The 143,543-nt window shown below is 41.9% G+C and overlaps 9 protein-coding genes and 1 long non-coding RNA gene across 20 annotated transcripts; 6 read left to right on the top strand and 4 right to left on the bottom strand.

Moving 5' to 3' along the window:
- Positions 1 to 7,621: 7,621 nt before the first annotated feature.
- Positions 7,622 to 8,560, bottom strand: LOC310663096 (olfactory receptor 11G2-like; the record flags this gene model as incomplete). Its single annotated transcript, XM_083410724.1, has 1 exon — positions 7,622 to 8,560. One exon carries the CDS (start codon positions 8,558 to 8,560, stop codon positions 7,622 to 7,624), a length of 939 nt encoding a protein of 312 aa, XP_083266850.1.
- Positions 8,561 to 15,661: 7,101 nt separating this feature from the next.
- Positions 15,662 to 18,171, top strand: LOC310662599 (olfactory receptor 11G2-like; the record flags this gene model as incomplete). The annotated part of the gene is made up of 2 exons (XM_083409545.1): positions 15,662 to 16,588; positions 18,130 to 18,171. 2 exons carry the CDS (start codon positions 15,662 to 15,664, stop codon positions 18,169 to 18,171), a joined length of 969 nt encoding a protein of 322 aa, XP_083265671.1.
- A 1,262-nt stretch (positions 18,172 to 19,433) lies between these two features.
- Positions 19,434 to 42,927, bottom strand: LOC310662597 (olfactory receptor 11H6-like; the record flags this gene model as incomplete). The annotated part of the gene is made up of 3 exons (XM_083409543.1): positions 19,434 to 20,196; positions 40,908 to 41,122; positions 42,841 to 42,927. The coding sequence occupies 3 exons, from the start codon at positions 42,925 to 42,927 to the stop codon at positions 19,434 to 19,436; spliced, it is 1,065 nt and encodes a 354-aa protein (XP_083265669.1).
- On the bottom strand, positions 29,914 to 37,414 carry LOC310662598 (vomeronasal type-2 receptor 26-like; the record flags this gene model as incomplete). Its single annotated transcript, XM_083409544.1, has 5 exons — positions 29,914 to 30,815; positions 31,913 to 32,039; positions 32,157 to 32,384; positions 32,918 to 33,775; positions 37,124 to 37,414. 5 exons carry the CDS (start codon positions 37,412 to 37,414, stop codon positions 29,914 to 29,916), a joined length of 2,406 nt encoding a protein of 801 aa, XP_083265670.1.
- Positions 42,928 to 50,070: 7,143 nt separating the features above from the next.
- On the top strand, positions 50,071 to 79,197 carry LOC310662916 (vomeronasal type-2 receptor 26-like). Its single transcript, XM_083410280.1, has 6 exons — positions 50,071 to 50,946; positions 51,655 to 51,882; positions 52,790 to 52,916; positions 54,213 to 55,801; positions 77,348 to 77,434; positions 78,979 to 79,197. Exons 1-4 carry the CDS (start codon positions 50,110 to 50,112, stop codon positions 55,112 to 55,114), a joined length of 2,094 nt encoding a protein of 697 aa, XP_083266406.1. The 5' UTR covers positions 50,071 to 50,109; the 3' UTR covers positions 55,115 to 55,801; positions 77,348 to 77,434; positions 78,979 to 79,197.
- LOC310662900 (vomeronasal type-2 receptor 26-like) lies at positions 73,138 to 96,676 on the top strand. Of its 3 annotated transcripts, none has more exons than XM_083410240.1 (6): positions 73,138 to 73,259; positions 74,131 to 74,224; positions 91,435 to 92,295; positions 93,332 to 93,559; positions 94,945 to 95,071; positions 95,546 to 96,676. In XM_083410240.1, the coding sequence occupies exons 1-6, from the start codon at positions 73,255 to 73,257 to the stop codon at positions 96,445 to 96,447; spliced, it is 2,217 nt and encodes a 738-aa protein (XP_083266366.1). In that variant the 5' UTR covers positions 73,138 to 73,254; the 3' UTR covers positions 96,448 to 96,676. The 3 variants fall into 3 exon arrangements, with proteins under 3 accessions (XP_083266366.1, XP_083266367.1, XP_083266368.1); XM_083410241.1 differs by lacking the exon at positions 73,138 to 73,259 and adding an exon at positions 73,546 to 73,565; XM_083410242.1 differs by lacking the exon at positions 73,138 to 73,259 and adding an exon at positions 73,555 to 73,565 and having other exon boundaries at positions 74,035 to 74,224.
- Positions 96,677 to 97,258: 582 nt separating this feature from the next.
- On the top strand, positions 97,259 to 98,275 carry LOC310662596 (vomeronasal type-2 receptor 26-like; the record flags this gene model as incomplete). Its single annotated transcript, XM_083409542.1, has 1 exon — positions 97,259 to 98,275. The coding sequence occupies exon 1, from the start codon at positions 97,373 to 97,375 to the stop codon at positions 98,273 to 98,275; it is 903 nt and encodes a 300-aa protein (XP_083265668.1). The 5' UTR covers positions 97,259 to 97,372.
- A 6,499-nt stretch (positions 98,276 to 104,774) lies between these two features.
- LOC310662919 (vomeronasal type-2 receptor 26-like) lies at positions 104,775 to 117,190 on the top strand. Of its 3 annotated transcripts, none has more exons than XM_083410297.1 (5): positions 104,775 to 104,940; positions 105,823 to 105,949; positions 113,024 to 113,251; positions 115,305 to 115,431; positions 115,555 to 117,183. In XM_083410297.1, the coding sequence occupies exons 1-5, from the start codon at positions 104,903 to 104,905 to the stop codon at positions 116,454 to 116,456; spliced, it is 1,422 nt and encodes a 473-aa protein (XP_083266423.1). In that variant the 5' UTR covers positions 104,775 to 104,902; the 3' UTR covers positions 116,457 to 117,183. The 3 variants fall into 3 exon arrangements, with proteins under 3 accessions (XP_083266423.1, XP_083266421.1, XP_083266422.1); XM_083410296.1 differs by lacking the exons at positions 104,775 to 104,940; positions 105,823 to 105,949 and adding an exon at positions 110,569 to 111,634 and having other exon boundaries at positions 115,555 to 115,844; positions 116,563 to 117,185; XM_083410295.1 differs by lacking the exons at positions 104,775 to 104,940; positions 105,823 to 105,949 and adding an exon at positions 110,563 to 111,634 and having other exon boundaries at positions 115,555 to 117,190.
- Positions 113,870 to 115,881, bottom strand: LOC310663247. Its single transcript, XR_014504431.1, has 3 exons — positions 115,775 to 115,881; positions 114,871 to 114,990; positions 113,870 to 114,329 (listed from the first exon to the last, which is right to left on the bottom strand). It is a non-coding gene; the product is annotated as an uncharacterized lncRNA (long non-coding RNA).
- A 1,520-nt stretch (positions 117,191 to 118,710) lies between the features above and the next one.
- Positions 118,711 to 140,933, top strand: LOC310662894 (vomeronasal type-2 receptor 26-like). 7 transcript variants are annotated; one of them, XM_083410209.1, is made up of 8 exons: positions 118,761 to 118,781; positions 124,230 to 124,457; positions 125,663 to 125,789; positions 130,087 to 130,378; positions 133,603 to 134,463; positions 135,214 to 135,441; positions 137,002 to 137,128; positions 140,005 to 140,933. In XM_083410209.1, the coding sequence occupies exons 3-8, from the start codon at positions 125,758 to 125,760 to the stop codon at positions 140,904 to 140,906; spliced, it is 2,442 nt and encodes an 813-aa protein (XP_083266335.1). In that variant the 5' UTR covers positions 118,761 to 118,781; positions 124,230 to 124,457; positions 125,663 to 125,757; the 3' UTR covers positions 140,907 to 140,933. The 7 variants fall into 7 exon arrangements, with proteins under 7 accessions (XP_083266338.1, XP_083266335.1, XP_083266336.1 ...); XM_083410210.1 differs by lacking the exon at positions 118,761 to 118,781 and adding an exon at positions 119,396 to 120,044 and having other exon boundaries at positions 124,353 to 124,457; XM_083410206.1 differs by lacking the exon at positions 118,761 to 118,781 and adding an exon at positions 119,396 to 120,044.
- The last annotated feature ends 2,610 nt before the right edge of the window (positions 140,934 to 143,543 follow it).

Genomic DNA, 143,543 nt, shown 5'->3' with positions numbered 1-143,543 from the left:
CCTTCCCTTGACATTCCTGTTCGCCCCCTACTGGTTCCCTCTTCAGGTGTTACGTCTCTCTCTACTTCAGAGAGCCTTGGCACCTCTTGTGCTGCCGATGGCAGTTCCCTGACATCCACCTCCCCTCCAGGGCCCCCTTCACCCCCTCCCGTCTCCTCCCCTTCGGGGTGGGAGGAGGCAAAACCCCGGAAAGAACCTTCCTCATCGTCTGAAGTTTCGAACACCTTTCTCCACTTGTTGCGGTTCCTAGTCTCTCGGTACTCCTCGTCATCTGAGTCCGTTCCTTCTTCCAACTCCGACTCCGCGAATCCTTCCAGTTCCTCTTCCTCGTCTGTGGTGCCGAAATACTCCCTCCTAAACCTTGCTGCCGGCTGTGGTTTCCTCGGGAATCTTTGGTGGAACGTTTCTGTTAAAACCTCGTCATTGACCTCCTCTGCTGTCACCCAAGTGTTTTCCGACTCCGGTTCCCCTTCCCACGCCACTAAATACTCCACCTGATTGCCCTTCCACCTGGAATCGAGGATTTCCGCTACATGGTTACTGCTCTCCCTCTCTTCCAAGACTGGTCCCCTGTTGTACTCCCCTTCACCTCCCCCCTTGTACGGTGACAGTAACGACCTGTGGAACACTGGGTGCAATTTCATGTGGTTGGGTAACCGGAGTTTGAAAGCCACTGGGTTGACCTGCTGAATGACCTCAAAGGGTCCCAATCTCTTGGGTCTTAATTTCTTACAACCCCCTTTGAACGGCAACCCTTGGGTGGACAACCACACCTGATCCCCCACCCTTACTGTTTCACCTTCCCTCCTGTTCTTGTCTGCCTGCTTCTTATATTGTGCCTTGGCCCTTTCTAAGTTGAGCTGAAGCTGACGATGGATCGCTTCCATCTCTTCTACAAAATGTTCGGCCGCTGGGACGCTCCATCTCTCGCCTCCCTCCCCCGGGAATGCCCTGGGGTGACACCCGTAATTGGCCAAAAAGGGGCTCATCCCTGTGGATACATGCTCCGCATTGTTGTAGGCAAATTCTGCCAGCGCCAGCTTTTCGACCCAATCATTCTCTCTGTCATTGACATAACACCTCAGATATTGTTGGAGGATGCTATTTGCTCTTTCCGCCTGCCCGTTGGTTTCAGGGTGCCGGGCCGTCGAGAAATTGACTTCCACGTGCAGCAAGCTCATGAGCTTCCTCCAGAACCTGGAAGTAAATTGTTTCCCGCGGTCTGAGATAACCCTCAAGGGGGCGCCATGCAGCCGGAAGATGTGTTCTACAAACAACTTCGCTGTTTCTTCCGCTGTGACTGCATGTGAACATGCTACAAAGTGGCACATCTTAGTCAACAGGTCCACTACTACCATGATGGCCGTTTTCCCTTTGGATTTGGGCAGATCCGTCATAAAATCTATTGATACCGCCTCCCAAGGCCGTTCTGGCGTGGGTAGTGGTTCTAATAACCCTGCCGGCGCCCTTCTTTCCCCCTTGGCCCTCTGGCATTGGTCACACCCTCTTACATACTCCTTTACATCTTCCCTCACCTTGGGCCACCAAAATTCCCTGGTGACCATCCACATGGTCTTGTGTTGTCCAAAATGTCCCGCCGTGGGACTATCATGCAACTGCTTGAGTACCCTCCCTCTCAATTCACCTTCTGGTATATACAGTGCCCCTTTGTAATACAATGCCCCATTTCTTTCTTCAAAACCCTCCGGGCTCTCACCCTCTCCCCTGAGACCTCTGAGCTTATTTTGGGCATATTCGTCATTTTCCGTTTCTTCTACCAGTTCTCGTCTCCCCACCAGCGCGGCCCCACACACCCAGCGGTCCTCAGGAATGACATGTCTTTCTTCGATTGCCCCCTCCCCCTCCAAGTACTCTGGTTTGCGTGAGAGAGCGTCCGCCCTGACGTTCTCTGGGCCTGGTACATAACAAATCTCGAAGTGGAATTTGGAAAATTCCTGTGCCCATCTCACTTGTCGTTGGTTGAGTACTCGAGCTGTTCTCCAATACTCCAAATTCTTGTGGTCGGTGCACACTTGCACCTTGTGTTGTGCCCCAATCAATAAATGTCTCCACCTCCGGAACGCTTCGTGAATGGCGAGTAGTTCCCTGTCATACACCGTGTAGTTCCGCTCGGACTTATTCAGCTTCCTCGAGAAAAAGGCACACGGTCTCCACTCCGACGTATTTCTTCCCGGCTGAAGAAGCACCGCCCCCACCGCTCTGTCTGACGCGTCTGTCTCCACTCTCATGGGCTTCTGTAGGTCCACATGCAGAAGTTGTTCTTCCGAAGCGAAAGCCCTTTTCAGTTCTTCAAAAGCTCTCTCCGCCTCCGCCGTCCAAACAAATTTCTTCTTGCTACTGAGGCAGTCGGTGATGGGCGCTGTCAAGTGTGCAAAATTCTTGATGAACTTCCGATAAAAGTTCCCAAACCCCAGGAACCTTTGCACATCCTTCTTGGTCTTCGGTGTCTTCCATTCCAGCACCGCCTGGACCTTGCCTGGATCCATGGCCAATCCTTTGTCTGACAAGCGGTACCCCAGGAATTCCACCTCCTTGGCATGAAACTGGCACTTCTCCAGTTTCACCCACAGCTGATTGGCTTGCAGCCGGCCCAACACTTCTCTCACGTCCCTCACATGCTGCTCTTCATCTTCCGAATACACCAACACGTCATCCAAAAAGGCCACACAATTCTTGTAGAGCAAAGGTCCCAAGACGTGGTTGATAAAACTTTGAAAACATGCGGAGCCGGCTTGGAGACCGAAGGGCATTACGAGGTATTCAAATGCTCCCAAAGGGGTGAACATGGTGGTCTTCCATTCATCCCCCTTCCTTATCCGTATCAGATTGTACGCCCCCCGCAGGTCCAGTTTTGTAAAAATCTTCCCCTTCCTTACCCTGGTCAGAATGTCATCAATTCGGGGCATAGGAAAAGCCAGGGGTTCCGACACGGCATTTAGGGATCTGAAGTCCACTACAAGCCTCGGCTTATCTGTGGTTTTTTTGTCCACAAAAAACACTGGGCTGCCCCCCACCGCTCGGGACTCTCTGATGAAACCCCTCTTCAGGTTTTTGTCAATGAACTCCCTCAGCTCCTGCATCTCCCTGTCTGACATGGCGTACAGCTTGCCCACTGGGAGTTGAGCCCCAGGGAGTAGGTTGATTTGACAGTCAAAGGGTCTATGCGGCGGCAGTTTGTCCGCTTCCCTTTCGCTAAATACGTTGCTCAGATCTGCATATTGCGGAGGCACCTCCCCTTGCTTCATTACCTCCATCCCAGCTAGGGTGAGCTTGGCTCCCCCTGGATCCTTTCCCTGCTTGCAGTGTTCTAGGCAATGCGCTGACCCAAAGGAGACCACCCTCTGGTGCCAGCCCACTAGAGGATCGTGTAGTGCCAGCCAGCTCATCCCCAAAATTATGGGAGCTCCTCCCAAGGTGGCCACATTAAACGCTATCCGCTCGGTGTGCCTTGCCACCCTCATTGTCATGGGGACTGTCTGTTGGTTCACTTCTCCTCCCAACAACTCTCTGCCGTCAATCGTGGTTACCTGCAGGGGTTTACTTAAGGGGAGGGTTTGTATCTGGTGCTCAGCTGCGAACTCCTTACTCATGAAATTACAGGAGCTGCCTGAATCCAGAAGGGCCTTGATCTGTAGAGGATGTCCGTTTGGCAGCTCTAGCAACACTAGAGCAGGTCTGGGAGGTTCTGGTGCGGGCACTCTCACTGCTTTTGAGCCTGGCTGCTGTGCCCCGACGGCAGCCAGGCGTTGGCTTTTACTTGCTCCGTGCTTTCCTCCTCCTCTCCCCCAACAGCTCCTGCCATGCCTTGCCATTCCTTTCTCCGTGGACAGACTCTGGCAAAGTGTCCTGGCTGTTGGCAGAGATAACATTTCTTCCCGCCCTTTCCCTCCTTCTTCCGCCCTTCACCGATGTTTGAAACTGCGCGCGCACGCGCTGTTCCCACTTCCATCGGCTCTGCCGGCGGGAAAGGCTGCTCTGGAATGTCTGGAATGCGGAGCTCCCTCCAACGTTCTCCTTTCCCCTCCCGCTTCTCCAAAGCCCTCGCTTCCTGGCGCGCCCCTATGGCCAGCGCGGCTTTAGTCAGCTGGTCCATAGACTCCGCTCTGGGGGTCCGGGAAAGTTCATCTTTCAAGGACGAAGACAGACCTTCTTCGAAAAGCATCTGAATGGGCTCAGAAGACAAGTCCCACCCCAATCTATGAATCAGCATAGTGAACTCAGTCCAGTACTCACGGACAGTCCTGTTTCCCTGTCTGCAAGCCATTAACTGCCTTCGCACCCCTCCCTGCTCAATGTCGCTGGAAAACATCAGGTCCATGGCACGAAAAAACTTCCTTGTGTCCTTTAGGATCTCATTATTTGCTGCCATCAAGGGTCTAACCCAGTCCTTCGCCCCTGATTCGAGATGGCTAATTACAAAAGCCACTCGCGATTCCTCATCAGGGAAGTCATCAAATTGCAGATTGAGAGCGTATTGCATCTCTGTCCTAAAGGCATGATAGTTTCTGGGGTCCCCCCCAAATTTCTGCACCAATCCTGGCATCTTTCTGTTGAGTGGGGTGGCTTTCTCCTTCCCCCTTTCTGCATCCTGAGCCCTCCTCTCTTCCAGCCTCGCCGTCTGCAAGGCAAGCTGGATCTCCAACGTCCTGTACCTTTCTTCCAGGCTTGGACCTCCTCCAGCTGCCCCTCCAGTTCCGGCTGGTTCGCTCATGATGCCTCTCCCTGGCACAAGCTAGCTGTCGGTGACTTTCGGATTGCTGTGATGGGATGAAGAGCTGCTTGTGTGTAAACTGCAAATCCCTCCGAGTTTGAACAGTTTCTCAAACCTCTGCCTGTGACGGAGCCCCTCCAGCATGGCTGCGTCAGTCGCTAGCAGAATCCGAAAGTGGTTGCTTTCGGAAACGTTTCCAACATAAAAGCTCCTTAACGGAAACACGTCTTCTGGACTCTCTGCGTGACAGTTTCCGGCGAGGAACGGGTGTCCCTATAGGAGGACCTGAGACATCCCCACTGTTTTCGCTGGAAGCATCTCTGAGCCATTCCTCCGACTCTCCTTCCCTTGACATTCCTGTTCGCCCCCTACTGGTTCCCTCTTCAGGTGTTACGTCTCTCTCTACTTCAGAGAGCCTTGGCACCTCTTGTGCTGCCGATGGCAGTTCCCTGACAACTACCAAAGAGATCAACTTGCTCCACTCCACAGCAATGATGAGGGCACTCAGGAGCTATAGGGTCCATGGTTTTATCCATGTCACCAAGCTACAGTGTGAAAGGAGCCCCAATAGGAGCACCAGCCATGTCATATGAAAAGTCCTTCAAAGGATTCAGGAATCGATCCACTCCTACAGCACAAAGTAGACATGTTCAGTCCAAAGCTCAGCAGGGAATATATCCCCCCAACCCCACTTTGTGGCAAATACAATGTCAAGGGTTTGTGCAGCAGCATGTGTTGGACCGGAGAAGTTCTGAAACAGCCCCATATTTGTCACAGAGGCCATGAAGTCATGAGACTGCACATTTGAGGCAGCCTCAGCAAAGATATTGAGGTCCCTCAACACTACTGTGATTGGGTTATCCAACACGGCATCTAAGACCACCTCTGCCAGCACAGTTAGGGAGGTTATAGTTCTGTGGAATGAATGGAAGACAAATAGCAGCCTCATTCTGTCTCTCTGGCCCAACACAATTGCAAACAATCCCTCAAACCCAGACACTGTGTAAATTACTCTCATAGTGAGGGAGATGGAATTGCTATGTATGATGTCAGGTGGTTGGTGCTGCATTTAGTACAAGAGTGGACACTGCAAGAGTAGCAGAGGGCCACCAGGTCTCAGTTGTAGAGGCCAAGTTACCTTCCTCATCCAAGATCAAATTTTGGATAGATATTTCCTTCTGGGCCGACTTGGTATTAAGTAACAATACTTGACTAGGGGGTCAGCTGACCAGCATCCCCACATTCTGAGATATAGTGGGTAAAGAAGAAGGGACTAGGTTTTTGATATAACTAGTCCCCTCTTGCCCCAGCCCCCATATACCTTCAATCACCGGTACCATCACAAGGGTGACAACCCTTCTCCCCTCTTCCCCCTATCCTTGGCCCAGGCACATGATTCCCTTAACTTCCCTCTAAGCATAATGATAGAATGCAGACTAAATAGACAGACCCAAAAATCCCAGGAGGAAACCACCCCACTCAGAGAGATGCTCAGGGACTCAATAGTGAAGGGCTTGGGAAATTAACAACTAGCAAAAAGAAAAGTGGAATAAACAAACCCTGGGAATTACTCTTAATTTCATTGTTTTATTTAGATGGCCCTTCAGCCAAAGTTCTCAGGACAGGATACAATGAATGAAGTAAAATGCAGCATAAATCAACAGACAAATTATCCAACTCCCACCTCAATTACATAACAGCAGCAATAGTATAGGCAGCTGCCTTATAGTGAGTCAGGTCATTCTTCCATCTAACAAAGTACTGTTTACATTGTTTGGCAGTAGCTCTCCTGGATTTCAGGCAAATGTCTGTCTCAGTTGCCTGGAGATGCCTTTGATTGGACCCGGAACCTTATGTATGCAGTCAATACTCGTTCACTGAACTACAACACTTCACCAAATCCATAATGTGGATTTCCTATAGGCAAGACCATAAAATTGTTGTTGCTAGTCGTATAAATACAACTAATATATTACTTGTCTTTCAAACCACCATCTCAATGTGATTTAAAGAGAGTTAAAAGACATTAAAAAAAGAAGTACAACAAATACATTTAAAACAGGATGAGGATCCTAACTAATGGTAAAGACTCATTTATTCATCTATGAAAGTCTGCCGGAACAAAAATGTATTCAGCAGTGATGGAAGCTAAATGAATAATCAAAGCTAAAGAAAACAGAGCTGGCCCCACCGTACTGGAAACTCAGAGAAGGACAGTGATATCTTGAGGAGGTGGATTGCTTCCAACAAGTTATTTCTTTGATGCCTTATGTAGAACCAATATAGGGGCATGAAGCTGCTTAGTGACTAATATTAAAATCCTTCTAGGCTGTATCCTTTAAGGAGTTAATAGGGTATAGAAATGTATTAGCTCATGATTAAGGGCTGCTGGGTTTCTGGTTAAGACCAGGAAGAGCAGTGGTGGGTTTTCCTTCCTGGTCACTGAATTATAGCACTGAACAACTGCCAGTTACCTTAAGTGCCTTGGGTTAGCACAGGAAATTCAGCTTTCTCCTTGGCTATCAGCCAGTCCTTTAAAGTCACACATTGGCTCTGCACTTAGCAGCCATTAAGGTATAACTGTATATAAAGCTGAGTGAAATTGTCAGACAGACCTTGAGAATAGGAAGGACTTGAAAGGATGTAACTTCACTGTCAGGAGTTTTGTACCATTGCACAGGAGATGATCTCCCAGCAACTGAAAGGATGATATGTTATATCTGCTTTTCTGTGCTTTCTGCTTCATATTCTCACCTACCAATAAAACATGTTGAAGTACACACTTGGTATATCCTTTATTGCCTATCTGATCCCAAAACAATCCCTTGCAAGTCACCCACCCTCCCACTTTTATTCCAGATAAAATACATCCCTTTCCCCTCCACTTTCCTACATCACCCTCTTTGTTCTCAACAACTGAAACAATGCTTCTTTCACCTGATTATTCCTGAGACAGTAGATGAGGGGGTTGAGCATAGGGACCAGAGAAGCATAAAACAGAGTCATCACTTTAGTGTTCTCGCTGTGACTCTCTCCACTGTGCCCTATATACAGAGCCGCCACAGATCCATAAAAGAATGCCACCACTGCTAGGTGGGAAGATACTGTAGAAAAACCCTTGATACCAGTGCTCTCCTTTGATCTTTTTGCCAGGGTGAATACTACACATGCATAGGAGACCACAATGAAAAGGAAGGTGACCATAATCACACAAAAGGTGACAATGAAGCAGAAGAGGGGGAGGTACCCCAGGGGAGGACAGGCCACAGCTAAGAGTTGGTCAGAGTCACACACAAAGTGATCAAGTATATTGGAGCCACAGAAGGACAACCTGGAGATCAAAAACACTGGTACAATGTAGCACAGGAAGCCCAAAATCCAACATGCAGCCACCAGGACATAGCAGAAATCTGGAGACATAATTTGTGGGTAGCGCAGTGGGTGGCAGATGGCCAAAAACCGGTCCAAGGCCATGGCTGAGAGGAACAGGCATTCAGAAGTCCCAAGGGAGAAATAGATGTAGAACTGGAGGAAGCAAGCATGGAAGGAGATGACCCCACCTGGGAAGGACAAGTCAAAGAGCATCCGTGGTGCAGTGGACGTGACATAACACATCTCCAGCCAGGAGAAGTTGCTCAGCAAGATGTACATGGGCAGGCGAGCCAGGCGAGCATCATGAACCACTATCATGATGATGATGAAGTTCTCAGCCAACGTGAGGGTGTAGACTGCTGTGAAGAAGATGAGAAGGAGCAGGCGTCCCTGTGGTCCAACTTGGAAGCCCAGCAGAATGAATTCCTGCACCGTCGTCCCATTGGCCAGCTCCATCTGGATCACACAGAAAATTGCCTGGAAGCTAGCTTCGAATTATCAAGTGTTAAAATGTTAATCTAATGTTTGGAATGGATGAAGTCTCTGTTGATGTGGCATGAGTTGTCCTCAGCATTGAGCAATTTCCGATTTAAGGACTGGTATCTGTTAATTTGCAGAAAAAGAATACCAGTAGGGTAGAACTACTGTGCTGGGTGGAGAAAGGGTGGGTTAAAGAAGTTTCTATGCCAATAGGTGAGGTGGCAGGGTGGGTTGACCTCAGTCCTGAGAAATCTATTCCTTTAGAACCCTTTTTCATCTACTGATGTGTTTGAAATTTCTCAGGACCTCTTCACATTGAGGATCTCTGAAGAATGTATAGCAACTTTCAAGCAAGTAGATGACAGCAACATGAATTTGGGTCAAGAAAAAAAATTGTCCTCCAAGGCAACAAAGAGTTCAACTCAACAGCACACAGAAAGCTGATCCAACCACCCAAAGACCTGAGACAGATAAAGTCTCACTATTTAGAGTCCATGGATATTTAATTTTGTCATTGCACCTGTTCAGAACTGGCTTTGGTAACGGAGACTGCAGTTACCAAAGGTCTGCACTACAGGGTGTGTCTGAAAACATTAGTTGTGGGTGCCATGCTAAGCTCAGAGCATTATTTGAAAAGACTTGCATAGGTTTTAATTGAAGAAAGGAAGCACTCTTGGGAATTGCCCTATCGAGAGTAATTCTGTTTTTCTTCAAGGCAAGAGCTCCTCAGAGATTGCTGAAGACCTTTTAATTTATAATATCTTAGTTTGCTAACATCCCAAACCCTCCAAATTGTGTTGTTGGAAGGTGCTTCTCTTTCTTTTTAATTTTTTTAATTAAAAATGGATTTCTATTTTGAGATAAATTTTAAAATACAAGCAGCAAAACACACATCACAAATAAAACAAGATCACTATCTAAAGGAAATAGAAAAGTCACTGATTACAATCCTTTGTGTATTACTATGGTTAAGGTTGTGGGACACTTAGAGAATAGGTAGGCAAACTAAGGCCCGGGGGCCGGATCCAGCCCAATTGCCTTCTAAATCTGGCCTGCAGACGGTCCAGGAATCAGCATGTTTTTACATGAGTAGAATGTGTCCTTTTTATTTAAAATGCGTCTCTGGGTTATTTGTGGGGCATAGGAATTCGTTCATAATTTTTTAAAAAATATATATAGTCCGGCCCCCCACAAGGTCTGAGGGACAGTGGACCGGCCCCCTGCTGAAAAAGTTTGCTGACCCCTGACTTGGAGTAAAAGAACCTAAGGAGGAACTCACAAACTATTGAGGAAGTTTGGTGGTGTGCCATGTGGCCAAATCATATTCAGAAATAAACCAATGGGAAGTTTTTTAGGGGAAGGGTCATAGGTTAGTGGTAGGGCATCTCTGGAAAGGGCTGAACACCCCAGCTGAAGCCCTGGGGCATAGGAGCCAATTCCTAAGGGCTGAGGGGTCTTTGACTCCCTCAACAAAATATTTTGGGAGGGGAGCAGGGCCCACCAAAGTTGATGGGCATTGCCATTCAGATGCTGTGTGTGCACCGTGCCATGTGATTATGTGGGGTGGGCCTTACCTGCCCCCCCCCCATATCTTATTCAATTTGGGACTCCTGCCCTGGGGAGCCACTATTAAGTGAGTATAAAAAATACTGAGCTAGGTCTGACTCATTGCAACTTGATAGCTTGTTTACTGATGAGATTGCCAATATATAGAATCTGAGCAAGGCCTGTGCCCAAACTGTGGTCCTGTTTTTCAACTTGGGTTCTCTGTGTATAAAGCTTTGGTTCATTGATGAAGCTTAGGTTCAGGGAAGGGAAGGGAAGGGAAGGGAAGTCTTCACGTGCCGCCTTCATGTGAGGTCCACAGGGTGGCAACACAAGGATGGGCCTTTTCTGTAGTGGCTCCCTGTTTGTGGAATTGGCTCCTCAGGAAGGTTCGCCTGGCGCCTTCATAATATATTTTCAGGCACCAGGCAAAAATGTTCTTCTTCAACCAGGCCTTTGGCTGATTAATATCCTACAGCCTTTTAAATGTATCTGTGGGAAGGAGGTGGTTATTGTTTTACGGACTCATTGTTAAAACCGTGTTTATGGAAGACAATCTTACTCAGCTACAAGTGATCACCCAAGATTGTTTCGGTTTAATTATCTAATTGTGTTTTATCTTTTATTTTATTCTGTAAACTGTCCTGGGATTGCTTGATGAAGGGAGGTATATAAACTTAATAAATAAATTAAATAAATAAATAATCTAGTCCAACCCCCTGCAGTGCAATAAATTTCAGCTAAAAAGTCAATTAAAGCATCTTAAATATTTTATTCCTATCTGGTAACAGGGTTCATACTGTGCTACTATTTTAATATTGTGAATGAAACATATTCTTTATTTTTGTGGGGTTATTTGGGCAAAGGCTTGGTCTAAATCAGTGCTTCTGATTACTTCGGTCACAATTGATTACTGCATGTTTGGCTCGTTTTGCTTCAGGCTTCAGGAAGCAGAGAGTGGGGGCTTTAGAACGTGCTCCAAATTCCACCACAGAACCTGTCACTCTTCTTCTTTTTATTTGTTTGCAGTAAAGACACCATTATAACATTTTAAAACATTAACAATAAATAGCATTAATAAAAATGCACATTAATACAACTGAAAGCACACAATGACCATAAGACATAGAGGAATCATAAGTGGTCTGATAACAATGGTCTTATTCAATAACATTGCCACTTGCCTTGTGAGTGACTTCTTGGAGTCATAAGAGTGGCCAGGGAGGGGGGGGCCACTAGGTGGCGCGTTGGAAGATGGCCGACAATAACATCTCTCTGACCCATACGAGGTATTAAGGGGCTGCTATGGGAAGTAGGCAGCCTTCCTAAACCCCCCCAAGGGCATGGGGGGGCCTGCCCTGCCAGCGGTGTTCACAATGCACCCCCTGATCCGAGAGACGGGGGTGTGGAACACTTGGCAAAAGCCCTCGATGGATTCAGATCTTCCCGACGCCGATTCCAATCAGCGCGTGCTAGTTGCTTCAGTCTGGAATTATAATTGGACTAATTGGCAATGATGGATTGGAAGAAAGACTGAGGCACATATATCAAGCAAGGCTCGAGATAAGGACTGCTGACCAATGCATCTCTGTGACCGGGAGCGACGGATGGATAAGTAAATCTCTTGATGAATTACCACCATGAGAACGTAAGGCTGGAACGAAGGGGGGGGTGGAGGAAAAAACCCTCTTAAATTCCTTTACATGACATGACTACAATAATCCTCCACCCTAGAAAGAAACAAGATCGTTGCGTTTTAAATAACATAAACAGAACTTTAAAACTGTGTGGGGAAAGGATTACAATACGAGAAGATTGAAAGGCGAGAAGGAGGAAAATTCTTATGACGCAGTTAAAAAAACATGGCGCCTCGCAAAGACAGGCTAGCAGGAGAACAGACGAGGGGGAGGAGATTCAGGAATTTGAGAAAGAAAGAAGGTTGGAATGCAAGTTTGACCTGACAGAGCCCCCGATACCGCCTGATTTATGGCTAGCCTGGGAAAAATAATGGACCGACCGAAGACTAACAGAGGTCGCTCCTGAATAATATGAGTTTGGCAGAGCATACCCACACAGAGACGCTAAATCTTCAATCTGTTTGTGAAAACCATCAGAGATCGCAAAGAAAGGAATAAATGATAACAACAAGAAGAGAAAGAAGGTAATAAAGATCTATCCGAATCGAACTGGATGGAACTGTCTAATAAAAGCAGCAAATAAGTGATGTCTGGAGTCATCCGGAATTTTGGACTCGTGCTGAGCTTGATATATGGGTACCCCCCAAAAAATTTTAAAATTTGGCTGTATAATTTGGAATTAATGTGATTTGAACAATGTGATGTGATTGGCCTATTAATAAAAAATTAATAATAAAAAAAAAAAAGAGTGGCCAGGGAGGGATTGTGTAATGGGGCATTTTGAATGACAGAATCCACCTTTGTGTTGCTAGAAGGGAAGTATCCATTGTTCATTGGTGTTTTATTGTATCTGCCATCTAATAAATTGGAAGGGAGAACATTAAACCTTACCAGAGAGAAAACCCTTCTATATTTAGGGATTGTTAAGTATCCCAAGTATGGTATTCAGTGGCGTGGCGTGGGGGGTGCAGGGGGGCCGGCCGCACCGGGCGCAACATCTGGGGGGGCGCGGGCTCGCACTCGCAGCTCTCTGAGTGCTAAAATCCACGGGTTAGGGGACGCAAATTACTTGCCTTGCCCCCGGTGCTGACAACCCACGCTACGCCACTGATGGTATTCCATATTTACAGGGGGGGGCATGGTAACCCCAGTGACTGAGGGGAACAGGGTCCCCATGAAGGTCATTGAAGCTATGTCCAAAAACCTCTGTTTAACAATTGATTTGGTGCCCTTTGGTGCTGTGGGTAAAACCTCAGCGCCTAGGACTTGCCGATTACATGGTCAGCGGTTCGAATCCCCGCGGCAGAGTGCACTCCCGTCCTTCGGTCCCAGCGCCTGCCAACCTAGCAGTTCGAGTAGATAAAAAGGGTGCAAGTAGATAAATAGGGACCGCTTACTAGCGGGAAGGTAAACGGCGTTCCGTGTGCTGCTCTGGCTCGCCAGATGCAGCTTGTCACGCTGGCCACGTGACCCGGAAGTGTCTGCGGACAGCGCTGGCTCCCGGCCTATAGAGTGAGATGTGCGCACAACCCTAGAGTCTGGCAAGACTGGCCCGTACGGGCAGGGGTACCTTTACCTTTAAGAGTGTGATAGACCTGCTGAGGTAACTTTTTTCACCACAATCTTCAACCAAGGTGATTAAAAATAACCAAACATTGCCTCAGAGTCCAATGAATTGGGGGTAAATACAAGTCAGTGGCGGAGCCAAAAATGGGTAGAATGAATTCACACAAAGCACAATCAGAATATTCAGTCCCTGTTTAGCCAAAAAGAAAACAAAGGTTTTTAACAATGGAAATTATCTGTGTTTTCACCATGGTAGAAAGAAGTAACTTGTCTCTTGGCTTTTAATAGCTAATGGCATTGGTTCTTGAGGGACACATTCCCAAGGGACACCTAATATTTAACAGGAGCACTCAAGATTTCCGTAGTAGATACAAAGACTCACTCATTCTTCTCATATAGCCCATGACTATGACAACTGAACACCCATGTTAGGCAGAGGGAACAGCAACATGTTGCCATCTACAAATCCTGACACAACATTTGTGATGAGCCTTCAGCTGGATGGAGGAATGTACCGAAAACTACTGAGGTAAAGAAATGGAGACTGGAGTGGAACTGGAGAGGATCAGATCTGAATGAGTGCCACCTTCTAGAAAGAGTTGAAGGCTGCTTCAAGGAAATGTGATAGATCATTATAGAAGTGTGTGGTCAGAGAGACATAGATGAGTACTTGGGAAAGGCTATGAGATGTCTCTGGGATTCCTAGCTTAAATTCCCTGATTTTTACTTAACAATCAAACCAAATAATTTGGTTCTCTGCCTTCATTTGGAGCCTACAAACCCTCTTATCTTGCAAATTGACACCACCTTAACTAACTAACTAACTAACTAACTAACTAACTAACTAACTTAAAGTAATCTCACTGGACCTTTTAAAAAAATCTCTAAATCACATGGGCAATAGTTTTATTAGGTCAACTGAAATGTCACAAAATAGAGTGGAAGCTTCATTGGGCTTGATGGTACACAATGAAAGGGTTGTAGGGGGGAGTTGACTGTTCCACGAATCTGCATCTCAAGAGTGTTAAGACGGAACATGGGAGAAGAGTGTTAGTCACATCTCTCCTCCTTCTTCCTATGCTCCATCTTAAGGCTCTTATACAAGGTGTAGGTTCATGGCTTTGCCACCACCCAAAGTTTCTTCTCCTCTCCCCAGCACTCTACCCAACAACTTTGCTTGACATCTAGTCCGATGAAGAATTCTGGGGAACATGAAGGCCTGCATGCTATTTTGTGATATTTTGGTTGGTCTAATAAAGGTATTACACTAATATAGAATTTTGGAATAAATCTCACCCAAAAGTATCATTTAAATTGTTTAGTAACGTAAGATGGGATGACTTTCATTCAAGGTGCTTGACAGGTCTATGTTTGTTCCTTGTCTCAGGAAAGAGCTGATAAGCTTTTGGGAGGAGGTCACCTATCTGCAAAAGAACAAAAGGTGGTGGTGCAGGGGGGACTAGGAATAAAATTGTGGGTAGAAGAGTGTATTTCCAGTTGATGTCCCTTTTGCAGGTGTTCATTCATAAGTCTGTTCAGTCTTGATTCTGCATTAAACTGTACTTTAATAGCTACAAGAAAACTCCTATTTAAAATAGTATTTTTGAATGGATTTTCTTGAAAAAAATACACATTTCTAAATATATATCCTTTATGAAAGGATACATTTCTAAATATACTTTATCCCAAGATTCACATTTTGTAGATTTTGTGTGTGTGTGCATGTGTGTGTGTACACACACAAGCATCATTGCAAAATTAGGAGAATGGCTAACTTCTAAGTATATACACAGGGTTGCAATGGAAGTAGGTAATGTTTAATCCCATGTTGGATGACATGTTGCAAAAAATAAATAAATTAAGGAGTTAGTACATACCCAAAAACCTCAGGTGTGGCATTTTACATAGGTGATTATTCACTACCTTTTTAAAAAAGATAGCAACTTTCAATGATTATATAGTAGATAAATTACATTTTTAGTATAGCCTTCTTTGTTTCTAGGACAACTAGGAAATGCTTGCTGATGGACAGCTATTTAATTTCAATGAATTTAATGCCTCATTTCAGGTTTTAGTAGCCAAGTGAGGATATTGTGAATATTCACAATAAGGGTCAAGGGGTCAAGTTTGGATATGTTCAAGATTACACTAACCCAAGGTGAACTATTCTGAATACATTTGCCATGTTTACTTTTTATAATCAACTGTGATCTGAAAGAGAAGTTGGAAGCATCACTTTTCCTTACTTTTCCTCTGTCTTTCAGTGGTAACAGAGAGACAAGAAGACAGGCATAACCTCTATGCGGTTTACAGTGATCATTGATTCCAGATGGAGATGGACAATACGACTTCTGTCCAAGAATTCATTTTGCTGGGATTTGGAATTGGACAGCACAAACGGTTCCTGCTCCTCATTTTTTTCACCATTCTCTACATGCTCACTTTGGCAGAGAACATCACCATTATCACACTGGTGTTTCTAGACAACCACTTGGCTCAACTTCCCATGTATATTCTCCTGAGCAACTTCTCCTGGCTAGAGATGTGCTACGTATCCACCACTGTGCCTCGCATGCTTTTTGACCTAGCTTCCCCTCATGGGGTCATTTCTTTCCACGAGTGCTTCCTCCAGTTCTACATTTTCTTTTCACTTGGTTGTACTGAATGCTTCTTCCTCTCAACCATGGCCTTGGACCGGTACTTGGCTATCTGCTGCCCACTACGCTACCCACACATAATGTCCCCACACTTCTGCTACACTCTGGTAGCTCTATGTTGGGTTGTTGGTTTCCTGTGGTACCTTGTCCCAGCAGTTTTGATCTCTCTGCTGTCCTTCTGTGGATCTAATATCATTGACCACTTCTTGTGCGATCCTGGACCAATTCTGGCCCTGGCATGCCCTCCACTTGGAAATGCTCCCCTCTTCAGCCAGATTTGCCTCAATGGTCTGATTATAGGTAATGTCTCCTTTGTTGTGCTGTCCTACAGCACTGTAATTCTCACCCTGATGAAAACCTCTGGCCAAGGTAATCGTAGGAAGGCCTTCTCAACCATATCATTCCACATTGTGGTGGTCACACTTTTCTATGGCTCGGTTGCAGGGATGTACTTGATTCCAGGTGGAGATAGCCAGTCAGAGGTCACCAAGGCAGTGACCCTCTTCTACACAGCCATCACACCCTTTCTCAACCCTTTGATCTACTGCTTGAGGAATGATCAGGTGAAAGAGGCAGTGGGCAGGTTGCTGAGGAGAAAGGTGAGGTCACTGGGGAGAAAGCAAATAACTTAAAAGTGTTGAGAGAAGGCAACAACAACAAAGCAAAGCACCCAAGTATGTACAGCTGATATGTACAGAGCTGGATAGAGAGAAGAAACTTTCTCTGCTTATGTGTTTTGCACAGCACACCAAAACAACCTAAGGTATGATAAGAAATCAGGAATGAGTTCATAGTTACCTGATGACCACATTCCCCAACAAGGCAGTTCAGTTCTTAGCTTTAAGAAGAAACTCCAAACCATTTGTTGGGATTTTTCACAATTTGTCTGATGGCCAGTTGCTAAATTATAATGAAATGAATCTCACCACCCTTGATAACATCAGGGTTGTGGAAGCCTATTCAGACCAAAGGCTGTGTTGCTTTCTTGTCAAGCTTCCAGAGGAGCACATGGGAGTGGGAAGGCAGGGTGAAAGCAGGCAGAGCACTGAATGTGAATTCTAGCTTTGTATTGTGGGTTAGTTTCCATACACATTCACACAACCTTCTCTGTTTTCCAGCTAAACAAGCAGGAGGCACCAGCTAAGTTCAAGGAGATATTCCATCAAGGGAAAAACACTTGGGGTGTGAAGCAGGGTTAGTGAGAGTGTGACTTGGGAAGAGGAGTGTGACTGAGGACCCCCACCCTCCATTTGGAGTAAATTCTAATTATTTTCACTTTAATAACAAAAAAATATGTCATTGTAAAATGATGATTTTTGGTACATATCTCCCAGGGGGGCTTATGGAAACAGTGAGGATGTTGGCATAAAGCAGACAGGGTCACTGATTTTCTTAACAGGTGCAACAGGAAGCACAGATAGACACTTTGCATCATCCTAGTGAGCTGTTATTGGATGAGAAAACCTCTGTCAATTTCTAGTTATTATCACTTATGTTTAGTCTTTGTTCCAAATCTGTGTATACTGTGATTTGTGGTGGGTGGGTGTTTTGCAGAGTCTCTTTTATTTGTATAAAGGGTAAAGTGATGCCACACTAAGAATAGGCCTGGTATTGATTGTCCCTTGAATAAATCTTTTTGGTGGGTTAACTGTTCTGGAATGGCTATAAGCCTATATAGATACAGTGGTACCTCGGGTTACAGACACTTCAGGTTACAGATGCTTCAGGTTACAGACTCTGCTAACCCAGAAATAGTACCTCGGGTTAAGAAATTTGCTTCAGGATGAGAACAGAAATTGCGCAGCAGCGGTGCAGCAGCAGCGGGAGGCCCCATTAGCTAAAGTGGTACCTCAGGTTAAGAACAGTTTCAGGTTAAGAAAGGACTTCAAGAACGAATTAAGTTCTTAACCCGAGGTACCACTGTATAAACATACACACAAACACACACATATCCAAGCTTAGGTCTTTCATTGTTGTGAAGTGATCCATCTGGCTGCAATATAAGCATGAATGGTTTAAAATTGTGTATATTGTGTAATATTTTGCAATTTTTCTTAATAAAAGAAATCATTTGAAATTGTGCTCATTGTATATTTATAGATTTGGATTACATTTTAAAATGTTTCTTTGTTGTAAACAGCTTCAAGATCTGCAGACATCAAGTGATCATAAGGTGGACTGACTAAATAAATAAATAAATAAATAAATAAATAAATAAATGTATGTTACTAATTCGTTAGATTTAATACCCATGTTAATGTAGCCAAGTACTCTTTTCTATTTGCTCTATATCTTTAGATGACCTCAAGAAGTGCTTTCATACACTGTAGATGTTAAACAGCACAGAACATAAGAACTTAACTGGATCAGTCCAGGGGCCCATGTAGACTAGCATCCTCTTCTCACGGACCAAGCAGATGCCTATGTGTAAACACACAAGCAATTCACCCCACCGGTGTCTTCCAGCAACACAACAATGTAGGGAGACTGTAGCCACAATGTCTAGCACCCATTAATAACATTATTATGATTTTTAGTAGTATTTTAAATTTGTATACTGCCCTTCATCTCAGGCACACCAAGTTGGGCACAACATGGGGGGGCAGGCATTCCACATACATGATGTCATATGTGTGATGTATCCTCCCGGTCCGGCCAGGCCTGCTGGGATGGGCAGGTGTCCTTTTGAAGATCGCCAGAGTGCAAATCTCTACAGAAGTTTTAACTTCAGTGCATGCATGCAAACATTACATGTTATGCACATTAAACTTTAACCTTTACCCCCTGCCCCCCATCCTACCTCTTGTTCTGGAGGGAGCTTTTATCCTCCCCCCACCCTCTAAGTTTTATATACTTTGCCAATTATCCAGATACCTCCCTTTTGTTCATTGGGGTGGGTGTGATTTGGTTACAAAACAATTGGCACAGTCCATCCCAAGTTCAGCACTTGAAGGAATCATATTCAAAGCAAGACTGAAGGTAGAGAATGTTTCGAGTTGTGCTAATTAACATTATATGCACTTTTTTAATAATCAGGCAGCGGTAAAAGAAAATGATGGGCTTTATTTAAACCAGCTGGCATTCTCTTTCTCTCCCTCCTGCTTGGTCTCTGTACTGTTTGTGCTGAGCCACTTGCTGGTAGCTGCTTCCTTAATCTGTGCTTTCCCTCTGGGGCACTAAGTTTCTGTCTTAACCCTCTTGCTTTGTGACACATTCAGGAAATACCATTTTTGAACATTCCCTTAAGTAAAACAAAGACAAAAACAAAACCATGCTAGTATAAACTGGCCAATGCATCATACTTCTAGCAGCAAGAATTTCATGTAAAAAAAATAATATTACAGAAATGTGATACACCCATCTGCTATAATAAGTGCAACAGCCCATCCTACCACATTTTTTATTGTGGAAGGCTGGTGTTCTGCTTCACCTTTTTTTACACTATCAATACTCTCCAGTGGACCAACATTTCTCCATTCTCTTCAACAACTTGCCTGCTGCCTCTTTGATCTTATCATTCCTCAGACAGTAGATCAGTGGGTTGAGGACAGGTGTGACAGCAGCATAAAAGACTGTTGCTGCCTTTGTGACCTCTGAGTTGCTTTCTTCGCCTGGAGCAGCTAAGTATACCCCTGCCACAGAACCATAAAAAATCGACACCACCATTAGGTGGAAGAATATGGTGGAGAAAGCCTTCTTACGACTTCCTTGGCTAGAGGTTTTCATCAGAGAGAGAATCACTGCACCATAGGACAGGATGACACACAATAAGTTACCCAAAATCACAGTATTCACAAATATCTGATAGATAAAAGGAGCATTTCCTAGTGGGGGGCAGGCCAGAGACATAAGTGGCCCAGGGTCACACAACAAATGGTCAATGATGTTTGGTCCACAGAAGGACATCCTGGAGATCAAAGTCACTGGGACAATGTTCCACAGGAAGCCAAGGATCCAACAGGTAGCCATCAGGGCATAGCAGGCATTCTGGGACATAATTTGTGGGTAACGCAGTGGGTGGCATATGGCTAAATACCGATCCAAAGCCATGGCAGAGAGGAAGAAGTCCTCAGTGCAACCAAGAGAAAAAAAGATGTAGAACTGGAGGAAGCAAGCCTGGAAAGAGATCTTTCCATGAAGGTTTATTAGGTCAAAGAGCATGCGAGGTATAGTGGTGCTCACATAGCATATCTCCAGCCAGGAGAAGCTGCCCAGAAGGAGATACATGGGAAGTCGTGACAAGTGGGAGTCTAGAAAGACCAAGGTGATAATGGTCATGTTCTCAGCCAAAGTCAGCACATAAAAAGCGGTCAAAAAAATGAGGAGCAGCAAATGCTTCTTTGGCCCACCTCCAAATCCTAGCAAAATGAATTCTGTGACATCAGTCCCATTGGCCATCTCCATCTGCAATCACAAAGCAGAAACACAGTCACATACCAAGAGTGAGTATCATCTCCCTGTCTGCCTGTAGACTCAGCAAGCTTATCATTTGAGTATAGTGTGTGCTGAGGGAATAAATCCTTACGCTGAGAGGAAAACACTACTACAAACCAATGTCTCCCTCTCTGCTTTCATTGAAAAGCAAAGACTAACCAGGCATGCTGCTTTTAAGGAGGGCAGCAGAATATTCTGCCTCCTTCATTTTAGATTACATATACTGTACTTATTCTTGAGATTGCATATCAGTTATGAGGCATAACAAGTAATTGTGTTGCATCCATTTAATTTATATTTATTTATTGAGGGGGAAATCATAGGCCACTTAATCAGAAGATTCTCATAATTATGAACATAAAGTAGTCAATAGCACATAGATAAAGACTTAAAGACAGATATACAGGTAGGTAGTAAATTATAGCTGAATTATACCTCTTAGGACCAAAATATGTAAAGTTTCAGAAGAATATAGGAAGCTGCCTTATAACAAGTTGGGCCATTGGTCCTTTTTCCTCAAAATGGTCCACACTGATGGGCAGCAGCTTCTGAGGTTTCCAGTGAGGTGCCCCAGAGATACTCTGTATGCAAAGCAGTTGGTCTACCATTGAACTATGGCCCTTCCCAAGTATTCTAAACCTTTTATAGCCTTTTATAGCCGTCTTTTTAGCTGTTTTTTTTAGCTGTTTTTATTAGACTTTTAAATCATTTTACCTCTGTTAGAAGTTTTAATCGTTTTACTTCTAGGGTTGGCCAATATACGTATCAACAAGGATATTCAAACCTTCTGCTGATTAGTAACGCCGCCCTGAAGATTGGGTTACGCTGAGCAGTGGAGGAGGAGTAGCAGAGGAGTTGCGGCCATAAAAGATAAGTTCTCTTTTGTCTCCGTTTACCTCTACTTTGAACCTCCGTAGTCAGTGAGACAGCGACAAATGGGTCATGGCAAGCGACCAAGATCTGCTGAGAAAGGTTGTTCACCTCCAAGAGCAAAGCAGTCAAAGCTTGAATCTCCCCCACCATCTACTAACAATAACAGCAAAACGGAGCAAGTAACTGTTTCTGCGGTCGAAACATACAACCGCTTCTGGCCTCTGTATGATCAAGGAGAGTTGGAAAAGCTAGCTGATTCAGCGGGGGATGGAAGCCATAGGGAAGCCCTCCCCCCTGACACCTTAATTACCCCTCCGTCACTGAAACGGGAAGCATTAGGGCAAACAGCCCATGATTTAGTACCTGATCAAATACAACTGGTAATCAGGACTTTAAGCTTCATTTTCAAGGAATTGGAGGGGATTTCTTTGTCATTGAACAAACTTTCACGGGCCCTTCTGGCTCATCTACCTTCCTCAACTGAGCTATCTAATTTGCATCAACCTCCTGTGCAGCTTGTAAGTGCCTTAAAGAGACAACTTGACCAGAAATCTCTCCTTAAGGACCTAAGAGGCAGGCTGCCACTGCTCCAAAGGAATAAGCAATCTTTGATTTTTCAACCTAACAAAATATGTTTATCCATTTTTTCCCGTGACGCCCCCAGTCTTAGGTGGAATAACCTGAGGATGGCTAAAGGGTACCTTCGTGATTTGTTAAATATTCCTTTTTTCCAGATAGATCTTATATCTGTAGCACCCCTAAACGCCACGCCCTGGCCAAGGAAATTTATGCTCTCCTTCCAGTCTGCAAGGATCCCACATCTTCTTGCAAGACAAAAAGATCGACTGGCACCCTGGGAGATTGTAACAACAAGAGTCTTTAAGGACATGAGTGTTAAACCTCTTTTTGCCAACATCTCAACTGGCAATGAGCGCTCATTCCCTTCTTCTGTTCCTATAATAACGGGAAAAACACCTAGCCGGGTATCCCCTGTTCCACCTGCGACCCCAAGTGCCCATCTAGTTACGTTGAGGAATGATCCAACTGCAAGCGGAGATTGGAATATCCCTGAAGAGAGAAATCTTATCTCCTCTTATGGAAAACTCCCTTCAGAAGAACAGCAGGCTATTCTCGATAGATTGGATCTACTCAAACAAAGACTTCTATCGCAAGGGGACCCCTCTATACCGATGAGAGAGGAGAGCAGGCGCTCCACGTCCCACATGGTGTCTCCATCAAATGCCCTGACAATTTCTCAACCTGTTACCTTGTTACCCCCTACTGATCGGAATCAGCAGTCACCTGTTGACCTACAACACCATTCTACCGTGGAGGAAGTCGATAAACTCAATACTCCCATCTCAGTCCTTATGCCCAATCAAAATATGGAAGTTGATGACTCCTTTGCCTCAATGCCTGAGCTAGAATCTACCCTGCCTGAAGATCACCAGGAAATGACTATACATGCACCATCCTCACGTTCATGTCCTTTAATACATCTGCGTGATAATTCCTCCCCATCTGCGCAGCAACTACAAGTGATGGCTGGAACACCTCTTAGCGCTACCCTGGTTAAGACTGATAATTCTGACGGATCTACTAGTGTAGCCCATCAAAGACTTGTTACTACTCACCTCAATGAACAGCATCCGACCTCACCAACTTTGCCTAATTCTTCCTTCCCGGCAAAGCCCTTCCTGCCCGTTAATGTTACCAAATCATCGATACAATTAACACGGAAGAAGACCTTATCCGCACAAACTAAAATTACCGATTTCCTTATGGGTCCTCGTTCTACCTCCAAGAACCCATTAAACAACTCAAAGTGACAATTACCGGGACAGCACAAGGACTCGACATTATCAATACTTAGCTGGAACATTGCTGGTTGGAGAACCAAAAAATCAGACCCCGAATTCAGGAAGTACATAAATTCATTTAAAATCATTCTATTCCAAGAAACATGGGATGAGGAAGAAATTACCATAGACGGCTTTGATCTTCTAACACTTCCGGCCTCCCCTTCTTTGAAAGGTGGTCGCCCCAAAGGGGGCCTTTTGATTGGGATTTCACTCCAACTTCGCGCCAAATTCACTCTGGTACGGGCTTCCCCGCCTTTTGCTTTATCTGGACTGATCACAGAAGGGAAGTCCTCATTACTAATTACTAATGTTTATCTCCCCCCCGAAGGCTCAGCGCCTGATCTTGATTGGAGATGGGAATCATTTGAAAATCACCTACTGTCATGTCATACTAAATGCCCTAACTCGTACTCCTTAATTGGGGGAGACTTTAATGCTCGTATTGCCACAAATTGGGACTTACTAACCAAGTCCAAATGGTGGACTCCCCCATGTTTGGACAATTTTGACTTGGAACATGCCAGAATTAGAACTTCAAAGGACAACAGAGTAAACAAAGCAGGAGTGACCCTTTACCAAATGGCCATTCGCCTGAATCTAGTATTTTTGAACGGCACCTTCCCCCCCGATATACCGGGGGAGTTCACTCACCTGGGACTAACATCTAACAGTGTTATCGATTACTTCTTGATCTCCGCAAATCTGGCCGTCAATGTACTTTCCTTCCAAGTTGAAAACCAACATTTCAGTGATCACCTCCCAATAGTGACCACTCTGTCATTGTTCCGGTGCCAGAATGACAATAAACACTCAGTCCTTCTGGAAACCTCATCATCGATCAAAATAAGAGGGATCAAATGGTCGGAGGCTGTGGCCCAAAAATATCAGGTTTTCTTCCATAGGGAAATCAACGCCTACTTACCTCAAATAACTACTGATTTACAAGATTCCAATTCGGTCTTGAAACTTTTTAACCTTCTTATAACAGACCTTACCACTTTTTTTACATCACCTCCTCAAAAGGTGAAAGTGGCGCATTGCAGTGCTGGGGCCCCCTGGTTTAACATCTCTTGCAAACAAGCAAGATCCCTTCTTCGTTCCATCTATAATGAATACAAAAACTCTAATGCTCAGGCTCTACCATCTTCCTATTTACAAGCCAAAAGAGCATACAAACAGACTTTAAAGCTGGCCAAACGCGAGTGGTATCAAAAACGTTGGCGAGCCTTGATTGCGGCCTCGAGATCCCGCAGACCACAGGAATTTTGGGCTCTGATAAACAAAAGAGGAAGGAAGTACCCACTGACGATTATCCCTGCGCCCACATGGGAACAATTCCTGAGTAAATATTTCTCCTTGGCAGAGGAATCCAACTCATCCACGGAACTACGAGCCGACCATCTACCTCTGTGGCCCTCCACTGACCCGGACCTGATAATGGACTTGATATTAGATCTGAAAACGGGCAAAGCCCCCGGGCCGGATTTAGTCCCTGCTGAGGTTATTGTTGCGCAACCAAGGTGGTGGGCTGAAATTCTGGCCAAAGTTTTTGATGCAATTAATTCTACGGGGCTTATCCCTAGGTCATGGAAGGAGGCCGTGATCGTGCCAGTCCATAAAAAGGGTCCCCCTGCTGACCCGGAGAACTATCGGAACATCAACCTTTTGTCTATCATCGGGAAAATTTATGCAAAATTTTTGCTGTCCAAGCTGTCCCATTGGGCAAACGACTCAAATTTGATTGGCCATGAGCAAGCGGGCTTTAGGAACAATTACTCGACCTCTGACCATATGGTAATCATGTATCATCTTGCCAGAAAATATTCTGCCCCGAGTCGGGGGCGCCTATGTGTCGCTTTTATAGACCTAAAGGCTGCCTTCGACAGTATCCCAAGAAATTGCCTATGGAAGAAATTAGAGAGATGGGGCATAGACAGAAGGCTGTTATGGCTTATAACCCAATTACACCATGGGTCGTCGGCTAGAGTGAGACTCACACCGGCGGGAAACCTATCCAACGAGGTCCCAATAAATAGAGGTGTGCGCCAAGGCTGCATTTTGGCCCCACTCCTCTTCAACCTGTTTATTAGCGATATGAAGCTCTCTCTGAACGAGTCTCAAGCCAACATTCATGCCCCCCGCCTAGCTGATTTTCGCTGCCCTTTGCTCCTATATGCCGACGATGCAGCGATCCTTTCCTACTCTAGAGTTGGTTTATGCAGAGCTCTAAAGATTTTTGCGGCTTATTGCAAACTTAACCATCTGACAATTAATCATGGGAAATCTAAAGTCCTGGTCTTTTCCAGGTCTCGGAAAACTTACAGCTGGAAGTTAGATGGAGTCCAATTAGAACAGGTTTTCAAATTTAAATACCTGGGAGTCTTTTTTCATTACAATCTAAGCTGGAAGCCACAGATACAGTATTTACTAAACAAAGGGAAAACAATACTTAATACTCTACTCCAATTTCTTGCGGCCGACGGAGCCTCTCACATCCCTTCTGCATTGAAGGTATACCACGCAAAAGTGGTTTCCACCCTCTGTTATGCTGCCCCGCTCTGGGCCCCAGGGTCCAATTTAACATCACTGGGGACATTGCAGAATCAGTTTCTCCGTCGCCTTCTGAAACTCCCCATGTGTGTGAGCAACGCAGCCATACGTCTGGAGTTAAGGATTGCATCATTGGAGACTGTCATCTGGAAGCGAGTCTTTGGCTATTGGCTGTCCAGCTGGTATAGGCTTCCCGACCATTACCTTTTTCAGTGCCTCTGGCGAGACGTCTTTGTCAATCCGTGGGTAGGAAAAATCCATACCAAACTTCTGAGCATCGGAATTTCCCCAGCGGACTCCTTAAAGATGAACTTACGCTCAGCCAAAAGCCTTATTGAGCAAAGATTAGCGGACATTGAAAATCAACACAACCTCGCCAGGGGTGGGGGTGTCTGCTCCCCCAGGTATCACGGAATAACCCCACCACTTGGCCTTCCATCATACATGTCATCTCTTTCATCAGTACCACACCGACGTGCATTTATTCGTGCAAGGTTCAATGTCTTTCCATCGAACCTGCTGAACCACAGATTTTCCAAGGGTTTGGTGTCTCCGCTATGCGTGTGTGACGGGGAAACTGTTGAATCTCTATCACATATAATGTTCAACTGTCCCCTACATAGCATAGCCAGGGCTAAATTCCTGGGACCTGCTTTACTGCGCTTGGTTGGCAGGCCTGCTGAGTCACACGCCGCACTGCTTTTGCAGGATACAGATCCTTCTGTAACTCTGCAGGTGGCGAGATTTCTGAATGCGGTTATCTCACACTCAAAAACCACCAAACAACAACAACAACATCAAAACTAATTGGACTGTTATGATGAGAGTGCATGTCGGAGTCCGACTTCAGTTTTCCTTTTCTGTGATCCGTCCCTTGGAGCTCTCCTGGCCCTAAGCTGTCACTTGGCTCTGCTCAATGACCCATCCTTGCATCGTGGTGTTCACCTTCTGTTGTCGGATATATCTGTTTTTATGTCCCTGTGTTTTTATGTTTGTACATATTTTATGGGCTAATAGCCGTAAATATTATAATAAAAAAAAAAAAAAAAAAAAAAAAAAAAAAAAAATGGCCCTTCCCAAGTATTCTAAACTTACCTATGACTGCTGAAATGTGCATCACCATATCATTATCAGATTGGTATGTGAGAACATGGAATATCTAAATGGCACTTCCCAGATTATGTTGGACTCTCCACTCCCATCAGCTCCAGCCAAGATAACCAATGGTCCAGGATCATGAGAGTTGTAGTCCATCATCATCTGAAGTGCATCCTGTTGACTACCTATGTTCTTATTTCTTTGAAACATCCTTTTAGTCCATAGGAGTGGACTTCCTTAAGCATCTGTTGTCATCAACATAGTCATTTCTTTTTATGTGTGTAGGAATCTAGTGCTAGTGTATTGTTTGTTTGTTTGTTTGTTTATGTATTATGTATTTTGTGTTCTTATTTTGTATTTTTTGTTGTTGTGAACCATCCCGATTTAGTAAGAAATCAGGGGTGGACAAGTTTTAGCACTCTGTATGCTGTTGGATAACAATTCTGAGGAATTCATCTGAGAGCCCTGTACTTGTTTCTCTCTCCCTCCCTCCCTCCCTCTGAGACCCTCTTGCATTATGATGATGATGATGTTGTCAATGATGTTGTTGTTGCTGCTGCTGCTGTCATTGTTCTGTAAACTTCTCTGGGATCTTTTTTAGATTATGAGTATGGTAAAGTAAAGGTAAAGGGACCCCTGACCATTAGGTCCAGTCATGACTGACTCTGGGGTTGCGGCGCTCATCTCGCTTTATTGGCCAAGGGAGCCAGTGTACAAATGTTATAAATAGATAAGTAAGTAAGTAAAGATATTTCTCTCCTACTTTCCTTTTTCTCTCAGATGATGCTCCATATTGGTGTGTCAACATTTCCTTGCCCATAATCTTTCTGAATAGGGCTACCCATTGAAATACATCCCCTCTGGTCTCTTACCACAGTCTCCTTTGCCTTGTTAAAGGTATCAATTTATGTACCTCAGTAGCATGTAAGGAGTCAATCCCTCCAGCAGAAGGCTCACCACCTTGGCTGTGTCGGAGTTCACAGATTGTGCAAAAGAAATATATAGTTGTTTCCTGTGTCGTTTAGAAGGAGATGGTAGACTTGTCTGTGGACTAACGCTTGAATGCTGCTGTTAAATATTCAGCAGCCCTTGGAGATGTGTCTCTAAGGAATGTTCTCATTATCCACTAAAACAAACTCTCTTTTGGGATGGAACATCTTCATTTGCTATAGTGAAACATGGGTAATTCCACACAGGCAATTGTCTGTTATTTTGAGTTGAAGACACCCAACCGTTCAGGGTGGTAAAAACAAAAGGGGATTGTGAGGAGCTCCAAAAGAGTCTTTTCCCACTGCATAAATGTGCATTAAATTGAGGAGGGGCAGAAATGTAACTCAGTGTAAATAAGAGTAAAGTGATGCACATGGGACCAAAAATCCTAACTTCACATACACACTAATTAGGTGTGAACTGGCATGGAAAGAGATGCTGGCTTAATAGTAGAAAGCTTGGTGAAATTGTGGAGCCATGTGTGGCAGCTGTGAATTAATTTCATGTTAGGGATCGTTGGGAAAGGGGTTGAAAATAAAACTGTCAATTTCTTGAAGATTTGCAGTACCTAATCTTAAGCGGCGTAGACAGTCTGCTCATTTACATAATATTCTTTTGAACCAGCAAGCTTCGGGTTCCATAATTTAAAATGGAAGATGGTAGAGTTTGAGATTTTCTACAATCATTCCCTTAACAAAAAACAACAACAGCCATGAACTAATAATAATAATAAATTTTTATTTATATCCCGCCCTCCCCAGCCAAAGCCGGACTCAGGGCGGCTAACAACAATCAAATAATCCAACATCCTAAAAATATTTCATTATAAAAATTAATTAAAATCAAATTGATGGCAACCGTTAAGCAAAATTCTGTGCAGGCTGCCAGAGGAGGGAGTCAGGCTGCGCCCTGACCAAAGGCCTGGTGGAACAGCTCTGTCTTGCAGGCCCTGCGGAAAGATGTCAGGTCCCACAGGGCACTAGTCTCTTGTGACAGAGCGTTCCACCAGATTGGAGCCGCAGCCGAGAAAGCCCTGGCTCTAGTTGAGGCCAGCCTATCCTCTCTATACTGGGACGCGGGTGGCACTGTGGGTAAAACCTCAGTGCCTAGGACTTGCCGATCGCATGGTCGGCGGTTCGAATCCCCGCGGCAGGGTGAGCTCCCGTCTTTCAGTCCCAGCTCCTGCCCACCTAGCAGTTCGAAAGCACCCCTAAGTGCAAGTAGATAGATAGGTACCGCTTTAAAAAGCGGGAAGGTAAACGGCGTTTCCGTGTGCTGCGCTGGTGCTGGCTCACCAGAGCAGCTTCGTCACGCTGGCCACGTGACCCGGAAGTGTCTCCGGACAGCGCTGGCCCCTGGCCTCTTAAGTGAGATGGGCGCACAACCCTAGAGTCGGACACGACTGGCCCGTACGGGCAGGGGTACCTTTACCTTTACCTTTAACCTCTCTGTGGCCTGGGACCTTCAGGCATAACCAACCTTTTTGAAGTCAGATTTGATGGTATAGAAAGAATGGAAGGCAAAACTGCTACCTCTTGATGCACCCCTACTCCCACTAGCTAAACATTTCTCATTCTGCAGAGCAAGTAGATCATGCTCATTCACCAGATTGGAATCAATGGGGTTTACAATTAAAGGATTTTTTAAATAAAAAAAAACTAAAAAAAAACCCTTACAGCTCCAGAAATTAACTTTATATTGGGTGACATACCCTGCAGCTGGCTATAGATTTACCAGGTCATTCACTTTCTAAAACAATCAAGTATATCACCTCAGGCACCATGCAACCGAAATAGTTTTGAATAACTTCAAAGATCCAAGCCTCTAGGGAAGGACATTGTTTTTCAAATATTCAAAATTGGCAGAAAAATCCAAACAGTGATTTAGACCTCTATTCCAATTAAAATATAACATGATGGTGGCAATTGAATATGATAATGAACAAGACAGTTGCGTCAATTCTTTATTTTTCTAAGCTGCTGCCTTTTGTTCAGTTCAGTCAAATATCAAATATCAAATATCAGTCAAATATCAAATATCTGTCAAATATGGCAAATATCCCATTGGTTTATCACAGCTGATTTAAGATGTATAAGGGCTACATAATGTTAGATATGTCAATCCTTTCTTCTTCTTAATTGCTCCCTGCTGTTCAGCTGAGGCCTCACCAGAATAATATAACACTTTGGGGAAAATATACAGCTTAGTAAACCAGCACTGGAGGCTAAGATGGAGAAGATCTCCACAGCCACCATATATTTTCCTCTTGTGCTCAGATAGGTGGGAACAAAGGACAGCCACACACTGCAAAATACCAGCATGCTGAAGGTGATGAACTTGGCTTCATTGAAACTGTCTGGTAACTTTCTAGCCAGGAAGGCTACAGTGAAGCTGACAATGGCTAGCAAGCCCATAAAGCCCAAGACACAGTAGAACATGGTGACTGAGCCTTCATTACATTGCAGAACAATTTCTTTAGTCACAGAGTGCATATCAAAATCTGGGAATGGGGAAGACATTGCCAGCCATACACAACAAAGAACAGCTTGAATCAGGGAGCAGGAAAGAACAATGGAGGTGGCTTGTTGTTTCCCCACCCATTTCCTCATCCTGGAACCTGGTTTGGTGACCCTGAAAGCAAGGACCACAATGATTGTCTTGGCCAACACACAAGAAACTGCCACTGAAAAGATGATGCCAAATGCTGTTTGTCGAAGGAGACACGTCACTTTCTCAGGTTGACCGATGAATAGCAAAGCACAAAGGAAGGCGAGAAAGAGGGAGGTGAGGAGAGTATAGGTGAGGTTCCGGTTGTTGGCTCTAACTATGGGAGTGTCTCTGTGTTTAATAAAGACCCAAAGCACCAAAGTTGTGGTGAAAGAAAGGGAAAGAGCAAGAACTGCCAAAGCAATCCCCAAAGGTTCTCCATAAGACAAGAAACTGATGTCCTTTGGCATGCATGAATCCCGTTCCATGTTTGGGTAATGATCTTGTGGGCACTGAAGGCATTCATCCATGTCTGAAAACAAACAACAAACAGCATGATCAGGTTTCTATATGTTGCAGCAGAATTTGTGTTGTTGTGATGTAGTAATATGAAATATCAGACTTACAAATGTCGAACTTTCATTGGCTAGAAATAGATTGAATCATAGAATCATAGAGTTGGAAGAGACCACAAGGGCCATCGAGTCCAACCCCCTGCCAAGCAGGAAACACCATCAGAGCACCCCTGACATATGGTTGTCAAGCCTCTGCTTAAAGATCTGCTTAAAGATCCCTAAGTAGATTAAATAATGTTTAAATAGATCCCTAAAAAGATTGTGTTGCACATTTATAGATGTGCAAAATTCAATATATAGTTATACTCCCATCCACATATGGGTCCAATCACTTTTTTTAAATATACAGCAGAGTTTTCCAAACTGTGTGTTGTGACACTTTAGTGTGTCAGCTGCAGTGTGTAGGTGTGTCAAGTGAATGCTCCACACACTCCTCCTGAGGTTGGAAACGAAGCGGGCAGATCATAAGATATGTTGTGTCCCCATACATTTCATTATTAGAATTTATGTATGTGTCTCTATATCTTATAAGGGGTTAGTTTAATCTCCAGTTTGCTAGTAAAACTGAATTCCTGTGTCACGAAATGATGATGCATGTCTAAAGTGTGCCAACAATATGAAAAGCTTGAAAAGCTCTGATATAACAATACAAATTTATAATTCTTTCTTTTTTCTATTTTCCATGACTTCTCACCAGATCATTCTTTGGACATTGAACATGCTCAGTCCCTTTGTGTTTTTTCTTTAAAAGAAAAGGGTTTGTCAAAAAGAATTGTGTTCCAATTCTGCAATCATGCTTTTTTCCAAAATAAACATTATACCTCCTTCTTCTGAATGAGTGGTGGTCTGTTTTTCTCTCCTCCCTGTTTGGTGTACATAATGACCAGCTCTGAATGCTTGGGACTGCTATTGCTAAGTTTATCAGGCTGTATCCTCATATGAGGAACCATAAACTTTACTGAATTCTGAGGAATGTTCTCAATTTAAGGGAAATGAATGTCTGAATACCTGAATGACAGTACATTTGATAGTCTGTGTACATGATGTCTCTTACCCATCTGGTTGGAAAACTTCCCTTGTGGACACAGAATGCAATCATAGCAGCAAAATGGTTCCCCTTCCTTCTTTGCTTTATGGTAACCCAAAGGGCATTTATCATTACAAACAGAAAGGGGCTGTACCTGTCCATAAATGAAAGAAGAGAAGGTTTTCTCTTTTGCAAGCTTGTATATCAACATTGGGAACTGTGAATAACTCTGGAAGTAATAGATATGGTACAAAATATGAATGGACCTCACCTGGTTGAAACTGGTGGGCCACACAAAGTCTTCATCCCAAATCCTCAACACTTCTTCTTGGGGAGCCATGGAGTCTATATTTCCCACTTTGATTCTCTGAAAGGACTGATTTGGAAATGTGATCCAGTTTATAATATCAAATCCAGCTTCTAGCTCTCCATTTTCATTGAAGGAAACCTTTTCCCCTACAGTATTATTAAATACTATTCTCTTAACAAAGTGGTTAAGCTAAAGAAAGAGGGGATAAAGAAAAAAAGTCAATGGATATCTCAAAGGCTGTGGATCATTCCCACTTTATTCCAAACTCTTGAAAAACTTTTTGCCTTGAGGTAGTAATTAGTAAAGCAATCTTAACCCTGCAGGGCAGCAGCAGGATATGACAGGGAGGAATAGCCACCACTGCATCCACAGCCATATCACTCACACCTGCTGTGGTGGAAGGCAGGGACAACAATACTCTACACCATGCTCATCATCATGTCTTTTTGGAATTTACACAGATTTTCAATTATTTTAATAATCATTTGAATCTGGTGAGACCTTGGGCTTCAGCAAATTCATGAAGGAAGCAGGAAATCTATTGCTAGTATTCAATGCTGCTTTATACATTCTCAGGAAACAGAGACATCATGCATCTGAAAACCAGGCCCTAGGGGAAAACAGTGGGAGAATACTATTGCTATCTGGTTGGCTGGTAAAGGAAGGCTTTGTACTGATCGAGCGGGATCCTTCCTTTGTTCTTGGTGTATTCGGGACATTACCTTCCATAATTCTTGATGCTGAAGCTTTACTCCTCCATCTACTATCATTCTGCCTTTGTATCTAGATGAATCCATGGCCTGCAATGCATGTGCTATTGCAAAGGCAGCTGTGTAGACACTGTAGCTGTGGCCAGTCATGCTCATTTCAAAAACAGATGCAGGAAGAGTCTCCAACTTCTCCTCTCCACTGCAGATTTCTTCATTCTGTAGGTCTACCATAGCTCTGGGGAACAGACACCCAAATGCCTGCTCCCAGAAAACCCTAACGAAGCCATCTTCCTTCTCTGAAATGGGGTTTCTCATCAGAAGAAATTTCTGGAATCCTAAAACTTCACTGGAGTGAACAGCAAAGGATATAGCACCATGTAGGAAGTCTATGTCCCAATCTCTTTGAAGAGGAATGGAAGTGAACTCCATCTCAGCTGTCATTATCCAGACTTTACCATTTCTCTTTGTTGATATATGCTCATATGCTGAAACCTTAGAAAATATCCTCAGGATGAGCATGGTCTCTATTTCACCATGAATGACCAATGCAATGACAGTGCTGTTCATAATGATTTCAGTCTTCTCAATTACATCTCCCACCATATCATCAATAGTACTGGAAAAAGACACTTTGAGAAGTCTTACTATGAAATCAAAACAGATACCTTTCTGGGCAAACATGGGGATAATATTCTGTTCAAACCTCTCTCCATTGTCATCGTGCTGAGAAATTATTCCAATCCATGTCCACTTGAAATATAGCAGTATGTGGAGAATTGTCTCATATTGAAGCTTCAAATTTGGGAACATTTGGAGATAGAAAGCAGCTTGGGTTTTCTTATCTATCACCACAGGAGAGCCATATATGATCTAAAGGAAATTTAAAAAGTTAAGAAGTGAAGAGACCTGTAGTGGCCAGCAGAGTAGGACAAGTATGCTCAGAGATTCCGTGATGTTCTGGAAAGGTGAGTAGCAGGGTGAAGCAGCAGTAAGATTTGTGCAGTGCAGATACACTGATGAAGTCAATATGACACTCCCACCTGCCTCCCCACCTGAAACATTGCAATGACTCAGGTTCAGGGAGGTTAGGTGAGCACTCTGCTGGTTGCTACTGGTTGTTACTTCAGCAGCCCACAGAGTGTGGACCTAGAGTTTAGCAAATACTTTAATATTTTCATTTTTTATATTATCACATACCGTCCAGCTATTTAATATTTACTTTAATGTATGCATGGCGGGTGAGTTCAGGTGGGAAGTGGTGCCAGGTCCCAATGAGAATTGAGAGCATCTTTGAATTGGAGTCTATGTCAGATGTCAAAACAGAAGTTGCAAATTTAAGCAGTGCCTTTTGCAAATGAGGGAAGAGTTTGCCCTGTGCTTTGTCCCTATCAGATGACAAAATTTCCCCCTATGCTCTCTTTGGGACATGGGTGGCACTGTGGTCTAAAGCACTGAGCCTAGGGCTGGCTGATCGGAAGGTCAGAGATTCGAATCTCCGCAACTGAGTGAGCTCCTGTTGCTCAGTCCCAGCGCCTGCCAACTTAGCAGTTCAAAAGCATGTCAAAGCAGCTTAGTCATGCTGGCCACATGACCCGGAAGAACCGTTTGTGCACAAATGCCGGCTCCCTCGGCCAGTAAAGCGAGATAAGCACCGCAACCCCAGAGTCGTTTGTGACTGGACTTAGCTGTCAGGGGTCTTTTACCTTTTTTTTTCCAAAATGCTTTCTTTATGGAATTAGTTTTGCCATGATTTAAATCCTCTTCTATATTCCAAGCTCTTGAATGGTGCATATTAATGTACAACAAACTGTCTGAGGGGGGAAAGAGTTTATTCTCCTTTTCTCTCCTCCTTAATTTAAATCTAGTACATCTAGCCTTTGGCTAAGAGGCTCTGACCCCTGTTTTTATAACTGATTTCATCAATTTAAATGGAATTGTTCATCTTCTTAAGGATTTATTTGTTCTTGCATACAAATGCATCAAACGTCATAACTATGAGTCTCCTATTCCTATAATCTTATATGGAGAAATGGGGTAGGAACAATGTACACAAACTGGCCAAGAAGGGGGAGAAACCTGAACACAGAGAGATCACTTCTGCAACAGTGATGGTGGAAGCAGTTAATGACAAAGAACAAAGTCCACACGCCTCTTTATTTACAGAGTGGGGGAAAGCCTTTAATGCTGTTAAAAATCATCTACAAAAATAAGTCAGAAAACACACACAAAAAATAGAAATAACTCCAAATGAAGCTACAGAACTGAGTGTGGGGGGAAATCTAATCTTTCTAAAATGTAAGAGGAGAATTTAAATTTAATATTCTGAGACACTACAGAAGATACAGCAGGAATTTTTTTAAATAAATAAATAAATAAATCTTACTAACATGATGGGCAAGAAAAATGCTAGAAGTCCTCATAGCAGTCAAACATAGAGATTGTTCATTGCAAGCAAAAAATGCAGTATTTTCCCATCATATTATTATTATTTGCTTTGAGAAAATTCTCATTAAGGACAAATTCATGAAAACAGTGGCCAATAGGTAATCAAACAGGAATGCTGCTGCTGCAAGAGAGAGAAAGGCAGGCCCTGAACTTTGCTACAGAGAAATTACAGACACCTCAAATACATTATTATTGGGGCAAATATTATTGGGGCTTAGGAAGAAGAAGAAGAAGAAGAAGAAGAAGAAGAAGAAGAAGAAGAAGAAGAAGAAGAAGAAGAAGAAACAAAAACTTGTGAAGCCACTCAGTGTTGTATGTTGGAAGTCACCCTCTTCTAAGAAATGTAAACCTCACATCTGGCAAATGAGAGAAGAGCCCAGAAACATCGATCCATTGCATTAAAATTCTTTCTCCTTATCTCTCATCAATTTAAATATTAGCTTTCTTAAATTCCAAAACCTAAAAAGTAAGTGTTTGTCCTCATTGTTCTTATTCAATTAGCAACTTTTGGTTGATAGGTTAGTTATAATAAAAAGTTATTTATATAATAGAGTTAATTCCTCATGCAATCCATAGAAATAATATGATTTACTTCCAATATGCCGAGGAAGTGTAGTTCATAATTTTTCATATATTATTCACTTTCTCTTCTTCAAGTTAGTGTTGTACCTTTGCAGGCTAAAACACAATTCAATTGTCGTGTTACAGGATTCCAGGACTCTGCTTAAGGTCCTTTGCACATTGTTCATTATTAATGTTCTCTTTTATTTTTTGCATGCTTAGAACCCTGACTGGGCACAACTTTACTGAAAGCAATATATTTGCTGATCATCTGGATAATCCTTTTTTACTATATGTTGGGATTTGCTATTAATTTGATAGTGTTGCATGAAAGATCTCATTTTCAGTTATATATTTTATATGTCTGAGTTTTTCCAAGGTAATACCTTAAAATGTTAAAGGTTTTGGCAATCAAATTGAATACATCTTAACTGTGGGATCTTATGTACACTGGTACCTTGGGTTACAGACGCTTCAGGTTACAGACTCTGCTAACCCAGAAATAGTACCTCGGGTTACGAACTTTGCTTCAGGATGAGAACAGAAATTGTGCTCCAGAGGTGCAGCGGCAGTTGGAGGCCCCATTAGCTAAGGTGGTGCTTCAGGTTAAGAACAGTTTCAGGTTAAGAACGAACCTCCAGAATGAATTAAGTACTTAACCCGGGGTACCACTGTACAAGCACACAGCATCTTGAATTAGATAAAGGTAAAGGTACCCCTGCCCGTACGGGCCAGTCGTGTCCGACTCTAGGGTTGTGCGCCCATCTCACTTAAGAGGCCGGGGGGGCAGCGCTGTCCGGAGACACTTCCGGGGTCACGTGGCCAGTGTGACGAAGCTGCTCTGGCGAGCCAGCACCAGCACAGCACATGGAAACGCCGTTTACCTTCCCGCTGTAAATACCTATTTATCTACCTATTTATCTACTTGCACTTAAGAGTGCTTTGAAACTGCTAGGTGGACAGGAGCTGGGACTGAAAGACGGGAGCTAACCCCGCTGCGGGGATTCGAACCGCCGAATGTGGACAGTGACGTTGCACTCATGTCCTGCTTGTGGACTTTCTCAAGGTATTTTGTTGGCCTCTTTGAATAAAGAATTCATGGCTACATAGGTTTCTGGCCTGATTCAGTAGGACTTTTCATATAGTCTTACTTCTGGAAGCCTCACTTGCAAATACAACTGTTAAAAGGAAAACCTTTACAAGTCTGCATACCTGAGGAATTTTATAGATGCACAGGGTATCTGCCATGTAGAGACAGACTTCAGAGATAGGTCCCCCAATGATTGCTCCTGGATTGTTCTGACTATCACATTTGTAGTTGGGGGTGAATCTGTCCATTGTAGAGAAAAGTTCCAATGATGCTTGATAGGTCCATCTTGTGTCAAAGTAGCTATTATAGATGTGAAAGCCCAAGGTGACGTTAGGTAAAATCTGGGGATTTTCATTGATCTCTTTTAAAGCAAATATCAAGGCCAGGCTATGCTGATAGATCTGGGTCATCATCCTGTAATTAGAGTTACTTGCACTGTGAGAGTGGATTTTTTTTCAGAATGTGACATATGCTTCTCTTCAGTTAAATGCATTATTACTGAATACATTATAGTATAATGGTTCTGATCTAGATAAGCATTATGAAATATTGTCACATGCATCTGTACTTTTATATTTTCTTTTCACCTGCACAATTCTGATACAGTATTCTGGGTCTGGATCTTTGAAATTTCCAGGTGTTGGAGGACTTTAATTACATAAACTGAAAAAAGTAACCCAATTTTCTTGATTTCAATTGCTTTAGTTGACTATGACCCGTAGAGTTGCTGTTCAAAATGGGATCAGATAGAAATCAAATGAAATGAAATACAACTTAGGAAACCAAGAAGCTGACATATTCTCTACATTGGCTGTCTGTGGATCTTTGACGTTTCTATTAAAGAAACTTTCCCTGCCCTATCTCAAGATGCCAGGCATTGAAAAAGTGACCTCCTGTGTACCATGATGCTCTACCTTTGAATGACAGCAATTTCCACTTATCAATACTTTCTCAGAAAATATGACCATATTAAAGTAACAATCCAGAGAAAGCAGTAAACATAGTTGCTCAAAAATAAAAAGGACCAAAATTTAAAAATTAATCCTCAACCCCAATCACAGCTCTCACAGTTCCTTCACTACAACCTGGAAATTCTTAAATACTTAACGCTCCTAAGCAGAAAACAGTAGGGTCATCAAAATGCTGAAGGGTAATGTGGCATAGCTAGGACAGATATATGACATTATAAAGGAACTTTTTTAAAAAGAAAAACAACAAAGCCTTACACAGTGCCTTCAAAGATGTCATTAGAAGGCAGTTCTCTGAAATCGATTGGAATCGAAAATCTATATATCTGAGCTATAATGCTGGCAATGATGAAGTCTCCTGGTTGATAAAACTTGTGAAGAATAGGAAGAGAGTTGCTGACACTGCATTTGTATGCCACCAGAGGCAAAAAGAACAGGACTGCCAGTGGCAGTAGCTTCTGTGAAAGAATTCCTTCTCTACACCCATTCTGTTGCCTCCACATTATACCTAACTGGGTTCTGGGCTGAGTCCCACAGCCTGATTTGAGTGACCGCACACAGGATGGTATGTGGCTCAGACTATGCCTTCTAAAATGTCCATGATCTGATTTACAAAGCCCTCAGACCAAACTGGATGGGGGATAGTTATTGAATCCTTGTATCTTGTAGTTTTCGTCATGGTTACTACAGCTGCCTTGAGACTGGAAGTAGTAGTAGCATGTAATCACAATTAATTAGATAATTATAAGTGAGATAATCACCTATTCAGAATTACAATTTCTGCGAGACATTGCAGAATAATCCATGTATCTCCCTGGATAGCAAGAGATATTGAGGCATCTACTGATTCACATAAAGAAGGCCTTCTGTATAATGAAATATTCAGAAGAAAAGAGTACCACAGAAAAAGTTTGCATTTGTCTTAAAAGTGGACATGTTATTCATCCATTCATTTATATATATAATTGCATGGTTGAGTTCTCTTGGGTGGCAAGAGATACCAAGGTTCCTGCTGACTAACATCAAGAATGAAGGGTTTCTGTATAATAAGATATTCAGAACAGAGCATCACAAGAGAAGTCTGCATTTGACAGACATTTTATGCATTCATGTCTGTTCATTCATTTATATTATTGTCTTTTTAGCTGTTTTCAGAAAGAACAGGCAACAGGTGAGCATCATAGATCAGAACAGAGGAAGAAAATCTGAAAGCCCTGCTTTGACTTGCTATGGAACAGGCACCTAATATTTTACATGTTGTTGTTGTTAACGTTAAGTTACTGATTCTCATGGCTTTATTGGGTCCACAGAAGGACAACTTGGATATCAAAGACACTGGGATAAGAAATCAACAAAATCCAACAATCCAACAAGCAGCCACCAAGTCATAGCAGGCAACAAGGGTCATTTTTGGGGTGGGGGCCCTTCCACGTAGTTGGTACATATAAGTACATGTGGTGGGACTGCTCAAAGGAGGCTGAATTTTGGAATCAGGTATTCACTGAGGGCTCTTTAACAACCAAACAATTACCCAATAATTTCACCTGGCACTTTTGTATCTGTATGTGGCAACAGAATGAGATGTGAAAAATAAAGAACACACTTATTATCCCTTAACAGCAGTCTGGGGCTCTATTGTCAAATCCTGGAAGACCTTTAGTCATAATCATTTGGATTGTTGATATTCAAGGGTTTGTCAAGTTGCCCTTCTTGAACTAAAAGTATCTAAAAGGCAGAGTTCGACTTAATTTGGGGGGGGCATGATTATATTTTTATACAAATACTGAAGCACATGGTCACTCAGTGCCATTAGTATATGCAAATGGCTGGTTCATTTAAGGCTATATAGAACATTTAGTCTTAAAAATAATAGAATTCACAGCTGGAGAAAACTTTTATTTTTCTAAATCTTTATTATTTGAAAAGGAAATCTTTGTATGAATTAATTCTTTATCATCCCCTTGAAGCAATGTTGTATCTTTGTACTTTTGTCATTCCAGCCTGTGATGCATGATGGTTTAAATATTGGATTATTTGTTTATTTTTATTTTTTTTTGCTATGTTGCACTTTTAAAGTAACTAATCAATACAATTTTTGAAAACCAAAAAATAGAATATGAGTTTTATCTCTTTGGGTGACTGGTTGGTTCTTCCACTTCATTTTCTTCTCCCAACATCTTCACACCATCAGTGTTCTTCAGTTCACCACCATTTATTCATTCTGCTGAACAACTTCCTTGCTGCCTCTTTCATCTGATCATTCCTCAGACAGTAGACCAGGGGATTAAGGAAAGGTGTGATGGCAGTGTAAAAGAGTGCTGCTGCCTTTCTGACTTGGCTTTCTGAGTGGCTTTCTCCACCTAGATCAGCTAAGTATACCCCTGCTACAGAACCATAGAAAATAGTCACCACTACTAGGTGAAATGATACTGTGGAGAAAGCCTTCCTACAACTGCCTTGGTTAGCAGTTTTCATCAGAGTGAAAATCACAATGCTATAGGACAGCACGATGCAGGATAAGTTGATGAAAACCACCGTTTTCACAAAAATCTGATGGATGAAAGGAACATTTCCTAGTGGCGGGCAGGCCAGAGACAGAAGTGGCCCAGGATCACACAACAAATGGTCAATGACGTTTGGTCCACAGAAGGACAACTTGGAGATCAAACTCACTGGTATAATAAACCACAGAAAGCCAACAATCCAACAAGCAGCCACAAAGGTATTGCAGGCACTTTGGGACATAATTTGTGGGTAACGTAGTGGGTGGCATATTGCCAAGTACCGATCGAAAGCCATAGTTGAGAGAAAGAAACCTTCCATTCCACCAAGAGAGAAAAAGATGTAGAACTGGAGAAAACAAGCCTGGAAGGAAATTTTCCCATGACGGGTCACCAGATCGAAGAGCATGCGAGGTACAGTGGTGGATACGTAGCACATCTCCAGCCAGGAGAAGTTGCTCAGAAAGAAATACATGGGAATTCGTGACAAGTGGGTGTCTAGAACCACCAGTGTGATAATGATTATGTTCTCAGCCAAGGTGACCACATAAAGAACAGTCAAAAAAAGGAGCAATGACAAATGTTTCTTTTGCCCTCCTGCAAATCCCAGCAAAATGAATTCTGTGACATCGGTTCCATTGGCCAACTCCATCTGGAATTACAGAACAAAAACACCTTTCAAGAGCAGGTATCATTTGCCTGTTTGACTATAGGCTAAGCAGGTTTGCCCTTTAAGGGAGCGGTGTTAACGGAATAATTCATTTTCCTCCCCCAATGTGTGTTTTGGATCCTAGTGTTGGATTCAGACTTACAGTAAGTCAGGTTTATGCATGCAGAGTTATGTTCATAGGAAATGTCTTCAATTCACTGGTTATACTCTAAACAGAACAGAACCTATATATTATTACTCTTCAGAAGCAGCCCCTTTCTGGATTCTTTATTACACAATAGAGTTACGTGCTTTAAATATGCATTGGATGTGTTTTAAAAGTGTGGTCTGCACCTTTTCTAAATGTGCTTAGGAATCCAACTATGCATGTTCCTCTGCATTAAGTGGTGCTTACTTTGGAGCTGCAACGCTCTTAGTGAGACCTACTGAACTAAAGGGCTCATCCACACTTCTGCTGGTCCTGTGCCTAGAAAGCACAGGTCTGAGTGGTTTTGTGCTTGTCTCATGCTTTTTGGGCATGAGTCCTAGCAGTTTTGCCTTTGCCCAGGTTCTTTCCCTTGGAAAACCCACTCTTTAGCACTAAATCAGAGCAAATGTCAATCCATAGAAATCCTGATTGACATTTGATCCCATTCAGTGGTAAACTTCTGATTTTCCTGGGGGGAAATGGTAGACCAAGCAGAAGTGTGTGTGAGTCCAAGGTAGGGCTTCCTTCTGAGTAGACCTTTCTAAGACTCCAACCTATTGGATTGGGTGCAGTTGGAGGAAAAAAATGAGTGGTAACCACTCTACACTCATTGTTTTGTTTTCTTTCAGATTCCCGCTCTGCAAAAAAGCAAACCTTCAGTGATTGCTCCTGGTTGCTTTTGTAGATGTCAGAAAAACTGCTTTTTTTCTCTCTCTCTCCTGCCCCTCCACTTGCCTCTAAACCCCTTTTTGCCCCAACTGCTGCAACACTTTCTCCCCACCAGCTTTACCATGTGAAGAGCTCATCCATACAGTCATTTAATGTGAAAAGAAGAAGAAGAGGAGGAGGAGGAGGAGTTTGGATTTGGTATCCCGCTTTATCACTACCCAAAGGAGTCTCAAAGTGACTAACAATCTCATTTCCCTTCCTCCCCCACAACAAACACCCTGTGAGGTGAGTGAGGCTGAGAGACTTCAGAGACGTGTAACTAGTCCAAGATCACCCAGCAGCTGCATGTGGAGGAGCAGGGAATCGAACCCAGTTCACCAGATTACGAGTCCACTGCTCTTAACCACTACACCACACTGGCTCTCAATAGTACTCTTCCTGTACTTCCATTAATTCTCCATAGTCCATGTCACTCTATTCCAAATTCCTTCACGCTTCCCCTCCCTCAAACCAGATTTTCTTATACCAGAAAACATAAGAAGGTATGAGAAAATCTGAATTAAGGGAGGGGAAGAGTTTGGGAAGGCAGCAATGTAGATGAGGACATCATATGGACAATGGAGAATTAATGGACGTTTTTACTATCCATATTAAACAACAGTATGGATGAGCCAAGAGACATTCCTGTTTCTCCATCATATGATATGAAAACAACTACAAAGCTTTCTAAACCAGAATGAAGAAGCAGCAAATTCATGAAATATGAACAACTGTGAACTGGTATCAGACAAAGATCCCTGGAACAGCAAGTGAAGATGTTTATTATAGCAAATCGGATTCTTACCTTCACCAATTTTGGCACTGCACCCATGCAGACCCACCTCTCTTTCATTCTTACCTCAGTCTCCTTTGACTGATTCTTTGCCTCCATCGCATTCAAAACATTGAACCATCACCCTGAAGATATCTCATAAATGTTGTGTTTGTGTGCTCGCTGTCCTATGTGTGTTATAGTGGAACATGGAGGGAAGAAAAAGTGGGCCTGTTCACATATCACAGCTTTGATGCATCTGACACATATCTAATTGGTTCATGGGAATGAGTACCTCAATAACAATGTCATTAGTATCCACTGAAACACTGATTGCCTCCCTCTGGCATACTGAAGCACTGGGGAACCTCTGCACATAATTGCTGTTTTTCTGGACTCAGCTTCCTAAGCATGGACGTGTTGAAGCAAACCAAATGGATACAGTGTGCTATGGGAGAGGTTCCATGGTCATCCGGAATTGTGACAGAAGGAGTATTCTGATCCCAATCACGTCCCATAGAAAGAAATTGTCACAAGGGACTGAGGGAAAGAGTCTCCCTTCCTGGAGTCTCATGTGGATACAGACCCTTGGGTTCAACATCTTTCCTTTCCTTTTTGGGCGGCTGGTGGTAGAGATAAATAAGCAATGGTTTTAAAAGGAGGGACAACTCAGTGGTAGGAAGGCTAGTCTTTAACTTTTCTTTTTCCCCTCCCCTTTGAAACATCTACATGTAAGAATGGACAAATCTACTGGGTCAATGATTTCAGATATACAGATATATAGATATATATATATATAGATATATATCTGTTTTACAATTTCAAATAAACATTTTACAGACTTCCAAATGACTTCCCTTCTTCTCTTTCCATGGTTCATTTTACATATCTTACATCCCAGCACATTTTACTATAACCATTCAAATCAGTTTTCCACTACAGTGGTACCTCGGGTTACATACGCTTCAAGTTACATACGCTTCAGGTTACAGACTCCGCTAACACAGAAATAGTACCTCGGGTTAAGAACTTTGCTTCAGGATGAGAACAGAAATCATGCAGCAGCGGCGCAGCGGCAGCAGGAGGCCCCATTAGCTAAAGTGGTGCTTCAGGTTAAGAACAGTTTCAGGTTAAGAACAGACCTCCAGAACGAATTAAGTTCTTAACCCAAGGTACCACCGTATTATATCCCTCAAGAATTATTTAGATATTATAAAGATTGAATTTCATGCTTCCAGCATTTTCAGCTATACACACTTATTTTCCATATACTCAATAAACTTTTTCCAATCTTCCTTAAACGTATATTCTTCTTGCTCTTTTATTCTATATGTTAAGTCTGCCAGTTGTGCATATTCTATCAACTTAGTTTGCCAATCCTCTTTAGTTGAAACACCACTCACTTTCCATTTTTGGGGCTAACAAGACATGAGCCTCAGATGTTGAATACATCAATAATATTTCTGATAACTAGGAATTTCAGTCTGGGTTATCCCCAGCAGAAAGGACTCTGGGTTTAGGGGGAAAGTAATATTAAACATTTTTTTTAGTTCATTATAAATCATTTCCCAATATTATTTTACCTTTTTACATGCCCACCACATGTGAAATAATGTTCCCTCCACACCTTTACACTTCCAACACTTATTAGATTCTGTCGTGTAAATCTTAGCCAACCTGCTTCGAGTTAAATAACATCTATGAATCATAGTTCTCTTTCAAAGAATAACATGCTGTAATTTTCAAGTCACTTTTCCAAAGTTTCTCCCAGAGGTTAAGATCTATATTGTTTCCTTTATCTATTGCCCAGTGCGTCATTGAAGCTTTAACAAGCTCATTTTTGTTTCCCATTTTAATAAAAGATAATGTATTTTAGACAAAAATTTATCTTTGTTTTACAAGAGTTCTGTTTGGAATTGTGAGCTATGGTCCAAAAAACAGTTCTTTCTGTCTAATTTAAACATATCATGTAACTGATGATATTGCAACCAGTCTGCAACTTGACTACTTAGGTTTTTAATTGGTTTCAGTTTGGGTTACACCCCACCCACCCCCATCCCGGTAAAATCCAGCAATTCCCTGTAAGTCACTTATTGTCTATCCATATTAACTCTTTAATTGTAATTGCCTTGATGGGAGAAAGCCATAAAGGTGATTTTCTTTCCAGCAGTTTTTATATTTCTCCCAAACTCTATACAGATTCTTCCTAAGAATGTGGTTCATAAAACTCTTATAGGGGCTGGTAGTTTTGCTTTTAATCTATGTTTTCTAAATGTTGTTGACTGCCTTGAAGAGCTGAGTAAAAAATGGGATATAAAACAAAAAGCTATGGAAGCCTCTTCCCCTACCACCACTGAACTCTAAACATATTCAGTAAACATATTCTTTGATTTTTTTTCCCCAGACATGGATGATTGTTTTCAATATCCAGAAGATCAGTACCCAAACATTTGCCAGGATATATGTCTTCCAAAAATATTAACTTCCTGTCTTACGATAAACCTCTGGAAATCAGTTGCATTATTTCCGCAAATATGACACAGAATGAGAGATGTGAAAGTGAAATGTGGACTACTCTACATGGGCCGACAGATACTTGCCTTGTGCAAAGGAATAACAGAGCAAAAGAGACAAGCAAAGACCACATCAGGGCCTGGTTCAGTTGGCTAAAGACAGGGCTAACTTAAGAAAGAAACATCTGATGGCTGCTGCTGTTTCAAGGGGCTGGTAGTTTTGCTTTGTGATCTGCTGTGTTTTCTAAATGTTGTTGACTGCTTTGACGAGTCGAGTAAAGAAGTGGGATATAAAACAAAAAGGCCTTTCCCCTTACCACCACTAGACTCTAAAAGTCTTCAGTAAACATGTTTTTGTTTTATTTTCAGACATGGGTGACTGTTTTCAATGTCCGGAAGATCAGTACCCAAACATTGGCCAGGATACATGTCTTCCAAAAGATATTAGCTTCCTGTCTTATGATGAACCTCTGGGAATCAGTTTGGTCACTTTTGCTCTTTTATTGACTTTCATTACAGCTTTGGTGCTTAGGATCTTCATCAAGCACAAAGAAACTCCTATAATCAAAGCCAACAATCGGACCCTCACCTATGTTCTCCTCATAGTCCTCATTCTCTCCTTTCTTTGTCCTTTGATATTCCTTGGCCAGCCCACAAAAATAACCTGCCTCCTTCGACAAACTTCTTTTGGAGTCATCTTCTCAGTAGCAGTATCTTGCATCTTAACAAAAACAACTATAGTGGTTCTAGCCTTCATGGCTACCAAGCCAGGGTCCAGAATGAGGAGATGGGTGGGGGGAAATCTGGCCATCTCCATTGTTCTTTTCAGTTTCCTCATTCAAATGATGATTTGTAGTGCCTGGCTGATAGTTGCTCCCCCACTCCCTGATTTAGACAAGCACTCAGGGACTAAAGAAATTATACTGGAATGTAACAAAGGATCAGTCACCATGTTCTACTGTGTCCTAGGCTTCATGGGAATGCTGGCCCTTGTCAGTTTCACTGTGGCTTTCCTAGCTAGGAAGTTACCAGTTTTAATGAAGCCAAGTTCATCACCTTCAGCATGTTGGTGTTTTGCAGTGTGTGGCTGTCCTTTGTTCCTACCTACCTGAGTACCAAGGGAAAGTACATGATGGCTGTGGAGATCTTTTCTATATTGGCCTCTATTTTTGGGTTACTGGGCTGCATCTTCTTCCCCAAATGTTACTATATCATTTTGCTGAGGCCAGAGTTAAACAGCAGGGGACAGCTTATCATAAGAAAGAAATAAAGCATGAACAAGTCTATTTGACAAAACTGTTCCCCAAAGCCAATACAGCAGCCCATGTAGCTGGTCTCACTGGACTTTCCCCTGACAAAGTACTGTGATACCATCAAGGAACACAGACAGCTATGTGGGCATGAACCATAGCAGAGCCACTCTTCCAAGTTCATTCTTCTCTGAATTTGATGTTCTTTCCCCCTCATACTAAAGTTTAAAAAGGAACACTTTTGTACAAATATTTTAAATGTTGAATTAAAAGCTAAAGGTTGCATTTCAGACTACTAAAGATATTGTTGTAAAATTCACCATATTTTACAAGTGATTCAAAAAATCATGGAAGCTTAGTCCCAAGTAACTACTATGTGTAGGGCTGCAGTCATGCCACATGGCTGGTGTGAATCCAGGTCTGCTCAGCCAAATTCCAAGATCCTGACTACACCATACTACATTTTGGGATCTCCATTGGTTACAAGGTCTTCTAATATGAACTTCTAACTTCACCAATACATCACTGGTCCCTTATTATCTAATGAAAGGAAATTAAAAATAACAGTCCTGAATATGTGACAAAGACATTTCCTTCAGCAATTCCACAGGGAATCCCTAAAACGGAATACATACATTCCTCCTTAGTTATTAAAAGGGCTATAATTAAATCTGCTGCTCCTCAAAGATCCCTCTGGATTTTCACTGGCAACTGGCAACATAACACAAAGGATGCTGCAACTTAACCAGAATTACTTAAAAAGAGTCTGGGATACTCCCAGATTGCATCCTCTCAGGAAACTTAACTACCATTCAAATGAGACAATTTTTATCTTGGAGAAGCTGATTATACTATTGCCAGAGAAATCATGGTTTCTGCATAGAACAAACAGTTGCCCTTGTATGAATGGTGGTTTTAGTCGTCTTGCTGCTGAAACTGATTTCTTACAATGTATGTCAGGCTCGCATAGTAAAATGCAGGCTCCAAAGTCCACACCGTCCACTTCAAATGTATCATCAGCCAGGAGAGTTCCTCATTGGTGGCATTGTTTTCCATGGTGGCTTCATCTCCTCTCCAGCAACATTGACTGAGGAACCCCCACCAGTGCTGCCTGAAGAGCTTGTGTAAGAACTAAGCCACTTATTTATTACAGTATGGGAAAGACCAAACCAATAGTTGCAGCCTTAGCATAATGGCTGAGGCTGCAAACCTCTACCCATTGACCTAGGGATAAGCACTTTTTATTTCAGTGGGACATATGCTGATGTAAAAATACATAGGAATGTCTTCTGAATTAAGAGAATACTCTAGAAGCTCCCATTTCTTGATAGGGAAATGAATATAAATGTATTGAAATGTATATATATTTATGTGTCTGAGATAGCCCTTTTGAAGAGTTGATTTTATCTGAACAGGGGTGTAAAAAAACCTTGTTCTGAACCTGAATGCTCATATTTTTTATTTTCCTGATCTTAGGCTATAGTTTGTTTCACAATGGCGACATATAATATGAATTATAGAATTCTGTGAATTACAACCACCATCTCTGCCTCATGAGTAAGGAAGGGGTCATTGCAGGAGAGAGCTCAGAAACTTTGTAAATGTCAGGAAAAGACTTCAGATGTTTCAGGGAAAGACCCCAGGGGTTCCAATGTTCCTATGGGCATCACATTAGTAACCCCTGGTCTAGATACCATTGGCCTTAACAGGTCTTAACTGAGACAAAACTAACAAAATGAATTTCAATAGGGACAAATGTCAGATTCTGCACTTAGGCAGGAAATAACAGCTGCACAAATATAAAATGGGGAACACCTGGTTTGCCAGTAGTACATCTGAAAAGTCTGCATCAACAGAAGCATAGTACCCCAGTAAAAAAAAAAAACACAGAAGAGATCTCTTCTGCGCTGCACAGAACACACCTGATATATTGTGTTCAGTTGTGTTCAGCACAATTTAAGAAGGATACTGACAAGCTACAACATGTGCAGAAGAGGTTGACACATATGATCAAGGGTCTGGAAGCCAAACCTTATGAGGAAAAGTTGAGCGGTTTGCTATGTTTAGCTATGAAAATAGGAGACTGAGGGGATATAGCATAGCCATTTTCAAATATCTCAAGGGCTGTCACCAGGAAGATGGAGCAAGCTTGTTTTCTCTTGCTCCAGAGGGTAGTGCGCGAACCAATGGATTCAAGTTGCAAGAAAGGAGACTTTGTGTCTGAAAAGTCTGCATCAACAGAAGCATAGTGCCCCAATAAAAAAAACACACAGAAGAGATCTCTTCTGTGCTGCGCAAAACACACCTGGTGTATTGTGTTCAGTTGAACCAATGGATTGAAGTTCCAAGAAAGGAGATTCTGTGTAAACATGAGGAAGAACTTGCTGATTATAAGACCTGTTCAGCAGTGGAATGGACAGGGAGTTAACTCCCTTGAACTCAATAGGATTAACTATTGTAATTCATATCTGTTCCTTCTGATACTGTTTGCAACTCTCATTCTAGGGTGGTGCCTAAGCTTTACCAGCACATTGTGGCCTTGGCATTTGCAGTCAAGGAGATCAATGAAGACCCTCAAATCTTACCCAATATCACCTTGGGTTTTCACTTGTATGACAGCTATTACAATGCAAGGAGCACATATCTCGCCACACTGCTGCTTTTATCCAGGGTGGAGAAATTTGTCCCAAACTATATATGTGATGTTGAAAATAATCTGGCTGGGGTCATTGGGGGACTTGATTCTGTAATCTCCTATTATGTGGCAACAGTTTTGGATATCTATAAGATTCCACAGGTAAGACACCCATGTACGATACCTCTCTAAGCTTGCATTGGGAATGAGGCTGAATTCACAGCACCAGTTCAGAGTGTATCACCAGTTCAGGGCGAGGATGAAATTGGGGGCAGAACCATGCACACCACCCTCACCAGCCATTTTGGGATTTGCAGCATTTCCTGCTTAACAAGAAGGATATCTGAATTGAGCTGCAGGGGAAGCGGGGTAATTCCTTATAGGATAAAAATTCACAAGTATTTCCAAGTACAATAATTATTTCTCTTCACGACACCACACCCAATATTTGAATGTTTAGGTGGAAAGGGCTTTCAAATTAAACACACCCTGGAGTTATGGCAAATTGCAGATGCAGTCCAGTTCTGCAGAAGAACAGCAATAGAATTGAGCAGTTGGTTCCAAAGTGAAACAAATGTTCATACATGAAATCTAAGTAGTCTTGAAAAAGAAAAGGTAGAAATGGCAGTTCTGCTGTTTGCTGGGGTATCTGCTTTGTGAACACAAAAGAAGCTCTAGAGAAGAAATGTGCATCTGACCCAAGTTGCAGTTCTGATGTGGTTGCAGTAAATAATGTCTAACACAGAAAGGGCATGCAACCCCTGGTGGGTGGCAAAGGGCATGTCTGACTAACATGATTCACCAGAAAATGTATATTAATATTTTGAAAGAACTATGCAAATATAACTTTGCCTCTTCTCTTCCTCCATTTCCTCTTTAGCTCATTTATGGATCTGCTCCAGTGATGAATGATAAAAGCCCAGGGCTTCCCTTCTACCAGATGGCAGCCTCAGAAGCCCTTCAGTATGAGGGAATTCTATCTTTGCTTCTGCATTTCAGGTGGACGTGGATTGGAGTCATTGCAATGGACAATGAAAATGGAGAAAGATTTGTGCAAACCATTTCCCCAATGTTTACCAAGGGGGGTGTCTGCTTTGCATTCATAGAAAGAATAACCAATTTTAGTTTTATATCTGAAATGTATGGCTTGCTACAACAAGCAGCCAATATACAAGACAAAATATTTAGCAGCAAAGCTAATGTAGTGGTTGCCTCTGGAGAATCTTTTTCCATGGCAATTTTTAGATGGCTTTCATACCTATCAGAACATGATGACATGGCCAAGAATGTAAAAAGTAAAGTATGGATAACAACTGCCCAGGTTGAGTTCGCTTCATTTATCTTTCAAAGGTACTGGGGTTCAGAAATATTCAGTGGCGCTATAACCTTTGAAATTCACTTTAGAAACCCACCAGGATTTCATCAGTATGTTCTGCACAGAAATCCTTCCAGCACAGATGGGGACGGTTTTATCAGGAACTTCTGGCAACAGGCCTTTGAATGTGTATTCCCAGATATGACTGCAGACAAGGTGGAGGGGAATATTTGCACCGGAGAAGAGAAGTTGGAGAACCTTCCTGGATCTCTTTTTGAAATGAGCATGACAGGCCACAGTTACAGCATCCACAGTGCTGTCTATGCCATGGCCCATGCCTTACATGCCATGTTCAAATCCAGACTCGGACACAGAGGAATTGCATATGGAGGGAGAGGGAAGAATCCGAATCAAGAGTTTTGGCAGGTAAAGGCTGAACATCCTCAAATGGGAAAGGCCTATTTCTTCTTGGCACTGTATGGGTTCTGAAAATGCTATCAATTTGCTCTTTCCTCTCAGAGTTCAAAGATTGTATGTGGAAGAAGAACCCAGAACTGAATTTATAATTCAGCAGACAGAGTAGGAGGTGGTTTCTGCTTTCAAATGGCAGTAGACTCTATAGGGAAGGGAAATGATGGCTGTGTCCTTCTTTGAGCAGTTATTGCCCCATGCTTGAGGAGAAAGCATTTGTTGTGATGGAAGCTTTGCAACCCAATAAGATCCCATGCCATTCATAGATAGGAAGCAGTGATAATGGTTGAGAGAGATGTTCAGCACTCCCTCCATCAACCAAATCCTTTCTTAGAGCCTGTGGTCACAAACCACTGCCATGTCTTCTGAGATGCTCAGGGAGGGAGGGACGGAGAGTGAGTGAGTGAGAGAGAGATCTTGCTGCTTAAACATATTTAATTTGTGGACAATCAGAGAAAGAAGGATTGTAAGGAAGATTGAGAGAGATGCATGTGTGTGAAAGAAAATTGGCTGACTCTCTCCATGCTTGGGCCTGAATCCACTGACAATTGACTAAAACACCCCCACCATTTGCTGTAGGTTCTTTCCAGAGAGAGAAAATGCTCCTCCCTTCATTAGACTTCAGTCTTTTCTAAACCCCTTTCTTTTCTGCTTTCAATCTAGCTCCATCACTTTCTGAGAAGCATCTCATTTAACAATACAGCAGGAGATGTGGTCTTCATCAACCAGAATGGAGAGGCAGCATCAAGCTTGGATATTGTGAATTGGATCATATTCGCCAACCAAAGTTTGCACCGAGTGAGAGTTGGGAGGATAGATCCACAAGCTTCTCCAGACCAATCATTTCTCCTTGATGAAAATGCTATCACATGGCACAGCTGGTTTAACCAGGTAGGGTTGCATTGTTTTCTAATTCAAAAGAGATTCAGTATTGAATAAGCAATCATTATTCACCTGCAAGTCTACTCACTGTTTTTTGAGCCACAAGTTGAGGAGTGGTGTATGACCAAAGGACTGATGTATCAGATTAAGAGCCAAAATCTTACTGCTAGAAGCCACACATGGATTAAAAGCAAATATTTTATTAAGGAGGATACAAAACAGAAGGACCCTTTTACTACAAAATACAGTTAAGCATGGCTAACAGTGTAAATATGCCTTATAAAAAAAACTAGATTATCTCACCCTAATCCCACCCATTCACAGACCCCACTACAAGTGCATCCATGCAAATGTGGTTATTGCATCACACAATTTATCATCTGAATGTGGGTAATTAGGACCAGGTCAAATACCAGTTTTTCTTTGAAAGGGCATTGATATAGAAGGACAGGTTTTCTTCCAGTCAGATGGAGCCTCTGGGTGCATTTCCCAGCACAAGAGGGTATACATGCTCAGAGACCATGAAGCTACAAAGTGGATTTGGAACACTTCCCCAGGAAGCATCTGATGGGTCCAAGAATAGATGTACCTACTGGCACCAGAATCAGTTCTAGAACTGTGTACCTAGTGGGCTACATACTCAAAATCAGCAATTATAACAAAATTAACATGGAAACTTCAAAGTGTACCTTATGGACAGAGCAATTTTTGCAGAACAGATGCACACCCCAGAGCAATATAGAGGGAACATCACATAATTTCAAACATTACTACTAATAATAAGAAAATAATAAGCCATTATATATTACTGCAATGCTGTGTCAGCTTAGTGACACAGAGAAAGAACTCAGAACATAAAGGGTTCCAAATTCATTAGTGTCTTGATGAACCTTCTGCTGTTTCATTTATGGATTAGATTCAGCCTCTTTCTATCTGTACTAAGAGATGTATTCCAGGATCCAGCAAGAAAGTGATGGAGGGACAGCCACCTTGCTGCTACGATTGCATCCCATGTGCTGAGGGGAAGATTGCAAACCAGGATGGTAAGAGAAATAAATAGATTAGTACTTAGCATTGAAAAGTGCTGTAAGGACGGTTGAGTTTGTTTCAAAAGAGATGATCTACTGTGAGAAGAAGATGTTGTTGTTGTTTAGTCGTTTAGTCGTGTCCGACTCTTTGTGACCCCATGGACCAGAGTACACCAGGCACTTCTGTCTTCCACTGCCTCCCGCAGTTTGGTCAAACTCATGCTGGTAGCTTCGAGAACACTATCCAACCATCTCGTCCTCTGTCTTCTTTTTCTCCTTGTGCCCTCCATTTTTCCCAACATCAGGGTCTTTTCCAGGGAGTCTTCTCTTCTCATGAGGTGGTCAAAGTATTGGAGCCTCAGCTTCATGATCTGTCCTTCCAGTGAGCACTCAGGGCTGATTTCCTTAAGAATGGATAGGTTTGTTCTTCTTGCAGTCCATGGGACTCTCAAGAGCCATAATTCAAAAACATCAATTCTTCGGCGATCAGCCTTCTTTATGGTCCAGCTCTCACTTCCATACAGCACTACTGGGAAAACCATAGCTTTTACTATAAGAAGAAGATAGATAAATTTTATTCGCATTAGCCAACAGCCATAGCATCATAAAACAAGCAATATATACAAATAAAAAGACAACAATGGATAAAAAGGGCAATCAAATGACCAGGATTATCGTTCAGATAGTGGCCCTTAATCTCATTGCACCCTCGATAAACCTAGCAACCTTTGCTGTTGTCTGATCATTTTGATCTGATAAAAGAAAAAACGATGTGGCCGCAGATGGGAGGCCTGGGATGGTAAGTAAGAGTGGGGTGATGATATCATTCCTCAGATCTTTATAAAGGGGACAGGACAGGAGAACATGAGCCACTATTTCCAGATTGCCATCTCCACAGGGGCAGAGTCATTTCTCAGTTGTTTGTGTGATCCTGCCTCTTTGTGATCATTCCCCTTCAGATAGTCTAAATATGTTAATCTAATGAGAATGACTCTGCATTGAGAGTAGCAAGGTGGTATGTGGTTCAAATCATATCTAGAAGGGGCTTTTCATTCCTTTTGACTTACACAAGTTACACCCAGGCTAGTGTGATGATATGTTCCAAAATCAAGAGGAGGAATAGCCCTGGCTCTGCAATTTACAGACCAAGAGCTCTGAACCAATTAAATGCAACAATACCACATTAAAGAGCATCAGACAGTATTAAACGTGTTTTAATTTGAGCAGAGCTCTTTCTTCTCAGACAGAAAGTCAACATTTCAGGAAGCTGACGTGATATGAACTAAAGGTCATTTCCTTATTTTTTTCCAGATATGAATGACTGTAATAAATGCCCAGACAAAGAATATCCAAGCAAAAACCGCGATGGATGTCTACCCAAGGATATCAGCTTCTTGTCTTATGAAGAACCTTTGGGCATCAGTTTAGCCTGTTTCTCTCTTACCCTTTCCTTGATCACAGCTCTGGTACTAGGTACATTTATAAAACACCACAACACACCCATTGTCATTGCAAACAACCGAAACCTCACCTATGCTCTCCTCATCTCTCTCCTGCTCTGCTTCCTGTGTGCATTGCTCTTCATTGGCCGACCTGAGAAGGTGACATGCCTCCTCCGACAAACAGCTTTTGGCATCATCTTCTCAACTGCTGTTTCTTGTGTCCTGGCAAAAACCTTCACGGTGGTTTTGGCCTTCATGGCTACAAAACCAGAATCCAGGATGAGGAAATGGGTGGGGAAAGGACTAGGCCACTCCATTCTCCTTTTCTGCTCCATAGTCCAAGCAGGGATATGTACTGTGTGGCTGGCAACCTCTCCCCCATACCCAGATGTGGACATTCACTCTGTGATGGAAGAAATTATATTAGAATGTAATGAGGGGAGTGTGACAATGTTTTACTGTGTCCTCATCTATATGAGCTGCCTGGCAACTGTGAGTTTTGTTATGGCTTTCCTTGCCAGGAAATTACCAGACAGTTTCAATGAAGCCAAGTTTATCACTTTCAGCATGTTGGTCTTCTGCAGTGTTTGGCTGTCCTTTATTCCTTCCTATCTGAGCACCAAGGGAAAATATATGGTGGCTGTGGAGATCTTCTCCATCTTAGCCTCCGGTGGTGGGTTGCTGGGTTGCATCTTTTCCCCCAAATGTTACATAATCATTCTGAGGCCTGAGCTGAACAATAGAGAACAGCTAATAAGAAAGAAAAAGTAAATAAATAATAACCTGTCCTTTGCTGTATCTTGTGCTTTTTTCTTTGTGTGCAGTAGAATATTTGCAAACATGTGTTCAGCTGCTGCCTTACATTATTTTTTATAGATGTTTTTTCTAGATTTTCCTTGTGGTGATTGATGTTAGGCAATCATAGATATGGACTATTGAATTCATTATGGAAAAAAGAGTGAACAGAGGAATTACCCCTGATGCTCTGAAAAAGCCATTTTCTGTGTCGGAGAAGCAGGAAGCTGTCAGCTCCCAGGAATCCTGACAAAGTTAAGGGACTTATGAATATAAGAACCATCATCCTGCCTCATTTTGGGATATATTGAATATTTCCTCAATGTTCAAAAAGTCACATTGTCTCCTGAGCTTGAAGTGGATGTTAGAATGCTGAAGACAAATGTACAGAATTCAAGGGACACTGTCATAATGTCTATTTTGTCTCTTCCTTTCTTAATGTGGGTGAAGGATTCCAGTTATGGGGAAGTTCACCACATAAATACGATGTACACTCAATAATTCATATTATTTCCATATGACAGTATCAACCCATTCCTTCACTGCACAGAAATAATTATGAAATAAAAGCTCCACAACTTATGTTTGGATTGTATGAAAACTACTTTATCACTTACTAACAGATATATCCCATTTCCATATGTAATGATCACTGCAGTTCAGGTTATAGCTCCCGTTGCTCTGTCCCAGCTTCTGCCAACCTAGCAGTTTAAAAGCATTCCAGTGGAAGTAGATAAATAGCTACCACTGTGGCTGGAAGTTTTGGATTACTTCTAGTTTTGGATTACTGGGCTGCATTCCCCCCCCCCCAAAATGTTATATCATTTCGCTGAGACCAGAGTTAAACAGCAGGGGATAGCTTATCATGAGAAAGAATTAAAGCATGAACAAGTCTCTTTGACAAAACTGTTCCCCAAATCCAATAGCGCATCCCATGTAGCTCTTCTCCCTGGACTTTCCCCTGACAAAGTACTCTGATACCAACAAGGGACACAGACAGCTCTGTGGGCATGAACCATAGCAGAGCCATCCTTCCAAGTTCATTCTTCTCTGAATTTGATGTTCTTTCCCCCTCATACTAAAGTTTAAAAAGGAACACTTTTGTACAAATATTTTAAATTATGAATTAGAAGCTAAGGGTTGCATTTCAGACTACTAAAGATATTGTTGTAAAATTCATCATATTTTATAAGTGATTTAAAAAACCATGGAAGCTTAATACCAAGTAACTACTATGTGTAGGGTTGCAGTCATGCCACATGGCTGGTGTGAAACCAGGTCTCCTCAGCCAAATTCCAAGATCCTGACTACACCATACTACATTTTGGGATCTCCATTGGTTACAAGGTCTTCTATTATGAACTTCTAACTTCACCAATACACCACTGGTCCCTTATTATTTAATGAAAGGAAATTAAAAATAACAGTCCTGAATATGTGACGAAGACATTTCCTTCAGCAATTCCACAGGGAATCCCTAAAACTGAATACATACATTCCACCTTGGTTATTAACAGGGCTATAATTAAATCTGCTGCTCCTCAAAGATCCCTCTGGATTTTCACTGGCAACTGGCAACATAACACAAAGGATACAGCAACTTAACCAGAATTACTTAAAAAGAGTCTGGGATACTCCCAGATTGCATCCTCTCAGGAAACTTAACTACCATTCAAATGAGACAATTTTTATCTTGGAGAAGCTGATTATACTATTGCCAGAGAAATCATGGTTTCTGCATAGAACAAACAGTTGCCCTTGTATGAATGGTGGTTTTAGTTGTCTTGCTGCTGAAACTGATTTCTTACAATGTATGTCAGGCTCGCATAGTAAAATGCAGGCTCCAAAGTCCACACCGTCCACTTCACACATATCATCAGCCAGGAGAGTTCCTCATTGGTGGCATTGTTTCCCATGGTGGATTCTTCTCCTCTCCAGCAACATTCACTGAGGAACCCCCACCAGCGCTGCCTGAAGAGCTTGTGTAAGAACTAAGCCACTTATTTATTACAGTACGGGAAAGATCAAACCAAGAGTTGCAGCCTCAGCATAATGACTGAGGTTGCAAACTTCTACCCATTGACCTAGAGATAAGCACTTTTGATTTCAGTGGGACATATGCTGATGTAAAAATACGTCGGAATGTATTCTGAATTAAGAGAATACTCTATAAGTTCCCATTTCTCAATAGGGAAATGAATATAATTGTATAGAAATGTATATATATTTATTAGCCCTTTTGAACAACCAATTTTGATAGACCTTATCTGAGCAGGAGTGTTAGTGAGAATGAATTAAAAAAAACTTTGCAGAAGCTGAATGCTCTTATTGTTTCATTTCCTGATCTTAGGCTAAAGCTTGTTTCACAATGACGGCATATACAGTGGTACCTCGGGTTAAGTACTTAATTCGTTCTGGAGTTCCATTCTTAACCTGAAACTGTTCTTAACCTGAAGCACCACTTTAGCTAATGGGGCCTCCTGCTGCCGCCATGCCGCCGGAGCACGATTACTGTTCTCATCCTGAAGCAAAATTCTTAACCGGAGGTACTATTTCTGGGTTAGTGGAGTCTGTGACCTGAAGCATATGTTTCCTGAAGCTTACGTTACCTGAGGTACCACTGTAATATGAAGTAGAGAATTGTGTGAATTACAACCACCATCTCTGCATCATGAATAAGGAAGGGGTGATTGCAGGAGAGAGCTCAGACACTTTGTAAATGTCAGGAAAAGACTTCAGATGTTTCAGGGAAAGACCCCAGGGGTTCCAATGTTCCTATGGGCATCACATTAGTAACCCCTGGTCTAGATACCATTGGCCTTAACAGGTCTTTACTGGGACAAAACTAACAAAATGAATTTCAGTAGGGACAAATGTCAGGTGCTGCACAAATATAAGATGGGGAACACCTGGCTTGCCTGTAGTACATCTGAAAAGTCTGCATCAACAGAAGCATTGTACCCCAATAAAAAAAAAAACCACAGAAGAAGAAGATTGGAAGAAATTTAAAGACTATATACAGAAATATTATAAGATTAATGAATGTTAGAATGACATCGGATTGAGGTTAAAAGGTTATTAGCAACAAAGTGGTGAAGGAGTATGGAAAATTCGAAGGTTAAAAGGTGTGAAATTAAAAGGTTTAATATATTAAGATATTAAGAAAAGATTAGGATACATTAAGATATTAAGATAAAGATTAAGTTAAGACAAAGGGAAGGAATTTGCTGATTAAATATTTGAACTGGAATACAGTGAGGGGAGGTGTGGGGAAGTCTGGGAAAGAAGTAAATGCAAGGAATATTACGAAAATGGAATTGTTTTTATTTTATTTTTTGTGTTGCTGTTTTTGTCTTTTTGTATTTGTGCATTTTTGTATTTTTCTTTTCTTTTTTCTTTTTCTTCTTTTATGTAAAAACCCTAATAAAAAATATTATTAAAAAAACCCCACAGAAGAGATCTCATCTGCGCTGCACAGAACACACCTGATATATTGTGTTCAGTTGTGTTCAGCACAATTTAAGGAGGATACTGACAAGCTGCAACATGTGCAGAAGAGGTTGACACATATGATCAAGGGTCTGGAAGCCAAACCTTATGAGGAAAAGTTGAGGGGGTTTGCTATGTTTAGCTATGAAAATAGGAGACTGAGGGGATATAGCATAGCCATTTTCAAATATCTCAAGGGCTGTCACCAGGAAGATGGAGCAAGCTTGTTTTCTCTTGCTCCAGAGGGTAGTGCGCGAACCAATAGATTCAAGTTGCAAGAAAGGAGACTTTGTGTAAACATGAGGAAGAACTTGCTGATTATAAGACCTGTTCAGCAGTGGAATGGACAGGGAGTTAACTCCCTTGAACTCAATAGGATTAACTATTGTAATTCATATCTGTCCCTTCTGATACTGTTTGCAACTCTCATTCTAGGGTGGTGCCTAAGCTTTACCAGCACATCGTGGCCTTGGCATTTGCAGTCAAGGAGATCAATGAAGACCCTCAAATCTTACCCAATATCACCTTGGGTTTTCACTTGTATGACAGCTATAACAATGCAAGGAGCACATATCTCGCCACACTGCTGCTTTTATCCAGGGTGGAGAAATTTGTCCCAAACTATATATGTGATGTTGAAAATAATCTGGCTGGGGTCATTGGGGGACTTGATTCTGTAATCTCCTTTTATGTGGCAACAGTTTTGGACATCTATAAGATTCCACAGGTAAGACACCCATGTACGATACCTCTCTAAGCTTGCATTGAGAATGAGGCTGAATTCACAGCACCAGTTCAGAGTGTATCACCAGTTCAGGGCGAGGATGAAATTGGGGGCAGAACCATGCACACCACCCTCACCAGCCATTTTTGGATTTGCAGCATTTCCTGCTTAACGAGAAGGGTATTTGAATTGAGTTGCAGGGGAAGCAGGGGAATTGGTAATAGGATAAAAATTCACAAGTATTTCCGAATACAAAAATTATTTGCCTTCACGACACCACACCCAATATGTCAATATTTAGGGGGAAAGGGCTTTCAAATTAAACACACTCTGGAGTTATGGCAAACTGCAGATACAGTCCAGATCTGCAGGAGAACAGCAATAGTATTCAGCAGCTGGTTCCAAAGTGAAATAAATGTTCATAGATGAAGTCTGAGAAGTCTTGAAGGAGAAAAGGCAGAAATGGCAGTTCTGCTGTGTGTTGGGGCATGTGCTTTGTGAAGACAAAATAAGCTCCAGAGAAGAAATGTGCATCTGACCCAAGTGGCAGTTCTGAAGTGGCTGCATTAAATAATGTCTAACACAGTGTTAGGCAATCCTTTGTTTAGGACATCGTGTGTCCCTCCGTTCAGTTTAACCCTGACAGATTGGGAATATTATTATTATTATTATTATTATTATTATTATTATTATTATTTAAAAAAAGAATATAATAGGGAAAATGCCCCTATCTGGTCAACAGAACAAATGTTTAACAAACTGGAATGAGAGATGACCTCAATTTTGAGCCCATCTGCATGTGTGTCTTTTGTATAAATGAGAAAGTGCATGCAACCCCTGGTGGGTGGCAAAGGGCATGTCTGACTGACAAGATTCACCACATAATAATGTATATGAATACAGTGGTACCTCAGGTTAAGAACTTAATTCGTTCCGGAGGTCCATTCTTAACCTGAAACTGTTCTTAACTTGAGGTATCACTTTAGCTAATGGGGCCTCCCGCTGCTGTCGCGCAATTTCTGTTCTCATCCTGAAGCAAAGTTCTTAACCTGAGGTACTATTTCTGGGTTAGCACAGTCTGTAACCTGAAGCGTCTCTAACCTGAAGCGTCTGTAACCCGAGGTACCACTGTAGTTTGAAAGAACTCTGCAAATATTACTTTGTCTCTTCTCTTCCTCCATTTACTTTTTAGCTCATTTATGGCTCTGCTCCAATGATGAATGATAAAAGCCCAGGGCTTCCCTTCTACCAGATGGCAGCCTCAGAAGCCCTTCAGTATGAGGGAATTCTCTCTTTGCTTCTGCATTTCAGGTGGACGTGGATTGGAGTCATTGCAACAGACAATGACAATGGAGAAAGATTTGTGCAAACCATTTCCCCAGTGTTTACCAAGAGTGGTGTCTGCTTTGAATTCATAGAAAGAATCCCCAATTTTGGTTTTCTTTCTGAAATTACTGACATGCTACAACAGGGTGCAACAATAAGTCAGAAAATTTTTATCAGCAAAGCTAACGTAGTGGTTGCCTCTGGGGAATCTTACTCCATGGCAACTTTTATGGTGCTTTCATACATATCAAAACATGATGACAAGACAAAGAATGTAAAAAGTAAAGTATGGATAACAACAACCCAGGTTGAGTTTGCTACATTCGTATTTCAAAGGGACTGGGAGGCAGGAATATTCAATGGTGCTATATCCTTTGAAATTCACTTTAGAAACCCACCAGGATTTCATCAGTATGTTCTTCACAGAAACCCTTCCAGCACATATGAGGACGGTTTTATCAGGGAATTCTGGCAACAGACCTTTGAATGTGTATTCCCAGAAAACACTGGGGACAAGGCAGAGGGGAATATTTGCACCGGAGAAGAGAAGCTGGAGAACCTTCCCGGATCCCTTTTTGAAATGAGCATGACAGGCCACAGTTACAGCATCCACAGTGCTGTCTACGCCATGGCCCATGCTTTACATGCCATGTCCACATCCAGATTCAGACACAGAGGAATTGCATATGGAGGGAGAGGGAAGAATCCGAATCAACCATTTTGGCAGGTAAAGGCTGAACTTCCACAACTGGCAAAGCCCTGCTACTTCCTGTCACTTTTTGGGTTCCCAAAATCCTATCAGCTTGCTCTTTCCTCTCAGAGTTCAAGGATTTGCACTAGTGTATGTGGAAGAAGAACCCAGAATGGAATTTATAATTCTGCAGACAGAGTAGGAGGTGGCACTGATATGATGGTATCCTAGATGGCACCCATGTATTTTTCTGCTTGCAAATGGCTGTAGAATCTATAGGGAAGGGAAATGATGGTTGTGTCCTTCTTTGAGCAGTTATTGCCCCATGCTTGAGGAGAAAGCATTTGTTATGATGGAAGCTTTGCAACCCAATGAGATCCCATGCCATTCATAGATTGGAAGCAGTGGTAATGGTTGAGAGAGATATTCAGCACTCCCTCTATCCGATATCAACCAAATCCTTCCTTAGAGCTGGTGGTCAAAAACCACTGCCGTGTCTTCTGAGGTGCTCAGGGAGGGAAGGACGGAGGGAGAGAGAGAGAGAGAGAGAGATATTGCTGCTTAAACATTTTTAATTTTTGGACAATCAGAGAAAGAATGATTGTAAGGAAGATTGAGAGAGATGCATGTGTGTGAAAGAAAATTGGTTCACTCTCTCCATGCTTCGGCCTGAATCCACTGACAATTGACTAAATCACCCCCACCATTTGCTGTAGGTTCTTCCCACAGAAACAAAATGCTCCTCCCTGCATTAGACTGCAGTCTTTTCTAAACCCCTTTCTTTTCTGCTTTCAATCTAGCTCCATCACTTTCTGAGAAGCATCTCATTTAACAATACGGCAGGAGATGTGGTCTTCATCAACCAGAATGGAGAGGCAGCATCTAGCTTGGATATTATCAATTGGATCATATTCGCCAACCAAAGTTTTCACAGAGTGAGGGCTGGGAGGATAAATCCTCAGGCTTCACCAGATCAATCATTCATCCTTGATGAAGATGCCATCACATGGCACAGTTGGTTTAACCAGGTAATTCAAAAGAGAGTCAGTTTTGAATAAACAATCATTATCCACCAGCATGTTTTCTCACTGTTTTCTGAGCTGCAAGTTGAGGAGTGGTGTATGACCAAAGCATCCAGGTACCAGATTAAGAGCCGAAAGCTTACTGCTAGAAGCCACACAAGGAATAAAGGCAAATATTTTATTAAGGGGGTTACAAAACAGAAGAACCATTTTACTACAAAATACAGTTAAGCAAGTCTAACAGTGTGAACAGACTTTAGGAGGATCCTAGTTCAGATGAAAATAAGAAAAGCTAGGTTTTCTCACCCTAATCCCAACCATTCACAGACCCCACTACAAGCTACATCCAAGCAAATGTGGTTTTTGCATCACACAATTGATCATATGAATGTGGGTCATTAGGTCCAACTTTAATACCACCCCCATTCCTAGTAGGGTTTTCCAGCCCCTCTGGGTAGCATTTTCAGAACTCTTCTCCAGGCAGCATCTGATGGGTCCAGGAACAGATGTACTCACCAGCACCGAAATCAGTTCTAGAACTGTCTACCAAGTGGACAAAATACTCAAAAGTAACAATTATAACAAAATTACAGGGAAACTAGAATAACTTCAAAGTGTACCTTAATGGACAAAGCAATCTTTGCAGAGCAGATGGGGCACCGCACATCCTAGAGCAATATAGAGGGAATATCACATAATTTCAAACATTAATATTAATAATAAGAAAAGAAGCAATGGCTCTTCGTATAGCCATTACACATTACTGAAAGGTTGTGTCAGTTTAGTAACATAGGGAAAGGCCCAAGAACATAAAAGGTTCCAAACTAATTAGTCTCTTGATGAACCTTCTGCTGTTTCATTTATGGATTAGATCCAGCCTCTTTCTGTCTGTACTGAGAGATGTCTTCCAGGATCCAGCAAGAAAGTGAAGGAGGGACAGCCACCTTGCTGCTACGATTGCATCCCATGTGCTGAGGGGAAGATTGCAAACCAGGATGGTAAGAGAAATAAATAGTTAAATAGATCCAGACTCAGTACTAAGCATTGAAAGGTGCTGTAAGCATGGATGACTTAATTTTCAAAAGAGGAGATGATCTATTGTGTGTGAGATCCTGCATCTTTGTGATCATTGCCCTTCAGATAATCTAAATAGGCTGATCTAATGAGAATGACTATGCATTGAGAGTAGTTGGATGGTATGTGGTTCAAATCAAATCTAGAAGGGGCTTTTCATTCCTTTTGACTTACACAGGCTGCACCCAGGCTAGTGTAATGATATGTTCCAAAATCATGAGGAGGAATGGCCCTGGCTCTGCAATTTACAGACCAAGAGCTCTGAACCGATTAAATGCAACAATACCACGTTACAGAGCATAAGACAGTATTAAACTTGTGTTTGAATGTGAACAGAGCTCTTCTCAGACAGATAGTCAACATTTCAGGAAGCTGATGTGATATGAACTAAAGGTCATTTCCTTATTTTTTTCCAGATATGAATGACTGTAATAAATGCCCAGACAAAGAATATCCAAGTAAGAACCGTGATGGATGTCTACCCAAGGATATCAGCTTCTTGTCTTATGAAGAACCTTTGGGCATCAGTTTAGCCTGCTCCTCTCTTTCCCTTTCCTTGATCACAGCTCTGGTTCTAGGTACATTTATTAAACACCATGACACACCCATTGTCATTGCAAACAACCGAAACCTCACCTACACTCTTCTCATCTCTCTCCTGCTCTGCTTCCTGTGTGCATTGCTCTTCATTGGCCGACCTGAGAAGGTCACATGCTTCCTCCGACAAACAGCTTTTGGCATCATCTTCTCAACTGCTGTTTCTTGTGTCCTGGCAAAAACCTTCACGGTGGTTTTGGCCTTCATGGCTACAAAACCAGAATCCAGGATGAGGAAATGGGTGGGGAAAGGACTAGGCCAATCCATTCTCCTTTCCTGCTCCATAGTCCAAGTAGGCATATGTACTGTGTGGCTGGCAACCTCTCCCCCATACCCAGATGTGGACATGCACTCTGTGATGGAAGAAATTATACTAGAATGTAATGAGGGGAGTGTGACAATGTTTTACTGTGTCCTCATCTACATGAGCTGCCTGGCAACTGTGAGTTTTGTTATGGCTTTCCTTGCCAGGAAATTACCAGACAGTTTCAATGAAGCCAAGTTTATCACTTTCAGCATGTTGGTCTTCTGCAGTGTTTGGCTGTCCTTTATTCCTTCCTATCTGAGCACCAAGGGAAAATATATGGTGGCTGTGGAGATCTTCTCCATCTTAGCCTCTGGTGTTGGGTTGCTGGGCTGTATCTTTTCCCCCAAATGTTACATAATCATTCTTAGGCCTGAGCTGAACAATAGAGAACAGCTAATAAGGAAGAAAAAGTAAATAAATAATAACTGTCCTTTGCTGTATCTTGTGCTTTTTTCTTTGTGTGCAGTAGAATATTTGCAAACACGTGTTCAGCAGCTGCCTTATATGGTTTTTTCTAGACGTGTTGATTGTTGATAGCCGTTCATAAATATAGAATATTGCATTCACGCCGGAGAAAAGTGTGAGCTGGGGATTAACCTCTGATGCTCTGAAAAAGTTGCCTTAATGCTGTATTGTTTTTAACACTTGATTGGAAGCAGCCCAGAGTGGCTGGGGAAACTCAGCCAGAAGGGTGGGGTTTAAATAATAAATTATTATTATTATTATTATTATTATTATTGGGAGACCAAGAAGATATCAGGTCCCAGGAATCCTGACAAAGTTAAGTGACATGACTGGAAGAATCAACTTCTCACCCCCAAAACACATAAAAACCCCGAGGGCATGGGGTTTGCCAAAGCCTCCCTTTTGTACTTATCTCTGAGGTGGCTATAACTTATGACTAAGTTTTTATCTTTGCTAGTGGAAATTTGCATTCTGTGATTGAGCTGCTTTCTGCCTTTTAATAGAAGGGTAGAGAAGTCGATCATGAATGGGCTGAAGTCAGAATAAAATGTATGCGCTAATTAAAAATGTTTTAAACAGGCTTCCAGTTCCGGCTGCCTTGATGGAGCCAGCTCCCACGATAATGGGAGATCATTGGCAAAGATGAAACAAGGATGATTGAGAGTTATTAACCTTGCAAACTCTCTCCCAGGATGCGGAAAATGGGCTGCACTCGCAGATCATCTCGTTACCTGGCTCCCGCTCCAGCATGGAATGCGGGAGGCAGGGAGGCACTGAGTGCAAAAGGTATCCCTTTCTTGTTGGTATCCCTCCTATGACACCATTAAGGAGCAGAGGTTCTTCTGTTCATTAGAGATTATTTTGCTACATAAATGACTCAGCAAACCCACCAAGAATACCAAAAACTTTTTTATGTAGCAAGTGAAGATGAGGGGAAACGGGAATACAGATATGGATTACAATTTCAAACGGAACTAAATAAAATAAAATGGAATAATTTTTAAAGGGCTTGGAATTCATAACAACTGGGTGGAGTTAACTTTCACTTTATCTCTGGCTGAGCAGAGAAAAATTGGAGCTTAAGGACTTGCCAAGGCTTTGCCAGGTTGCCAGATCACTCTTCTGTGGGTAATAATAGCTATGGGGTTTTTTTTTCTGGACGGAGAAGGAGCTGGACCTGGAGATGTGCCAGGGCTTTGGCGGGGAGGCTACTCCTTTTCCTAGACTGAAAAGAAATGGCGAAGAGCAGTGACAGAGCTTTGCTACTACATCCAGAGGTGTTGAAAAAAGAAGAGATTTCTTTAGAACGACATCGAGACAACAATGCCACAAGGCTTGATGGGGATCAGGAATAACCAAGATAGAAATAAGATTTGGCAAGGACAAAGGGGAATAATTTGGTTAAAATAAATACCACACACAGGAAGAATAAAGGAGAGCTTCACTTGCAGATTCATAAATTATTAAATGTGTCAACACGAATTGAAGTTAAAAAGATTGTAGTTTTGGATAAGGGATTATTATTAAGATTGGATTGTAATGAATAACAGTTTGGAAGCAGAATTAAAGGGAATTATTAAACCATGAAATCTAGAACGAGGGGGGCCACCTAAATTGTGTAACTGGCTATCTGATTGGTTGGTATTTGAATTGGTATTGTAATTTGGTATTGATATAATAAAGCTTACATTGGATTTTTGTAACTGAAAAATAATAAAAAATATTGCAAAAAAGGAGAGGGAATGTTTTAAACAAAGGAGTTCTGTATGCTAAGAAATTTTATTTTCTTCTTTTTATCAGTTAAAGTGTAGGCAAGAAATTGAAAGTAACTTTACCACTTCATGTTTCCTCTGTGGGAAATAAAGGTGTTTAATTTTATAAGAGTTAACTCTGTGAAAATCTCAAGGTGAAGATTGGAGATTTAATGCATATTTATTCACCATTTTATGCATCTCAGCTCTGAGCTCCTTCACTTGCTCATCCAATAATTGCTGCATGATGCCAACACTCAGTGGGGATGTTCAACAGTATATTTGCCACCCTAGCAGTCTCTGCCTTGAACACTTGTGTCTCTCTCCTTATCAGAGGAGCACATTCCTTCCCACAGTTTCCCACAGATTTCAGTTTCACTTTGAAGCCAGCACTTTCACAAAAGGGATGAAGCGTTAAAAATAATACAAAATGAAAACTTAACAATCAGAACACCTTTCCCTATTAATAATCTTTCTTAGTTGGAAATAATAATAAAATGTTTTTTGTTTTGTTTTCAGCCTGTTAAAAATGACCTCTTCTTAAGCTAGCTGTCACCTCACATATCAAGCGAAATTTCCAATTAGCAGACTAATCACATGTCATAATTTATCACCATCCTTAACCACCACATAGTTCTATCTAACAATGGAGTGTTAACAGTAGATGACTAGCCAACCATCTTTGCTCCCAGAAGTCTTCACTCTCTTGGTCTCCCGTTCAGAATGACTCTGAGAAGACTTTTGCTGAAAAGCAATAAACATGTTTTCTTTAGTAATATTGCAAAGAATCTAGAACACAAGTCAAACGATTACCTCACCTGTAATTATCCCATTATTCATAATAGCATCGTTCCCATACCCTCAAGACTTATCCTGGCCATATGCAAAGGAAGGTCTCGTTAATAACTATTCAGAGCTGGTTATATAGACACACAGAGACTCATCAGTGTGGTGACCCCTTTTTATATATTGTACTATTCTGGCTTTGCATTATCTGAGGGAGTGACCATTCAAGTCAGGCTTTGTTACTCAGGATCATTTGAATAGCAATGGCAGAATAGTTAATCTTTTTGCCAGAAATAAAGAATCCCTTGCAAGATGGTAGTATTTTTATTGCAGGTGGTATTACTGCCGCTACAGGGTTTGTGCAAGTTTCTTCCTCTTCCTCTGTGTTCTGTCAGAGAGCCGGTCCGTATTCTTCACAAATATTACCAGGCAGGTGACCTCATCATTGCTGGTATTATTTCTCAGATCTATATCTTTTCAGACACCATGACCTTTGAAAAATACCCAGCTCAGGAACTTTCAGATGACCATATGTAAGTAGTTGAATTTTTAAAAGCCTTGTTCTAAAATGATGCTATTCACAGCCAACCTTGTCCTTGGAGTTGGACTTCCACTGGATATACCCAGTGGGCTGGCAAATTATTGGAGTTTCAGTGGTTCTACCAATTCATTTAATCTACCCCCATTTGATCTTGTGTTTAAGCATGTAGTTCTAATATTTGTCTGCACATGGCCATCCTGTTTTGCTATGAGACACCATGCGTAAGTAATGAATTCATGCAGCACGGGAGTTTAACAAGCCATTTTTATTTCTCTTCTATTTTTGATGTTGCTGGCAGATTTAAAGTGGTTTGACTGCAATATGAAGTCACATTTTGAATGGCATCTTTAAAAAAGAAATCTTACAATTCACTTGGGGTTCTGAAAAATTCCTATATTGATTAAGCCTGTAAACAAAGATATAAGAAATCAGAACAAAATAGGTATTTTTTCCAAAAGTGTGATTTTAATTCAAAGGGCACTGCATACATCCAGTACATGAAGCCATATGGATGTTCCTTGTTCATCCCCCTCTTGTCTGCAGGATTATCCTTGAAGTTTCACCCTAGTATTCTGCCTGACAAGATGGCTTTTCTAAAGATATGTCTATCACTGCTGAATTTTCATGATGATTTTTTAGGATAAATGCAACATGATGTGATCATGCAGAAAATTAAATTAGGAAAAAAGAAATGACAGATTCCTTCATCACTAACACACAAAGAGCAACCATGAAGGAGTTGCTATGGCAGTGCAGCAGATTCAGACAGTGCGTGAAATATGAAATGAATCAGGCCAATTTGGGTGGACCTGGACTTTGACTGAGTTAGGTGGAAGCAGCCCCAGACTGCCCCAGGTTGGGTCTGGCCTCTAGGAAGCCTCTGGGACAGTCAGAGTCAAGGTGACAGGTGTCTTGCCCATCAAACCCTATCATAGAATATGATTTTGAGAACAGGAGCAGCAGCAGCTGGGAAGAGAGGAGTTCAGGGATGTAGTAAATTTAAAAAAAAAAATAGTTTCATATGTTTTGTGTCTTTGTTTCTCAATTGATCCTTTTGCATGATTTTGTATGTTTTCGGTATTTTATGCATTTTGACTGGCTATTATTTTTACTGATTATAGATTGGTAATTCTTCATTGTGATTGATGTGCAAACTATATTTATTATTGACTGAAGTTTAATTTTACTGTTTCCTATTAGATTCTGACAGATTGTTGAATGTTGCTTTGTTTGATGTAAATTGTTTATTTTAAAGCTATTGTGACTTTTATATTGGATCAGATTGTTACTATTAATGTTTGAAGTTTTATTATGTTTTCATGTGTTGGAAGCCGCCCAGAATGACTGGGGCAACCCAGACAGATAGGCGGAGTGTGGAGTATAAATTATTATTATTATTATTAGATATCCCAGCTCTAATCTTATGACAATATATTGTGGTGCACCCTTCAACTCTCAATACAGGATGATGACTCAGCTCTACCAGCAAATCCTGGCCTTGGCATTTGCTGTAAAGGAGATCAATGGAAATCCCTGTGTCTTGCCCAATGCTACTCTTGGATTCCACATGTATAACAGCCATTTTAGTGAAAAGTGGACCTTTCAAGCTTCAATAGAACTTCTCTCAAGAAGGGCCAAATTCATACCTAACTACAAGTGTGATGCTGAGAATACTCCAGTTGCAGTCATTGGAGGACCAAACTCTTATATTGGACCTCAAATGGCACCCATCCTGTGTACCTACAAGATACCACAAGTAAGATTTATATGTGGAAGATAAATACACATGTTTAAGAAACATTTTGAACTTCTCTTGAACTTCAGACATTATGCTATTGTGCTACATTTTGTCTTCTAATATTCCTGTTTCATATGTAAAGCCAAAGATACAAATTGTAGAGTGAATCCATATGCTTTCAGGACACCAAAAGAGTGATTTCAATTCTACAGACACTTTTACAGATTCAACAGAAATTATAGTCATGCTTGTCCTAGACTATATCCGTTTTACAAGAAGGTGTTTGAATGTGTCTCTTTCCCAACATTTTGAACATAGTAAAGTGCTTTTCGTACAATCACTCTAGCATTCTCTCTGACAAACTAATTGTTTGTCCATGCAATCTACAGTAACTTCAATAGGTTCACACGTGTGCTAATGATACTTTTACAATTTTTTGTATACATCACAAATCCATAGTGAGGGTGGAGAAGAGGATCTAGCTGGTTGGTCACACCTTGAGTTTCCCCATTCCATAGACCACCTTCATAGGGACAGACGTGCCCATCTGTCACCTGATATTTATCTTGTGGTTTCAAGCAGCTTCTTCAACTTTCCCATCCCTGATATAGTCTATAACGTGAAACCTTGGAAATGTGCTTATGGCTTGTCCAAGATGGCATGTTGGGCCAATATCCAAGGCCTGGTAGAACAGAGGTTTCCTGCTACAGAACTGTAGTGTGCAAAGTGAGAGTTTAACACAATTTAATCTATTAAAACCCATAGCTATACATTCCAAGATATGTACCAAGCTAATTTGAATCTAAAGAGAATTCCCAACATATGAATTCCCCTCATATGAAATGTGTGTACTTTAAGCTTGGTGGGTATAAGAATAAGTAGGTGTGCATTCAGTGTATTCTATATTGTTTCAAGGAAAGGTTAGAGAATGTCTTCCATAGCTGATTCTATGATCTTAATTTCACTGAGAAAACTTTGAGGCAAGTATGTCATAGACCAGATTCCTGATGATGAGAGGATGGCACAAGGCACTATTTAAAAAAAAAAAAATTATTAAATTTCCAATTAACAGAACAATCATATCACATTAGTTTCAAATTATACCAATACATAATAAACTCCAAAAAATTTCAAATATTTAGCCAAATTTTGTTGGGGGTACCCATGTTTCAAGCTCAGAAAGGGTCCAATCCGCGGCAAAGGCACATTTGGAGACTTCCATACCATACTTGGTTTTGTCACAATGAATAGGCACCAGAACATCAGTAGAAAGGCTGGCCAGAACAAAAGCACTCAGCTATTTTATCCCAATGCCTATCAGCCTGTTTAGCTTTATCACAAATTTCCAACAAGTGATCCACCATGTTGAGTAAACGTACTGTATTGCCTCCTGCTTATAAGGCATGTTTTCTAACCCTGTGTCACATTTGTAAATTCATATTAGGAGTGGATATAAGCTAATATAATCACATGATTTTCAAATATAACCCAAATCACTCTCTTTCATATCCCTTTAACATTTTGGAAATATTATTTAGCTCATATATGGTTCTGCTCCAGTCATGAATAAAAAAACTGAAGGGATTTTCTTCTACCAAATGTTCCCAAATGTGAACCACCTATACAAAGGGATTCTCCACTTACTGTTGCATTTTGCATGGACATGGATTGGGATGCTTTCTCAGGATGATGACACTATAGAGAAGTTTAAAGAGGACATGTTCCCATTGTTTTCCAAAAAGGGCATCTGCTTTGACTTCATAGAGAAATTCCCCAAACAAACTTCTTCCAGTGATTTTGGTGACATGCTAGAAGAGGGCTTGAAATCTATCAAAGTTGTTATGGAAAGCACTGCCAAGGTTGTGGTTGTATATGGAGAAATTCAGAGTATAATGGCAATGAGATCAATGCACCAACTTCTACACTTTGCAAATATATCAATGAACATCCAGACAAAAGTCTGGATTATGACAGCTCAGATGGATTTCACATCATTTCCGATCCAAAGAGGTTCAGACATAAATTTCCTCCATGGTGCTATATCTCTTGCAATTCACTCAAAGGAGGTGTCAGGATTCCATAAATTTATTCAGCATAGGAACCCTTACTCAGAAAACAATGATGGTTTCATAAAGGACTTCTGGGAAGAATCATTCAGCTGTACATACCCCAATTCATTTGTAGACAAGATGAACAAGAAAGTCTGCACTGGGGAGGAGAAGCTAGATACCCTTCCCTCATCTGTTTTTGAAATATCTATGACAGGAAATAGCTACAGCATCTACAATGCGGTCTATGCGGTGGCACATGCATTCAGTGCAAGGCATTCATCCCAAGTCAAACACAGAGCAATGGCAGATGGAGTAAGATTGGACCAACAACCATGGCAGGTAATGTCCTGCTCATGTTTTTTTAAAGATTGGGGCATACTCCCATATTTGTAGGTGCAACCAGTGGCGTACAAAGGGGGGCAGAGGGGGCGGGTCACCCCGGGTGCCACCCAGGGGGTGACAAGATGGGCCGCTGCCTCCCCCCAGCTGTGGGGCAGCGAGGGGCGCATGTACAGTCAGTATGGGTGCGCTCGCACGGCATCCATATGGGCTGCCACTTGCACACAGCGTGCATACAGGCTTTCATATGGCTGCCGCTCGCATGGTGTCTGTATAGGCTGTCATGCAGGCGCAGTCCGATCAGGCAGCCGGGCAGTTCGCCCCGCCCCTCGATGTTCTGTACCAGGTGATGGAGAGGGTCTCTCCTCCACTGGGTGCAACAACTTCCTATTGCATGCATCTCCACCCAAGACCTCTAGCAACTATTCGCTGATTTTATGACAAGCAGAGATAGGTGAGACTTAGAAAGCTCTTTTCAGTTTAACTCAAAATTTCTCTGTGGTAGAACAAGGGAGGAAAGACCTGATGTGAGAGCTAGGGAAAAGTATCATTTCCTTTCTCTAATTCCTGTCAGTTGTATCCCCTTGTATTCCTGGCAGTTGAGTGAACACATTGAGGGAGCAAACACAAAACAAGAATGCCACATCCTATGAAGAACCAGCTTCTCGCCCCTCCTTTGATGAGTTTCACTTCAAAATTGATCCAACAGGCCAATGGCCCATCAAAATTACGACGATGATTATTCATTTCATTTCTGTACCACAACCGGGAATTCCCAGACATTTCCTCTTTTGTGGGTCCTACATGCCCATCTGGGAGGAATTTTATATGGGCTGCTGCTCCATGGCACTGTCTCACTTCCATTCCTACTTCTTGGGGGCAGCAACCCCAGACATTTTGCCACCTCCAACAATAAAGTTAGACACAGCACTATTTTATTTTATTTTATTATTTTATTATTTTATTTTATTTTAATTTTGCACCATGGCCTTCTGTGCCACCTAACAATTCCCTTCCACCAACCATGCTTTAGCAGATTATTGATCTTCCCATCAGCTGCTTGTGACATCAGCGCTGGCCACAGCCATTCCAGATTAACCTAGCAATGGTATCTATGTGCATGCATTTAAACTATCTCTTCAAGTCTAAAAACCAAGAGGAAAACTCAAAGTTTCCTCTCCTCATTTTAGTGAGCACCTTTTCATTTTAGTGATTATGGGGTAAGTGGGTAGGTGTGGATTCTTCAATTTTTTTTTCTAGGGGAGGAATTACTGGAAACACAGAGGGGAAAGCACATTTTCATAGTTGCCACAACATCCCTCCTGCACTGTGCTGTATTTGGAACCAGGGAGCAGGTGGAACTGTGGTCTAAACCACTGATCCTCTTGAGTTTGCCAATTGTAAGGTCGACAGTTCAAATCCATGCAACGGGTGAGCTCCCATTGCTCAGTCCCAGCTCCTGCCAGCCTAGCAGTTCAAAAGCATACCAATGCAAGTAGATAAATAGGTACTGCTGTGGCAGGAAGGTAAACAGCATTTCCAGGTGCTGTAGCACGGTGTCCCATTGCGCCAGAAGTGGTTTAGTCACGCTGTCCACATGACCCAAAAAGCTGTCTGTGGACAAAGACCGGCTCTCTCGGTCTAAAGCGAGATGAGCGAGATGAGATAAAACTTGAGATAAGTCAAGTTTTACTTAACCATCGAGCTGTCCTTTACCTTTACTTGGAAGGGCATATGTCATAATCAAGCACTATCTCAGGGCCACTGTGGGAAATAAATACATCTCCTGACATTTTAGGTGGTTTACTATCATTTCTACCAGGATTAGCCTACATACATCCTTTCAAGGAAACATAATCCAAAATCTTCATGTCTGATAGATTATAACCTTGATGTGTATTTCCATGCTTTGCACCTTTTAAGTACAGCCTCCTATTTTTTCACCCTCATAAATTAGCTCCACCATGTTTTCAGAAGTATTTCTTTTAACAACAGTGTGGAGGAAACAGTTTCCTTTGATCAAAATGGCGAATTGCTTGCTGGATTTGACATTATAAACTGGATCACATTTCCAAACCACTCCTTCCTCAGGGTCAAAGTTGGAAAGATTGAGCCCATGGTTCACCAGGACAATGTCTTCATCATTGATGAGGATGTCATCATATGGCCCAACCAGTTTAAACAGGTAGTAACTGTGCATATTTTGGGATCTATTGAATAATTTCCTCAATGTTCAAAAAGTCACATTGTCTCCAGATTTTGAAGTGGATGTTAGAATGCTGGAGACAAATGTACAGAATTCAAGCAACACTGTCATAATGCAAATTTTGTCTCATGTTTTCTTAATGTGGGTAAAGGACTCCAGTTATAGGGAAGTTCACCACATAAACATTATGTGCACTCAAGAATTCATTATATTTCCTTATGACAGTATCAACCCATTCGTTCACTGCAGAGAAATAATAATGAAATAAAAGCTCCACAACCTAGCTTGCACCAGGCGTCCTACTGGGAAGATCCAGCTCTCTGAGTGCATGTTCTGGAAGTTGGGCAATAGGGGCAGTACAGGATTCCTTTTGGTGTACCGACCTCCCCGCTGCACCAAGGATTCCCTGTCCGAGCTGCTTCAGGTCGTGGCGGATTTTCTCCTGGAGACACCTAGTTTGGTTGTCCTAGGGGATTTTAACATCCATGCCGACACGACCTTACAAGGGGCTGCTCGGGACTTCGTGGAAAGCATGGCCTCCATGGGGCTGTCCCTGAATAAGTTTGGCCCAACTCATAGTCATGGACATGCCTTAGACCTGGTGTTCACCTCTAGTGACGTGGGTGATCTGACACTAAGTAAAAGTGAAACAAAAGAAGTGCCATGGTCAGATCACTTCCTGGTGCAACTGGACTTCTCCGCGACCCTTCCCCTCTGCAGGGAGGTGGGACCAATTCGGATGGTCCGCCCCCGCCACTTAATGGATCCAAATGGTTTCCAGAGAGTGGTAGGGGATGCTTTAGCCCATGTTGATGGCCTTTCAGCTGATTCCCTGGTGGCCCGCTGGAATGCGGGCCCTGGTGGCCCGCTGGAATGCGGAGTTAACCAGGGCTATCGACTGTCTGGCTCCGAAGCGCCCTCTCCGATTGCATGGAGCCCGAACAGCCCCGTGGTTTTCTTCGGAGCTGAGGGCGATGAAACAATCGTTGAGACGGTTAGAGCGTCGGTGGCAGAAAACTCACTCCGAATCTGACCGGACACAGGTTAGAGCTCAACGTCGAGCCTACCAAGTGGCGATAGCGACGGCGAAGAAGACTTTCTTCACCGCCTCTATTGCATCTGCAGAAAATAGTAGCAGGAGACTCTTTCAGGTGGTTCGCAATTTAACGGAACCACCTTTACCACCGGGGCCTTGTAAAGACCCCAAGATCTCCTGCAACGATTTTGCAAAGTTTTTTGCAGATAAAATCACTCATATTCGGAAGGAGCTAGACACCACCGTGGGAGCAGGGCCGGGGCGGGAGAGTGCTAGAGCTCTGTCTGGTCAAGTTGCATGGAATCAATTTCAATCCGTTACCCCCGAGGATGTGGACAGGCTGCTTGGACGCGTGAAACCAACCACCTGTCTCCTTGATCCTTGCCCATCCTGGCTAATAAAAGCAAGCCGGGAAGGGCTGGGCGATGGGCTCTGCGGGGTGGTGAATGCTTCCCTCTGTGAGGGAACATTCCCAGAGCCGCTGAAAGAGGCGGTCATTAAACCGCTTCTTAAAAAACCATCTTTAGACCCGGCCAGTATGGCCAACTATCGCCCAGTCTCAAATCTTCCATTCTTGGGCAAGGTGATTGAGCGCGTGGTTGCTGAACAACTCCAGGCACGCCTGGAGGATGCGGACCATTTGGATCCCTTCCAATCGGGATTCAGGCCTCACCATGGGACTGAAACTGCCTTGGTCGCGCTGGTTGATGATCTCCGGCGAGCTAGGGACAAAGGTGAGAGTTGTTTCCTGGTTCTGCTGGATCTCTCAGCGGCCTTTGATACAATCGACCATAACATCCTTCTGGACCGTCTAGAGGGGCTGGGAGCTGGGGGCACTGTTATACAGTGGTTTCACTCCTTCCTCCTGGGCCGTGTTCAGAAAGTGGTGGTGGGGGATGAGTGTTCAGACCCCTGGGCCCTCACTTGTGGGGTGCCTCAGGGTTCCGTCCTCTCCCCCATGCTTTTTAACATCTATATGAAGCCGCTGGGAGAGATCATCAGGGGGTTTGGACTGGGTGTCCATCAATATGCAGATGATACCCAGCTCTACCTCTCTTTCAAATCAGAACCAGTGAAGGCGGTGAAGGTCCTGTGTGAGTGCCTGGAGGCGGTTGGAGGATGGATGGCGGCTAATGGATTGAAGTTGAATCCTGACAAGACAGAAGTACTGTTTTTGGGGGACAGGAGGCGGGCTGGTGTGGAGGACTCCCTGGTCCTGAATAGGGTAACTGTGCCCCTGAAGGACCAGGTGCGCAGCCTGGGAGTCATTTTGGACTCACAGCTGTCCATGGAGGCACAGGTCAATTCTGTATCCAGGGCAGCTGTCTACCAACTCCACCTGGTACGCAGGCTGAGACCCTACCTGCCCGCGGACTGTCTCGCCAGAGTGGTGCATGCTCTGGTTATCTCCCGCTTGGACTACTGCAATGCGCTCTACGTGGGGCTACCTTTGAAGGTGACTCGGAAACTACAACTAATCCAGAATGCGGCAGCTAGACTGGTGACTGGGGGCGGCCGCCGAGACCACATAACACCGGTCTTGAAAGACCTACACTGGCTCCCAGTACGTTTCCGAGCACAATTCAAAGTGTTGGTGTTGACCTTTAAAGCCCTAAACGGCCTCGGCCCAGTATACCTGAAGGAGCGTCTCCACCCCCATCGTTCTGCCCGGACACTGAGGTCCAGCTCCGAGGGCCTCCTGGCGGTTCCCTCATTGCGAGAAGCAAAGCTACAGGGAACCAGGCAGAGGGCCTTCTCGGTAGTGGCGCCCGCCCTGTGGAACGCCCTCCCAGCAGATGTCAAAGCGATAAATAACTACCTGACATTCAGAAGACATCTTAAGGCAGCCCTGTTCAGGGAAGTTTTTAATCTGTGATATTTTACTGTATTTTTTGTTTCTATGGAAGCCGCCCAGAGTGGCTGGGGAAACCCAGCCAGATGGGCGGGGTACAAATAATAAATTATTATTATTATTATAAACCTATTTTTGGATTTTTTAAAAAAATACTTTATCATTTATTAACAGATATGCCCCATTTCCATATGTAATGATCACTGCAGTTCAGGTTATAGAAGAGCTAAAAAAGAAGGAAAGGCATTTTGCTGCTATGATTGCTTTCAATGTCCAGAAGGGAAGATTTCAAACCAGAAAGGTAAGGAATGTTGTATGTAGATGTGTTCTGTTTAACAGTTGCCACCTATTTACAGATGGATACTATGTGGGTGGTGCTGTGGGTTAAACCACAGAGCCTAGGACTTGCTGATCAGAAGGTCGGCGGTTTGAATCCCCGCGATGGGGTGAGCTCCCGTTGCTCGGCCTGCTCCTTCCAACCTAGCAGTTCAAAAGCACATCAAAGTGCAAGTAGATAAATAGGTACTGCTCCGGCGGAAAGGTAAACAGTGTTTCCGTGCACTGCTCTGGTTCGCGAGAAACAGCTTAGTCATGCTATCCACATGACCTGGAAGCTGTACCCTGGCTCCCTCGGCCAATAAAGCAAGATGAGCACCGCAACCCCAGAGTCGATCACGACTGGACCTAGTGGTCAGGGGTCCCTTTACCTTACTATTTATTTTATAAATATATCAGCTACAATCCAGCTTGCTCCCATCAGCATTTTAAATGCTTAAACTAATTGCTCTAACATTCAAAATTGTGAAATGTTAGCACACACAAAGCATATGTAAAGGGTTAATGGCAAGAACCATAGAACTCTGTGATGTCATACACTCTGTGGCAGTTATGGCAGTTAGCTGAACGGTCTTAACAGTTAGAACAGAAGGTTTGTTGTGTGCTGCTGCTGTCTGCCTAAGAGTTATCTGAAGAAGTGTGCATGCACACAAAAGCTTATACCCAGAACAAACTTAGTTGGTTTCTAAGGTGCTACTGGACAATTTTCTTATTTTCTTATTTTACATAGATCAAACTGTTACAGTCTATGTAAAAGCTATTAGCAATTTAAGTAGTTCCTACCGGCATTGAACATAATAATCTGCAACTGCAAGAATACTAAGTCCAAGTTATTTGTTCTTTAAACTTTATACGGAGAGTGTCTTGTGTAGTTTTTATAGGAGGGAAAGTAGAAATAAAGAAAGGGTCAAACAATCCAGGGCTGTCTTCCACATATTTCACATGAGGTAACTTGGGTGACTGAAGAGAATATCAGACAAATACATAGATGATAAGAATATTAGTGGGTTGGATCAGTTGAAACAAAGAGACTGTGCAAGCCCCAGTCCCGAACACACAAATCACGATGTGTGACACCTTCAGCCACTAGCAGGATGGCTGAGATTTGTTTATATTTCTGGATTTCCTGGGACCCATGAGAAAGCAGAATTTCTATTATAATTACAGTGATACCTCAGGTTAAGTACTTAATTGGTTCGGGAAGTCCGTTCTTAACCTGAAGTGTTCTTAACCTGAAGTGCAGTTTCCCATTGAAAGTAATGGAAAAGTGGATTGATCCGTTCCAGACAATAAAAAACACCCCCTAAACAGCAATTTAAAATGAATTTTAGTGTCTAACAAGACCATTGATCCATAAAATGAAGGCAATAATCAATGTACTGTACTATAAAATAAAAACCACTGTACTACAAAATTAATTTTTGATATTTCAAGTTCACTACCCTCATTCAGGAACAGAATGCCATACTTAAATATCATATTATATCTATTTTTCATATTTGATTTCAGACATGGATGATTGTTTTCAATGTTCAGAAGATCATTATCCAAACATTGGCCAAGATGGATGCCTCCCAAAATACATAAGCTTCCTGGCTTACAATGAGCCTCTGGGGATTATATTGACCACATTTGCAGTTTTATTTTCTTTAATCACAACTTTGGTTCTTGGAATATTCCTCAAGCACCAGGACACTCCCATAGTCAAAGCCAATAATCGGAACCTCACCTATGTTCTCCTGTCCTCTCTCCTCCTCTCCTTTCTTTGTGCTTTGCTATTCATTGGCAAACCAGATGAAGTGACATGTCTCCTACGGCAAACTACTTTTGGTGCAATCTTCTCAGTGGCAGTTTCCTCTGTATTAGCCAAAACCACAATAGTAGTTCTAGCTTTCATGGCTATCAAGCCAGGCTCTAGGATGAGGAGATGGGTGGGAAAACAACTGGCAACCTTTATTGTTCTTTCCAGCTTCCTTGTTCAGACTGTTTTTATTACTGTGTGGCTGGCAACCTGTCCCCCATTCCCAGATGTTGACATGCACTCAATCAATGAAGAAATTGTACTAGAATGCAATGAAGGGTCAAATACCATGTTTTACTCTGTTTTGAGCTTCATGGGTTTCCTGGCCATTGCAACCTTAACTTTGGCTTTCCTAGCTAGGAAGTTGCCCGATAGTTTTAATGAAGCCAAGTTTATCACTTTCAGCATGTTGGTCTTCTGCAGTGTGTGGTTGTCTTTTGTCCCAACTTACTTGAGCACAAAAGGGAAACACATGGTGGCTGTGGAGATCTTCTCCATCTTGGCCTTTAGTGGTGGCTTACTGTGCTGCATCTTTTCCCCAAAATGCTTTATCATTTTGCTGAGGCCAGAACTGAACAGCAGGGGACAACTAACAAGAAGAAATCAAGAATAATCAAGTACCTCATCAAGTCAACCAACACACCTGAAATCTTACTGATTTCAATTGCATCAAAATAATTGATGATTGACAGATACATTCCAATTCACAAATGATGTTTTTTGAGTTGCAACGAGTGATATAAATATGCAGTTCTCAACACCCTTGGTGATAACCATTGTTACTCATACTCAGAGTACATCCACATAAATATAATCCATAACTCCCTTGAATTTAATGGGCATGCTCTGAGCATGACTTGGATTAGACATCACCCTTTCAGAATAATATGGGAGTACATTATAATTATTATTGCTTTGAAGTACTTCTGTTTTCTAAAATTTTCTAAATATCAATAGCTGACTAAAAAGAATAAAAGAAGGCGCCTAGCATCTGTCTCTCCCACTTAAGAAAAGGCTTTGGCTGAGATATGATAAACATGTTTTCTTTAAAATATTGCACAGCATCTGTGATTCAAAGCAAGTGATTACCTCTCCTGTAATTATTCAGAATTACATCTTCTATCCTGCCCTAGGGTCCTCTTCTGCCCACATGCAAATGATGAAACTAAGACTGGAGGGTCTTATTAATAACTATGAACTCTATTTGGTTGGGTCTATAGACATACAGAGACTCATGAGTCTGGCTTTGAATCAGCTGTTGGAGTGACCATTCAAGTTAGGCTTTGCTGCTCAGGATCACGGGAATGGCAGTAACAGAAGAGGTGAACTTGTGCCTAAATAAAGAGCACCTTTCAAGATGGTAGTGTTTCGATTCCTAGTGCTCTTACTGTTGGTGCAGGGGATGTGCAAGTTTCATCATATTCCTCAATGTTCCATCAGGGTACCCATCCCTATTCTTCACAAATATTATCAGTCAGGAGACCTCATCATTGCTGGCATTATTTCTCAGATCTACATATTTTCAGATACCCTATCCTTTGAGAAACACCCATCTCAGGAATTTTCAGATGACCATATGTAAGTAGGTGCACGTTTCATCCAGATTTACTAAAAGTCAGAATAAATAAAAACACCTTATTGAATTTTGTCTTCTGTAGTTGTATTAAAAAAAAATGATTTACCCATTTCGAACACTCATTTCTTTTATTCCAAATTTTATTGAAGAATTTTAAAACATTTACGAAGCATAAAATATTGGTTTCCATGACAAACACTTGTACAAATGTCCAGTCTTGCCTGCAGACATCCACGTGGCATCAAAACAGGCTTGAAACATGTATTACATTACAAATTAAAATTCAAAAATTCATGAACCAGTTTACTTTTATAAGTCTGTGAGATGTGAGATTACAACCTGTTTTTGTACAGTATCTGAAATGGATACTGAACTGAAAAGTAGTCAATGTTCTAATCTGAAGTAGATTACCTTTGATGCAGCATCTAACTCTCAATACAGGGTGCTGACTCACCTCTACCAGCACATCTTGGCCTTGGCATTTGCTGTAAAGGAGATCAATGAAACTCCCCAGATCTTGCCCAATGTCACCCTGGGCTTCCACATTTATAACAGCCATTTCAGTGCAAGCTGGACCTACGAAGCCTCAATAGAGCTTCTCTCAAGAAGGGCCAAGGTCATCCCTAACTATAAATGTGATGCTGAGAGCACTCCAATAGCAGTCATTGGGGGACCTAACTCTAATGTCTGTCTTCACATGGCACCCATCCTGTCTACATACAAGATACCACAAGTAAGATCTGAATACATTCACACCTGAATTTCACCAAATTCATGCTTTCAGAAGCAATACATGAAATGCAGCCATTCTTTGAATGTCCCACTTCTCCGAATTTTGCAAAGCAGTTCTCCAATCAAATAATGTGTCAAAAAAATGCACAGATTAAGGTAAAGTGTGCATAAAAAATGCACATTAGTAAAAAATATCCTTCAATTGCATTGTATTCGTGAATATTGCTTTACAAAGATGTGCATGTTAGGCAAAATTTGAATACAACAAGTTTTGTGTTTTAGGAGAAATTTTCACGAAGCTTAAAAAAAAGCCTCATTCATGCAGTTAAATAACTTAAATAGGACTCACCAGCCCTAGAAAGAGGTGTGAAGGCCACTCCCTGAAAGGCCCTACTGAAGAGGCTCCTCATGAGGCCAGAGGAACATTGCCTGGCTGTTGTTTTATTGATTTAATATGCTGTAAACCGCTTTGAGATTCTTATTAAAAATATAAAGTGGTATAGAAATAAATAAATAAGAAACTGAAGAGAAATATTGAGAAATATTGACAAATCCTCCCAATCTTAAAACACATACACACGGAAAGAGAAATCAGTAAAAAGCTGCAAGGGTTGGGGGTCAGATGTAGCCAAAGCCCAAATCCTGAATTGGACAAATTTGGGTGGAACTAGATGAATTAGAAACAGTCCCAGATTTGGCCTGCCCTGCAGGAGTGATCTGGGGTTGTTGAGGGGAAGAATTCTTCTTGGTAGGAAGAATGAGATTTGTTTTCACATGGCTGTACAAACCAGCAGATTGAAGCACACTGTAAAACTGAGCAATTATATACCCTAGGCTCAGTATCTGGTGAGTTGAGGTTTCAGTCCTGCTAGTTGCAGGGGCCTGCTTCCTCAGAGTGTTCTTTGCAGGAAATACACAGGGAAAGTAGACTCCAATAGGTGAACAGATAATTCAATCCTACTATCTGCAGGATATACTTAACCGTTAAATGGCCCCAGCTAGAAATGTGCAGAAGAAAGAAAACACAAGTACATACAATTATTTCATATTGAAAACCATTCTTCTTTTTCTCCCTTTTTTTAATATAAAAAAAAACCTTAGCTCATATATGGCTCTTCCCCAGTCATGAATAAAAAGTCTCAAGGAGTTTTCTTCCAGAAGATGTTCCCGAATGGGGACCATCAATATAGAGGAATTATACAGTTACTGCTGCATCTCCAGTGGACATGGATTGGAGTGGTTTCTCAAGATGGGGAAAATACAGAAGGTTTTATAGACAATGTACTTCCAATGTTTTCCCAGAGTGGCATCTGCTTTGACTTCATAGAAACATTCCCAAAGCTAACATCTTCCAGTGGAATCACTGACATGGTGGGGGAGGGCTTTCACTGTGTCAGGGTTATTATGGGAAGCACTACGAATGTTGTGGTTGTACATGGAGAAATTCAGACGATGATGGTATTGAAAATGGTGCCCCAGATTGTAAAATTTGAGCATATACCAATGAGGACTAAGGGTAAAGTCTGGTTCATGACAGCCCAGATGGATATCACATCATTTCCATTCCAAAGAAATTGGGACATAAGTTTCCTTCATGGTTCTCTGTCCCTTGCCATTCACTCAGTGGATCTGTTAGCTTTCCAGAAGTTCCTTCAGATCAAGAACCCAACCACAGAAAAAGAAGATGGTTTTATCAAGGACTTCTGGGAAGAGTCATTTAACTGTTCATTCCCCAGTTCAGTGGCAGATAATATAGGTGGGCAAATCTGCACTGGGGGAGAGGAAATGGAGGCACTTCCTGTGTCTGTTTTTGAAATGAGAATGACAGCTCATAGCTACACCATCTACAATGCAGTCTATGCGGTGGCACATGCTTTGCACATCAGACATCCATCCCAATTAAAGCTCAGGGGAATGGCAGAGGGAGCAAGATGGGAGCTTCCAAATCCACAACCGTGGCAGGTAATGTCCTGAAGATACCTTCATATATTTTGGTGCGGAAATATGGGCGAGCTTTCCCAACCTTCCATGAGATTAACAAGAAATTGATTTTCGGAGAAAAACTTTACAATATATCTAGCATTTGGTTTCCGCCCCTCTGCAGCACCCCACCCCAGAGATTGACAAATCTCCCCGTAGTTTGTTAAAGAATTTCTTACCATCCCTTCACCTGTGGACCTGTGCATTTTGGGGGGAAGGAGTTTCATAACTTGGTGCTGCTCTGAAATTTTGTCCAGTATTTAATTCAACCATTCAATGAGGGGAATGGGAATGGTAAATGGCACCATTTATCTGATCAAATCTTTGATTAGCTATAAATTAATCTGTTCTTTGGTAGAGAAGGGCATGCTTGACATATTGGATCTGTTTGACTTCTGTTGTTGGTTTTTTAATGTTTTATTCAGCTATTTCATGTAGGTCTGATTATGTATTGCACTTCACGCTAGGATTTCGAAGTGTAGAGTGGGCTTGAAATACATTTTTTTTAAGCAAAAGAAAAGAAATAACCAAGATGGGGCTAGGGTTTCAAAGGTTTATTTAGAGTGTCTTACATTACAAAGAAAGTCACCTTCTGCCGAGTACAGACTTACGGTCCATGCCAATCAGTATTATCTACACTAACTGGCAATACTTCCGCAGGGTACCAGGCTAAAGCCCTTCCCAGCCCTACTTGGAGTTGCCTGGGATTGAACCTGGGATCTTTTGCCTTCAAAGTATGTACCATCAGTCTCAGAGCAACATGCTCTGGCACCAGGAGTGGCGAACAGGCAGGGGCGTGGCTGTTGCGGGTCGCGGAGGCATAGTGCATGTCGCAGTGTGTGTGCAATGTGCTTTGTGGGGGGTGGCGCACAGTGCGCATCCCAGGGGTGTGTGGCGAGCAGTGCACGTTCCCGGGGGCGGCACGGATGGCACCCCCCGGATGGCACCTGGGGCAGCCCTCAAGTGGGTACCATACCACTGAGCCAAAGCTCTTCCCAAGGTGCCTTACTGGTTAAGTATCTCCTTCTACAGTGGTTCCTCGGGTTAAGTACTTAATTCGTTCTGGAGGTCCATTCTTAACCTGAAAGGGTTCTTAACCTGAAGCACCACTTTAGCTAATGGGGCCTCCTGCTGCCGCCGCACCGCCAGAGCACGATTTCTGTTCTCATCCTGAAGCAAAGTTCTTAACCCGAGCCACTGTTTCTGGGTTAGCAGAGTCTGTAACCTGAAGCGTATGTAACCCGAGGTACCACTGTATTCTCATTAGCTTTGCCAATATCACAAGCAGCAACAGCATCCGAATTACTAATCTATAATCAATTAAAAACAGCAAATCACATTGCATAAAAGTGTTCCTGAACTCCTCTCTTTCCTGCTGCTGCTGCTGCTGCTGCTGCTGCTGCTCTCAAAGTCATGTTCTGGGAAAGACTCCCAGGGCTGGATGGTGATAGTGCTGCAGATGTAGGCAATATTCCTTGATGTTTTAAGTTTTAAGTGACCTTTTGCTTTTTCTAACATTAGCTTGCAAAAAGCTTTAATGGAATCATAATCCTGTGCCTTGGTTATACTTTCACCCTGTTTATGATAACATAGTTTGAGCTTTGTATGTATCTTCCATCTTATTTTCATTATTTAGCTCCATCAGATTCTCAGAAGTATTTCATTTAACAACAGTGCAGGAGAAAAGGTGCGTTTTGACACAAATGGTGAATTAATTGCTGGCTTTGACATTATAAACTGGCTCATGTTTCCAAATCAGTCCTTTCGTAGAGTCAAAATTGGGAAGATAGACTCCCTGGGTATCCAGGAAAAAACATTCACCATTCATGAGGATGCCATTGTATGGCCCAACCCATTTAACCAGGTGGGTTCTCTGAATCTTTCAGGGTTCTTTCCATCACTTGTCCCATAGTTGTTTCTCAACATTCTGTAAATTTTTTGACCCAATTCAAACTATGGCTTTCAATCTGAACATTCACATTGTAGTTGAATAATAATGTGCCAATTAATGTTCATTCTGGGGGTGGCAGGGGAGACTTTGGCAATTCCACTCACCACTGACTTCCATGTGTTCTAACTATATGCAAAATGTATATATGTATGTATCCCCAAAATGTAACCCTCTCATAATTTGAGTGTGGACTTCATACATATCAATGAAACAGGTGAAGGCACACTTCTTCCAGGATGCTTTGACTTTTGTAATTAAATTTTGTAATTAAATTAAATTATTTTTGATTAAAATAATCATTTTAAGTGTTTGAGTCACACAGTTACAGTTTTGTGTTATTTATAAGATTATTTAGGTTCAACATATCTTGCCTCTTTCCGCACATAAGCTTTTAATTATTAATATTCCCTCTTGGTACTTCTGCCACCCTCAGAAACCTGGGGGATGGTAGTCTAGGAAAGGGAATTATCTGTGGCATTTCCCAAAATATGTCCCCTTCCCCACAGTGGGATGTCAAACAACCTCATTTATAGTTACTATGGATTGGTGAAAATGCACCGCTTTACCCTGGCCACTGTTAACAATTTTTGAGTCAAACCATTTCTATTGTTCGACGCACATTCCTTTGTTTTGTTTTTAAATATTTTATTGATTTTAATGACTTTTTATGTTTTGATTTAATAACATATATATGGACTATATATATGTTGCTCACTGTTTTGTTGGCCTTGTTGGCGCTGGGCTCCCACGGCTTGTGGAGAGTTGCCTGCATGCCGAAGGCTGGGAGCGCTGAGCTCAGCGTGCCCAGGCTTCGCGCAGCTCTCCGCAAGGCACGGGAGCCCGGCACCAGGCTCCCACGGCTTGCTGAGAGTTGCTTGTTCTGGGGGCTGGGGTCAGGGGAAGCTCGAGCTTCCCCCACCCCAGCCCCACGCCTGGGGAAAAAATAATTTCCCCCCCTTTATTTCCCCCCCCAAAAAAAACTAGGTGCGCCTTATGGGACGGTGCATCCTATAGGGCGAAAAATATGGTAAATAAACCATACCATACCATAATATGAGCCAAGGACTCAAGTTCTAAAAGTCCACTGCATTTGTAATACTTTCTAGTGTTCGCAATATTTCCTAAAACATTATATTTTAATATTTATGGACAGACTCGGCCCATTTCTATATGTAATGATCATTGTGGTTCAGGTTATAGTCGGACCAAGAAGGAAGGGAAGCCATTTTGTTGCTATGATTGCATTCCATGTCCAGAAGGAAAGATTTCCAACTAGGAAGGTAAGAAAGGTTAAAAAATGCACACAGATTCACCCTTAAAATGAGCTGAGTAACAGCTGCAGAATCAGAAAGTGTGGAACCACCCATTCGGGTCAGCGGTTATTCTATTGAATTCCATCAAAATACTGAAGTAGTTAACAAAGTGCACAAGTATTTGCATTATTTCATAGAAATGACATTGAGTCAGAAATGATAAAATGTGGGGGGGGGGGGAGCGGTGTGGCCTTGTCTTTGTCAGCCAAAAGAGACTTTGGCGAGTCAAATAAAAAAGAGGGATATGAAGCAAAAAGACTGTGGAAGCCATCCGACCACCTCTGACTCTCTTTAAGAATTTGTAATTAATATCTTCCTTCCTTCCTTCCTTCCTTCCTTCCTTCCTTCCTTCCTTCCTTCCTTCCTTCCTTCCTTTCTTTCTTTCTTCAGACATAGATGACTGTTTTCAATGTCCAGAAGATCAGTATCCAAACATTGGCCAGGATATATGTCTTCCAAAAGATATAAGCTTCCTGTCTTACGATGAACCTCTGGGGATTAGTTTGGTCACGTTTGCTCTTTTATTGACTTTCATTACAGCTTTGGTGCTTAGGATCTTCATCAAGCACAGAGAGACTCCTATCGTGAAAGCCAACAATCGGACCCTCACCTATGTTCTCCTCCTAGCCCTCATTCTCTCCTTTCTTTGTCCTTTGCTATTCATTGGCCAGCCCACAAAAATAACCTGCCTCCTTCGACAAACTGCTTTTGGAGTCATCTTCTCAGTAGCAGTGTCTTGCATCTTAGCAAAAACAACTATAGTGGTTCTAGCTTTCATGGCTACCAAGCCAGGCTCCAGACTGAGAAGATGGGTGGGGGGAAATCTGGCCATCTCCATTGTTCTTTTCAGTTTCCTCATTCAAATGATGATTTGTAGTGCCTGGCTGATAGTTGCTCCCCCACTCCCTGATTTAGACAAGCACTCAATGACTAAAGAAATTGTACTGCAATGTAATGAAGGATCAGTCACCATGTTCTACTGTGTCCTAGGCTTCATGGGAATGCTGGCCATGGTCAGTTTCACTGTGGCTTTCCTAGCTAGGAAGTTACCAGACAGTTTTAATGAAGCCAAGTTCATCACCTTCAGCATGTTGGTCTTTTGCAGTGTGTGGCTGTCCTTTGTTCCTACCTACCTGAGTACCAAGGGAAAGTACATGGTGGCTGTGGAGATCTTTTCTATTTTGGCCTCTAGTTTTGGATTACTGGGCTGCATCTTCTTCCCCAAATGTTATATTGTTTTGCTGAGGCCCGAGTTAAACAGCAGGGGAAAGCTTATTATAAGAAAGAATTAAAGCATGAACAAGTCTATTTCACAAAACTGTTCCCCAAAGCCAACAGAGGAGCCCATGTAGCTGTTCTCCCTGGATTTTCCCCAGGGAGTACTCTGATTAAGGGAAGCAGTGGATCATGTATCCTAGACTCAAAGACCAGGGAGGGACCCTAATTCCAGTCTGCTGACTACACATTTTGGAAACTACATTGGTTACAAGGTCTTCCATAATGAGCTTCTAACGTCTTCCTTCCCCAATACAACAGTGGTCCCTTATTATCAAGTGAAAGGGAAATTAAAATAACAGTTCTGAATATGTGACAAACACATTTTCTTCAACAATTCCAGAGGGAATTCTAAGCAGGGCTCATTAACAGGGCTATAATTTGAGCTGCTGCTTCTCAAAAAACAATGGGGACTTACAGTGGCCGCTGGTAAACCTAATGCAAAGTATATTAAAATTAATCAGAATTAATCAGACTTGTGATCCACCAGTCTGATTTTGGATACTCCGACATTGCATCGTCTCAGGAAAATAAACTACCATTTAAACGAGACCATTTTTATCTTGGAGAAGATAAAACAGAGTTTTTGCATAGAACAACCAGTTGCCTTTGTATTGAGAATGGTGGTTTTAGTGTTCTTGCTGCTGGAACTGATTTCTTACAATGTATGTCAGGCTCACATAGCAAAATGCAGGCTCCAAAGTCCACACCGTCCACTTCACACGTATCATCAGCCAGGAGAGTTCTTCATTGGTGGCATTGTTTCCCATGGTGGCTTCATCTCTTCTCCAGCCACATTCACTGAGGAACCCCCACCAGCGCTGCCTGAAGAGCTTGTGTAAGAACTAAGCCACTCATTTATTACAGTACAGGAATGATCAAACCTAGAGTTGCAGTCTCAGAATAATGACTGAGGCTGCAAACCTCTACTCATTGACCTAGGGATAACCACTTTTCATTTCAGTGGGGCATAAGCTGATGTAAAATCCATAAGAGTCTTGTGTGAATTAAAAGAATACCGTAGAAGCTCCCATTTCTCAATAGGGAAATGAATATACCGGTAAATGTATAGAAATGTGTGTGGGTGTGGGTGTCTGAGATAGCCCTTTTGAACAGCTGGTTTTGATAGACTTTATCTGAACAGGAGTGTTAGTGAGAATGCATTAAAAAAACTTGTTCTGAACCTAAATGCTCATATGGTTTCATTTCCTGATCTTAGGCTAAAATTTGTTTCAAAATGATGGTATATAATATGAAGTATAGAATTCTGTGAATTACAACCACCATCTCTGCCTCATGAGTAAGGAAGGGGTCATTACAGGAGAGAGCTCAGAAACTTTTTAAATGTTAGGAAAAGACTTCAGATGTTTCAGGGAAAGACCCCAGGGGTTCCAATGTTCCTATGGCACCACATTAGCAACCCCTGGTCTAGATACCATTGGCCTTAATAGAATGGAGAACTGGGACAAAAAAACAAATCGCATTTCTATAGGAACAAATGTCAGGTTCTGCACTTAGGCAGGAAATACCAGCTGTACAAATATAAGATGGAGAACACCTGGATTGCCAATGATATGTCTGAAAAGGATCAAGGAGTCAACAGAAGTATAGTGCCAGAATCAAAAGAAGTAATAGAACAGCTCTATTCTGCCATGTTCAAACCACACCTGGAGTACTGTGTTCAGTTATGTTCAGGATATTGACAAGCTGCAACATATGCGGAGGAGGGTGACACGTATTATCAAGGGTCTGGAAGCCAAACCTTATGAGGGAACATTGAGGGGGTTGGGTATGTTTAGCTATGAAAATAGAAGACTGAGGTGATGTAGGATAGCCATTTTCAAATATCTCAAGCTTGTTTTCTCTTGCTCCAGAGGGTAGGACCAGAACCAATAGATTCAAGTTGCAAGATAGGCGATTCTGTGTAAACATCAGGAAGAACTTGCTGATTATAAGAATTGTTCAGCAATAGAATGGACTGGGCGTTAACGCCCCTGAAGTCGATATGATTAACTACTGTGTTGATATGTAAAATTATATATCAGTTCCTTCTGATATTGTTTGCAACTCTTCTTCTAGGGTGGTACCCAAAGGTTACCAGCACATCTTGACCTTGGCATTTGCTGTAAAGGAGATCAATGAAGACCCTCACTTCCTACCCAATATCACCTTGGGCTTTCACTTATATGACAGCTATAACAATGCAAGAAACACATATTTTGCGACACTGCTGCTTTTATCCAGAGTGGAGAAATTCGTTCCTAACTATATATGTGATGTTGAAAATAATCTGGCTGGGGTCATAGGAGGACTTGATTCTGAAATCTCCTTTTATATGGCAACTGTTTTGGATATCTATAAGATTCCGCAGGTAGGGCACCCATGTACACTACATCTCTTAGCTTGCATAGTGAAAGAGGCTGAATTCACAGCACTAGCAGAGTGTATCACTAGCTTAGGGCAAGGATGAAATTGGAATCAGAACCATATTCACCACCTTCAGATCCTTGGGAAATAAAGGTGGTACAGAATTAATATAAAATATAATAACCTAAATGAGGGGAAAGAAATTCTGTAATAGCAGAAAAAAATATGTCACCCCCCTCAATCTCTTACACACACCTCAAGGCAATCCCAAAGGCCAATGATGGGAGAGTGGGTTTCTTCATCACCAGCCATGACACCACACCCAATATGTGAATGTTTGGGGGAAAGACTTTCAAATTAAATACACTCTGAAGGTATGACAAATTGCAGATATAATCCACTTATGCAGGAGAACAGTAACAGCACTGAGAAACTGGTTCCAAAGTGAAATAATTGTTCATAAATAATGTCTGAGGAGTTTTGAAAAAGAAGAGGCAGAAATGGTAGTTCTGCTGTGTGTTGGGGTGTGAGCATTGTGAAGATGAAAGAACCTAGAGAGAAGAAATGTGCATTCAACCCAAGTTGCGATTCTGACATGGCTACAGTAAATAATGTCCAATACAGGAGTAGGCAATCCTCTGTTTGGGGCATGGTGTGTCCCTCTAATCAGTTTTGTCCATCGTAGAAGACGCTGCCAAATTCTGCAGGGTATAAAAATAAAAATAAAATTGGAACATTGCCCCTCTCTGGTCAACAGAACAAATGCTTAACAAACTGGAATGGGAGATGACCCCAATTTTCAGGCCATCTGCATGTGTGTCTTTAGTATAAATGAGAAAGGAATGCAACACCTGGTGGGTGGCAAAGGGCATGTCTGACTAACATGATTCATCACATAATGTATATGAATAGTTTGAAAGAGCTCTGCAAATAATACTTTGCCTCTTCTCTTCTTCCATTGCCTCTTTAGCTCATTTATGGCTCTGCTCCAGTGATGAATGATAAAAGCCCAGGGCTTCCCTTCTACCAGATGGCACCCTCAGAAGCCCTTCAGTATGAGGGAATTCTCTCTTTGCTTCTGCATTTCAGGTGGACGTGGATTGGAGTCATTGCAACGGACAATGACAATGGAGAAAGATTTGTGCAAACCATTTCCCCAATGTTTAGCAAGAGTGGTGTCTGCTTTGCATTCATAGAAAGAATCCCCAATTTTAGTTTTATTTCTGAAATTTCTGGCATGCTAACACAGGGGGCAACAATAAGTCAGAAAATTTTTAGCAGCAAAGCTAACGTAGTGATTGCTTCTGGAGAATCTTATTCCATGGCATCTTTAAGATCGCTTTCATACTTTTCAGATCATGACGACATGACAAAGAATGTAGAAAGTAAAGTATGGATAATAACAGCACAGGTTGAGTTTGCTTCATTTGTCTTTCAAAGGTACTGGGATGCAGGAATATTCAATGGCGCTATAGCCTTTGAAATTCACATTAGAAACCCACCAGGATTTCATCAGTATCTTGTGCACAGAAACCCTTCCAGCACAGATGGGGACGGTTTTATCAGGGACTTCTGGCAACAGGCCTTTGAATGTGTGTTCCCAGATATCACTGCAGACAAGGCAGAGGGGAATATTTGCACCGGAGAAGAGAAGTTGGAGAACCTTCCTGGATCACTTTTTGAAATGAGCATGACAGGCCACAGTTTCAGCATCCACTGTGCTGTCTACGCTATGGCCCATGCTTTACATGCCATGTCCACATCCAGACTCAGACATAGAAGAATGGCATACAAAGAGAAAGCGAAGAATCTGAATCAACAGTTTTGGCAGGTAAAGGCTGAACATCCTCAACTGTGAAAGCCCTGTTACTTCCTGACACTCTATGGGTTCCCAAAATCCTATTAGCTTGCTCTTTCCTCTCAGAGTTCAAACATTTGCGCAGGTGTATTAGGAAGAAAACCCAGAACTGAATTTATAATTCTGCTGACAGAGTAGGAGGTGGCACGGATATGGTGGTATCCTAGATAATTCCCTACATATTGTGCTGCTGGCAAATAGCAGCAGACCCTATAAAAAAGGGACATGGTGGTTGTGTCTTTCTGTGAGTAGGTACCACCCTGTGTTTCAGGATAAAGTATTTGTATGATGGAAGCTTTGCAGCCAAATGAGATTCGTATATAGCAGGCACGTCCAACAGGTAGCTCATGACCTACCAGTAGCTCACTGGCCGTCTGTTGCAGATCACAGGTAGATCAGTGGCTCCCCTCCAAAGAAGCTCAACAACTTTGGTTTCCCTAACAAAAGCTCAACATTTTTGGCCTGATCTGCCAAAAATGGTCGTTCCTCCCCCTCTAAAAATGCTCAACAACTTTGACCTGAACCCCCCAAAAGGGGGTAGATCACTGCCAGTTTTTAATTCTGTGAGTAGATTGCAGTCTCATGGGAGTTGGCCACCCCTGATATATAGGAAGCAGTGGTAATGGCTGGGAGAGATGTTCAGCATTCCCTCTATCCCGTATCAACCAAATCCTTCCTTAGAACAGGTGGTTGCACACCACTGCCATGTCTTCTGAGATTTTCTGGGAGACCAGGGAGCGGGACAAACCTCTCTACTCATACATATTTAACTTGTGGGAATGCAGAGGGAGAAGGGTTGTAAGAAAGATTGAGAGAGATACATGTGTATGAAAGAAAATGGGTTGGCTCTCTCCATGCTTGGGCCTGAATCGACTGTCAATTAACTAAATCACCCCCACCATTTGCTGTAGGTTCTTTCCAGAGGAAAAAAAATGATCGTCCCTGCATTAGACTGCAGTCTTTTCTATACCCCTTTCTTTTCTGCTTTCTTTCTCTGTTTTCAATCTAGCTCCATCACTTTCTGAGAAGCATCTCATTTAACAATACAGCAGGAGATGTGGTCTTCATCAACCAGAATGGGGAGGCAGCATCTAGCTTGGATATTAACAACTGGGTCATATTCACCAACCAAAGTTTTCACAGAGTGAGAGTTGGGAGGATAGATCCTCAGGCTCCACCAGACCAATCATTCATCCTTGATGCAAATGCCATAACATGGCACAGTTGGTTTAACCAGGTAGGGTTGCATTTTTTGCTAATTCAAAACAGATTCAGTATTGAATAAGCAATCATTATCCACCTGCAGGTCTTCTCACTGCCTTTAGAGCTGCAAGTTACTGAGCTGTGTATGACCAAAGCATCCATGTACCAGATTAAGAGCCAAAAGATTACTGCTAGAAGCCACGCAAGGAATGAAGGCAAATATTTTATTAAGGAGGTTACAAAACTATATTTTAACTATAAAATGAAGTTAAGCAAGGCTAAGAGTGTAAATATGGCTTCGGGGAATCCTACTTCAGACGAAAATAGCAAAAGTTCAGTTGTCTCAGCCTAATTCCAACCATTAACAGTCCCCGCTGCAAGCTGCATCCATGCAAATGTGATTTTGCATCACACAATCCTTCATTTGAATGTCGGTCATTCAGCCAATTAGAGCCTCTGGGTACATTTCTCCACCACAAGAGGGTGTGCACACTCACAGACATGAGAGTAAATGTGTGAAGAGCAAGAGACAGAGCATTAGGAATAGATGAATCAATTTATAAAAAGATGGATCTCAAAATATGTTTTCAAAGGTATATTTTTTTCTTAACGTGCTGAGAATTGTTGGTTTTCTTAACGTGCTGAGAATTCCAAGAATTCTCATAGGCATGGCATTGCTTCAATCCAGTTCATGTATTTGTCCAGAATATTTTTAATGGAATTCAAAAAGATTGAATTTAACAACAACAGCAAACAATACCCCCACCTGGGTGGGTTTTCCTAGCCACTCTGGGTGGCACATTCAAAACTCTTCCTTAGGCAGCATCTACCTAGTATCTACCTAGAGCTGTCTACCTAGTGGACAACATAATCAAAAGTAACAATAATAACAAAATTAACAAGGAAACTAGAGTAACTTCAAAGTGTACCTTAATGGACAGAGCAATCTTTGCAGAACAGATGGGGTACTGCACATACCAGAGCAATGTCAAGAGAATATCACATAACTTCAAAAATTACTATTACTAATACCAGAAGAAGCAATTGCTCTCTGTATAGCCATTCCATATTACAGTGGTACCTCGGGTTGCAAACGCTTCAGGTTACGAACGCTTCAGGTTACAGATTCCGCTAACCTGGAAAGTAGTACCTTTAAGGGTACTACTTTACTTTACTTCAAGATGAGAACAGAAATCTAGTGGCAGCCGTGAGAGGCCCCATTAGCTAAAGTGGTCCTCAAGTTAAGAACGGTTTCTGGTTAAGAACGGAGCTCTGGAATGAATGACATTCTTAACCAGAGGTACCACTGTACTGAAATGCTGTGTCAGTTTAGTAAAGTAGAGAAAGGCTCGATTACTTAAAGGATTCCAAATTCATTAGTTTCTTGATGAACCTTCTGCTGTTTCATTTACGGAATAGAGTCAACCTCTTTCTGTCTGTACTGAGAGATGTCTTCCAGGATTCAGCAAGAAAGTGAAGGAGGGACAGCCACCTTGCTGCTATGATTGCATCCCATGTGCTGAGGGGAAGATTGCAAACCAGTATGGTAAGAGAAATAAATAGTTAAATAGATCCAGACTCAGTACTAAGCATTGAAAGGTGCTGTAAGGATGGATGATTTAATGTTCAAAGGAGGAGATGATCTACTGAGTGTGAGATCCTGCCTCTTTGTGATCATTGCACTTCAGATAATCTAAATATGCTGATCTAATGAGAATGACTATGAATTGAGAGTAGTTGGATGGTATGTGGTTCAAATCAAATCTAGAAGGGGCTTTTCATTCCTTTTGACTTACACAGGCTGCACCCAGGCTAGTGTAATGATATGTTCCAAAATCATGAGGAGGAATGACCAATAGCTCTGAACCAATTAAATTCAAAAATACCAGACTACAGAGCATCAGACAGTATTAAACATGTGTTTTCATTTGAATAGAGCTCTTTTCTTCTCAGACAGATAGTCAACATTTCAGGGAGCTGATGTAATATGAGCTAAAGATCATTTCCTTATTTTTTCCAGATATGAATGACTGTTATAAATGCCCAGACAAAGAATATCCAAGCAAGTACCGGGATGCATGTCTACCCAAGGATATCAGCTTCTTGTCTTATGAAGAACCTTTGGGCATCAGTTTAGCCTGCTTCTCTCTTTTCCTTTCCCTGATCACAGCTCTGGTACTAGGTACATTTATGAAACACCACGACACACCCATTGTCATTGCAAACAACCGAAACCTCACCTACACTCTCCTCATCTCTCTCCTGCTCTGCTTCCTTTGTGCATTGCTCTTCATTGGCCGACCTGAGAAGGTGACATGCCTCCTCCGACAAACAGCTTTTGGTATCATCTTCTCAACTGCTGTTTCTTGTGTCCTGGCAAAAACTTTCACAGTGCTTTTGGCCTTCATAGCTACGAAACCAGAATCCAGGATGAGGAAATGGGTGGGGAAAGGACTAGGCCACTCCATTCTCCTTTCCTGCTCCATTGTTCAAGCAGGCATATGTACTGTGTGGCTGGCAACCTCTCCCCCATACCCAGATGTGGACATGCACTCAATAACAGAAGAAATTATACTAGAATGTAATGAAGGGTCTGTAACAATGTTTTACTGTGTCCTCATCTACATGAGTTGCCTGGCAACTGTCAGTTTTGCTGTGGCTTTCCTCGCCAGGAAGTTACCAGACAGTTTCAACGAAGCCAAGTTTATAACTTTCAGCATGTTGGTCTTCTGCAGTGTTTGGCTGTCCTTTATTCCCTCCTATCTGAGCACCAAAGGAAAATATACGGTAGCTGTGGAGATCTTCTCCATCTTAGCCTCTGGTGTTGGGTTGCTGGGATGCATCTTTTCTCCCAAATGTTATATAATCATTCTGAGGCCTGAGCTGAACAATAGGGAACAGCTAATAAGGAAGAAAAATTAAAGAAATAATAACCTGTCCTTTGGTGTATCTTGTGCTTTTTTCTTTGTGTACAGTAGAATATTTGCAAATACATGTTCAGCAGCTACCTTATATGGTTTTTTCTAGACGTGGTAATTAATGATTGCCCATCATAAATATTGACTATTGAATTCACTCCCGAGAAAAGTGTGAGCAGGGGATTAACCTCTGATGCTCTGAAAAAGCTGCCTTAATGCTGTATTGTTTTTAACACTTGATTGGAAGCTGTCCAGAGTGGCTGGGGAAACTCAGCCAGTTGGGCAGAGCATAAATAAAAAATTATTATTATTATTATTATTATTATTATTATTATTATTATGAGACCAAGAAGCTGTCAGCTCCCAGGAATCCAGACAAAGTTAAGTGACATGATTGGTTTGCAAAAGCCTCCCTTTTGTAATTATCTCTGAGGTGCCTATAATTTATGACTGAGAGAAGTTTTTCTCTTTGCTGGTGGAAATTTACATTCTGTGATTGAGCTGCTTTCTGGCTATTAATAGAAGGGAAAGGAAGTTGATCATTAATGGGCTGAAGGCATAATAAAATGTATGCTCTAATCAAAAATGTTTTAAACAGGCTCCCTGTTCCGGCTGCCTTGATGGAGCCAGCTCCCACGACAATGGGTGATCGTTGGCAAAGATAAAACAAGGATGATTGAGGGTAATTATCCTTTCAAACTCCCCCGTGAAACGGGGGAAGCAGGCTGCCCTCACAGATCATCTGGGTACCTGGCTCATGCTCCAGCATGGAATGCGAGAGGCAGGGAGGCACTGAGTGCAAAAGCAATTTCTTATTATACTTACTGCAAAATTAACTTTTGATATTTCAAGTTCACTACCCTCATTCAGGAACAGAATGCCATACTTAAATATCATATTATATCTATTTTTCATATTTGATTTCAGACATGGATGATTGTTTTCAATGTTCAGAAGATCATTATCCAAACATTGGCCAAGATGGATGCCTCCCAAAATACATAAGCTTCCTGACTTACAATGAGCCTCTGGGGATTATATTGACCACATTTGCAGTTTTTCTTTCTTTAATCACAACTTTGGTTCTTGGAATATTCCTCAAGCACCAGGACACTCCCATAGTCAAAGCCAATAATCGGAACCTCACCTATGTTCTCCTGTCCTCTCTCCTCCTCTCCTTTCTTTGTGCTTTGCTATTCATTGGCAAACCAGATGAAGTGACATGTCTCCTATGGCAAACTACTTTTGGTGCAATCTTCTCAGTGGCAGTTTCCTGTGTATTAGCCAAAACCATAATAGTAGTTCTAGTTTTCATGGCTATCAAGCCAGGCTCTAGAATGAGGAGATGGGTGGGGAAACAACTGGCAACCTTTATTGTTCATTCCAGCTTCCTTGTTCAGACTCTTTTTATTACTGTGCGGCTGGCAACCTGTCCCCCATTCCCAGATGTTGACATGCACTCAGTTAATGAAAAAATTGTACTAGAGTGCAATGAAGGGTCAAATACCATGTTTTACTCTGTTTTGAGCTTCATGGGTTTCCTGGCCTTTGCCAGCTTAACTTTGGGTTTCCTAGCTAGGAAGTTGTCCGATAGTTTTAATGAAGCCAAGTTTATCACTTTCAGCATGTTGGTCTTCTGCAGTGTGTGGTTGTCTTTTGTCCCAACTTACTTGAGCACAAAGGGGAAAGACATGGTGGCTGTGGAGATCTTCTCCATCTTGGCCTCTAGTGGTGGCTTACTGTGCTGCATCTTTCCCCCAAAATGCTTTGTCATTTTGCTGAGGCCAGAATTGAACAGCAGGGGACAACTAATACGAAGAAATAAAGAATAATCAAGTACCTCATCAAGTCAATCCGCACAGATCTGCAATTAAATCATATTAATTTCAATTGCATCAAAATAATTGATGATTGACAGATACATTACAATTCACAAATGTTGTGTTTTGAGTTACAACAAGAGTGATATAAATATGGAGTTCTCAACACACTAGGTGCTAACCATGGTTATTCATACGCATTGTACATCCATATAAATATAGTCCATAGCACATTGATTTTAATGGAAAGAAAATAAAAAATTCATTCCAGTAGCACCTTAGAGACCAACTAAGTTTGTTATTGGTATGAGCTTTTGTGTGCATGCACACTTCTTCAGATACATGCACACGAAAGCTAATACCAATAATAAACTTAGTTGATCTCTAAGCTGGTACTGGAAGGAATTATTTTATTTTGTTTCGACTACAGCAGACGAACACAGTTACCTAACTGTAACTCATTTTAATGGGCTTGCTCTGAGTATGACTTGGATTAGACATCACCCTTTAAGAATAATATGAGAGTAATTTATAATTATTATTGCTTTGAAGTTTTCTAAAATTTTCTAATATTCAATAGTACACTAAAAAGAAGAAAAGAAGAGGCCTAGCATCTATCTCTCCCACTTAAGAAATGGCTTTGGCTGAGATATGATAAAGACTCTCCTCCCAGAAGGGAGGGGAGTGGTTGTGGACGGGAGCCCCAACCCCGCCCACGCAGGGGCGGGAGCCCCTGCTTCTTCCGGCTCACCTGGCCGGTGCCTCACGCCCAGGAGGCGGCTCCCACCTGGAGCCGCCCGTAGAGGGGGAGGGCTTGACCTTAGTATATATGCTGGGGCCGGCCCCCTCCTCAGCCTCTTTCTACGTCGCTGCTTCGAGAGTCCGTTAAAGGAATCCGGCGGTCGTGTATTCTGTCCGATGCCTGCTTGGCTGGAGGCCATGGCACGACCCCGGTGACATCAGGGGTGAGCCTATAGTTGGATAGGCATCAACTGGCTCCGCCTACCCTACTGATGATTCAACCCCTCTGCTGTGGTCATCCAATGCCTAAGCCAATACCTTTGCATTGCAGTAACCAATAAAGTTGTGGCCTTTTCCATGCCCATAAACCTTATACCACGCGTCCTTGTGTGTTTATTTCCACCTCACGGGGGTTGGGGGTCCTCGAACCACAAACATGTTTTCTTTAAAATATTGCACAGCATCTTTGATTCAAAGCAAGTGATTACCTCACCTGTAATTACCAGATTATTCAGAATTACATCTTCTCCACTTCCCCAGGGGCCTCCTCTGCCAACATGCAGAATGATGAATCTAAGACTGGAGGCTCTTATGAACTTCACTTGGTTGGGTCAATATACATACAGAGACTCATCTGTCTGGCTTTGAATCAGCTTATTCAGTCACCATTCAAGTTAGGCTTTCCTGCTTAGTATTGCTGGAAAGCGATACTAAGCAGAAGCGATAACAAAAGAGATGAACTTGTACCTAAATGACCAATCACTTGCAAGATGGTAGTGTTTAGGTTGCTGGTGCTCTTACTGTCACTGCAGGGGATGTGCAAGTTTCTTCCTCTTCCTCAATGTTCCCTCAGGAAACCTGTCCCTATCCTTCACAAATATTATCAGTCAGGAGACCTCATCATTGCTGGCATTATTTCTCAGATCTACATATTTTCAGATACCCTATCCTTTGAGAAACACCCATCTCAGGAATTTTCAGATTACCATATGTAAGTAGTTGCATGTTTCTTTAGAAACATATTAGATGCTGATGAACTTCACAGTGAACCCAGCCCTGGGTGTTGGACTTAACTGCAGTGGACTGACAAATAATTGGAACTTCATTTCTTTACATCTACCCCATCTGACCTTGCGTTTACACAGGCAGTGATCGGATATCTAAACCCATCCTCTGCAGGATGTTGTTGTTGTTGTTGTTTAGTCGTTCAGTTGTGACCGACTCTTCGTGACCCCATGGACCAGAGCACACCAGGCACTCCTGTCTTCCACTGCCACCCGCAGTTTGGTCAGATTCATGTTTGTAGCTTCGAGAACACTGTCTAACCATCTCGTCCTCTGTCGTCCCCTTCTCCTTGTGCCCTCCATCTTTCCCAACATCAGGGTCTTTTCCAGTGAGTCTTCTCTTCTCATGAGGTGACCAAAGTATTGGAGCCTCAGCTTCACGATCTGTCCTTCCAGTGAGCACTCAGGGCTGATTTCCTTAAGAATGGATGCATTTGATCTTCTTGCAGTCCATGGGACTCTCAAGAGTTTCCTCCAGCACCATAATTCAAAAGCGTCAATTCTTCGGCGATCAGCCTTCTTTATGGTCCAGCTCTCACTTCCATACATCACTACTGGCCTCTGCAGGATATGTAGACTCAAAACTGCAGTATACAGTGTACAGTGTGTCCATTTCGCTTTAGGAGATTTGGCATAATTCCTGGAACAGATTTAAATAGGGATATTGTAAACACTTCGTTGAATTTCAAGATACTGTTCATATCCATATATAGAAGTTGGTATTTATTTATTTTTTCATGTCCTATTTCTTTATTGCGAATGCAGTGAGAAACATTGCAAAGTACTTTTATTTGCTGCAAAATCAAGGAATGCATTGCTTAATCAAATCTGTGGGGGGGAAGTGGGGGAATAAATCCAACTGCATCTTGCAAGATTTACTGCATTAAACAGGACAGAGGAGCCAAAACTTTTAAGTTGTTTCTATTAGAGAATGTGAGTAACCTGCTAAACCATGGGCCAAGTTCAACCATTATTTTCTTACGCGTCCCCCTTCACTAAAACCTAGTTAGTTGTAGCAGTGGATAAAAAGGCACATTCACTGCTGGGTAGAGTAATCCATTGAAGATTTTAAAAATATCATTTTTTCCCCTTCTCGAGACAATGCAGGCTTGGTCACATTATACAGGTCAGTTGAAGAATGGGGAGAGGGTCTATGCACATCTGCGTGTGTGCGCATGATGTTTATGGTGTGTGTGCATGTGCACACCTGCATGTGTAGGGTGCCCACATGTTCTTTATTAATGAGCCACATACTGTTTTATGGCAAAACACACTGCTGACGCACAATGGAGTGATGCAGCCCTAAGTCTGAAAAGGGGTTAGCCACCCCTGTATCAGAAATATGGGAACCAGTCTGTGTCTGGTCTGCTCACTTTTGCATGCGTTCACTCCTAAATCTCTTTTCTCCTGTTTCGGCATTAATCTGCTCTTGTTTTTCAAAAAGAACAAACATCCCACAAAGAAAAATAAATTTAAGATTATTTTGATTTACCCACTTCAAATACTCATTTTCTTTTTAAACTTTATTGAAGAATTTTAAAACATTTACCAAGCCTAAAATATTGGCTTCCAGGGCTAATACAGATGTCGAGTAATGCATGCAGAGATCAACATGGCATCAAAACAGGCTTAAATCTTATTTTGCATTACAAATTAAGACCACATCTTGAAACTAAAGATACTTAAAACTAGAGCTTGAAGATAATTTCTCCATCTTGGCTGCTACGAAACTAGGTATTTTTTATCCATTTGGAAGAAAAACTCAAAGAAAAATGCTACATTGGTATTTTCTTATTAGGGTGTGTATTCTGTGTGAATGAAGAACATGCAGACTACAAATAACTTTTGACCAGCAAATATTAAACATACAAAACACCTCATCCAGATTTCCTAGAGGTCAGAATAAATGAAAACCCCTTATTGAATTATGTCTTTTCTGCATGTATTAAAAAACTGCTTAAGCACATATACTACTGATTCACATACTGTTTCATGATCTAGTCTTTTACACCTGGGAAATGTGAGATAACAAACTATTTTTGAATTGGATACTGAACTGAAAAGCAGTCTATGTTATGGTCTGAAGCAGATGAACCTTGATGCAGCATGTAACTCTCAATACAGGGTGCTGACTCACGTCTACCAGAATATCCTGGCCTTGGCATTTGCTGTAAAGGAGATCAGTGAAACTCCCCAGATCTTGCCCAACGTCACCCTGGGCTTCCAAATTTATAACAGTCATTAAAGTGCAAGCTGGACCTATGAAGCCTCAATGGAGCTTCTCTCAAGAAGGGCCAAGGCCATCCCTAACTACAAATGTGATGCTGAGAGCACTCCAATAGCAGTCATTGGGGGACCTAATTCTAATGTCTGTCTTCATATGACAATCATCCTGTGTACCTACAAGATACCACAAGTAAGATGCAAATTCATTCACATCTGAATTTCAACTAATTCACACAATACATGAAATGCAGCCGTTCTTTGAAATTCCCCCTTCTCCGGATTTTGCAAAGCAGTTCTCCAATAAAATAATGTATCCAAAAATGCATAGATTACGGTAAAGTGCATTAAAAAAATGCACATTAGTAAAAATATCCTTAAAATGCATTGTATTAGTGATAATGCTTTGCAAAAATGGGCATATTGGGCAAAATTTGCACACAAGTTTTGTGTTTTAGGAGAAATTTTCATGAGGCTTAAAAAGAAATCTAATTGATGTGGTTAAATAAGAAACTTAAGAGAAATATTGACAGACCCTCCCATTCCTAACACACTGATGGGTCAGATTTAGCCAAAGCCCAAATCCTGAATTGGACAAATTTGGGTGGAACTAGATGAGTTAGGTAGAAACAGTCACAGATTGGGTCTGGCCTGCTGGAGTGATCTGGGGCTGTTGGGGCGTAGTCTTGGTAGGAAGAATGAGATTTGTCTTCACATGGCTGAGCAAGCAGTGCATTGAAGCACACAGTAAAACTGAGCAATTATATACGCTAGGCTGAGCATCTGGTGAGTTGAGGTTTCAAACCTGCTAGTTGCAGGGGCCTGCTTCCTCAGCGTGTTCTTTGCATGAAATGCACAGGGAAAGTAGACTCCAGTAGTTGAACAGATAATTCAATCCTGCAGTCTGCAGGATCTACTTAACCGTTATGCTCCCGGCAAGAAATGAACAGAAGAAAGAAAACAAAACTACACACAAGTAATTGTTTTATATTGAAAACCATTCTTCTCTTCTCATCTTTTTTTATATATAAAAAAACCTTAGCTCATATATGGCTCTTCCCCAGTCATGAATAAAGAGTCTCAAGGAGTTTTCTTCTACCAAATGTTCCCAAATGGGGATCGTCAATATAGAGGAATTATCCAGTTACTGCTGCATTTCCAGTGGACATGGATTGGAGTGGTTTCTCAAGATGGGGATAATACAGAAGGATTTATAGACAATGTACTTCCAATGTTTTCCCAGAGTGGCATCTGCTTTGACTTCATAGAAACATTCCCAAAGCTAACATCTTCCAGTGGTACCACTGACATGGTGCAGGAGGGCTTTCACTGTGTCAGTGTTATTATGGGAAGCACTACGAATGTTGTGGTTGTACATGGAGAAATTCAGACAATGATAGTATTGAAAATGGTGCCCCAGATTGTAAAATTTGAGCATATACCAATGAGGACCAAGGGTAAAGTCTGGTTCATGACAGCCCAGATGGATATCACATCATTTCCATTCCAAAGAAATTGGGACATAAGTTTCCTTCATGGTTCTCTGTCCCTTGGAATTCACTCAGTGGATCTGTTAGCTTTCCAGAAGTTCCTTCAGATCAAGAACCCAAGCACAGAAAAAGAAGATGGTTTTATCAAGGACTTCTGGGAAGAGTCATTTAACTGTTCATTCCCCAGTTCAGTGGCAGATAATATAGGTGGGCAAACTTGCACTGGGGAGGAGAAGATGGAGGCACTTCCCATGTCTGTTTTTGAAATGAGAATTACTGCCCACAGCTATACCATCTACAATGCAGTCTATGCAGTGGCACATGCTTTGCACATCAGACATTCATCCCAATTCAAGCAGAGGGGAATGGCAGAGGGTGTAAGAAGGGGGCTTGCAAATCCACAACCTTGGCAGGTAATGTCCTGAAGATACCTCCTTATGTTTTGGTGGGGAAATATGGGCGAGCTTTCTCAACCTTCCATGAGATTAACAAGAAATTGATTTTTGGAGAAAAGCTTTACAATACATCTAGCATTTGTTTTTTCCCCCTCTGCAGCACCCCATCCCAGAGATTGACAAATCTCCCCATAGTTTATTAAAGAACTTCTTACCATCCCTTCACCTGTGGACCTGTGCACTTTTGGGGGGATGGAGTTTCATAATTTGGTGCTGCTCTGATATTTTGTCCAGTATTTAATTCAACCATTCAATGAGGTGAAGGGGAGAGGCGAATGGCACCATTTATTTCATCAAGACTTTGATTTGTTTTAAATTAATCTGCTCTTTGTTTGAGAAGGGCATGCCTGACACATTAGCTTGCCCAAAGCTTTCAAGAGATCATAATCCCGTCCCTTGAATGTATTTTTACTATGTTGTATGATAACATAGTTTGAGCATTTATATGTATCTTCCATCTTATTTTCATTATTTAGCTCCATCACATCCTCAGAAGTATTTTATTTAACAACAGTGCAGGAGAAAATGTACGTTTTGACACAAATGGTGAATTAATTGTTGGCTTTGACATTATAAACTGGCTCATGTTTCCAAATCAGTCCTTTCGTAGAGTCAAAATTGGGAAGATAGACTCCCTGGGTACCCAGGAGAAATCATTCACCATTCATGAGGATGCCATTGTATGGCCCAACCAATTTAACCAGGTGGGTTCTCTGAACCTTTCAGGGTTCATTCCATCACTTGTGCCATGGTTGTTTCTCAGTATTCTGTAAATTTATTTAGCCCAATTCAAACTATGGCTTTCAATCTGAACATTCATGATGTAGTTCCACAATAATGTGCCACTTAATGTTCATTCTTGGGGTGGCAGGGAAGACTTTGGCAATTCCACCCACCATTCAATTACATGCATTCTAACTATAGGCAATTTTGGCTTCACACACTAACCCCAAAATGTAACCCTCTCAATAATTTGAGTGTGGATTTCATACATATCAATGAAACAGGTGAAGACACATTTCTTCCAGGACGCTTTGACTTTTGTAATGAATTTGATTAAAATAATCATTTTAAGTGTTTGAGTTGCACAGTTTTGTGTTATTTATAGGATTATTTAGGTTCAGCATATCTTGCCTCTTTGCATACATAACCTTTTGAGTATTAAGATTCCCTCTTGGTACTTCTGCCACCCTCAGAAACCTGAGGGATGGCAGACTAGAAAGGGAATTATCTGTGGCAGTTCCCAAAACATGTCCCTTTCCCCAAAGTGTCATGTCAAACATCCTCATTTATAGTTACTATGGATTGGTGAAGATGCACCTCTTTACCCTGGGCACAGTTAACAATTTTGGGGTCAGACCACCTCTATTGTTTGATGCACATTCCTTTGGTTTGTTTTAAAATATGTCATTCATTTTAATGCTCACTGTTTTGGTGGCCTTTGATCTAAAAAGTGTTATATAAATAAACCATAACATACCATAATATGAGCCAAGGACTCAAGTTCTAAAAGCCCACTGCATTTGCAATACTTTCTAGTGTTCGTGATATTACCTAAAACATTATATTTTAATATTTATGGACAGACTCGGCCCATTTCTATATGTAATGATCATTGCGGTTCAGGTTATAGTCGGACCAAGAAGGAAGGGAAGCCATTTTGTTGCTATGACTGCATTCCATGTCCAGAAGGAAAGATTTCCAACCAGGAAGGTAAGAAAGGTTAAAAAATGTTTTCTATAGATGTATGTATGCCACCTATTTCATAGATGATTTTGATCTGGTTATGTATATCAATAGGTTTCTTTTTTAACAGTGATTTCCTTGATGTTTAAAATATTGCACCAAATCATGGGCAATTGATTAGAAATCCATTATAGTTTAACTGCAAACCTATTTTTTATACAGTGTTACGTTCAGAGAGAACAATTTGAATAAATAGGAAATCACATAAACAAGTACCACTGATTTCAGTGGACCTTCATTAAGCATTTCTAAATCTGAATCAGATCCATTGGCACTTGAAGGTGATCAGCTTCACCATGCACACAGGTTCACCTTTAAAATGAGCTGAGTAACAGCTGCAGAATCAGAAAGTGTGGAACCACCCGTTTTGGTCAGCTGATATTCTATTGAATTAGATCAAAATTCTGAAGTAGTTTACAATGTGCACAACTATTTGCATTATTCCACAGAAATGACATTGAGTCAGAAATGATCAAATGTGGGGTGGGGGGGGGAGAGGTGTGGCCTTGTCTTTGTGAGCCAACAGAGTCCACCACCACCTCTGACTCTTTTAAGAGCGTGTAATTTCTTTCTTTCTTTCTTTCTTTCTTTCTTTCTTTCTTTCTTTCTTTCTTCAGACGCGGATGACTGTTTTCAATGCCAAGAAGATCAGTATCCAAACATTGGCCAGGATAAATGTCTTCCAAAAGATATAAGCTTCCTGTCTTACGATGAACCTCTGGGGATCAGTTTGGTCACGTTTGCTCTTTTATTGACTTTCATTACAGCTTTGGTGCTTAGGATCTTCATCAAGCACAAAGAAACTCCCATAGTCAAAGCCAACAATCGGACCCTCACCTATGCTCTCCTCCTAGCTCTCATTCTCTCCTTCCTTTGTCCTTTGCTATTCATTGGCAAGCCCACAAAAATAACCTGCCTCCTTCGACAAACTGCTTTTGGAGTCATCTTCTCAGTAGCAGTGTCTTGCATCTTAGCAAAAACAACTATAGTGGTTCTAGCTTTCATGGCTACCAAGCCAGGGTCCAGAATGAGGCGATGGGTGGGGGGAAATGTGGCCATCTCCATTGTTCTTTTCAGTTTCCTCATTCAAATGATGATCTGTAGTGCCTGGATGATAGTTGCTCCCCCACTCCCTGATTTAGACAAGCACTCAGTGACTAAAGAAATTGTACTGCAATGTAATGAAGGATCAGTCACCATGTTCTACTGTGTCCTAGGCTTCATGGGAATACTAGCCATTGTCAGTTTCACTGTGGCTTTCCTAGCTAGGAAGTTACCAGACAGTTTTAATGAAGCCAAGTTTATCACCTTCAGCATGTTGGTCTTTTGCAGTGTGTGGCTGTCCTTTGTTCCTACCTACCTGAGTACCAAGGGAAAGTACATGGTGGCTGTGGAGATCTTTTCTATTTTGGCCTCTAGTTTTGGGTTACTGGGCTGCATCTTTTCCCCCAAATGTTATATCATTTTGCTGAGGCCAGAGTTAAACAGCAGGGGACAGCTTATCATAAGAAAGAATTAAAGCATGAACAAGTGTATTTGACGAAGGAAATCTTAACCGGACCACATCTCCTTGTATTCATTTTGCTTATTCTCAGAATGCCTCAACCCAACAAAGCCAACAGAGGAACAAATGTAGCTCTTCTCCCTGGATTTTCCCCTGACAAAGTACTCTGATTAAGGGAAGCAGTGGGTCATGTATCCTAGACTCATAGTCCAGGGAGGGACCCTAATTCCAGGATGCTGACTACACATTTTGGAAACTACATTGGTTACAAGGCCTTCTATCATGAGCTACTAATTTCTTCCTTTCCCAATACAACAGTGATCCCTTATTATCAAGTGAAAAGGAAATTAAAATAACAGTTCTGAATTTGTGACAAACACATTTTCTTCAACAATTCCAGGGGGAATTCTTAGCACTGAATGAGTAATTACATTGCTTCTTGATGATTAACAGGGCTATAATTTGAGCTGCTGCTTCTCAAAAAACAATGGGGACTTACAGTGACCACTGAGTTGTGATCCACAAGTCTGCTTTTGGATACTCCGACGTTGCATCGTCTCGGGAAAATAAACTACCATTTAAACAAGACAATTTTTATCTTGGAGACGATAAAACGTAGTTTTTGCATAGAACAACCAGTTGCCTTTGTATTGAGCATGGTGGTTTTAGTGTTCTTGCTGCTGGAACTGATTTCTTACAATGTATGTCAGGCTCACATAGCAAAATGCAGGCTCCAAAGTCCACACCATCCACTTCACATGTATCATCAGCCAGGAGAGTTCCTCATTGGTGGCATTGTTTTCCATGGTGGCTTCATCTCATCTCCAGCAACATTCACTGAGGAACCCCCACCAGCGCTGCCTGAAGAACTTGTGTAAGAACTAAGCCACTCATTTATTATAGCACAGGAATGATCAAACTTAGAGTTTCAGCCTCAGAATAATGACCGAGGCTGCAAACTTCTACCCATTTACCTAGGGATAACCACTTTTCATTTTAGTGGGACATATGCTGAGGTACAATCCATAAGAATCTTGTGTGAATTAAAAGAATACTGTAGAAGCTCCCATTTATCAATAGGGAAATGAATATAAATGTATTGAAATGTGTATATATTTTTATGTCTGAGATAGCCCTTTTGAACAGCCGTTTTTGATAGACTTTATCTGAACAGGAGTGTGAGAATCAATTAAAAATAACTGTTCTTAACCAAAATGCCCATATCATTTCATTTTCTGATCTTAGTCTAAGATTTGTTTCACAAGGATAGTATATATTATGAAGTATAGAAATCTGGGAATTGCAACCACTATCACTGCCTCATGAACAAGGAAGCTGTCATTGCATGACAGAACTGAGAAATACTGTAAATGTCAGGGAAAGACTTCAGATGTTTCAGGGAAAGACCCCAGGGGTTCCAATGTTCCAATGGGCACCACATTAGCAACCCCTGGTCTAGATGCCATTGGCCTTTACAAATTGGAGAACTGGGACAAAACTAACAAAATGAATTTCAGTCGGAACAAATGGCGGGTTCTGCACTTAGGCAAGAAATATCAGCTGCACAAATTTAAGATATGGAAAACCTGGCATGCCAGTAGCACATGTGAAAAGGATCAAGGAGTCTGCATCAACAGAAGTATAATGAGCCAATCAAAAGAAATAATAGAGAATAATATTCTGCCATGCTCAGACCACACCTGGTGTACTTTGTTCAGTTGTGTTCAGCACTATTTAAGAAGGATATTGACAAGCTTCAACGTGTGCTGAGGAAGGTGACACATATGATCAAGTGTCTGGAAACCAAACCTTGTGAGGGAATGTTGAGGGGGTTGGCATTTTTAGCTATGAAAATAGAACATTGAGGGGAAGTAGGATAGCTATTCTCAAGTATCTCAAGGGCTGTCACCAGGAAAATGGAGCAAGTTTGTTTTCTAAAAATCTGGAAGAACTTGCTGATTATAATAACTGTTCAACAATGGAATTGACAGGTAGTTAACTCCACTGAACACAAAATGATTAACAACTGTGTTGATATGTAAAAGCATATATCAGTTCCTCCTGATGCTATTTGCAACTCTCATTCTAGGGTGGTGCCTAAGCTTTACCAGCACATCGTGGCCTTGGCATTTGCAGTCAAGGAGATCAATGAAGACCCTCACATCCTACCCAATATCACCTTGGGCTTCCACTTATATGACAGCTATAACAATGCAAGGAGCACATATCTCGCCACACTGCTGCTTTTATCCAGGGTGGAAAAATTTGTTCCTAACTATCTATCTGATGTTGAAAATAATCTGGCAGGGGTCATTGGGGGACTTGATTCTGAAATCTCCTTTTATGTAGCAACTGTTTTGGATATCTATAAGATTCCACAGGTAGGACAATACCTCGATTAGCTTACATAGAAAAAGAGGCTGAATTCACAGCACCAGTTCAAGGTGTATCACCAATTCAGGGTGAGGATGAAATTTGGAGCAGAACCAGTTCTTGGAAAATACGGAAGGTACAGAATTACAATAAAAAGTAAAATAAAATAAAATTACCTGAATAAGGGGAAAGAAAGGCCCCAATACCAGAAAAAAATATGTCACACCCCCAATATCATGACACTGATATCCCAAAGGCCACTGAATGTTTAGGGGGGGAAAGGCTTTCAAATTAAACATACTCTGGAGGTATGGCAAATTGCAGATACAATCCAATTGTGCAGAAGAACAGTAATAATACTGAGCAGCTGGTTCCAATGTGAAATAAATGTTCATATGTGAAGTCTGAGAAGCCTTGAAAAAGAAAAGGCAGAAATGGAAGTTGTGTTAGTTGGGATTTGTGCATTGTGAAGACAAAAGAAGCTTCCGAGACGGAATGCGTATCCTACCCATGTTGCAATTCTGACATGGCTACAGTAAATAATGCCTCAAGTAGGAGTGGAGAATCCTCTATTAGGGAGGTGTGTCCCTCCTATCAGTTTTATACATCGTACAAGACCCTGCAAATATGCATAAGTTTTTGTTTTGTTGTTTTTTTAAAAAGAATTGGAACAATGCCCTCCCCTTGTCAACAGAACAAATTTTTAACAAGCAGGAATGGGAGATGATCCCATTTTTAGGCCATTTGCATGTGTATCTTTTGTATAAATGAGAGAGGGCATGCAACCCCTGATGGGTGGCAAAGTGCAAAGGGCATGTCTGACTAACAGGATTCATAACATGATGTATATGAAAAGTTTGAAAGAACTCTGCAAATATTACTTTGCCTCTTCTCTTCCTCCATTTACTTATTTATAGCTTATTTATGGCTCTGCTCCAGTGATGAATGATAAAAGCCCAGGGCTTCCCTTCTACCAGATTGCAGCCTCAGAAGCCCTTCAGTATGAGGGAATTCTCTCTTTGCTTCTGCATTTCAGGTGGACGTGGATTGGAGTCATTGCAACAGACAATGACAATGGAGAAAGATTTGTGCAAACCATTTCCCCAATGTTTACCAAGAATGGCATCTGCTTTGCATTCATAGAAAGAATCCCCAATTTTAGTTTTATTTCTGAAATTACTGGCATGCTACAACAGGGTGCAACAATAAGCCAGAAAATTTTTATCAGCAAAGCTAACGTAGTGCTTGCCTCTGGAGAATCTTACTCCATGGCAACTTTTAGATGGCTGCCAAACCTATCAGAACACGATGACATAAAAAATAATGTAAAAAGTAAAGTATGGATAATATCAGCCCAGGTTGAGTTTGCTTCATTTGTCTTTCAAAGGAACTGGGATGCAGGAATATTCAGTGGTGCTATATCCTTTGAAATTCACTTCCGAAACCCACCAGGATTTCATCAGTATGTTCTGCACAGAAACCCTTCCAGCACAGATGGGGATGGTTTTATCAGGGACTTCTGGCAACAGGCCTTTGAATGTGTGTTCCCAGATATCACTGCAGACAAGGCAGAGGGGAATATTTGCACTGGAGAAGAGAAGCTGGAGAACCTTCCTGGATCACTTTTTGAAGTGAGCATGACAGGCCACAGTTATAGCATCCACAGTGCTGCCTACGCCGTGGCCCATGCTTTACATGCCATGTCTTCCAGACTCAGGCACAGAGGAATGGCATTCAGAGTGAAAGGGAAGAATTCAAATCAACAGTCTTGGCAGGTAAAGGCTGGACATTCTCAATTGGCAAAGCCCTGTTACTTCCTGACACTTTTTGCGTTCCCAAAATGCTTTCAGCTTGATCTTTCCTCTCAGAGTTCAAACATTTGTGGTAGTGTATTAGGAAGAAGCCTGGCGTGCTCTGGTCCATGGGGTCACGAAGAGTCGGACACGACTAAACGACTAAACAACAACAATTAGGAAGAAGACAGCATCTTAAAAAGTAGAGACATCACCTTGCCAACAAAGGTCCGTGTGGTAAAAGCTATGGTTTTCCCTGTAGTGATGTATGGAAGTGAAAGCTGGACCATAAAAAAGGCTGATCGCCCAAGAATTGATGCTTTTCAATTATGGTGAATTTGAATTATGGAGAATTTGAACTATGGTAAATTATGGTGCTGAAGGAGGCTCTTGAGAGTCCCATGGACTGCAAGAAGATCAAACCTATCCATTCTGAAGGAAATCAGCCCTGAGTGCTCACTGGAAGGACAGATCCTGAAGCTGAGGCTCCAGTATTTTGGCCACCTCATGAGAAGAGAAGACTTCCTGGAGAAGACCCTGATGTTGGGAAAGATGGAGAGCACAAGGAGAAGGGGACGACAGAGGAAGAGATGGTTGGATAGTGTTCTCGAAGCTACCAGCATGAGTGTGACCAAACTGCGGGAGGCAGTGGAAGACAGAAGTGCCTGGCGTGCTCTGGTCCATGGGGTCACGAAGAGTCGGACATGACTAAACGACTAAACAACAACAACAAATTAGGAAGAAGAACCCAGAACTGAATTTATAACTCTGCAGGCAGAACAGGAGGTGGTACGAAAATGATATCCTAGATGATTCCCCACATATTGTGCTGCTTGCAAATGGCAGTAGACCCTATAGGAAAGGGAAGTGATGGCTGCATCCTTCTCTGAGCAGCTATTGCCCTGCATTTGAGGAGAAAACATTTTTATGAGGGAAGCTTTGCAGCCTACTGAGATGCCACTGCATTCACAGATAGGAAGCAGTGGAATGGGTTAGAGAGATGTTCAGCATTCCCTCTATCCCATATTAACCAAATCTTTCCTTAGAGCAGGTGGTCACACAACACTGGCGTGTCTTCTGAGATGCTCAGGGAGACAAGGGAAGGAGGGAGGGAGTGAGAGAAACCTCTCTACTCATACATATTTAACTCATGGGCTAAATGAAGGGTTGTAAGAAAGACTGAGAAAGAGGCATGTGTGAGAAAGAAAACCGATTAGCTCTCTCCTTGATTCGACCTGAATCCACTGAGAGGTGACTGAACCACCCCCCACCACTTGCTGTAGGTTCTGCCCACGGGGGGGGGGGGGATGCTCCACCCTGCATTAGACTGCAGTCTTTTCCAAACCCCTGTCTTTTCTGTTTTCAATCTAGCTCCATAACTTTCTGAGAAATATCTCATTTAAAAATACGGCAGGAGATGTGGTCTTCATCAACCAGAATGGAGAGGCAGCATCTAGCTTGGATATTGTCAATTGGATCATATGCACCAACCAAAGTTTGCACCGAGTGAGAGTTGGGAGGATAGATCCGAAGGCTCCTGCAGACCAATCATCACTCCTTGATGAAGATGCCATCACATGGCACAGTTGGTTTAACCAGGTAGGGTTGCATTGTTTTCTAATTCAAAAGAGATTAAGTATTTTATAAGCAATCACTATCCACCTGCAGGTGTACTCACTGTTCTTTGAGCCACAAGTTGAGGAGTGGTGTATGACCAAACTATTGAGGTACCAGACTAAGAGCCAGAGGTTTACTGCTAGAAGCCACACATGGATTTGGCAAGGTGGCTGGGTTTATATTAAATAAGAAAAAAACCAGGGTTTATATTAAAATAAGAAAAAAACGAGAAACAGGGATTGAAGTGGCGAAGAAGGTAAAATATTTGGGAATATGGTTAACTTCAAAATATATTGATTTATTTCAAAACAATTATACACCGGTGTGGAATGGAATTAAAAAAGATCTGGAGGTATGAGGAAGGATGAAACTCTCTTTTTGGGGTAGAATCTCAACGATCAAAATGAGCATGCTTCCAAAGATGTTATTCTTATTTCAAATGATTCCTATAATCAAAGGGACAATGATCTTTAAAGAGTGGCAAAGAGTAATTTCAAGATATATTTGGCAGGGTAAAAAGCCTAGAATACAATTTAAGTTATTAACAGATGCGAAGGAAAGAGAAATTATTATTTAAAAAAAGAAGCCACACATGGATTAAAGGCAAATATTTTATTAAGGAGGTTACAAAACAGAAGATACAATGTAAATATGGCTTAGGGGGATCCAAATTCAGACAAAAATAACAACAGCTAAATTGTCTCAGCCTAATCCCAACCATTCACAGACCACACTACAAGCTGCATCCACGCAAATGTGGTTATTGCACCACAGAATCCTCCATCTGAATGTGGGTCATTAGGTCCAGATCAAATATCAGTTTTTCTATGGAAAGGCCGGGAGACAGGAGGGCAGGTTTTCTTTCAGTCAAATAGAGCCTCTGGGTACATTTCCTCAGCACAAGAGTATATACATGCTTAGAGACCATGAAGCTACAAAGTGGATTTCTTCACAGTCATTGTGATCTTGAAGCAACCTTACATCTAACATTGCAGACAAGTGGTGAGTTGGACTAATGAAATGGATTATTATTTTCCGTTGGAAGACTTCAACCACAATCCTAAGTAAAAAAGAAAACTATTGTAAATTAAACAAAAGCAATTGGGATTTCTTTACACTTATTAAATACTGATTTAATAAGTATTGAAAGATGATGTAAGAATTGAATAGCCCCAGAGTTTTGTCTTTCTTGCTAGAAAGGTGGGGAAATGAGGTGGTTGGGGAAAGGAGGCATAATAATACTAAAGGAAGAAATCAAGGACAGCAGCAGATTCAGGAGACCGCTAGTCTTCTAAGGGGGCCAGTGGAAGAGATGGAAGCAGGAGAAGTGTTGAAGATTGAGAGAGTGAAGGAAGGACAAAAGAAGAAAGGTGTGAAGAGCAAGAGACAGAGCATTAGGAATGTATGCATCAAACTTTTTAAAAGAGTGATCTCAAAATATTTTTTAGAGGTACATTTTGTTTATAGCATGCTGAGAAAAGTTTTGCAGCTTTCCAGGGAGTGTCATAGGTCTTGGATAGCTTCATTCTAATTCATGTATTTGTCCAGAATATTGAATAATAATAATAATAATAATAATAATAATAATAATACTCCACAACCTGAGTAGGTTTTCCCAACCACTCTGGATGTCTTATTCTGAACTCTTCCCCAGGCAGCATCTGATGGGTCCAAGTATAGGTGTAGCCACCGGCACCAAAATCAGTTCTAGAACTGTCTACCTAGTGGAGAGCATACTCAACATTAACAAAATTAACAGGGAAACTAGAGTAACTTCAAAGTGTACTTTAATGGACAGGGCAATGTTTGCAGAACAGATGGAGTACTGCACATCCCAGAGCATTATCAAGGGCATATCACATAACTTCAAACATTACTACTAATAATACAAAAAGAAACAATTGCTCTCTGTATAGTGATTATATATTACTAAACTGCTGAGTCAGATTAGTAACAGAGAAAGGCCTGAGAACATAAAGGATTTCAAACTCAGTAGACTCTTTATGAACCTTCTGTTCTTTCATTTATGGATTAGACTCAGCCTCTTTCAGTCTGTACTGAGCGTTGTCTTCCAGGATCCAGCAAGAAAGTGAAGGAGGGACAGCCACCTTGCTGCTACGATTGCATCCCATGTGCAGAGGGAAAGATGGCAAACCAGGATGGTAGGAGAAATAAATAGATTAAATAGATCCAAACTTAGTACTCAGATTAAATAGAACAATAAACATTTCAGTAAGCTGACATGATATGAGCTAAAGGTCTTTTCCTTAATATTATTTCCCCAGATATGAATGACTGTAATAAATGCCCAGACAAAGAATATCCAAGCAAGAACCGGGATGCATGTCTACCCAAGGATATCAGCTTCTTGTCTTATGAAGAACCTTTGGGCATCAGTTTAGCCTGCTGCTCTCTTTTCCTTTCCCTGATCACAGCTCTGGTACTAGGTACATTTATGAAACACCATGACACACCCATTGTCATTGCAAACAACCGAAACCTCACCTACACTCTCCTCATCTCTCTCCTGCTCTGCTTCCTTTGTGCATTGCTCTTCATTGGCCGACCTGAGAAGGTGACATGCCTCCTCCGACAAACAGCTTTTGGCATCATCTTCTCAACTGCTGTTTCTTGTGTCCTGGCAAAAACCTTCACGGTGGTTTTGGCCTTCATGGCTACAAAACCAGAGTCCAGGATGAGGAAATGGGTGGGGAAAGGACTAGGCCACTCCATTCTCCTTTCCTGCTCCATAGTCCAAGTAGGCATATGTAGTGTGTGGCTGGCAACCTCTCCGCCATACCCAGATGTGGACATGCACTCAATGACAGAAGAAATTATACTAGAATGTAATGAAGGGTCTGTAACAATGTTTTATTGTGTCCTCATCTACATGAGCTGCCTGGCCACTGTAAGTTTTGCTGTGGCTTTCCTCGCCAGGAAGTTACCAGACAGTTTCAACGAAGCCAAGTTTATCACTTTCAGCATGTTGGTTTTCTGCAGTGTTTGGCTGTCCTTTATTCCTTCCTACCTGAGCACCAAGGGAAAATATATGGTGGCTATGGAGATCTTCTCTATCTTAGGCTCCGGTGTTGGGTTGCTGGTTTGCAACTTCTTCCCCAAATGTTATATAATCATTTTGAGGCCTGAGCTGAACAATAGGGAACAGCTAATAAGGAAGAAAAATTAAAGAAATAATACACCTGTCCTTTTCTGTATTTTGTGCTTTTCTCTGTGTGTACAGTGGAATATTTGCAAACACGTGTTCAGCAGCTGCCTTGTATAATTTTTTCTAGACCTGGTGATTTTGACAGTTGTCCCATTTCCATATGTAATGATCACTGCAGTTCAGCTTATAGAAGAGCTAAAAAAGAAGGGAAGGCATTTTGCTGCTATGATTGCTTTCCATGTCCAGAAGGGAAGATTTCAAACAAGAAAGGGAAGGAATGTCATATGTAGATGTGTTCTATTTAACAGTTGCCGCCTATTTAATAGATGGATACCATTTATTTTGATTGACTGCAATCCAGCTGGTTCCCATCAGTGTTTTAAATGCTTGAACTAATTTCTTTAACATTCAAAATGGTGAAATGTTAGCATCCACAAAACATATGTAAAGGGTTAATGTCAAGGACTGTAGAACTCTGTGATGTCATACACTCTCTGGCAGTTATGGCAGTTAGCTGAACAGTCTTAAAATTTAGAGCAGCAGGTTTGTTTTGTGCTGCTGCCGTCTGCCTAAGAGTTAGTCAGTCTGTAACAGTTTAATCTATGTAAAAGGTACAGTGGAACCACAGGTTGCAAATGTGATCCGTACTAGAGGCATGTTTGCAACCCGCAGCATTCGCAACCCACAGCACCACGTCTGTGCACGCGCGGGTCATGATTCGACACTTCTTCACATGCGTGAGTGCCGAAACCCATAAGTAACCCATTCTGGTGCGCAACCCGAAAACACATAGCCTGAAGCGTGTGTAATCCGAGGTACCACTATATTAGCAATTTAAGTATCATCTACCTGCACTGAACATAATAATCTCCAAAAGCAAGAATACTGAATAAAGGTATTTGTTCTTTAAAGTTCGAACAGAGAGTGTCTTATGTAGTTTTTATAGGAGGGAAAAGAGAACTAATAAAAAGGTCAAATGATCCAGGGCTGTCTTCCACATACTTCACATGAGGTAACTTGGGTGGCTGAACAGAATATCAAACAAATTCATAGAGGATAAGAATATTAGTGGGTTGGATCAGCTGAAACAAAAAGACTGTGCGAGCCCCAGCCCCAAACGCACAAATCAATAGACACATAGGCCTCTGACACTTTCAGCTGCTAGCAGGATGGTTTTGATTTGTTTATATTTTGTTTATCTATCTGCTGATGGATGGCCACACCGACTCAGCCCTGAACACACTGACCAGATGCTTGGAAGCTGTAGCTGGATGGTTTCATGGGAGCCGATTGAAACTGAATCCTTCAAAGACAGAGGTCCTATGGTTAGGTCAGGATGGCATGGGGATGAGGGACCAACTCCCTTCTCTTGCGGGGGCCCAATTAGTGCCATTGCCTTCTGTTAAGAGTTTGGGTATAATCCTTGACGCCTCCCTTTCCATGGAGGCGCAAGTTACAGCAACAGCCAAGGCGACATTTTCCCACCTTCGCCACATCAAGCAGTTGGTCCCTTACCTTTCCTGCCCCAACCTGGCCACAGTGATCCATGCGACGGTCATCTCCAGGCTTGACTACTGTAATTCGCTCTACGCGGGGCTGCCCTTGAAGCTGTCGCAGAAACTCCAGCGGGTACAGAATGCTGCAGCGAGGCTCCTCATGGGGTCTCTGCCATGGGAGCATATTCACCCAGTGCTTTTCAAGCTACACTGGCTCCCGGTGGAGTACAGGGTCAGATATAAGGTGCTGCTTTTGACCTTTAAAGCCCTTCACAGCATAGGACCCTCGTACCTACGGGACCGCCTCTCCCGGTATGCCCCACGGAGAGCCTAAAGGTCCATAAATAACAACACCCTAGTGTTCCCAGGCCCTAAGGAAGTTAGATTGGCTTCAACCAGAGCCAGGGCCTTTTCAACTCTGGCTCCGGCCTGGTGGAACTCTCTGCCTCATGAGACCAGGGCCCTACAGGATCTGATTTCTTTCCGCAGGGCCTGTAAGACAGAGTTGTTCCACCTGGCCTTTGGCTTGGAGCCAGTTTGATTCCTTCCCTCCCTCTCTTTCTTTTTTCTTTTCCTTCTCCTCCTGCAATGAGGCTACATTTTAATATTTTAATGTTCCATTATTTTAATGTTGTATTTTATTTTTGTTTTTAAGTTGTAATCATTCATCTTGTTTTTATTATTGCTTATAAGCCGCTCTGAGCCTGGCCTTGGCTGGGGAGGGCAGGGTATAAATAAAAAATTATTATTATTATTATTATTATTATTATTATTATTATTATTTCTGGATTTGCTTGGAACCCATGAGAAAGAAGGCCCTTGATGCTATTGAGCTCAGATTATGCAGGAGGTAGAATTTCCTATTATTCTTACACCAAAATTAACATTCAATATTTCAGGTTCACTACCCTGATTCAAGAACAGAATGCCATACTTAAGTAACATTTTATGTTTATTTTTCATATTTGATTTCAGACATGGATGACTGTTTTAAATGTTCAGAAGATCATTATTTAAACATTGGCCAAGATGGATGCCTCCATAAATACATAAACTTTCTGTCTTATGATGAACCTTGGGAGATTATTTTGACCACATTTGCTGTTTTATTTTGTTTAATCACAACTTTGATTCTTGGAATATTCCTCATGCACCAGGACACTCCCATAGTAAAAGCCAATAATCAGAACCTATGTTCCCCCATCCTCTCTCCTTCTTGGGAGAAAAGCAATGACAAACCTAGACAGCATCTTAAAAAGTAGAGACATCACCTTGCCAACAAAGGTCCGTATAGTAAAAGCCATGGTCTTCCCAGTAGTGATGTATGGAAGTGAAAGCTGGACCATAAAGAAGGCTGATCGCCGAAGAATTGATGCTTTTGAATTATGGTGCTGGAGGAGACTCTTGAGAGTCCCATGGACTGCAAGAAGATAAGTTTGACCAAACTGCAGGAGGCAGTGGAAGACAGAAGTGCCTGGCGTGCTCTGGTCCATGGGATCACGAAGAGTCGGACACAACTAAACAACTAAACAACAACAACATTCATTGGCAAACCAGATGAAGTGACATGTCTCCTACGACAAACTACTTTTGGTGCAATCTTCTCAGTGGCAGTTTCCTGTATATTAGCCAAAACCACAATAGTAGTTCCAGCTTTCATGGCTATCAAGCCAGGCTCCAGAATGAGGAGATGGGTGGGGAAAAAACTGGCAACCTTTATTGTTCTTTCCAGCTTCCTTGTTCAGACTCTTTTTATTACTGTGTGGCTGGCAACCTGTCCTCCATTTCCCAGGTTTTGACACGCACTCAATCACTGAAAAAATTGTACTAGAATGCAATGACATATCATGTTCTGCTCTGTTTTGAGCTTCATGGGTTTCCTGCCCATTGCCAGCTTAACTTTGGCTTTCCTAGCTAGGAAGTTGCCTGATATTTTGCATGAGATATGATAATCCTGTTTTCCTTAAAATATTACACAGAATCCGTAATTCAAAGCAAGTGATTACCTCACCTGTAATTACCAGATTATTCAGAATTACATCTTCTCCCCTTCCCTAGGGACCTCCTCTGCCCACATACAGAATGATGAAACTAAGACTGGAGGCTCTTATTAGTAAGTATGAAGTGAACATGGTTGGGTCTATAGATATACAGAGGCTCATCAGTATGGCTTTGAATCACCTAAGTGGGTCACCATTCAAGTTAGTCTCTACTGCTCACAGTCACTTGAATGACAGTAACAGAAGAGGTGAAGTTGTGCCTAAATGAATAATCCCTTGCAAGATGGTAGTGTTTAGGTTGCTGGTGCTCTTACTGCCACTGCAGGGGATGTGTAAGTTTCTTCCTCAGTGTTCCATGATAGAACCTGTCCCTATTCTTCACAAATATTATCAGTCAGGAGACCTCAACATTGCTGGCATTATATCTCAGATCTACATATTTTCAGATACCCTATCCTTTGAAAAACAACCATCTCAGGAATTTTCAGATGACCATATGTAAGTAGCTGAATGTTTCTTTTAAAAAACATATTATATGCTGATGAAATATGTCTGGTCTGCTCACTTTTGCATGCATTTACTCCTAAATCTCTTTCCCCCTCTTTCTGCATTAATCTGTTTCTTTGCTTTTCAAAAAGAACAAACATTCCACAAACAAAAATAAATTAAAAATTGTTTTAATTTCACCATTTCCAATACTCTTTTCTTCACACAAACTTTATTGAAGAATTTTAAAACATTTACCGAACATAAAATATTGGCTACAGAGATCCACATGGCATCAAAACAGGCTTGAAACGTATTTTACATTATAAATTAAGCTCACATCCACTGGATATAGATAAAATTGGAGCATTAAGATAATTTCTCCATAGTGGCTGCTGTGACCCTATGTATTTTTTTACCCCTTCTAAGAAAAACCCAAACAAAAACGCTACATTGTTATTTGCTTATTAGGATGTGTATCCTGTGTGAATGAAGAACATGCAAACTACAAGTAACTTTTGACCAGCAGATATTAAACATACAAAACACCTCATCCAGATTCCCTATAGGCTACAATAAATAAAAACACCTTATTGAATTATGTCTTCTGTAGATATACTAAGAGACTCTCTAAGAAGTTCTGAAATTTGAGATGCTTTTAAAAGACGTCATAGATTCGTGAGCCAGTTTACTTTTACAAGTCTGTGAGATGTGAGATTACAACCTGTTTTTGTACAGTATCTGAACTGATACTGAACTGAAAAGCAGTCTATGTTATGGTCTGAAGCAGATGAACCTTGATGCAGCATGTAACTCTCAATACAGGGTGCTGACTCACCTCTACCAGCACATCCTGGCCTTGGCATTTGCTGTAAAGGAGATCAATGAAAATCCCCAGATCTTGCCCAACGTCACCCTGGGCTTCCACATTTATAACAGCCATTTCAGTGCAAGCTGGACCTATGAAGCCTCAATGGAGCTTCTCTCAAGAAGGGCCAAGGCCATCCCTAACTATAAATGTGATGCTGAGAGCACTCCAATAGCAGTCATTGGGGGACCTAACTCTAATGTCTGTCTTCACATGACACCCATCCTGTCTACCTACAAGATACCGCAAGTAAGATCTAAATACATTCACACCTCAATTTCACTGAATTCACACTTTCAGAACCAATACATGAAATGCAGCCATTCTTTGAAATTCCCCCTTTTCCGGATTTTGCAAAGCAGTTCTCCAGTCAAATAATGTGTCCAAAAATGCATAGATTAAGGTAAAGTGTGCATTAAAAATGCATGTTAGTAAAAATATACTTAAAATGCATTGTATTAGCAAATATTGCTTTGCAAAGATGTGCATATTAGGCAAAATTTGCATAAAGTTTTGTATTTTAGGAGAAATTTTCATGAGGCTTAAAAAGAAATCTAATTTATGTGGTTAAATAAGAAACTTAAGAGAAATATTGACAGATCCTCCCATTCCTAACACGCACATGCACAGTGAAAGAGCAATCAATAAGGAGCTGTAAGGGTTGTGGGTCAGATTTAGCCAAAGTCCAAATTCTGAATTGGGTGGAACTAGATGAATTAGGTGGAAACTAGGTGGAAGTAGATGAATTAGGTAGAAACATTCCCAGATTCGGTCTGGCCCGCAGGAGTGATCTGGGGCTGTTGGGGCATGGTCTTGGTAGGAAGAATGAGATTGTCTTCACATGGCTGTAACAAGCACACAGTAAAACTAAGCAATTATATACGCTAGGCTGAGCATCTGGTGAGTTGAGGTTTCAATCCTGCTAGTTGCAGGGGCCTGCTTCCTCAGCGTGTTCTTTGCATGAAATGCACAGGGAAAGTAAACTCCAGTAGTTGAACACATAATTCAATCCTGCAGTCTGCAGGATCTACTTAACCATTATAGTCCCGGCGAGAAATGAACAGAAGACAGAAAACAAAACTACACACAAGTAATTGTTTTATATTGAAAACCATTCTTCTCATCTTTTTTTCTTTTCTTTTTTTTAAAAAAACCATAGCTCATATATGGCTCTTCCCCAGTCATAAATAAAGAGTCTCAAGGAGTTTTCTTCTACCAAATGTTCCCAAATGGGGACCATCAATATAGAGGAATCATCAAGTTACTGCTGCATTTCCAGTGGACGTGGATTGGAGTGGTTTCTCAAGTTAGGGAAAATACAGAAGGTTTTATAGAGAATGTACTTCCAATGTTTTCCCAGAGTGGCATCTGCTTTGACTTCATAGAAACATTCCCAAAGCTAACATCTTCCAGTGGAATCACAGACATGGTGGGGGAGGGCTTTCACTGTGTCAGTGTTATTATGGGAAGCACTACCAATGTTGTGGTTGTACATGGAGAAATTCATTCCATGATGGCATTGAAAATGGTGCCCCAGGTTTTAAACTTTGAGTATATACCAATGAGGACCAAGAGTAAAATCTGGTTCCTGACAGCCCAGATGGATATCACATCATTTCCATTTCAAAGGTATTGGGACATAAGTTTCCTTCATGGTTCTCTGTCCCTTGCCATTCACTCAGTGGATCTGTTAGCTTTCCAGAAGTTCCTTCAGATCAAGAACCCAAGCACAGAAAAAGAAGATGGTTTTATCAAGGACTTCTGGGAAGAGTCATTTAACTGTTCATTCTCCAGTTCTGTGGCAGATAATATAGGTGGACAAATTTGCACTGGGGAGGAGAAGATGGAGGCACTCCCCGTGTCTGTTTTTGAAATGAGAATGACTTCCCACAGCTACACCATCTACAATGCAGTCTATGCAGTGGCACATGCTTTGCACACCATGGTTTCATCCCAATTCAAGCTCAGTAGAATGGCAGAGGGAGTAAGATGGGAGCTTCCAAATCCACAACCATGGCAGGTAATATCTTGGTCAGATGAAAGCTGAAGGTACCTACGTATCTTTTGGTGCAAAAATGATGGTCGAGCTTTATCAACCTTCCATGAAATTAACAAGAAAGTTAATCTCCTAGAATAACTTTACCATACTTCAAGCCTTTTATTTTGCCTCCACAGCAGAGATTAACAGAACTCCTCTCAGTTTGTAAAATAATTTCTTTCCATCCCTTCACAATCAAGGTAGCAGGTGCAGCGTTTTTAAAGCAAAACAAAATAAATGACCAAGTTGTGGCTAGGGTATCAAAGATTTCTTCAGAGTGTCTCACATTGCGTAGAATGCTGCTTTATACCATGTAGAGAACACTGGCAGCAACTCCCCAGTGTTTCAGGCAAAAGCCTTTCCCAGCCCTTCATGGAGCTGTTGGGGATTGAACCTGGAACCTTCTGCTTTTAAAGCATGAGTCACCAGTGAGCCAAAGCCCTTCCCCAGCTGCCTAACTGGAGAAGCAGAAGAGGGTATCACTGCCCCTTTCCTTGCAGTTTCGAAAATACCAGAAGCAGCAACAGGGCTGCCAACCATATTGTTGGCAGTCGTGGTATCTCACTCCACAATAGATACATCCATACCACAGACTTAAACCATGGGGACTGTGGTCTTTTAAAGATAGTAGAGGTCTCTTGATGGAAAAATCTTAACCTCTCTTGATAAGCCTACAATGAGGAAAGTTCTTTAGTGTAACACAAAACAGTGAAAGTTAAAGTAGTGGTGCAGATGTGGCCAATATTCCATGGTGTGGGGTTTTAAGTGACCTTTAGCTGTTTCTAACATTAGCTTGCACAAAGATTTCATGGGATCATAATCCTGAGCCTTGGATGTATTTTCACCGTGTTGTATGATAACATAATAAGAGCATTTCTATAAACCTTTCTTATTTTTATTATTTAGCTCCATCACATTCTCAGAAGTATTTCGTTTAACAACAGTGCAGGAGAAAAGGTGCGTTTTGACGCAAATGGTGAATTAATTGCTGGCTTTGACATTATAAACTGGCTCATGTTTCCAAATCAGTCCTTTCTTAGAGTCAAAATTGGGAAGATAGACTCTCTGGGTACCCAGGAAAAATTGTTCACCATTCATGAGGATGCCATTGTATGGCCCAACCAATTTAACCAGGTGGGTTCTCTGCACTTTTCAGGGTTCATTCCATCACCTGCCCAATGGTCAGGAAGAAGATGGTTACTCAAATGGCTGTTTCTCAGTATTATGTAAATATAGTGAGACTTGTTCAGTCTGAACTTTCATGTGCCACTTAATGTTCCTTCTGCAATTACAAGGAATCATTCATTCAGAGCGGTAGCACCAACACTCTAAAACCCACTCCTGATTAATATAAAGCATGCTCCTTCACCTTTTTTTGTTTTTTGCTAAAACCCCTTTTCATTCGTTAAGCATGTGGTGGCAGGATAGGTAAGTATCAATATCTCTCCACATTGAACACTACTGTCAGCTGATTGAAGCGGGTGGTGCTGTGGTCTAAACCACTGAAACTCTCGCGCTTGCCGATCAAAACATCAGCGGTTCAAATCTGTGCAATGGGTGAGCTCCCATTGCTCTGTCCCAGCTTCTGCCAACCTAGCAGTTTGAAAGCATACCTGTGCAAGTAGATAAATAGTTACCACTGTGGTGGGAAGGTAAACAGCATTTTTGTGCGTTCTGGCTTCCGTCACGGTGTTATGTTGCACCAGAAGCGGTTTAGTCATGTAGGCCACATAATAATAATAATAATAATAATAATAATAATAATAATAATAATACATTAAATACATACACATTGCCCGGAAAGCTGTCTGTGGACAAGCGGCGGCTCCCTCGGCCTGAAGAGAGATGAGCACCACACCCCATAGTCACCTTTGACTGGATTTAACCATCCAGGGGTCATTTACCTTTACCTTTTTATCTACACAGATACATACAGAGAAGGGGGGAGAGAGATGGAGGGGGGGAGAGAGGTGGGGGGAGAGAGGGAGAGAGAGAGAACTCGCTACTTACATTCAACTTGTGGGTACAGTGGTACCTTGGCTTACAGAAGCTTCAAGTTACAGATGCTTCAGTTTACAGACTCCGCTAACCCAGAAATAGTACCTTGGGTTAAGAACTTTGCTTCAGGATGAGAACAGAAATCGTGCTCTGGTGGTACAGTGGCAGTGGGAGGCCCCATTAGCTAAAGTGGTACCTCAGCTTAAGAACAGTTTCAGGTTAAAAACGGAAATCCAGAACGAATTAAGTTCTTAACCTGAGGTACCACTGTACTGCATTCGTAATACTCTCTAGTGTTCATGATATTACCTAAAACATTCTATTCTGATATTTATGGACAGACCCGGCCCATTTCTATATGCAATGATCATTGCAGTTCAGGTTACAGTCGAACCAAGAAGGAAGGGAAGCCATTTTGTTGCTATGATTGCTTCACATGTCCAGAAGGAAAGATTTCCAACCAGAAAGGTAAGAAAGGTTTTAAAATGTTATATATAGATGTATGTATGCCACTTATTTCAAAGATGATTTTGACCCTCCCTAGGGTATATAAATGTTCAAGAGGGCCACTCTGGGCTACTAATGAATTTTGTGTTTTATTTAATCTGTATATGCTCTCAGCTCAGCTAAAGCCTTACCAAGCAAACAGAGCCCTTTCTGTCATCAAAACACGCTTTCCAATCTGCTTAAACCATGAGCCAGAACTTTCTTGTCAAAATCTCTCCTCTATTTCACTGATCACCTTCATCATAACAGCTGCAGTAACAGCTGCAGTTCAGAAAGTGTAGAAACACCAATTCTAGTCTCATACCCTCCAACATTTCTCTGATCAAAATAGGGTTGTCCTATACCATAATAGTAATAATAACTTTACTATTTATACCCCATCCATCTGACTGGGTTGCCACCCTGGGTGGCTTCTAACATATATAAAGCATGATAAAACATTAGACATTAAAAAAAACCTTCCCTATACAGAAGGCTTGGGGGGGGGTCAGATAACTCCACACCCTACAACATTTCTCTGCTGAAAATAGGGACATCCCACCATACCCTCCAACATTTCTCCTATGGAAATCGGGACGTCCTAAGGGAAAGTGGGGCATTCTGGGATCAAATCAGAAACCAGGATGGTGTTAGGGATGTGTAAATTGATCTCTCTACACACAGAGAAGCCTTGACATTGTGATGGTTTTATGGTCCTTATTTATTGCTGTTTATACAACCCGGGTGGGAGCCCGCATAAATCAGTCTTCCTCAGAGCTGTCAGTTGGGAGCACTGACTTCCTCTTCCGTCTAAAACACAGAAAGCGTGGAATCTTTATGACATTTTCCCTGCATTCCCAAAGTCTTCCAAGATGCCTTGAGCCCAGAAATTCATGCATCTGCTCCACCTCTGACCCTGAACTTAACCCTTGCAAGGCCTGTGAATCTGCCTGTTCTCTCTCCTGTGTCTCTTCTTCCTGCATTCCCTCCCAGACCAAGTCCTCCTCCCCCTGCATGGGCTGGGAATACCAATAACCCCTGCTCACTCCATTGCCTCCTTCCGCTTCAGAAACTCCATCTTCAATCCCATCCTCCTGCCTCTCACACAGCTCAGTCTCACGGGTGTAGCTTATGTCAGAGTGCTCTGAGGGCACCCTGACAGATGGCTTCTGTAAAGCAGGGACATCCATGGAAAATAGGAACACTTGGAGGGACTGTAGCCTGCTGAAATTTAGTTGTATTCCACCAAAATACTGAAGTAGTTTATGAACTGTGCAGCTATTTGCATTATTTCCACAAATATGACACTGAATCAGAGATGGTCAGATGTGAGGGGAGCAATGTGGCCTAGTCTACATGAGCCAACAGACACTTGCCTTTTGGGAAGAAAGGACAGAACAAGAGAGGCCATCAAAGACCACATCAGGGCCTAGTTCAGTTGGCTAAAGACAGGGCTAACTGAAGAAACAAACATCTGGTGCCTGCTGCTGGCTGGTTCAATAGGCTGGTTATTTTGCTTTGTGATCTGCTGTGTTTTCTAAATGTTGTTGACTGCTTTGAAGAGTCGAGTAAAGAAGTGGGATATAAAACAAAAGGCTGTGGAAGCCTTTCCCCCTACCACCAATGAACTCCAAAAGTCTGCAGTAAACATATTCTTTGTTGTTGTTTTTTATTTTTAGACATGGATGACTGTTTTCAATGTCCAGAAGATCAGTACCCAAACCTTGGCCAGGTTATATGTCTTCCAAAAGACATAAGCTTCCTGTTTTACGATGAACCTCTGGGGATCAGTTTGGTCACGTTTGCTCTTTTATTGACTTTCACTACAGCTTTGGTGCTTAGGATCTTCATCAAGCACAAAGACACTCCCATAGTCAAAGCCAACAATCAGACCCTCACCTATGTTCTCCTCTTAGCCCTCGTTCTCGCCTTCCTTTGCCCTTTGCTATTCATTGGCCAGCCCACAAAAATAACCTGTCTCCTTCAACAAACTGCTTTTGGAGTCATCTTCTCAGTAGCAGTGTCTTGCATCTTAGCAAAAACAACTATAGTGGTTCTAGCTTTCATGGCTACCAAGCCAGGCTCCAGAATGAGGAGATGGGTGGGGAAACAACAGGCTACCTCCATTGTTCTTTTCTGCTCCCTGATTCAAGCCATTATTTGTTGTGTATGGCTGGCAACGTCTCCCCCATTCCCAGATTTGGATATGCACTCTGTGACTAAAGAAATTGTTTTGGAATGTAATGAAGGGTCAGTCACCATGTTCTACAGTGTCTTGGGCTTCATGGGCTTGCTAGCCATTGTCAGCTTCACTGTGGCTTTCCTAGCCAGGAAGTTACCAGACAGTTTTAATGAAGCCAAGTTCATCACCTTCAGCATGTTGGTTTTTTGCATTGTGTGGCTGTCCTTTGTTCCAACCTACCTGAGTACCAAGGGAAAGTACATGGTGGCTGTGGAGATCTTTTCTATTTTGGCCTCTAGTTTTGGGTTACTGGGCTGCATCTTCTTCCCCAAATGTTATATCATTCTGCTAAGGCCAGAGTTAAACAGCAGGGGACAGCTTATTATAAGAAAGAGTTAAAGCATAAATAAGTCTATTTGATGTAGCAAATCATAACTGGACTAAATCTCCTTGAATTCATTTTTCTTCATCTCAGAATGCCTCAAGCCAACAAAACTGTTCTCCAAAGCCAGCAGAACAGCCCTGACAAATTACAGTGGTACCTCGGTTGTCAAATGTAATCTGTTCTGGAAGACCTTTGACTTCCAATACACTAGACAACCAAGGTGCGGCTTCCAATTGCTTACAAGAGCTTCTAGCACTCAGCGGAAGCCACGTCAGACGTTAGACTTCCGAGGTACATTCAATAATGGAAAAAATTACTTCTGGGTTTTCGGCATTCGAGAACTGAAACAGTCAACAACAGAGGCATTCGGGAACCAAGGTACCACAGTACCTCATGTATCCTAGACTGAGAGAGCTGACTACATATTTTGGAAACTCCATTATTTACAAGGTCTTCTATTTCTTACTTCTAACTTCACCAATACACTACTGGTCCATTTTTATCTAATGAAAGAAAATTTAAAATTGCACTTCTGAATATGTGACAAATACATCTTCTTCAGCAATTCCAGAAGGAATTCTTAGCGCTGGATGAATAATTACATTGCTCCTTGATGATTAACAGGGCTATAATTTGAGTCTGGTTTTGGATACTCCCAGATTACGTCATTTTGGGAAAATAAACTACCATTTAAACAAGACAATTTTAACTCAGAAAAGAGAAAACGTGGTTTCTGCATAGAACAGTTGCCTTTGCATTGAGAATGGTGGTTTTAGTGGTCTTGCTTCTGGTACTGTTTTCATTCAAAGTATGTCAGGCTCACATAGCAAAATGCAGGCTCCAAGGTCCACACCGTCCACTTCACATGTATCATCAGCCGGGAGAGTTCCTCATTGGTGGCATTGTTTCCCATGGTGGTTTCATCTCCTCTCCAGCAAAATTCACTGAGGAACCCCCACCAGCGCTGCCTGAAGAGCTTGTGTGAGAACTAAGTCAGTCATTCATTACAGGACAGCAATGATCAAACCAAGAGCTTCAGCCTCAGAATAATGACTGAGGCTGCAAACTTCAACCCATTTACCTTGAGATAACCACTTTTGATTTCAGTGGGACATATGCTGATGCAAAAATCCATAGGAACCTCTTGTGAATTAAGAGAATCCTGTTGAAGCTCCCATTTCTCAATAGGGAAATGAATATAAATGTATTGAAATGTATACATGTGTGTGTGTGTGTGTGTGTGAGAGAGAGAGAGAGAGAGAGAGAGAGAGAGAGAGAGAGATTGAAAAGACAGTTTTGATAGACTTTATCTGAACAGGAGTGTTAGTGAGAATGAATTAAAAGAACCTGTTCTGAACCTGAATGCTCATATCATTTCATTTTCTGATCTTAGGCTAAAGTTTGTTTCACAATGATGGTATATATTATGAAGCATAGAATTCTGTGAATTACAACAACCATCACTGCTTCATGAATAGGAAAGGGGTCATTGCAGGAGAGAGCCGTGGCGGCAGTGGGAGGCCCCATTAGCTAAAGTGGTACCTCAGATTAAGAACAGTTTCAGGTTAAGAACAGACCTCCAAGACAAATTAAGTTATTAACCTGAGGTACCGCTGTATCTCAAGGGCTGTCACCAGGAAGATTAACTATTGTGCTGATATGTAAAATTATATATCAGTTCCTTCTGATGCCATTTGCAACTCTCATTCTAGGGTGGTGCCTAAGGGTTACCAGCACATCGTGGCCTTGGCATTTGCAGTCAAGGAGATCAATGAAGACCCTCACATCTTACCCAATATCACCTTGGGCTTCCACTTATATGACAGCTATATCAGTGCAAGGAGCACATATCTCGCCACACTGCTGCTTTTATCCAGGGTGGAGAAATTTGTTCCTAACTATATATGTGATGTTGAAAATAATCTGGCTGGGGTCATTGGAGGACTGGATTCTGAAATCTCTTTTTATGTGGCAACTGTTTTGGATATCTATAAGAGCCCGCAGGTAGGACACCCGTGTACAATACCTCTATAAGCTTGCATAGAGAAAGAGCCTGAATTAACAGCACAAGTTCAGGGAGCATCACGAGTTCAGTCTGAGGATGAAATTGGGGCAGAACCATGTACACCACTTTGAGATCCTTGAAAAATAAAGGTGGAACAGAATTAAAATAAAATAAAATGACCTTAATAAGGGGAAAGAAAGGCTGCAATACCAAAAAAAAACTGTCACACCCCCAATCTCTTAAACACACCTCAAGGACACTCATATCCCAAAGGCCACTGAATGTTTAGGGGGGAAGGGTTTTCAAATTAAACACACTCTGGAGGTATGGCAAATTGCAGCTACAGTGGTACCTCAGGTTTCATATGCTTCAGGTTATATACACTTCAGGTTACAGACTCCAGAAACCCAGAAATAGTGCTTCAGCTTAAGAACTTTGCTTCAGGATGAGAACAGAAATCGTGCTCCAGCAGTGCAGCAGCAGCAGGAGGCCCCATTAGCTAAAGTGGTGCTTCAGGTTAAGAACAGTTTCAGGTTAAGTACGTACCTCCGGAATGAATTAAGTACTTAACCCGAGGTACCACTGTACAGTTCAATTCTGCAGGAGAACAGTAATAGTACTGAACAGCTGGTTCCAATGTGAAATAAATGTTCATAAGTAAAGTCTGAAAAGCCTTGAAAAGGAAAAGGCAAAAATGGAAGCTGTGGCAGTTGGGGTATGTGCATTGTGAAGACAAAAGAAGCTTTAAGGTGGTACATAACACCAGTCAAGCTTGCAAAAATTTATCACCTGCCCGACAATAAATGTTGAAAATGTAAGGAAATTGAAGGTACATTCTTTCACCTTTGGTGGACGTGCCCAAAGATTAAGGCATTCTGGGAGATGATCTATAGTGAAATGAAAAAGGTATTTAAATATACCTTCCTGAAGAAACCAGAGGCCTTTCTCCTAGGCATGATCGGCCAATTGGTGCCAAAGAAGGACAGAACTTTCTTTATGTATGCCACAACAGCAGCAAGAATACTTATCGCAAAGTATTGGAAGACACAAGATCTACCCACCAGGGAAGAATGGCAGATGAAGTTGATGGATTACATGGAACTGGCGGAAATGACTGGCAGAGTCCGAGACCAGGGAGAAGAGTCGGTGGAAGAAGATTGGAAAAAATTTAAAGCCTACCTACAAAAAAAATGGTTTTAGCAGAAATGTACTAAAGATTTAAGTAAAAGTGGATTGATAACGGGATAAAATGAAAAATTTAAGGTTAGATTGTTAAGTTTAATTATAGAACAAAAATTGAGTAAGATGGAAAGAATTTGCTGAAACAGTTAATTGAAATAGAATACAAAAAAGGGAGGTGTGAGGAGGTCGATGAACCAAGTTAATGAAAGGTAAAGATACGGAATATTGGATGTGTGTGTTTACTATATTGGTTTATTTTTTCATTTTTCTCTTTTTTCCTTTTTGTTTCTGTATTGCTGTAGTGGTCTTTTTTTCTTTTTTTTCTTTTTATTGTATTTGTAATGTATGTTTTGTTAAATTTATATTGTTTCCCTTCTTCTCCTTTTCTTTTTTCTGTAATTTCCAAACCCTTAATAAATATTTTATAAAAAAAAAAGAGGGGGGGGGAGACAAAAGAAGCTTCAGAGAAGGAATGTGTATCCGACCCGTGTTGCAATTCTGACATGACTACAGTAAATAATGTCTCATGCAGTGTTAGGAAATCATCTGTTTAGGGCATGGTGTGTCCCTCCAATCAGTTTTATATATCGTACAAGACCCTGCAAGTATGCATAATTTGTTTTTTGGTTTTTTTTAATAAATATTTTATTCGATTTTACATAAAAAACGACAAAGCAAAACAACAGCAACAAACAATACATCAAAAACATACAGAATTACACAAACATAACATACTACAAACAACAGAAATAAAAACAATCTTGTCTTCATATTGATCTTGCATTAACTTGTTTCTCTGACTTCCCCGAGTCTCCCTTCCCTGTATTCCAATTCATACAATTAAACAACAAATCCCTTCCCTCTGTCATAATTGACCTCCTTTCTGATTTGAATGTCTTAATATAGCTTATTCAATGCTTAGAACTTAAGATGTTGGGTCTTCTAATCCTTAAAATTTTACTCCAATAACCTTATACATTCAATCTGATGTTATTTTAACATTCATTAATCTTGTAGTGTTTCTGTAAATAGTCTTTAAATTTCTTCCAATCTTCCTCCACCGTCTCTTCTCCCTGGTCTCTGATTCTGCCAGTCATTTCTGCGGATTCCATATAGTCCATGACTTTCATCTGCCATTCCTCCAGCGTGGGTAATTCTTGTGTCTTCCAATACTTTGCAATAAGTATTCTTGCTGCTGTTGTGGCGTACATAAAAGATATCCTGTCTTTCATACGTACCTCTTGATTGACCATGCCCAGGAGAAAGGCCTCCGGTTTCTTCGGGAATGTGTATTTAAATACTTTCTTCAGTTCATTATAGATCATTTCCCAAAAGGTCTTAATCCTTGGGCATGTCCACCAGAGGTGAAAAAAGGTACCTTCAGTTTCTTTACATTTCCAGCATTTGTTATCGGGCATATGATAAATTTTTGCTAGTTTGACTGGTGTTATGTACCATCTGTATATCATTTTCATAATATTTTCTCTTAGGGCATTACATGCCGTAAACTTTAGCCCAGTGGTCCATAACCGTTCCCAGTCGGCTAGCATTATGTTGTGACCCACATCTTGTGCCCATTTAATCATTACTAATTTCACTTCCTCATCCTGTGTATTCCATTTCAGCAGCAGATTATACATTCTTGACAATATCTTAGTTTTGGGTTCTAGCAATTCTGTTTCCAATTTTGATTTTTCCACCTGGAAGCCAATTTTTCTATCCAATTTATATGCCTCCATTATCTAATGATAATGGAGCCAATCACGGACTTTAAAGTATGCATAATTTGTTGTTGTTGTTGTTGTTTTTTAAAAAAGCAACAATGCCCCCTCCTGTCAACAGAACAAATATTTAACAAGCAGGAATGGGAGAAGGTCCCAATTTTAGGCCATTTGCATGTGTATAAATGAGAAAGGAATGCAACACCTGGTGGGTGGCAAAAGGCATGTCTAACAGGTTTCATCACATGATGTATATGAATAGTTTGAAAGAACTCTGCAAATATTACTTTGCCTCTTCTCTTCCTCCATTGCCTCTTTAGCTCATTTATGGCTCTGCTCCAGTGATGAATGATAAAAGCCCAGGGCTTCCCTTCTACCAGATGGCAGCCTCAGAAGCCCTTCAGTATGAGGGAATTCTCTCTTTGCTTCTGCATTTCAGGTGGACGTGGATTGGAGTTGTTGCAACGGAAAATGAAAATGGAGAAAGATTTGTGCAAACCATTTCCCCAATGTTTACCAAGAGTGGTGTCTGCTTTGCATTCATAGAAAGAACCCCCAATTTTAGTTTTATTTCTGAAATGTATGGCATGCTACAACAAGCAGCCCATATACAAGATCAAATTTTTAGCAGCAAAGCTAACGTAGTCGTTGCCTCTGGAGAATCTTATTCCATGGCAACTTTTAGATGGCTTTCATACCTATCAGAACATGATGACATGACAAAGAAAGTAAAAAGTAAAGTATGGATAATAACAGCCCAGGTTGAGTTTGCTTCATTTGTCTTTCAAAGGAACTGGGATTCAGGAGTATTCAATGGTGCTATATCCTTTGAAATTCACTTCAGAAACCTACCTGGATTTTATCAGTATGTTGTGCACAGAAACCCTTCCAGCACAGATGGGGACGGTTTTATCAGGGACTTCTGGCAACAAGCCTTTGAATGTGTGTTCCCAGATATCACTGCAGACAAGGCAGAGGGGAATATTTGCACCGGAGAAGAGAAGCTGGAGATCCTTCCTGGATCATTTTTTGAAATGAGCATGACAGGCCACAGTTATAGCATCCACAGTGCTGTCTACGCCATGGCCCATGCTTTACATGCCATGTTCGCATCCAGATTCAGACATAGAGGAATGGCGTACGGAGGGAGAGGGAAGAATCTGAATCTACAGTCTTGGCAGGTAAAGGCTGAATATTCTCAATTGGCAAAGCCCTGTTTCTTCCTGACACTTTTTGCGTTCCCAAAAGCCTATCAACTTGTTCTTTCCTCTCAGAGTTCAAACGTTTGAGCAGGTGTATTAGGAAGAAGAACACAGAACAGAAATTTATAATTCTGCAGACAGAGTAGGAGATGGCACTGATATGTATCCTAGATCCCACATATTGTGCTGCTGCAAATGACAGTAGACCCTATAGGAAAGGGAAATGATAGTGGTGTCCTTCCTTGAGTAGGTACTGCCTTGTGTTTGAGCATAAAGCATTTGTATGAGGGAAGTTTTACAGCCCAGTGAGGTGCCGCTGCATTCATATATAGGAAACTATGGTAATGGTTGAGAGAGCATTCCCTCTATCCCATATCAACCAAATCCTTCCTTAGAACAGGTGTTCGCACACCACTGCCATGTCTTCTGAGATGTTAAGGGTGCAGGGACGGGAAGGGATGGGAGGGGAGAGAGAGAGAGAGAGAGAGAGAGAGAGAGAGAGAGAGAGAGAGAGACCTCACTACATACACATATTAGACTTATGGTCTAAATGAAGGGTTGTTAGAAAGATTGAGAGAGAGGCATGTGTGTGAAAGAAAACTGATAGGCTCTCTCCATGCTTGGACCTGAATCCACTGACAGTTCATTGAATCACCCCACCACCACCACCACTTGCTGTAGGTTCTGCAGTCTTTTCCAAAACCCCTGTCTTTTCTGTTTTCAATCTAGCTCCATCACTTTCTGAGAAGCATCTCATTTAATAATACAGCAGGAGATGTGGTCTTCATCAACCAGAATGGAGAGGCAGCATCTAGCTTGGATATTGTCAACTGGATTATATTCTCCAACCAAAGTTTGCACAGAGTGAGAGTTGGGAGGATAGATCCGCAGGCTCCACCAGACCAATCATTCATCCTTGATGCAGATGCCATAACATGGCACAGTTGGTTTAACCAGGTAGGGTTGCATTTTTTGCTAATTCAAAGTGATTCGGTATTGAATAAGCAATCATTATCCACCTGCAGGTCTACTCAGGTGGAAGAGTGAAGGACTGATATGAGAAGAAAGGTATGAAGAGCAAGAGAGCATTAGGAATGGAAGCATCAATCTTTAAAAAAGGAGTGATCTCAAAATTAGTTTTTAAATGTATTATCAGGGACTGGGTAGAGGAGGAATGGTGGAGACCACTTCCCCAGCCTGACCCTTCCAGAGAAGAAGAAGACAGTTCAGAATTACAACAAGGGTTTAATGGAGGTCCCAGCTCAAAGGAAGATGGGGGGAGAGAGAGTTGGGAAATATTGGGGGAAGAGGAGGAAGCAGAGCTGGAGCAGCTGGCTGACACTTTATCACTAGAAAGCATTCCAGACCCACCATCTCCCAGATCCCGGCAAGCCTTAAAAGTATGAGAGCAAAGGGCTTGAAGACAGATGGCCCTAAGCGGCAACCATAGTCGGGGTGCTGTTGACAAAGGAGGATGTGGGAGAGAAGTGGCTGGAGATTTACTGAGGACAACGCCATTATCCCTCTCTATTTACAGAGAGAGGCTGCATTCCCAAGCCTCTCTCTGTAAATATTGAATAACAAGCAGATGGTAAGGACTCTTCCTTTTCTCATCCATTCCTGGCAACCTGCAGTGGGAGTTGGTTCCCCTGCTGCCTGACAGGTATATTTTGTTCTTAACATACTGAGAATTGTTCTGCAGCATTCCAGGAAGTGTCATAGGTTTTGGATAGCTTCATTCTAATTCACGTATTTGTCCAGAATATTTTTGTATTGTAATTCACAATGATTGAGCTCCTCAAAAATTATTATTATTGTTATGTTTATTTATATATTTATTCATTCATTCATTCCCCACCCATTTGGCTGGGTTTCCCCAGCCACTTTGGGTGGCTTCCAACAAAATCTTAAAATATAATAGTCTGTTAAACATTAAAAGCAGTCCATAATAATAATAATTTGTTTAAAAACCACCCACCCCCAATCTGGGTGGGTTTCCCCAGCCATTCTGCATTCAAAAATTAATAATAATAATAATAATAATAATAATAATAATAATAATAATATCCCCTATCTGGGTAGGTTTTCCCAACCACACTGGGTGGCATATTCAGAACTTTCCCCGAGGCAGCATCTGATGGGTCCAAGTATAGGTGTAGCCACAGGCACAAAAATCAGTTCTAGAGCTGTATACCTAGTGGACAGCATACTCAAAAGTAAGAATTATAACAAAATTACCAAGGAAATTAGAGTGACTTCAAAGTGTACTTTAATGGACAGGGCAATCTTTGCAGAACAAATGGGTTACTGCACATCCCAGAACAATATTAAGGGAATATCACATAACTCCAAACATTACTACTACTACTACGAATATGAAAAAAGAAGTTGTTCTCTGTATGGCCATTACATATTACTGAAATTCTGTGTCAGTTTAGTAACATAGGGAAAGGCTCCAAAACATAAAGGATTCCAAAGTCTATTGATGAACGTTCTGCTCTTTCATTTATGGATTAGACTCAGCCTATTTCTGTCTGTACTGAGCGTTGTCTTCCAGGATCCAGCAAGAAAGTGAAGGAGGGAGAACCCCCTTGCTGCTACAGTTGCATCCCATGTCCAGAGGGGAAGATTGCAAACCAGGATGGTAGGAGAAATAAATAGATTCAATAGATCCAGACTCAGTACTTAGGATTGAATGGTCCTGTAAGGAAGGCTGAGTTTAAGTTTCAAAAGAGGAGATGATCTACTGTGTGTGTGACCCTACCTCTTTGTAATCATTGCCCTTCAGATAGTCTAAATATGCTAATCAAATAAGCATGACTATGCATTGAGAGTAGTTGCGTGGTATGTGTTTCGAATCATATCTAGATTGCCACTCCTTCATAGCTGTCAACCGTCCCTTATTTGGCGGGAAACTCCCTTATCCCAGCGCCATGTCCCGCTGCTGTCCCGGATTGATAATGTCCCTTAAATTTCCCGGGTTTAAAAGGAAGCAGCTCCTCCCCCATCCCTCCCTGCCAGCCAGGGAGGAGGGAGGCTCCAGCTGTGTTGTTTGGCTGCGTTGCTCACCTCAGCTCAACTCACCTGAATTATCTAGAAGAGGTTGTTGGCCTCCGCTCTGGGCGCCGGCTCAGAGGAGAAGGAGCAAGGCTGGCGCCACAACTGCTTGGGCTGCGAAGGGCTGTGCTAGCCCACCAGCACAGCAGCGAGGGCGGCCGCCAAGAGCCCGGCAGCTAAGCGCAGCATTTTCCACCATCTCACTGTCATCCACGCGAGCACAAACCTCTGCCGGTCCCTGCTGAGGCGAAGCGCAGCTGGAAAAGCCATCCGCTTCCGCCTCAGCCCACCAGCTCCGCCATGTTTGGTTAGGCCCTCCTTTCTTCGGCTCCATTGGAGAACCGCCTCCGCTGTCAGAGCTCGCGAGGTGAAGCAACAAGCGCCTGGCCAGGCCGTGCAGAAGCCATAGTGGACCGGTCCAAAGGGCTGTGTGTGGCATGGATGAATGGGCGCGCCTCCCGCACTGATGCCTTCTTTCCTAAGCCAAGTGTCTCCCATACCTGACATCAGGACTCAACCCTCGCTTGGGGGAACTGCTGCTGCTGCTTAAGCAGCAACATACAGCAGGGGCGTAGCGAGGATTTGGGGAGGGGGCAGGACACCCACCTGCCATCATCCTGTGCTAATTCAGAATGAAATTCCTCAGCAACAGTTGTTTAAAATTACTTCCTTTTGACCCTCAGTGCTCAGACAAATCTGTCAAAATCTTTCTACAATTTCTTTTAGTTAAATATTTGTATTTATTTACTTGATTTAGGGTTAGGCAGCTGCTAAGCCCCTGAGCATACCTCTGAAAAACAAGCAAAAAAAAAAGCATTTTCCGTTGTAGAAACGGTTTGCTTGCTTTTTTTATTATCTCGCTGTACACTGCTTTGATGGCTTCAGGCTGTGAATCAGTTTAAATTAAAGGAATAGCAGTAAATGTCGCAAGAGGAGAAGGCTTGCGGATATGGTGCCAAAGTGGCTGGAATCTGGAAAGCTTCTTGTACCTGGTATTTGAATTTGAATAGCAGACCTCATCACAAATTAGTTTTGAAATCTCTGTGAGCTTCAAGACCAGGGAGGTGGGCGAAGTTCTCATTGCTCCTAGACTGTAGCTGGTAACTTCAATTTGAGTTGCTGGATAGACCAGTCACAAAACTCTTGACAGCACAATCTGGTCTATCACAAGTCCATCATAGTTAAGATTTATTTGGCAGAAAGACCCAATAAGCTCAATAAAGCCTACTTCCATGTAAATGGGTATAGGATTGCAGCTTCCAAGTTGAAGCCTCCAGAAGGGTGCCATTGAGGTTCCCAACCTGTGTGTGTGCAGGCACACAAATGTGAATAATAATAATAATAATAATAATAATAATAATAATAATGTATTTATACGCTGCTCATCTGGCTGGGTTTCCCCAGCCACTCTGGGCAGCTCCCAACAGAATATTAAAACACGATAAAACATCAGACATTACAAACTTCCCTAAACAGGGTTGCCTTCAGATGTCTTCTAAAAGTTGGGTATTTGTTTATTTCTTTGACATCTGATGGGAGGGCATTCTACAGAGTGAGCGCCACTACCGAGAAGGCCCTCTGCCTGGTTCCCTGTAACCTCACTTCTAATAATAATATGCATAATAATAATAATTTATTATTTATTATTTATACCACACCCATCTGGTTGGGTTTCCCCAGCCACTCTGGGTGGCTTCCAACTGAATATTAAAAACACAATACAGCATTAAACATTAAAAACTTCCCTAAACAGGGCTGTCTTTTAAAAGTAAGACATGGGGGGCAGGGGGCCAAACTGGGTCTTTGCCTCATGTGAAAAAAAGGCTAGTTTCACTCCTGGGTAGGAGTAGGTGGCCCTTGAGGTCACTTCCCAACACTGCAAATTCTATGATTCTAAGTTCAGTTGACCTTTTCCCTTCAAACATAGGCAACTCCTAGGGACACTGGCCCCCTTCCAGGGCCGGAGTCAGGTTTGATGAGGCCCTAGGCTACAGAAGGTAATGGGGCCCTTTCTATGTCCAGCTGTCCTTTGTCAACAACAAATTGTTGCTGTTTTTTTGTGTTGAATATATGCTATATGGTAATTTATGGACCTAATAGGTATCTAAAGATATTTGCACGCAACAAAATATGTATTTTATCAAAGTAATTGTTGATCCCTTATTTGGGCTGTTGATCCCGTATTTTCGAGACTGCTGGTCCCTTATTTTCAAATCTGTAAGTTAACAGCTATGCACTCCTTCTGACTTGCGCAGGCTGCACCCAGGCTAGTGTGAATAAACATTCAGATGTCAATGGCTCTGGCTGACCACATAGCTCTTCAACAATACCACATTACAGAGTATCAGGCAGTATTCAACATGTGTTTTAATATGAACAGAGCTCTTTTCTTCTCAGGCAGAAAGTCAACATTGGACCCAACAAGGTGATATGAGCTAAAGGTCATTTCCTTATTTTCCCCAGATATGAATGACTGTAATAAATGCCCAGACAAAGACTATCCAAGCAAGAACCGGAGTGCATGTCTACCCAAGGATATCAGCTTCTTGTCTTATGAAGAAGCTTTGGGCATCAGTTTAGCCTGCTGCTCTCTTTCCCTTTCCTTGATCACAGCTCTGGTACTAGGTACATTTATAAAACACCATGACACACCCATTGTCATTGCAAACAACCGAAACCTCACCTACGCTCTCCTCATCTCTCTCCTGCTCTGCTTCCTGTGTGCATTGCTCTTCATTGGCCGACCTGAGAAGGTGACGTGCCTCCTCCGGCAAACAGCTTTTGGTATCATCTTCTCAACTGCTGTTTCTTGTGTCCTGGCAAAAACCTTCACGGTGGTTTTGGCCTTCATGGCTACAAAACCAGAGTCCAGGATGAGGAAATGGGTGGGGAAAGGACTAGGCCACTCCATTCTCCTTTCCTGCTCCATTGTTCAAGTAGGCATATGTACTGTGTGGCTGGCAACCTCTCCCCCATACCCAGATGTGGACATGCACTCAATGACTGAAGAAATTATACTAGAATGTAATGAAGGGTCTGTGGCCATGTTTTACTGTGTCCTCATCTACATGAGCTGCCTGGCCACTGTAAGTTTTGCTGTGGCTTTCCTCGCCAGGAAGTTACCAGACAGTTTCAACGAAGCCAAGTTTATCACTTTCAGCATGTTGGTCTTCTGCAGTGTTTGGCTGTCCTTTATTCCCTCCTACCTGAGCACCAAGGGGAAATATATGGTAGCTGTGGAGATCTTCTCCATCTTAGCCTCCGGTGGTGGGTTGCTGGGCTGCATCTTTTCCCCCAAATGTTACATAATCATTCTGAGGCCTGAGCTGAACAATAGGGAACAGCTAATAAGGAAGAAAAATTAAAGACTTAAGAAACCTGTCCTTTCTGCATTTTGTGCTTTTCTCTGTGTGTTTAATAGAATATTTGCAAAGACGTGTTCAGCAGCTGCCTTATATAATTTTTTCTAGACCTGGTGATTCATGATAGTTAGTCTTGTGTAGTTCTTTATAGGAGGGAAAATAGATAAGGTTACCAGACGTCCCCGTTTCCCGGGGACAGTCCCCGAATTTACAAATCAATCCCGATAAAAAATCCATTGAAGTTGAAAAGTGTCCCTGAATTAATCTGGAAAAAATCTTAAAGAAATAATAAAAGGGTCAAATGATCCAGGGCTGTCTTCCACATACTTCACATGAGGTAACTTGGGTGGCTGAACAGAATATCAAATAAATTCATAGGGGGTATGAATATCAGTAGTTTGGATCAGCTGAAACAAAAAGACTGTGCAAGCTCCAACCCCAAACAAAGAAATGAATAGACACAGAGGCCACTGACACCATCAGCCGCTAGCAGGATGGTTTCAATTTGTTTATTTTTCTGGATTTGCTTGGAACCCATGAGAAAACATGGCTATTGATGCCATTGAGATCAGATTATGCAAGAGGTTGAATTTCCTATTATTCTTACTGCAAAATCAACTTTTGATATTTCAAGCTCACTACCCTCATTCAGGAACTGAAAGCCATACTTAAATACCATTTTATCTTTATTTTTCATATTTGATTTCAGACATGGATTATTGTTTTCAATGTTCAGAAGATCAGCATCCAAACATTGGCCAAGATATATGTCTTCCAAAAGAAATAAGCTTCCTGACTTACAATGAGCCTCCGGGGATCAGTTTCGTCACATTTGCTCTTTTATTGACCTTCACTACAACTTTGGTGCTTAGGATCTTCATCAAGCACAAAGAAACTCCCATAGTCAAAGCCAACAATCAGACCCTCACCTATGCTCTCCTCCTAGCCCTCGTTCTCTCCTTCCTTTGTCCTTTGCTATTCATTGGCCAGCCCACAAAAATAACCTCCCTCCTTCGACAAACTGCTTTTGGAGTGATTTTCTCAGAGGCAGTGTCTTGCATCTTAGCAAAAACAATTATAGTGGTTCTAGCTTTCATGGCTACCAAGCCAGGCTCCAGAATGAAGAGATGGGTGGGGAAACATCTGGCCATCTCCATTGTTGTTTTCAGTTTCTTCATTCAAATGATGATTCGTAGTGCCTTGCTGATAGTTGCTCCCCAAATCCCTGATTTAGAGAAGCACTCAATGACTAAAGAAATCGTACTGCAATGTAACGAAGGATCAGTCACCATGTTCTACTGTGTCCTAGGCTTCATGGGAATGCTGGCCATGGTCAGTTTCACTGTGGCTTTCCTAGCAAGGAAGTTACCAGACAGTTTTAATGAAGCCAAGTTCATCACCTTCAGCATGTTGGTCTTTTGTAGTGTGTGGCTGCCCTTTGTTCCTATCTACCTGAGTACCAAGGGAAAGTACATGGTGGCTGTGGAGATCTTTTCTATTATGGCCTCTAGTTTTGGGTTACTGGGCTGCATCTTTTCCCCCAAATGTTATATCATTTTGGTGAGGCCAGAGTTAAACAGCAGGGGAAAGCTTACAATAAGAAAGAAATAAAGCATGAACAAGTGTATTTGATGTAGTATAGTAATAGATGGACTAAATCTCCTTCCATTCATTTTGCCACAACCCAACAAAACAGTCCCCCATAGCTCATAGCCCATGCAGCTCTTCTCCTTGCAATTTCCCCTAACAAAGTACTCTGATTAAGGGAAGCAGTGGCTCATGTATCCCAGTCTCATAGAGCTGGAAAGGGACCCCAATTCCAAGATGCTGACTACATATTTTGGAAACCCAATTGGTTACAATGTCTTCTTTAATGAGCTTCTAACTTTTAACTTCTAACTTCATCAATACACCACTGGTCTTCTATTATCTAATGAAAGGGTAATAAAAATAACAGTTCTGAATATGTGACAAACACATTTTCTTCAGCAATTCCAGAGGGAATTCTTACCATTGGATGAATAACTACATTCCTGCTTGATGATTAACAGGGCTATAATTTGAGTCTCATTTTGGATACTCCCAGATTGCATCATTTTGGGGGGGAAACTACCATTTAAACAAGACAATTTTAACTCAGAAAAGAGAAAACGTAATTTCTGCATAGAACAAACAGTTGCCTTTGTATTGAGAATGGTGGTTTCAGTGGTCTTGCTTCTGGAACTGTTTTCATACAAAGTATGTCAGGCTCACATAGCAAAATGCAGGCTTCAAGATCCACACCGTCCACTTCAAATGTATCATCAGCCCGGAGAGTTCCTCATTGGTGGCATTGTTTTCCATAGTGGCTTCATCTCATCTCCAGCAACATTCACTGAGAAACCCCCACCAGCGCTGCCTGAAGAGCTTGTGTAAGAACTAAGCCACTCATTTATTACAGAACAGGAATGATCAAACCTAGAGATGCAGCCTCAGAATAATGATGGAATATATTATGAAACATAGAATTTTGTGAATTACAAAATGAATTTCAGTAGGGGCAAATATCAGGTTCTGCACTTAGGCAGGAATTACCAGCTACACAAATCTAAGGTAGGGAACACCCGGCCTGCCAGTAGTACACTTGAAAATGATCAAGGA

The sequence above is a fragment of the Podarcis tiliguerta genome (assembly GCF_965153285.1).
Source record: "Podarcis tiliguerta genome assembly, chromosome: 13".
Lineage (NCBI taxonomy): Eukaryota > Metazoa > Chordata > Lepidosauria > Squamata > Lacertidae > Podarcis > Podarcis tiliguerta.
Note: the sequence above shows the minus strand (reverse complement) of the source record. Positions and strands in the feature narration are given on the sequence as shown.

What these genes read in the sequence shown, in the direction of transcription:
- LOC310662894 (XM_083410212.1), top strand. Translation starts at nt 125,758, where the DNA reads ATGTCCAGAAGGAAAGATTTCCAACCAGAAAG. An exon ending in ATATCTATAAGAGCCCGCAG is followed by an intron (nt 130,379 to 133,602) that starts GTAGGACACCCG and finishes TTGCCTCTTTAG; the next exon opens with CTCATTTATGGCTCTGCTCC. An exon ending in GGCACAGTTGGTTTAACCAG is followed by an intron (nt 135,442 to 137,001) that starts GTAGGGTTGCAT and finishes TTTATGGATTAG; the next exon opens with ACTCAGCCTATTTCTGTCTG.
- LOC310662900 (XM_083410240.1), top strand. An exon ending in GGCACAGTTGGTTTAACCAG is followed by an intron (nt 93,560 to 94,944) that starts GTAGGGTTGCAT and finishes TTTACGGAATAG; the next exon opens with AGTCAACCTCTTTCTGTCTG. An exon ending in GAAGATTGCAAACCAGTATG is followed by an intron (nt 95,072 to 95,545) that starts GTAAGAGAAATA and finishes TATTTTTTCCAG; the next exon opens with ATATGAATGACTGTTATAAA.
- LOC310662916 (XM_083410280.1), top strand. Translation starts at nt 50,110, where the DNA reads ATGAATGATAAAAGCCCAGGGCTTCCCTTCTACCAGATGGCAGCCTCA. An exon ending in CGAATCAAGAGTTTTGGCAG is followed by an intron (nt 50,947 to 51,654) that starts GTAAAGGCTGAA and finishes CTTTCAATCTAG; the next exon opens with CTCCATCACTTTCTGAGAAG. An exon ending in GGCACAGCTGGTTTAACCAG is followed by an intron (nt 51,883 to 52,789) that starts GTAGGGTTGCAT and finishes TTTATGGATTAG; the next exon opens with ATTCAGCCTCTTTCTATCTG.
- LOC310662919 (XM_083410295.1), top strand. Translation starts at nt 110,801, where the DNA reads ATGAATGATAAAAGCCCAGGGCTTCCCTTCTACCAGATTGCAGCCTCA. An exon ending in GGCACAGTTGGTTTAACCAG is followed by an intron (nt 113,252 to 115,304) that starts GTAGGGTTGCAT and finishes TTTATGGATTAG; the next exon opens with ACTCAGCCTCTTTCAGTCTG. An exon ending in AAAGATGGCAAACCAGGATG is followed by an intron (nt 115,432 to 115,554) that starts GTAGGAGAAATA and finishes TTATTTCCCCAG; the next exon opens with ATATGAATGACTGTAATAAA.